General features: G+C 32.8%; 7 protein-coding genes across 8 annotated transcripts; 3 read left to right on the forward strand and 4 right to left on the reverse strand.

The window, feature by feature from the left end:
• Positions 1-2,547: 2,547 nt before the first annotated feature.
• Positions 2,548-15,627, reverse strand: LOC123717211 (aldo-keto reductase AKR2E4-like). 2 transcript variants are annotated; one of them, XM_045673096.1, is made up of 7 exons: positions 15,512-15,627; positions 13,229-13,321; positions 12,791-12,973; positions 12,109-12,225; positions 9,415-9,582; positions 8,798-8,995; positions 2,548-6,643 (listed from the first exon to the last, which is right to left on the reverse strand). In XM_045673096.1, the coding sequence occupies exons 1-7, from the start codon at positions 15,560-15,562 to the stop codon at positions 6,404-6,406; spliced, it is 1,050 nt and encodes a 349-aa protein (XP_045529052.1). In that variant the 5' UTR covers positions 15,563-15,627; the 3' UTR covers positions 2,548-6,403. The 2 variants fall into 2 exon arrangements, with proteins under 2 accessions (XP_045529052.1, XP_045529051.1); XM_045673095.1 differs by having other exon boundaries at positions 12,100-12,225.
• Positions 15,628-34,500: 18,873 nt separating this feature from the next.
• Positions 34,501-76,918, reverse strand: LOC123717454. Its single transcript, XM_045673443.1, has 8 exons — positions 76,615-76,918; positions 64,460-64,560; positions 41,740-41,893; positions 39,860-40,045; positions 38,509-38,732; positions 36,290-36,506; positions 34,921-35,124; positions 34,501-34,732 (listed from the first exon to the last, which is right to left on the reverse strand). Exons 1-8 carry the CDS (start codon positions 76,786-76,788, stop codon positions 34,595-34,597), a joined length of 1,398 nt encoding a protein of 465 aa, XP_045529399.1. The 5' UTR covers positions 76,789-76,918; the 3' UTR covers positions 34,501-34,594.
• Positions 76,919-78,787: 1,869 nt separating this feature from the next.
• On the forward strand, positions 78,788-80,130 carry LOC123717196 (NADH dehydrogenase [ubiquinone] 1 beta subcomplex subunit 10). Its single transcript, XM_045673078.1, has 4 exons — positions 78,788-78,967; positions 79,039-79,174; positions 79,403-79,542; positions 79,958-80,130. The coding sequence occupies exons 1-4, from the start codon at positions 78,883-78,885 to the stop codon at positions 80,062-80,064; spliced, it is 468 nt and encodes a 155-aa protein (XP_045529034.1). The 5' UTR covers positions 78,788-78,882; the 3' UTR covers positions 80,065-80,130.
• A 352-nt stretch (positions 80,131-80,482) lies between these two features.
• On the reverse strand, positions 80,483-96,220 carry LOC123717063 (meiosis regulator and mRNA stability factor 1). Its single transcript, XM_045672836.1, has 17 exons — positions 95,827-96,220; positions 95,535-95,692; positions 95,025-95,168; positions 94,036-94,196; positions 93,344-93,461; positions 92,923-93,110; positions 89,409-89,577; positions 88,650-88,782; positions 87,960-88,150; positions 86,930-87,510; positions 86,576-86,745; positions 85,725-85,845; positions 84,705-84,810; positions 83,487-84,519; positions 82,925-83,106; positions 82,383-82,485; positions 80,483-82,248 (listed from the first exon to the last, which is right to left on the reverse strand). Exons 1-17 carry the CDS (start codon positions 95,975-95,977, stop codon positions 82,211-82,213), a joined length of 3,747 nt encoding a protein of 1,248 aa, XP_045528792.1. The 5' UTR covers positions 95,978-96,220; the 3' UTR covers positions 80,483-82,210.
• A 1,478-nt stretch (positions 96,221-97,698) lies between these two features.
• Positions 97,699-102,408, forward strand: LOC123717437 (26S proteasome non-ATPase regulatory subunit 12). Its single transcript, XM_045673423.1, has 10 exons — positions 97,699-97,847; positions 97,945-98,019; positions 98,155-98,271; positions 98,560-98,672; positions 98,806-99,034; positions 99,348-99,497; positions 99,825-100,048; positions 100,808-100,964; positions 101,602-101,765; positions 102,230-102,408. The coding sequence occupies exons 2-10, from the start codon at positions 97,960-97,962 to the stop codon at positions 102,366-102,368; spliced, it is 1,353 nt and encodes a 450-aa protein (XP_045529379.1). The 5' UTR covers positions 97,699-97,847; positions 97,945-97,959; the 3' UTR covers positions 102,369-102,408.
• A 1,225-nt stretch (positions 102,409-103,633) lies between these two features.
• LOC123717198 lies at positions 103,634-109,146 on the forward strand. Its single transcript, XM_045673082.1, has 9 exons — positions 103,634-103,852; positions 104,518-104,631; positions 105,496-105,603; positions 106,348-106,502; positions 106,985-107,143; positions 107,344-107,450; positions 107,606-107,717; positions 108,246-108,376; positions 108,970-109,146. The coding sequence occupies exons 1-9, from the start codon at positions 103,694-103,696 to the stop codon at positions 109,134-109,136; spliced, it is 1,212 nt and encodes a 403-aa protein (XP_045529038.1). The 5' UTR covers positions 103,634-103,693; the 3' UTR covers positions 109,137-109,146.
• A 197-nt stretch (positions 109,147-109,343) lies between these two features.
• LOC123717060 (inositol polyphosphate 5-phosphatase E) lies at positions 109,344-121,526 on the reverse strand. The gene is made up of 10 exons (XM_045672833.1): positions 120,482-121,526; positions 120,297-120,413; positions 119,850-119,978; positions 119,423-119,580; positions 118,677-118,949; positions 118,050-118,150; positions 117,553-117,678; positions 116,629-116,746; positions 115,026-115,164; positions 109,344-114,316 (listed from the first exon to the last, which is right to left on the reverse strand). The coding sequence occupies exons 1-10, from the start codon at positions 121,135-121,137 to the stop codon at positions 114,202-114,204; spliced, it is 1,932 nt and encodes a 643-aa protein (XP_045528789.1). The 5' UTR covers positions 121,138-121,526; the 3' UTR covers positions 109,344-114,201.
• Between the last annotated feature and the right edge of the window lie 370 nt (positions 121,527-121,896).

The raw sequence follows: 121,896 nt of genomic DNA on the forward strand, positions 1-121,896 counted from the left end.
TTTATTACAGTATCCGTGTGTGTTCGAATAGCAAACATTTGCCGAACGTGATCATACTCTAAGGGCGGAGTTTAGGAACGTTACCCACTAAATTTTAAGCTTCAACACACACTATCCTTATTATCACCATTTCAGTCTATAAAGTGTCGCCAATGGGTTGTATGTTGGATTTTTTACGGTTATCAAAAAGTTTCAGCTGTTATTTTATTCATTCGGGTTTGGTACTAAATAATTCTGATACTATTTCTCTTTTTTAGTTGTATATAATGATAAATCCTGTTGAGTTAATGTCACACTATTAATGTATTTTGTTGTGTATGTATGTCACAAATTCCCTGCAAAGTATAACGTACCAGTAACACTGTTTAACCTAAAACGATGAAAAAAGAAATTCTTAAAAAAATTAAAAATAAAAACAATGCAACAAAAACAGTACAATCTGTTAGGTCTCTGATTTCTGCATTTCTGTTTCTGTGTATTTTTCTTTTATTAGGTGATCGCCTTCTGTGACTGACCCGCCGTTGACGTTTTGCATAAAGGCATATCACAACCTTCTAAGGACTTCTCTGGGCTTCAGATTACTGTATCTATTTATTTATTTACACTTCGTTACACTACAATATATAAAAAAAAATTGACATAATCAAATCAAAAGAAGGGCAACTGGCGGCCTTATCGCTTACGAGAGATCTCTTTCAGGCCATCTGTGTCTAAGACACGCCGTCGACTTTTAGGTCTAAGACATGCTGATTTCCTCACCAGTCCATTCTTGCACGAACGGGTCGAACCTACGACATAAGGGAAACAAATCCGCTGCCACATAGCCAACAATGCTCTCAAATGAAGTTTTTATAATATACATAAACTAAAACTTTAAGCGTCACTTTACATTTTTATTAAGTACTTATTCATTTTATATAAGGACTAAATGTTCCCTCTAAGAAATATTCTCACAGCCTAATTAGAAATAATACACTGTACACAATAGCTACTCCATTTGAAAGAATTGAAATTTTCCTTCATTAAACCTAAACGTTTCTTTGATATTTGCTACAGAACCGTACTAAAATAGACAAATATTTACGTCTGCGGATAGATTGTACCTAACTAGATGTTGTCTAGTGCCTCGTGAATCTTGAATAGAAGACGGAACAACAAAGGGCATCCTGAATTTTGAGTAGGTTCTTGACGAGCACAATGAGGGGGGAAATAAAGAGAATTTTAGAACTATTTGTAAACTTGTGTATCAACAATATACGTTTAAAGATATTGCGTATTGATTGCATATCAGGATACATCAAGTTACCTTCATAATTGTACTCTGTATGGGACAACAATTAATTGTAAATTATATATTTAATATATATATCGGTTTTGGATATGCGTCGCGATCTGTTCCTTCCTTCATTAAAGCCAGCAACGCACTCGCGCGCCTTCAGGCGTTGAGAGTTTCATAGTATCGGCGGCGGCGGTATCACTTAATATCAAGCGAGCCTCCTGCCCGTTTGCCCCCTGTTTTATAAAAATAAAATAAAAAAGATACTAACAAGTATCAATCTTTAACCAACAAATACGCTTAACCAGTGTACACGCCAATATTAACACATAAGAATATACAGTTTTTATTGCATTAAAAACAGACCAAATTTCAGCGAAACATTTATGTTAGAAAACATTTTCTATTTCATTAGCTCAAGCGCTAGATTATCCGTCGTATTCCGTAACCCGTACGGTGTATAGCGTAAGTCTCTCGTAATAAAGATAAACAATAGGAAAAGAGCTAAGCTTATTATTAAAATACTACTAATTGAGACTGGGAGCCTTATATGTGATTTGGGAGAAGAGAAATATATCGTGGGCTTGGGGTTGGATTTTACATACTACGATGTCGACTATGTATTTGCGTGTTGTTCCCACGAGAATGTAAGTGCGTGCTCCTATTTCACCATGCTGCTGATTGAGGACAAATCTTTGTTTTTAATTTTTTATGTGTACTTACCTATTAAAATGTCACGTGGAACATGGTCTAAAGCTCCTTACAAACATTTTGTAAAACAAAAAACTTGGCGAAAAAAAGTGGCGATTGGAATTGCGCATTTTACTTGAATGGCTAAATACTGCTATTTGAGATTAGGGTCCTTATATGTGATCTGTTAACATGGAAGAAGAAAAATATATAGTTCTTCCCAGGTCGGGTTGGATTTTACAACGAAAGAGAAAATTTTACTTACTGCATTGGAGAACTAACAATGAATTGCGAAGCAAAAAATATCTCACTATTCCATGAGTGTATTGACTGGAAGTCACTGTATCTAATACTAACCATTCTTCTTTTTTTATAGAATGGAGCAAACAGGCAGGAGACTCACCCGATGTTAAGTGATACCGCCTCCCATCGGCAGTCTCAATACCAGAGTGCGTTGCCTGCCTTTTAGCAATTGGTCTGCTCGGTTCTTAAAGTTCCCTGAGTTGGTTTGGTTCGGAAATGCTTCAGTAAAAAAGTACTTCTACCTTCAAGGACTTTTGTAATGTATGTCAAACATCCAGTTGTGAAAATAATATAATATGACGTTTATTTTACGTTAAAGAAGTTTTAATAGTCGCATAAACCAAATACGTATTAAACAATTACAATGAAGAAAAACTAATGTAATTCCCGGCAGCTTTCCTGAAAAAGTAAACTTATTTATAAGCCTCATATTTTTTTGATGTTTTTCCCTTATTAAACTTTGTTTTAAATTATACACACATTAAAAGTAGTATTATTTTGCACAAAACTCACTATTGTTAATATTTCAGTGATAATAGATACACGGACAGACGATACATTCAGTGTAAAGAAAGTGAAAAAATGAACAAATAAACGATGATTGATACGTAAATCGCTGATACTTAGTTGGGATTAACAAAACATATAAATAATTAATTCACATTACATTAAACGTTAAAAGTCCCAATAGAAAACAACACTGTTTTATTGAAAAACAAGAAAATAACTAATATATACGGCGTACAATTTATACAACAGCTTAGTACGGAAGATTACAAGCTACAAGTAGGTGTATCATTTATATGAGGCCACAGTACTCCTGAGCTCCGACATTAATACGGCAGCCACGCGCCGGCAACACATTAGTTCGGCTCAACACTACATATTACGCTAGAAAACAGTAGAGTACAATATTAATTAGATTAAAACAAACCTTTCGATCTTTTATTGCAAATTTATAACAATATATGTATATTTTCAATGCTTTCATAGCTAGCAAGGCAAGCTCGCAAAACATACGAGTTGTGGTCCCTAGTGTGAGTGGTGGCCTATCAATCCCGTAAAATGAAAAGATTTTTAATAAGATTTATGTAATGTATACAAATAGACTTAACCGTCCATTTTTGTAAGATCAGTTTCTGTGGAAATCGTGCGGAATAATTAATATTGTTTCAAAAACGAAACTGGGAGAAGTTTTACATATATAATAAATGGTATAAATAAGTATATATTTTGCTCTGTAACTATTTATATTTTTTTTTTAATTCGGTCAGCCCTGATAGTAAGCTAACACATTTGCAAGGCAACTTTTTTATTGTCTAATATTCGACAACGAAATTTAACACAAAATACTGTATGTCAAATTCTTCTAACAATATATATTCTTATCATTGCTCGTTATTATTATAATCACAAAAACATATCTTATATTTACCCTATTTACGTAAATATCAATAAAAGTAGAATCAGCGGAGGCAACAAATTAGCCAATTACATCAAAGAATCAGAAAGTCCATTGATACACACCCCACAGCCAACATTAAGACATTCAATCCGTAAAGGCTTCCTCCTAATTAATACACATTAAGAATTCAGCTTGGATTTATTCGCCACGAATAAAAACGCGATCGATTCCTTCCGAATACTAATATCCGAATGATTTTGCTTTCATTAATATTCCGAGACGAATCCCGCTTCGGAAGACTAGAATCATATTGCGGTTTCTCAGAAAAGCTTATGTTACTTTAAAAGAATTGTATTTTTAGTGCTTCGCAGTGAAGAAATGAAACGATAGCTCAGGGCATTATAAAGCAATTTGGAATGTGAACCTCTACGGTCGAGGGAAATATTGTTCGCCTCAAGTGTGGGACACTTACACTTATTACTAGAATTGTATCGTTTTATTATTTAATAATGTCAGAGATGAGATTATTTCTAAAACAATGAGGCTACAATCAAAAGTTTATCCCTGATATTACTGGGTTGAGAACGCCCAAGTTATGGTGAAGATGTACAGTTAAGACTTAGCGCTAAGTTTGACTCCGGTATGTCAGAAATGTACTGGTTACTGGACACGGGATACATAGTAAGTCCAAAGTAAGTTACCAAAGTAAGTCTTAACCTATGACTACGATAAATAGTGCTTTACGTGACTGATACATTTATACTGAAATGTTAAATGATATCTTACATATTCGAATATTGAACATATTCTTACGCTGAAATTTGAACTGCCAGAGACAAACAAAGCATTTGACTATCCAGCCACGGATGCGGTAGAATATTAAAATAAACACGCGGTACCTTTTTCTAACAATTAAGCGACGAGTATCAAAGCTTTAAAGAAAGCGGCACTCTTTATAAGCTCGGTTAAAGGAATTCAATTAGTTTGTACATAGAGTAAGAAGATTAAAAAGACTAAGTCAGCTCCTTTAAGGTAAGTATTTAATCATTCTATATTATGTCCTACTCTGCTACGTCAAAGGAGCGATTTCATTTGCTATTAATTCGGAGAGACGTAGCTTTTATATTAAACTAAAGCATTAGCAATGTGTATCTCGTATTACCTACGTTGTATTTTTTAATCTAAAAATGTTAGTGCCGTTAATAGAACCTCATTGTATAGCAATTGTGTGTTAAGACTGGCTGCTAAAAATAATGATTCGAATTTCAATTTGTTCTTGAAATACCCTGGCTTATTTAAATATAGTTTAAGGAATAAGGCATTTAAAATTACCATTCTGGGCTCCGTAAACTATCTCACTATGCAATCCAGTTTACGTCTGACGGGATTTTAATACGGGAGTATATTTTTATTTTACCAATGCCCGCTTAATAGAATATTATATACTACAAGACATAAATATAATGTATAAAATGATACGATAGCGACATTTTTGAGAAGTATATTTAGTAGATAGGTGGGGATATAATCACATTGGTTAGCCGTGGATTGTCAGTATCTTTCGGTCAAGAAAAATCAATACACAGAAACAGTAGTTCAATTTTGATGTTGGCGTCTTATTGGTCAACCTTTTGGGTGACCAACCTCATATTTTCTTTCCGCCGTGATTCGGACGCACGACTTAGGCTTGAGACTAACACTCCCATGGATATAGGCCAACTCTCACTCATTCATTTTGGAATCATTCACCGTTAACAGCTTCGACAATCAATGCTGACTTTTTTTAAAGAAAAAATTATATTAAATATAAAGGTCGCTATATATGTACACATATATAAGGTTAATTAGTTAACAGTTATTCATAATTTTCCACATACACTATGAGGCTTTGAATTTAATAAACATTTCTTTCTAATTGTTTGAAAGGTAGCTTGTAACTTAATTAATTTTCCAATAATTGAATAATGTTCCAACGCAGGCGTTAGAATAGAGGGAAAAAACTAAAAGTAATTTAAAATTTCTTATATTTATGATATTACATTTTGTCAGTTTTAGAGCTGGATAAAATTTTAACTAACCGTTTTAACTAAAGTACTGTTATTCTTTTCACCACAGCGTAAACACAAATTTACAGAAATAGACAAAAGAGGACTTGGGAATGTTATTAAATTCGTAATTATAAATTGATTAGCCGAGGATAATTTACTCGCCAGATTTAAATATTATATTTTATTAATTCCTGAAAACATAGCTACGTAATTATAAACGAAAGAGTATACGAGATTTTCTACTTCGAAGTAAATTTAATTTTAATTAATTATATCTGAACGCGCCGCGAGTTTAGTTCGGTCGCATATATTTATCATCTGTGATTCTGTACCGACTTTGATGAGTTAACAAGCCCAACACATATTCCACTAATATTTTTAAACCTTGCAGGGAAGAGTATATAACAAAACTTTTTAGGTAAAACCACATTACTCAATTTAGAAAACATAAATTACCTACAAAATTAAACAGAAATATTATTATAATAAACGTCACATAAAACAAATTCATTAAACAGAAGGAAAGTCTCGAAAGTACGCTAACAAAGGCAAACTTTGTAATATTTATGCTCTTAAAATATAAGACTGCTTAATGGAAATTCCGGGTTCAATTATCACCAATCAAAAGTTTTTAACCGCGATATTGTAATTCGAATGTGGAAATCAAAGATTTCTTTTATCTCAGTCATCTTTACTGTTCGCGATTATGTGCTTTATTTCCATTGAAGTAAGGTTCTTTTTCTCGAATGGAAAATGTGGGTGCGGATACCACTTAGCTGGTGTCCGGAGTCTGTAATTACTGTTAAAGCTTGACAGCTCCTCAACTTCTTCAGAAGTGAGTGAAAAATCCATTAGGTCGATGTTTTGCTTGATACGGTCTTTGTTCGTCGAACGTGGAATAGCCACCAGCTTTCGTTCCAACTGAAAAAAATTACTGTTAATGACTTTGCACTACGTTAAACATTTGTAGGTCGATTTTCTATTAACAGAGTATTTATTTACTAAAAATAGAATTAGAATTAACATATTGCTCATGTGATAAGACAATAATACCATTATTTTTAATGAGATAGATATTGAATTCGCTGAACGTTGTGTTAGTTGTGAATTCGTTTTATATTAAATTCAAATATATATTTATTTTATTTAGGTAGCTAGGTACATCCTAGCCTATAACTGTGACATCGGAGCTCCTTGTTCCTATTTCTTCCTGTTACGTCGTTAGTTCTAAAGTTAGAGGAAAGTTTAAGTGGGATCTTCTCATTTGATCTTTGTATAAAAATATGCACCCGACCGAAACTAGTAGGTACAGCTAATATTAAATAAATAAAAAGAGCTTCTTCTAGTAAAGTAACAATACAATTTCTACAAGTGTCAAACTTAGAAATTTTTGAAAGTCATTTATTTTTATTCCTCTAAATTCTTGAATTTCAAGTAGGTTGAAGCGAGTTCGAAATTCGGAAATGGGAAATTAGTTTTTTAACATATTCAAGAATACGATGTATTAAAATTTAACGTTAAATGTGTGAGAGAGCACTTTTCTAAATATATTATCCTCATATGAAATTGGTGTTTTTCGTACTGGCCACTTTGACCTTAAATACCTCCTCTTTGGTTAGGAATTTCAAATTCAAATTTGTACAGCTATTCAATACTCATGTATTTATGCTTCGATGACCGTCATTCATTTGTTTTTTTTTATTCTGTTTGCGTCACTCATTTTACAAAATGGAAAACTTAAAGTATCGCATTATTTACGAGTACGAGTTCCGCCGTGGCACTATTTCTGCGGAAAAGACTCGAAGGGTGAATGATGTGTATGGCGGTCATGTTGCAAAAGAAATCACAGTTCGTTTTTGGTTCCAACGTTTTCGTTCTGGAAATTTCGACCTGCAGAACAAGCCCCGTGGACGGGCTGAGACCCAAGTTGATAATGAAGTATTGAAGGCTATTGTGGAAGCGGATCCATCGCAAACCACGTCCGAGTTAGCTGCAGGCTGCGGTGTTAGTGATAAAAGTGTTTTAATTCACTTGAAGCAAATTAGGAAGATTAAAAAGCTTGAAAGGAGGGTACCTCACGAATTGACTGAAGCAAACCGGCAAACGCGCGTCAACTGCTGCGTTACATTACTGAACCGGCAGAATAATGAAGGTATTTTAAACCGAATCATTACCTGTGATAAAAAATGGATTCTTTACGATAATCGGAAGCGCTCAGCGCAATGGTTGGATCCTGGCCAGCCAGCCAAATCCTGCCCCAAGCGAAAATTAACCCCAAAAAGTTACTTGTAAGCGTTTGGTGGACAAAGGCCGGTATTGTTCATTGCAGTTTTCTCAAATCTGGCCAGACTATTACGGCTGATGTATATTGTCAGCAATTGCAAACCATGATGGAAAAGCTAGCGGCTAAACAACCTAGGCTGGTCAATCGCTCCACGCCACTGCTACTTTACGACAACGCTAGACCACACACTGCACAACAGACGGCTACCAAATTAGAAGAGCTTCAATTGGAATGTCTAAGACATCCTCCGTACTCCCCGGACCTTGCTCCAACAGATTATCATTTTGTGGTGTAGTTTATCAGTTCCTTAATTTTGTAAAATGGCATAAACTTTTCTCAGAATAAAAATATAGTAAAATATGTCCAAACATTTTTGCGTCACAAAGATGAGGACATTATTAAGTTTAATAAAAAAAGCATAATTAATTATTATTCTGGTCGTGAATTGGTTTTTGAATGCGTAGCCAGCTATTTAAAGACTGACTTTCCCCTCTTCTAAGCATACGCGAGTACATTACAAAATTACAGTTATAAAAATCACCGATTGATGATTTTATCTGCTCTTGCAGAATTCATTATTATACTTATTGTCAAAGTAAAAAATAAAGAATATAAATAGTTCGACGTAAAATAAATTACATTTTTATCTAGTCAAGCATGATATTATGATTGTTCGAAGACAAGTTAAAATTTAAAATTAAATTAATTGTGCATCATGATGTACCACTTCCACTTGCTAAGCGCACGAAAAAAAATTACGAAGCTTGGTTATATGAAACAAGAAATCTCACCAAATATCTTAGTAAAACTTGAGGGACTGTTTTATTATATTTCTCTGCAACTTGCATCAATATCGGATCATCCGCACGTGGTGGTGGGGCATCTTTCTTTCGCCCCAGTATCGCGCCAAATGGGCTGTAAGCCATCACCACGACTCCATGATCATTGCACCAATTGACTAATTCATTTTGAGTTATTGTAGGGTTTACCTGTAAACGTTATTAACATGACTTTACGAAAGCTTTCTTGTGCACTCAAATACAGAAGGCTAATCAATCACCTAATCGCCTATAAAAAAGTTATCAGATAAAGGTACCGAAATTAAAGGTCAAAAAACTTTTTAATTAAAACAATTTTTAATTAAAATTTTATTAAAATCGATCAAAAGCCCTTAGAGAGATGAAATTTACCTCCTGACGACATATATGAAAGTATTAGTATTGAATAATATACACACCATTAATTATTAAAAAAAAGTGGTACGCACGAAAGAACACTGACAACAATTTGGTCATTCAATTAATAAATATTTATAAATTTATTAAGTCACGGTGCTCTCTCTGCATATGCGGATCGAGTAAATGAATAAAAACATGTCAGCAACGAAGAATTACTAAAGAATTCATACCTCGATTTGTAAAACGGCTGGCTTAATTCTACTACGTTCCCAGAGTCGTTGCATTTGTGACAAGTTGAAATTTGACACGCCAATAGATTTGGTTAGATTAGCTTCCTTCACGTTTTCTAAACCCTTCCACGTCTCCACATAGTCTGTTCGACTAATATTACCGTCTTTCTGTGAATAAGAGTTAAAGTAAGCCTTATTCATTAACGTATATTGTATACTTAATATTGTTACTTGCCTGTGCGTTATTTATTTATTGAAAAGCAACTTAACGAATAAAAAAACTGATAACCTCTGAGACAAATAGAGTAACCTGATAGCACGACCAGGGGTTATAATACCACCGGTTTTCGTTGTGTTAATATATACTGAACAAGATTTATATAGAATACACAAAAACTCAATAAATTTATTTAGACACTCATATATACGTAGATAGACTTTATCAACTAGCTCCAACAATTCTTAAAATGATAATTTTTGATGAAAATTGTTAAGGTAATTAGAGAATAATTAAAATAAACAAAGTTGATAAACAATATATGTACCAGGAATTGAGTTCATTTTGTCTTTTAAACGCGAATTTTGCATTATTTAAAGCCCGATCAATAAAATAAAAAAACTTAATCTTACTTAATTAACCCAATCACAATGTTTGACTAAGTTTTGTAATTTTGGGGTCTAACATTTTTCATAGAATCCATTCCTTCAGACTTACTTCAAGAAAAATATTTCGTTGTATTATAAATAACTTTTCTAACCTGGCTTCGGAACTTTATCACACTTATAACTAACAACGCACACTTGAATCGGCACGACACCACACTACGACAGATGACAATAATTACAATCAATAATGACACCTTAAAGATTGTTGTCATTTGAAGAAATTAGTTCTACTTGTATTCCACACTATGGCGGTATTATTCATTTATTTTCCAGGCTTTACATAACTCGACGTTTCGATTACAGCAATCGAGGTTCTATCTCTCGTTGATTAAATGTAATAAATTTGCCTTTATATGCTCGAAAGAAATTTTATTTACTTTCATTCATTGTAATACTACACGATTGACTGGATTTACGATAGAAAATCAATACGAAGATGTGTTATTAAGCATTTTTTATCTTTTTTTCAAGACTGTGGCATGGAAAATGCTTCTCGGAAATTGACTATGACATAAATAATAATATTATTTTCCCATATATCAGTGCAACCCGTATAAATTTAAGAAACTCTTTTAAAAGAATAACCGGTGGTAAAATTTAGTGCATCTATTTAAGAAATTTATTACGCACAATTTCAATTTTGCGGAGTGCCTTATCTAGTTGAGAACTCTTGTAGTCGCCATGAAATATACACAGTTGTGCTTCATAAATTTTTCATATGATGCAAGTATAGTATCATTATTGTGGTCTGAAAAATGTTTTAAAGTTTGCACTGAAGTTGCCTCATAGATAATGGTCTGAAGTTGCCGATTTTCTAAAGTTAGTTTGTTCCAACTATTCCTATTAGAGGTTTTAACAATTTTATTCATATAGTATCCATAGTTTACTTAAAATTTATTATGCAACATTGAATATTTTATCTATATTTTTTAGTAGTGAAGCATACAAATCACAAGCAGCAAAAACCGTATTGAGAGGTTACGGAACTGGTTCATATAGTCAGCTGTTTTTGTATTATATTTTTTTGTTAAAAGACATATAGGCTACACATTTCTGCCTTATGTGAATAATTTTTCTTATTAGAATTAACACTTTATTCGCGTGAGCGCTTGGAACCAACTGCCATTCAATTCTTTAAAAGCTCGTAACGCACTTGCAAGACTACTGGTATTGAAGGTACACGAACGACAGCAAGCACTTAACTGGAGTGACCGTTCTACTCGTTTCCCATAACAAAAAAGATACGTAAATATTATGCAGGCGTAAAATATTTAATTTCAATAAAAGTATGGAAAACAAAGAGATGTAACATTTCATATTTAGGTAAGTAAAACACGACTGACATTGAAAAACTCTTTTCATTGTCAACTGCCGCTTCCGCTCGAATGCGAAGTTTTTCATATTAATAATAGACTAGATTCTAGAAAATGTAAAAATGCTTTCACTACGTTTGTATAGTGCAATCTGTTTTTGCATTATGAATGGAAAGTAAGATGCTTAAGTAGGATTTTATCTGTATTAATATTTATGTGAATCTTAAGTTACGGTTAAATTTGTTTAATATTTCGTTCTATTCGTCTTTGCAATAAAAGTATTTATAATATTATAATAAATTAATAAAATTAAAAAATACATTGGTCCAATACATCGCTAATATATAAGTATATATGACTATGAGACTACTACACAAACTAAGACAATTCTTACTTCGTAGAATAAGTAAAATTTTAATTAAAAAGTTATCAAAATAATATAACTTTATCGATATTCAACCACGACAAACGAAAAACGATAACCCTGTAAATTTTAAACCACTAAAACAAAAATAACACTCAGAAATCAGTCATTGTATTTTTTCAAATAATTGTTACATATATTTACTGTTCAAACATTCTCATCTTATTAAAATTAACATATAAATCGATTTTCCTGATTAATTTGTTTTGTTGGACAGCGTGAAATTTATATTGCGATAAAATATACTATTGCATTATCATTACATATACATTAGGTACATACATGACTCACTTTATAAGCCATAGGATAATGCATTAAATAAAGGTCCACGTATTCCAGTCCCAACTCTTCCAAAGATTTTCTTAAAGCGGGTCTAACCTCATTGCGCTCATGGGCATCATTCCACAGCTATAACATTATTTAAAAAATACTTATTAAGCATGAATGCGTAACGCATGTACGCATGGTTTTGAAACAGAAGTGTTTTTATGAAATATTTTAATATAAAGATTATAATGACGAATGAAATCTCAATGTAATAAAACGTATAAATGGCGCCAAACGTCCAAAGCGTGCGGGTCGGCCATAGATAAGCAAAATTGTAACTTGTCAAAAACTATAGAAATTGCGCGCCACTAAAAATCTTGTCGTAATGACGCACGCGTGTATGATGAAGTTTTAAAGGAGATAACAGAACAAATGGTTATTTTATTAGTTAAGCTTAAATGGAAATATTGAAATAACTTAATTTTTGAAATTGTATTTTCAAACCAAATCAAGATATAAAGGGAATCATTAGAAATGCCTTTAACAATGAATCCATTTTCTTTAACCTCTCTGAGATATAAATTTAGGCTTCTGTTCGTTCGTGAAACAACCTCTATTTTAAGAATAAAGAAAACTCATAAAAATTATATGTAAATAAAATTGTTTGCATATATTTTAGCCGCTAGAATTTCTAGTTGTTACTTACTTTAGTAGTCACGTATATGTCTCGTCTATCGACGTGGGAATCTCTGACATAATTTCGTATGCCAAGGCCGACCTCGTCTTCAACTTTGTACAGGGACGCAGTGTCTATATGTCTATAGCCATCCTCTAGAGCCCATTGTACGGCTTGTGCCAACGAGTGATTCACAGGAAGAACTCTCGTACCCTGAATATAATAACGACTATTCACACTTTACATATTGTATTATATCCTTGTTTTGTGTATTTGGTCTCGTAACAAACGGTAAGGGAGAAAACACAATGATATGATTCATTGATCTGGTCGCTTTGCTTGATAATTATTTAAGGAATTCTATGAATTATGTTTTGTATTATTCGTTGCTCTCCTATTTTTATGAAACATTTGACAGTTTTAGTATTTTAAAAAGACTAAGTCATCCAATTGACGTTAGATACATACGTCTGCCAAATGTCCTAAGCTGGTTCCCAATGCTACAGCGGGTATTTTATTGCCATCATTTAAAGAATACAACAAAAGTTCTCTTGACCATACCTGCAACGAAATTAGATAGATATGTAGAATATCGTTCGCCTTTGGTGCAAGACTTATCACATCAATCAAACATTCTGCAGAATTTGGGCTTTTTTGTTACTTTGTAAAACTCGTTACGGATGTGAATGAATGTAACAGGTTTTGTTTAATCCATTTATTCTGAATTCATTTAAGTGGTAAAGAAATGTGGCAAACCTTTAAACCACAGACAAGATGAAAATTTACAATTTTGCATGTATGATATGCTATGATTTATGATTGCATATCACAAATCATAGCATAAATGGCATAATGAGTTTTGAAAGTCGTGAATGTTTAATATTATTAACATCGAGCGTTGTTATTCTTTCGATAGGTACTGTATTCAAAAATATACATTATGATGCATAAGTACGAATCTGATTACTAAACAATAATATTAATGTAACTGTAATATAATATTGTTATGTCAACCTAGCATTTTATTTTGAATCAGTATTTTTACAAGGTCGTTATTGTGATATTTACCGTAATAACGTTAAACGTTATTTTTTCTAATCTATTAGATTAATATATCATCCAACTTCTCAAATCATAATACTTATTAAAAAGTATGTGTGACTTGTGATAAAATCGTAATTTTCCTTCATGCTTAAAATCAATTCAGAATAAACGAACTTTGCGATAAGTGAATCTAAATTGTAAACACATGAGGTCACATAATTAATTAATTACCTATTAATCATTAATTAAATAATGTATTATTATTTTATAATAGTGGCTACTTCTGAGTAAGTTTTAAAAATATTAAAATAAAGTACTTAAATTTAAAACTCCCATATCTCTGAATCTATGCACTTGCGAGCACTAGTTTTAGGACATAATTATTTGCAAATAACCTTTACTAACCAACCAAACAATTAACCTTTCAAGAAATTCCAATTATCGATTCGAAGCCATGGTAATGCGAGACAGAACTCATGCAGAGTTAAGATTTTATTAGAAATACTAAAATAGTATCATAAAGGGAATATCAACAATGTCCCAGACGAATTTAGAACTATTATATAAAGTAGGGATACTTGAAACACTGTGAAGAGTATTATTTTAAATCATAAATATTATTCATTTATCAAGGCCAAATCATTATTGATTCATAGACTGCATCTGAATCAAAAGGTCAACATACAAAAAGTTTATGTGTTTCCGTTTTTACTACGTTTTACCTAGATTGTACGCTTCCAGGTGTTTCCTTGACGATCACAACGCTGAGACATAGGCTACAGACTGAAGAAGAGGGAGTTCTTTTGTGCCCACAAGGTACAAATACGTACTACTATAAAATAATGAAGTTGTTTAATATAAAAATTATTTATTTAGTATCGATATCTATATATACATACAGTGTAAACTTGATGTAACGTCCTTCGCTTTAACGACAAACCCCCTAAATACAGTCGGCTTCGGTTGGTATAACTTGACTTCGCATAGCATTATACTCTTCCTCAATAACGACAATTAAATAATAAAAATTACTTTTTAAGTTGCCGAAAATAGTTAAAACTGCGGGACTTTTGTCGCTTTATTGTCCTAGCCCGTAATAAACTCGATTGTTGGCTTCATACCTACCGAAATATTTAAGAATTCAATTATTTTGTTTACAAACTAGGATTTGTAAACACGTGCTTTAACAGAAATATGCCTCAATATCGCGAGATATTAATAAAATTAGTAAAAAATACACAATTACTGGTGTAGCAAAACCCGTCAGGCGTATAATTGGCTTTTTATGTAAAACACTAGTATGAAATAAACTTTTTCTTTTTATAATACAGATTTTTCTTATTTCTATTTAACGACAAATCTTTGTAACGTCCTTATATGCAGAATCCATTGAATGTTGTTATATAGAGTTTACACTGTAGTATAAAAGACACAAAAACAAAAAAAACACACGACTTTATGTATGACAAAAAGAAACACGATCCTACTATACTATACCAACTGCCATCTAGAATACAGTACTAGAGATAAAACAACCACTAAATTTAAGTCACTAACAAAACAGTTTACAACCAATTTAGCGCACAACTTAACTGTAGTTGACTCGTAAAAACGATAAACGACGAAGCAATTACACATGCTATACAAAAACACTCAACAAAGTGGCCATTTATTCACAAAACAAAGCTAAATGTGATTTATTCTCACCGAAACAAGTTTGTGAAAAACAAGCACACAGTAAAACCAGTGTACGTCCATTTTCGTCGATAATCTTATACGAACTAAAACAATTTATTAAACAATAGTATTGGTGTCAAATTAACTCATTATCATATTGAAAGAAATTGCGCCTACTTAATGCTATCTTGCGTCGATATTATTGTATATTTGCGGAGCGTTAGTGACGTGTTTTGTGTACGAATATGTGATTGTTTTTTTTATAAATTCTACAATCGCCACTACTGCGGTGGTATTGAAAGGATAGTTTTAAATGTATTTATCAATGCAGGTGAATATTATGACTCTTCGTTATGGTTTTATTAACATTGTCATTATTTTGAATTTATAATAAAGGCCAACTATTATACGTTGTATGAACTCATGACCTGCGGTTATTGAATGTTATTAGTACCTTAATAGAACCATTATTACAGTAAAACTAATTAATAAAGATTATGTATTTCATATACTATTTCATAACATTACATTTTTTACTCACTTAAAACAACTGTGTGACCAGTTCATATACTTATTTACTTAAGCCTTCTTGTGTTTAAATAATTTTATTCACTATACCTTAATTCACCCCAATACTACGTGTTTGCGTGTTGTTCCCAGTGAATACTCCTAAATTACCGCGCCTTGCTATAAGTGAAACGTTTGCTTTTCTTATTAATTATGAATTGTTTTTTATTTAATTATAATTATCTTTAGCTTTAACTTGTGATGAGGAGCTTGATATATAAAAGCACTGGAAATTATTTAAATATATATATATTGTTGACATTTCTTCTCGTCCGTTCTACGCCCTGAGAACTGACAGTAAATGTAAATTTAGAGCTCTTTATTTTATTGTTCTTGTACATTAAGTTATCTGCTTCATGCATGCATAAATGTTATTTTGATTTAATTTCATAACGTTTATAATCAGGAATAATAATCCAATGGTGCTACAACTCTAAATGGGTCTTGAACTGAAATTGCATCCGTTTCTCGTTTTTATAGACAAGTAGGTGATCAGTGATTTTTTGGGTTTGGGCCAGTATCGCTTCGATTTTTGCTTTCACAGTAGGAGCAAATGCTAATTGCGAACATAGAAAGAAAATACAATTGGTGCACAGCAGCTATTCGAACGCACGATTGCTTCTTTGTTTCTGCCTACAGTCCCTGGGGACTCGTATATGTTTTGGGAAGACCGTGTAAGTATTGTTATAAGGAAAGATTTCCTTTATTTGTATAATGTTTGTTTTTATTTGTCACGAATGTCTTTTGTGTATTTTTAAAGAACAGGGGGTAAACGCTCAGGGGCCTCATCTGATGTTAAATAATACTGTCCGCCCATGGATACTCACAATGCCAAAGCTCGCGAGTGCATTACCGGCCTTTAAGACAATATGGCAACATTTCAATAGACTCTACTCATAATATCAAATAGTTATCTGTCAACTTTAAAGTTTAACTACGTTAATTAAAAACAATTTGTAAAAGTTGTACACAAGAACAGAGTTGTTTGTGTCCTTAATAGAGACTGTAAGTAGTGTTATTAGACGCATTCTTATCTTAAATATCTTTATTATTAAATTAGGTTAGTTTTAAGTTTCTTAAATGTCTTAAATTCTATTTTTGTGCAGAGAAAATCTATATAAAAAATATGTTTCCTAAATTCCAAACAAAGAAGAACGTCTGGTTTAAAGGAATAAAATTACTCGTGATAAATGTTTAATGATTCTAAAGTACTAGCGGACCCGACAGACGTTGTGTCTTAACTATGAATATTGATTTTGAATTGGTATAATTAACTAAAAATGCTTTATGATATACAACATTCCTTGTTTGTTTTTCTGGTGCGTATATAAATAATTTTGTTGGTATTCCGACATGGGAACGGGAACAGGCGACATATAACTGGCTTTTCAAGATCAATGCCACAAACAATTAGCGACTGTAATTATTTTATATGTATTTTATCGATATAATAACTCCAATCGAAGCATAATGTTTTAAACGATATTCATTTTTCTTACATCTTCTTTGACGAAAATGGTTATATAAAAAAAGTTTGAATAAAATTAATAAAAAAAATTGCTATCGTATAAAAAATATTCTTTAATTTTTTCTTTCAAGAGAAATCGGTCCACCCTCTTACGCATGATGCCGTGGGAAATAGGGATTGATTTATAGATATATATTCATTATTAGACACAAGAGACCTTTTAATTTAATCCTGCAACCTACATTTAATATTGTTGTATACAACCGTATATGTCAAACAAACAATTTAACTCAAAATATTTTAACATAGATGTCGCCACATCCATAGAAAGTAGAACATCTTTTCCATCTATTCTAAACTAGCAAATCCCATAAATGTCATATCAAATTTGAAATCTTCAAATGAAATCCAATTCTGTACTGCAGCTTACGAATCCGAGCGAAATCCCTTATATTTTCGTCAAAATCGATACCAAAGCACAAATGTGTTGGTCTAATCACGGAACTAGACCGATATTGCCACTTATATCATGTGAATAATAAATTACACCCTTTCGTGGTAGAGCTTCTATTGGTTAATGTATCGTTTCGAGCAGAAATTGGTCTGTTTTACATAACTAAACTATCCGGCCCAGCTCCCTCGCAATTCGTTTAAGCGAATACAAAAGTTAAAATCTATTGCTCTCCAGGGGTCACACTAAATCGTGTTCATTCAATAGTTTCTTTTATGTGCACATCTTAACTTTTCTTATTAGTTTCTCTGAAACCATATTCTCTATAAACTTGTATAATGTACAATTGGATTTATTGCTTAATAACACATTGATAAGTGAATGTAAAGTAAAGCAAAGTAATAAATACATCAGTGGCACTACATACAACCTTTTTAGATCTGGGCCTCAGATTTCTGTATCTATTTCATGATAATTTGTCTAATAGGCAAATCAGTGATCAGTATCCTGTGCCTGACACACGCCGTCTACTTTTGGGTCTAAGGCAAGCCGGTTTCCTCACGATGTTTTATTTTACCGTTCGAGCGAATGTAAAATACGCGCATACAAATAAAGTACATTGGTGCACACTTGGGGATCAAACCTACGACTCCAGGTATGGAAGTCGCACGCAGAAGCCACTAGGCCAACACTGCTAATTTCGTAGTATATACCCAATATATAATGTAGGCTGCTAACTTTTACAACATAGAAAATCTCCTTCTTCTGAAAGTGAAATGTGAAATAGCAAATATAAAACAATTCATAAATTTTGATTGATGAAGTTCTACTGTATGTACACTGTAGCAACCAATACGATGACAATAATAAAACCAATAATGAACTTAGTAAGTACAATTCGACGGCTTTTAACAATTATTAAAATTTAATGACACTTACATGTTCGAGTTAGTTTAGTTTTAACAATGATGGTAAACATATATAACTATAGATACCGGCAAACTTCTTGAGCATTACACAAGGGAGTGGGGGAATGTTTGCGCAGCGCGGGACACAAACGTCAACTGATTAGCCAATCACGCAATCGACACGTCACACTCCCACCGCCGCGCAGCACCGCCAAGGTAGTCTTTGTAAGTACCCAAAAAAAACTAAAGTAATATATCTTAATATCTAATACAGTGTTTCATATGTAAACACTGTATTAGATATTTAATAAAAAACAAACGATTCAAAGACAAATAAGATTCCAACTACACTTTTAATTTACTAAATGTCTAGCTTTTTCCGCGTACTGAATTCTCTGCTTGCTCCATTCATCAGGCCACTGTCACTGTCCTACGGCCAATTAGTGATGTAACACTTCACTGAACACTGGCGCAAATTACACGAACATTCTTATATGTTCATAAAATGCCCGATCAGCTTTTGTTAATGCACATTTATTAATGTATGTACGTACGATATTGGGTACGCAAATACTCGTACGTCTTCCGTTCATATTTTCTTTACTGGTCGTTGATTTTTGTGATTTCAAATTTGAAAATACTGTCATAATCAAATATTAGTAATACCGACCTATTAAGTCACCAATTACTACCTAAAGATTAAGTTTTGGCTTAGCCTTAACACATTTTACCGAAAGATAGCATAATAAGACTTTGTTTATACATAAAAGATAAACAAAATAACATAATTTTAACGATACTAAAAATCCGAGAACAATTAATACTTTGTCATCTGTGTAGCTGTAAATACTCTAATCACCAGTGGCGTAACAATAGGGTGGTAGGGCTGGCAAAATGCCACGGGCCCCCGGCCCAAGAGGACCCCTCGAAAATATTTTTTTTACTTTATACCTGAGTATATTATTTGATTTGAATTTTTTTTATTAGTTCTGCTTAAAATCCAAAGTGAGACAACTAAAGACCATAATACAAGGTAATCGTTAGGCATTCCAACCAACCGAAACACAAAGATGTTGATTCAAGTTGAATTCGAAAACGGTCGTTGTAAACCTAAGGGCCCTTTCTTAAATCATAGTGACAATAGATTATTTCTAGAAAAACATTACAATATTATTAAACCGAGTACAACGTGACGATTTGTACTTATGGGGCTCCATCAAAAGACTTTCGCCACAGGCCCCAGATGGTACAGTTACGCCACTGCTAGTAACGTTATTTAATAAAGTCAAAATTTTGACTAAAACAATCTTTTCTAAACAAAATAAGGGTCTGGTTTCTGATTATACAAACCAAAGAGCATCTGTTGAAAATTATTATTATTATTAATATAAATTAAAAATATATAACGGTATCGTTCGATTACATGCCTTTTGTTCCATTCATGGCTAAACTGCAATTATCTCAGAAATAAATTCGTGCGGCCCTTTTGTCGCTCAAAATCTCATCCCTCATCGGGCGTGCATAACGAGTCTCGGGATAACAAAATATTTTTCATGAAAAATTTCTTTGATAAATACGTCATTCAATTTCAGAGGTATAAAAAAGACTGAACGCAGAGTCAACAATGTGGAACGAGTGAAACGTTCCAATAATAAAAAATGTAGAGTAAAAAGAATCGGCCAACGGATTTTCAATATCGCTTTACAGGTAAACGAGGTTGTTATTCATACGGGGCGTGCTTCTTTCTCCGAATGTATCCAATTGCTTTTCCTAAGTGAATGCCATTTCAATTGAAGGAACTTTTCGAAAGTATTAAAAAGTCAAAAAAATAGAATTCCTGCTTTACCGACATTAACTACATTAACTGACTTTATAAAGTTAAATCATTTATTACAATTAGGCCTATTAAAAAGGTACTTTAAAGGCCATATTTACAAGTTAATAATATTTATAAAAATAATGACTCTAGTTGCCCTTTCCAAAAGGTAGTTTCATATGGAGAAAAATGGATAGGAAACTCCATACTCATTGTATAAATATAATTTATACAATTTTTATTTTAGTTTGTAAACATTCATTTGATAATGATATATAAACACTAATATAATAATAGAATAGGTAAAATGTGTTATAAATTTTTTTTATAAAGAACAAATGAAACGCTTTCCGCCGTTACGCTATCTTTTACACTACATAATGGATTTAACGCGATTTTCATTATATTAGGTCCTTACATATGAAATTGGCGTTTTGTATGGGAGGAACAAAAAGTCTAATATTTTTAAATATATTTAATTAATGAAAGTATGAACCATTATTTTCTATGCACGTTTGCCATCTCATAGGTAGTTCATTGATCCCTTTACTAAAAAAACCAGTCGGACGGGAATCAATAAAATCTGTGAAGGCGATTTGGACCCATCCCCATGCCCCATCAGAGTTAAATTTTTTCCCTTGCAAGAAGTTGTCCAAATTTCGAAAAAAATGGTAATCTGTTGGAGCAAGGTCCGGGGAGTACGGAGGATGTCTTAGACATTCCAATTGAAGCTCTTCTAATTTGGTAGCCGTCTGTTGTGCAGTGTGTGGTCTAGCGTTGTCGTGAAGTAGCAGTGGCGTGGAGCGATTGACCAGCCTAGGTTGTTTAGCCGTAATAGTCTGGCCAGATTTGAGAAAACTGCAATGAACAATACCGGCCCTTGTCCACCAAACGCTTACAAGTAACTTTTTGGGGTTAATTTTCGCTTGGGGCAGGATTTGGCTGTCTGGCCAGGATCCAACCATTGCGCTGAGCGCTTCCGATTATCGTAAAGAATCCATTTTTTATCACAGGTAATGATTCGGTTTAAAATACCTTCATTATTGTGCATTGTGTTACAGTAATGTAACGCAGCAGTCGACGCGCGTTTGCCGGTTTGCTTCAGTCAATTCGTGAGGTACCCACCTTTCAAGCTTTTTAATCTTCCCAATTTGCTTCAAGTGAATTAAAACAGTTTTATCACTAACACCGCAGCCTGCAGCTAACTCGGACGTGGTTTGCGATGGATCCGCTTCCCCAATAGCCTTCAATACTTCATTATCAACTTGGGTCTCAGGCCGTCCACGGGGCTTGTTCTGCAGATCGAAATTTCCAGAACGAAAACGTTGGAACCAAAAACGAACTGTGTTTTTATTTGCCACATGACCGCCATACACATCATTCACCCTTCGAGTCGTTTCCGCAGCACTAGTGCCACGGCGGAACTCGTACTCGTAAATAATGCGATACTTTAAGTTTTCCATTTTGTAAAATGAGTGACGCAAACAGAAAAAAACAAATGAATGACGGTCATCGAAGCACAAATACCTGAGTAAATAGCTGTATAAATTTGAATTTGAAATTCCTAACCAAAAAGGAGGTTTTTGAGGTCAAATTGGCCAGTACGACAAAACGCCAATTTCTTATGTAAGGACCTAATATTTTAATTAAATAATCGTTACTATCTATAACGCCCCATTTCCTGCCCGTTTGCTCCCTATTCTAAATATTTATTTAGAATAAATAATATTAAAATAAATATTTAATAAATATTTAACAAATAATATTTTGAATAAATTAATATTTAGAATAAGGGAGCAAACGGGCAAGAGGATCATCTGGTGTTGCGTGATTCCCATTGTCCATGGGTACTCTCAATGCTACTGTGCTCGAGAATGCGTTGCCGGCCTTTTAAGAATTGGTACGCTCTTCTGCTAAAAGGAAATGGTTCGGAAATACACAAAGAGCAGCTGGATCTGTGGATCCAGTATTATACAAGATCAAACAGTAGTGGAAAGCGCAGTCAACTCGGTAACATCAGACTTGCATTTAACCATGAATCGCAAACTATTTACAAATGTACCGGCAACTATGTAGAATGCAAGCTGACGATGCAATTTGCAAGATCTGGGAAAACGCTTACATTCGATGAAACTTGATACATATAGCTCGCATGTCTAGTAAAGTTAATTCTAGATTCACTTGGGACTTAGTTGAACGTGATTTCTTGAAACCAGCTAAACAATATCTATGAGGGAAAAAGGACATGTATATTTATTTTTAACTAGCATAGTCCACTTTTCGCATCAAATTATCTCCTAATTTGGTATAATTATATGTATAACTAGACTATGATAGCGGATCTTTGACAATCTGAGACAAATCTTCGTTTTTAATTTATTTTATTATTATTGATTACTTAAGATGTCATGTGGAACTTGGTGTAATGGTTGCAGCTCCTTACAAAGGTTGTGTAATACATAAAAAAACTGGGTAATTAAAAAGAGTGGGGGAGAGTTGTATTTGCTCTCTTCCGTTCTACGCCCTTGTTTTGAGAACTGGTAGTAAATGTACAATTAGAAGCATTTAATTAATGTATATTTCTTTTTTTGTCGTTCATAAGTGTAAATTGTGTTACCTATAAATATTTTTGGATAAATGATTTTTGACTTTGACTGTGAAATGCAAAATAAATTGTATTTATTTAAATCTCACCCAAAATAGTTATTTTAAATTTTCGACTTTGTGCAAATGTAGACCTAAGAATATCAGATACTCTTATTGGAAAACAAATGAGGAAGGACTTCTGAAACCCTTTCCTTTATTATATCTTTATAGCTTTAGATCTAGAAGCACTTCACAGCACTAGCTCATTCCATCTTCAGTCCTAGACCTAGTTAGTTATTTGGGTTCATTTAAGCGGCAGTTAAGCCACGGGACAGTCGTGCCCCCCAATAGGCCGCATCTCACCTAACATCAGGTGGGATTGCGACCAAACGTCTGTATAAAAAGGTCATAAGCCTGACACATGTTTTTGTGTTCGGTAAAGATATGACAAGCAACTATTAATTACATAAACTACAAGAGTACAAAGCGGGGTCCATCCCGAAAATCCGTCACACTGTTCCTTTAAAAATCTATTTCTATGTATTATAATAACAGCATAATACAAAAATATACCTATTCAATGTCGTTAATTTAAAAGGTCACGAAATGCAACGCTATTTGGTAGAGGAAATACATTTGAGTATTGCTTTAGGGGAAAATGGCATAAGCACTGATGTGTATTAATGGATGTGACGGGGAGGGATGGAAGGTTTTACTGAATTATAGATCTGGTATACGAAGCCAATATACGTAAATTTTAAGGTATGTGTAAATACAGGTTTAGTATAGAAGTATTCTCAATGGATTTTTCTTTAAGTGCCCAATAAAATCGTATCGTAATCGTCGTAGAGAATCCGACATGTCCTAGGGCAAGCTATAAAAGCTTAAGGCGAATTTTCACTTTCGTATATCAAACTCAGTCATACTAAACATATATAAATCTTACATTTTGACCTACAAATCTATCAAATATCTTTATTTGAATAAAAACTTAATGTTATACGTTGCATAAATCAATCACGGACACGGTTTTCCATTCGCTGGAATAAGAGCCCTAAATCATTGACTTAAGGTATAATTTGCCTCACTTACATTACTCTTCTTCTTCAGGTGCCACTTTACTAAAGGTTGGCTGTCAACAACTTGAATTGCCGTGTATTTTGCGCTAGTCTAAAAAGATTTTTGGCGGATGTGATGCCGATCTACTCCCGTACGTTCCGCAAACACGACTTCTTTCTTCTACCAGCCCGTCTCTTGCCCATCATGATAAGTTGCAAAAAGTCATATCGATGATGACGCAAAACGTGTCTAAGATATGCGACTCCGTATATTAAAAGTCTACGTAAAATATAACATTATAATTTAGCTCCAATTGAAACATGTAAGTAAAATAAACATTCATTTATACACGGACTAAAAATCTTTTGTATTAAATTGTTAAAAACCGGATACGATTATGAGAAAGCGAACGGCCTGAATCAACATTAGAAGCTGCCAGCTGAACTCGAAATAAAAAACCTTTTTACTGATTTTACAATTTTCATTTTAATGTGTTAGCTAAAACTAGCAAAACAAGTGAAGGAAATATTTATGAAACTTAATAAATATTGATCCTGTATATGATCCTTAACGACGCCAACTTTGTTTGATTATCAGAAAATGTGTTGTCAATAGCCATTTGAGTTAGACTGCAAATTAAATTTTATTACATTCACACAACCACTCTTTCTTTAGTTTTCTTTTGTTTGTTACTTCATCTCTTTATATATTTTCTGTCCGCAATCGAAGGCAGTTACTACAGGACTTCTAAAGGTATTATTATAGGCACCAGCCTCTCACAAAGAGGTACCTACAGCATGTAAAAACCCGTTAAATTTAATATTACTATGATGCAAATAAACTTTATTATTATTTATTGAAAGTCTACTGAATGCTATCCTGGATGACACCAAGACTGAGCTTGGCTGGCAAACTGCTAAGGACTCCAAATTTCAAAACTGACGAATCCTGAAATATGTTGCAACGGCAGAAAATATTGGATATGGCCCCCTAAAATATATATAAGGGTTGGAAATCGATTGACGATTATAAAAAAATATTTGTACAAATTTCATAATAAAACGATAAATGTAATATAAAATTATAAATGAAATCGTTCACTAAAGTTACAACTAAATTTTGCAATTTCTCGCGTTTATTCCGAAGCCTCAGGTGAAACTGTGCATCGCGTTATGAATTTACTTTCGCATCATATAATTCAGGACGTGAACCGCATAGTAATTATCACGTATCAATCAAAGGAACGAATGACGTATATGTTCGATCCGCCCACCTGCCTTTGACCTGAGATATTGAAAACCGAGTGGACTGGTTGACCGTTTTTTATTGGCTACATATCACTTGTTCCGCATCGTTGAGCGTTACACTGAAATAAACTGCGTTGTCGAATTGATATGATATTTCAAAGTTGTAGTAACTGTCTTACCCCCTTATTAAATCACCCGTTTTATTAAAGAGAAATGTACGTACGATTAATAAAGATGCGATGAATGATACCATATTGTATGGCCAGTATTAATCCGTGGCTTTGTTCGTTTTGTATGAGTTATTATATTGCAACACTGCGAAAAAATTATCAAGCGCTCTATTTATTTTCGCAGATTCGAGAACAATGAATGTAGGTCAATTTTCAAGGATTCAATTTGATTTTCTTATATTTGCGAAGGTATTTCAAAAGCAAAGTAATCACAAGTTTAGCGCTCAAAGAAAATGCAATATTAATTTTTAAACTGTATACTCATTTCAAGTTACAAATTCTCGTAGAAACTTTTATTAAAAGCAAGGTGAGCGCAGTTAAGAGGGTCACCGATGTTTTATGGCATCAGCGCGATACTTGCGAAGTAGTTTACGAGGAATCTAGCAGACATTACTGGTGCCTGGAGGGTGCACTTCCAACTTGTCTCAGGGATATTACTTTAATCGTAGACGGCCTGCGTTATGGTCAAAGTTTCATGGACGCAACTGAAGGTTCAACTTCACCGCTTATTGCTACCTCCCTCGTTATAAGGAACATTTATTTTGATTGTACGCTTGTAGTTATTATGAATCTATTAAACTTCTGAAATCGTTCGAGGCAACATCTGCTTGTTATTTTCAATTCAACTACATAAGGTACAAGTTGCTCAACAATGTTTATTTTCTTTAAAGTTTCGTAGAGTTTATCCGCCGTTAAATTGTATGTACGAACGATTTATAATACACATTTTGAAGTAATTTTATACATCGTTAAAAAGCCATAGCCACGCATCGCATACGCATACGCATCAGTAAGTACTTACTGCTTAATTACTTAAAGCGTAATGTTTAATGTACGCAATATTAATTTATTAACCATTAAAATAATAGAATCTGATATAAAATAATTAAAATCATGAAATCACTGCAATTAATTATTACTCGCTCGTAAATCATAACATTTTTCATTTACAATGGATCGAATGGAAAATGTATCGAGTAAGTTCGCGAAAACTTTAACGACATTTTCATTGTGTATACATTAATTAGTTACGTGTTTTTGTTGATATGTTTTTCATTTGCAGAAATGATTCGATATTTCGATTAATATGAACGGTATTCCTTTTAAACAATCAAATAAAATCAAAATAAAAAAAACTATGTTTTATAAGATTATTTGTTTTTGCAGGACATATATAAACCGTTGAGTTATAATATATTGTGTATCAATTTTTTTATGAACCATAGAGCAACCCTCTGGGACGCTCTTCTCTAAAAAATAATAGAAACCGTATTGATATTTTTAGAATTATAAAACCATTAAATTACCAGATTCGTGGTAAAAAGAACGAAAGAGGAAACGGTGGTTTTAGCCGATTGTGATTAGTAAACAGCATGTCTAGTTAAATCATGACCACGCGATACAATCGATCACACTATTTGGTCAATCAAAATCAAACGGTCTTCATAAAGTCTAAAGCTAAACGGTTATCTGTAACCTAAATGATATCATGACGTTGAAAATCAAAAACAATTCATATTGCATCAGAATAATAATATTTAGAAGTATTTGTATAGTTGGAAATATAGTTTAATTTCGCGGCCAAAATTTTAGGTATAAAGTAATTAATTCTGAAGCGTTTGTTCAGTATATGATGTAAGTAAATATTTGACTAAAATTAAATTCGATGGCCGCGGTTAACTGAAGTCTGTTATTGATGTGTCAGTAACACGTTCTAAACTACGTTTTACAACGTGTCACGAGCGATAGAAAATATTATATTGGAGTAAAGTGTTTTGTGTTTGCCAATGTATAAATCATTTTAGAAGTAGGTATTTGTTAATAACATAACTTCTGCTTTATCCGTTATGCAAAGACAATATCATTATATAGAATTTAAGAAACCAGGTTCCTTCGGATAAAATTTGGATCGTTATTTTATTGTTTTAGCAAAATATAAATACACCAATTAGGTAATCATAAAAATCAAAAAGCACGTTTTTTTTATATAACAGTCCGGCTCACTTGATGATAAGTGACACAACCCCGCCGCCTATATCTACTCGCTTTGCCAGAGATCATTGCAAATGCTTTGCCTGGCCTTTTAAGAATGGGTTCGCGTTTTTCTTGAAGGACCCTTGAAGTTGAATTGGTTCAGAAATACTTCAGTTAGTGGCTGGTGCCACGCTGCCAAGAAACGCTCAGTCGTGGCACGAAGGACGTCGATGGGGTATGAGTGGAATTTCGTATTCTGCTGCCTTAAAAAACCAAGCTGCAGATATTAATCCTAACAATTCCTCTAACATTCTCCGTGGTAAGTGCGGTAGAAAATGCAGAGAGATCGTAATATATGAACAACAAGGTTTCACCTCCTAATTACACCATCAACATCTATGTCAGAAGATAATTATTATGAAGCCAAGTACTACTTACTGCCTTGAGCACAAATGTTAATACTACGAAGACGCCTGTTCGACAATTTCTCAAGAATATATGTTGTTAAAATTATTAATTGAATAAAATACAATATCCAATAGCGGCAGCGATTGAAGTTTTTGTATGCAAGTTCGATGTCATTCTCTCAATATACGTAGCGCTGATGTCACTAACTTTGGACCGCACGGTACAAAGACTCATTATTGAGATCGGTATTGCTATTGAAAGTTAGAAAGCAAGGGCTCAGAACCAGCTATATACAACTTGCGTAAGCCACGAAGATGATTAATAAGAAGTAAAGTTCTATGTAAGATTGTAATTTGATTTATTTATATTATTTTTCAATGTGTGTTAAGTAGCCCAATCGTCTAATGGGGCTACTTAAAGTGTGTTGGGCCCAATTTTGGTTAACGTAATGCTGTTTGGTTGTTTTGTAGAGCAGTGTTGGCCTAGAGGCTTCAGCATGCGACTCTCATCCCTGAGGTCGTTGGATCCCCGGCTGTGCATCAATAGACTTTCTTTCTATGCGCATTTAATATTCGCTCGAACGGTGAAGGAAAATATCGTGAGGAAACCAGCTTCCCTTAAACTATAAAGTCGACGGCATGTGTCAGGAACAGCTATTTTTATAACACTTCATATAAATATAGATGACCTGAGACACAATTATGAAAATCCTATCAATGTTGTTCAAAATGTTCACTGAAACGTGAACATACGATAATAATTGAGGTATTTATTAATTACATAGCATGTCACTGATAATCTAGATAGAATATTTATTGACTTTTTCCGACCTAGAAAATATATGTCGCATTGAAAACGTTTTACGTTTGATTCGTATCGTAATAATACATGACAATTATTAACATTCAACTTTAATTTTCATAGGTAGGTACGTTTTTTCGACACTGTGTCGTCTAGTGTGATATGTTAAAACTATAAAGTTCAAAGGAGTGAATACAATTAAAACAGAAAGCAATATTAAATATTTATTTGGCACTACATAGACAATTTAATTGGTAGAAAAACAGCCAATGCTTTATCTATGGTCAGGTATTGCTGAATATTAAAAATCAAATGCTATAATATTTATAAAAATAAGCGCAATAGCAATTTGGCAATAAAAGAGGGCTTGTGACCCAATCCCGGCCTAATTGTGTACATTACTCACGCCGGCTGTACGGCCACTGGGCCCGTTATCATATGATTTGTGACACCGCACCAACATTATTATTAATACATAATGTATATGTATATATATTAAAATTTATCGATCGACGATTATTTTATTTTATTTTCAGCTAAACAATGGTAAAAACATCTCTATAAGTAAAAAACTCGCCCACAAACATAAATAATGATTCAGTACAATATATGTCTTTACAATACAAAAGAATTTAATATATTATGGTATATCTAGGAGGATTGAGTATAAAAAAAAGAATTAAGATACATCTTTTATCCTAAGATCTGAAAATTATGTTTGACTTTCGTGAATCTTTTTAAAAACGAACGTGTATTATTTATGAAAAGTTTACCTATCTTTAATAGTAAGCCTTCCTATTTCAGGTGGTGGGTCAAACATTTGTAATAGACTCGAAGCAAGAAATGGAGGCCCGGAAAACCTTAATTAGTTACAATTGTTACGTTTAATATAATAAAATAGAATTATGTCGTGTTTTGTTCTCACTGTGAGTGTTACAATTGCCCAGCCAAGATGCAGAAGGGTACCGAAGGAAGGGATACTACGTTGGGGTATAAACCACTTGAACTACGGATAGAGAAATCGTTAATTTCCTTTGCACCAAATGTTTTGAGGGGAAGAATGATTGCATTGCCTTCAGCATTCCTTAGACCTGAAAAGTATTTGAGATCCTGGAGGCACGCCCTTTCTGAGTTGAACTCACAAACAGTACTTCATCAGCAGTCACCAATTCTGTATATGATTTCGCTACAAAACCGACTCTCTGTTCTGCAGTAGAACTGAATATCCATATATTCAGTTCAGGTTTGGGTAGACAGAGACGAATGTAAGATGTTTTTAAAGTAGTGATAATTTTTTCTTTTATTATTTTTTTAGTTAGGCATCTATGCTGTATCAATTGCCTGCTTATGCTAATCGTTTATTATTATATTGTTACGGCAGTTTGTTTCAACATGTTAAGTGAGGCATGATGTTCAACGATAAACTTGGTGACAATAGCTGTAGTTCCTGACAATGTCACTGTAAAGCAAAAATGATTTTACCCGCTCTATGCTTTTGATATGAGAACTGGTAGCAAATGTAAATAAAGAACTGCATTTTTCATATCGTCGTTCATAAGTGTACATACTTTCAATATGTACAAATACAATCGGCCCAGAATTAATTAAATTTGATTTGAAACTACATTAAAACAACAATCGACATTGTACGTCCTTCATTTGTTATATTTGTCATTTTGAAACATAACGATGTAGTTAATAAATATTTTCAACTGGCAGTTAGATTTACCAAACCGTTTTTACTTTTCGATATATTTAGCCAAAATTATTTAAATATAGGTCACTATATTTGAAGTCTCGTAGACGTAAAATACACGCAAAAAATCAATGTCAAGTTTGCCATCCATTAAATGGGCTAGCCAAGCCACTTTAATATTGTAATGAAATTGCTAAATGATGCATGAACTGAAGTCAGCCTGAAAGTTAGAGTAGCACAGCGATCGATCAAGGATTTATCTTAAAAGCAATTAGTTTATGTCTCTATTTAAACTATAATAAATTTATAAAAAGTTATAAATGCATAAAGATTTTGTATGTGAAATTATGCTATTTATGTAATTAACGTAATTGGACTCCCTTAACTTATATTTCGTCTTTCTCTCTGTCAAATAGATTGATGAATAAATCAGTACTTTGGCTAAATCACTGAAACACTTATTATTTTTCTAACAATAATAGGATGGTACCGTATATATACCGTATAGCGTATAGTCGTAGTTCCTGTGATTAGTAGATTTATTGAGAAAAGAACCACTGTCATGAATGTCTACTGGATGAATCCTGACTACCGTTTGGTTATGGGAATATTAGATGTCTTCAATTTCAACATATTTTATTTCCGAACCAATTCGACTTAGGGTCCTTCAATAAAAGAGCGTTCCGATTCTGATAAGGCCGTTGACGCAGCCGCCAGCCTCTGGCATTGTAAGTGTCCATGGGCAGCGGTGTCACTTAACATCAGTTGACCCTCCTGCCCATTTGCCCCATTTTATAAAAAAAACATCTTACGTTCTTGTTTTTTTTCACGTCTTAATTTTAATTCAATAATGCAGTAGCTAAACATACACAATCATAAGTTTGATTCATGTGTCATTCTGTTGGTAAAAGGGTTTTCTGACCGCCATAATACATATGATCAATGAGAAGAATTTTGTCTGCTGCTGCCATCTTTTTAGTTGTTACGGAACTACAAACACCTTTCAACAGTAAACATTATCTGGAATTGTTCAACTAGTTTATCGCCTTATGAGCATAACATGTTCAGGATGAAGCAAATACTACTCCACTGTACTGATGTATAAAGAATAGTGTAATATAAGTTCACATGATAAAGATCCACTTTTTCTTACTCATTCATCAGTAAAGATGCTCTTCCTCCGACCTATAGAAAGCATCCTTGAAAATTCTAACCAGGGTTGTAGGTGTCGCTACAATACTAATGTGTCGATATAAGGCTAACTCGTTGGAACTAATATAAAAGTTGCGCGCTTAGTTCGTTTTTTTGCTTCATAAAGCAGCTTTAAGCTACCAAAGAAAGTCTAGAATAGGCCTTCAATTAATCTCTTGTAAGACCACCCGTTTAATTATATATCCTTTAACATTTCTTCAAGAAAATAGTGGATATTAAAAAAAAAACAATTAATTTAATATTTTTATTTTACAAAAGTCACCTGCCAGCGTTTAACCTACAATACAACAATTTAATTAGATTAGTTACGCTCACTTTTATATAGACATCACAGGTAAAATATAGACACAAAATATATTTACTAAAATTATGTTAAGACAGCTATTTACAATTTTAATGCCTAGAAATTTATTTATGTATTGTAATTTTATTATAAATATTAATGTATAGTTTTTATTTTATTGTTATTTATAAAGAAATTAACAGTAAAAACAATTAAAACAATATTAATAGGAACGTTTGCAACGACATCTAACGATTCGAAAGGAAAAACCAGGGAAGATTCATAATAGTTTTTAATTTTGCGCTCTGCATTTGACAGTTCTACAGAAAATCGACGTAATTACGACTAGAATTTTGAACATGGAATATACCCGGGTATAGACAATAATGAAAATAAATAAAATTATATAGGAAAATACCTTCACCTTATAAATAATAATTTGCGCCATCTAGTTATAAAGAACCGAACTATCGCAAAGGTCTTGGCATTTTTCATGACAGTTTTTAATATATAATTTATATAAGTAATTGTATGTGTTCTACTATTTATAATAAATGCGTTTTTATAATACTTGGCGCTGTTAGTGGTATTTCAATATTACATTATCTATTGATTGTATTTACATAGAATGAAATAGCAAATTATATTTTATAATAAATAAATACATAAAAATACTGTATAAAATTTTTTATATAAAATTTGAATTTAATACTGAACAGTTTCACGGTTTGAGCAAGAAAATAGATTTACAAAAGCGATATTATCTAAAGATAGTACACCTAATATAATATGCGTTGAAGAATAATTACACAAAAATATTTTATTTTGGGCAAAGTTCTACCAACAATACCACGGAATAAGACAGCTAATAAATAAGCTAGGATGGGTAATGTTATGGCCAATCATTATCGACACTTGGCAATTAAAAAAACTCGTGATTTTAAGCCTCAGATTTCTGTATCTGTTACTTCTTTTATTTTTATTAATATGCAAGTGATAAGAGGATATGACGGTGATCAGCCCTTAGTGCTTAAGAGCACCGTCAGCTACCTTATGATGTTTCCCTTCACCGTTCGTGCGCACATAGAATGAAAGTCTATTGATACACAGCCGTGATACGAGCGCACGATCTCAGGTGTACGTTCAAGTTACCAGGCCTATAACTTTTGTGTGGTAAGATAACCGTGGGATCGCTGTAGTGCTAGAATATCTTTTTTGTCACGTTGATAGCACTGTTACGACGTTGGATCATCTTGATAATTAATATGAAAAAAAAAAATATTTTGTGAAATGTATGACGCGTTAACAATAAAGAATTATGTTAATCCGTACAACTGCCGTACTTGTTCTCTGTCCATTCATAGTTTATCTATGGAAGGTGTCTATCGTGAGTTCAGATGAAAGTAATAACGTCAAAGTCAATAAAAAATTATATGTCAACCTTGTTTATACCATTAATAAAAAAATAAAATTCTAATCTATGCGCACCCGCTTGTCTATGAAATATATGTAACCCGCGATTAAGGAAGATGTATAAGTTTGCAATTTTTTAACAATGACTTTCTAAAATTACATTTAAATAGGTTACTTGCGTAATATTGATTTATAAACTCGTACATTAAATGTTTTACGAATTTTTTAATGTTTTTTTTATAATTTTCAAATGATAAAAATTTATTAAAATTATTGTGTGTCTTAGTGTTAACGACAGTTTATAATAAAATGTGTCATTTTATAAACTGAAACCTATTTCGTTTACATTTACGCCAAATATTGGCAGTCAAGTTTGTTTTTAAACGATTATTGTATTTGCAATTGTGCGTCGTTATGTTTTATGTATATTATGACACTGTCCCGTCACAATAATATACATGACGAACCTTCTTGTGTTGTATTTTACTTATGAAAAGAGAAACATGAAAAAATACTGTGATCCTAGAACACATTTGAAATAAAATATTTACGTAGACTTATGCTAAGTTCACAACAGAATAGGAAAATTTACACTAACATGAATATTACGATTTATTACAAACAATAAATTTTGTACATTTGGATTTAGGTATGATGCTTTGTTGAAGATTTCATATTTATTTACTTAATAGCTTTAAAATTGTACAGAGTTAACTAATAGTTGAGGCCTGTTTAATTTGTAATATTTTCGTTTCGCTACATTAAAATCTCTGTATGCTAAATATTCCATATATCATTTAAAAGATGTCCCGATAAACAAAATTTCTATTATTTATGGAAAAACGAGTAAACGTTGTGCATATTCTTAATGGTGTATCTTCTATGATACTTCACGCATTCTAAAAATTATGCAGATAATCTTTATACAGCAGATAAATAACATTCCGTGGGACTGTAATGATTTCTTCAACAAAGCATCCACAGTTGATATGGTTTACGTGGGGCATGTTCGTGATAATATCTCTTTTTCTGCGGAGACTCGCTGCATCAGTTCCTCAGCCCAGCGATGAGCTGTTCGGTCAACAGTTGAAGGGACTGTTAGGCATTGCATGCCTCCGTACTCACAGGCGATCTGAAAAAAATGGTTTTTTTTAAACAATTGATAGGTAGGACCCCCTTCATTCACAATTAATAAATCAAGCCTAATTGCATTCTTTTGGCTAAGGTACTCATCTATCTCTTTCCAACGCACTTTGAAGGAAAGAGACGAAAAGTACTCTAGTTACTTCTAGATTTAAAATTTCATTCAAATGTACTCACTCTGTAGTGATGCAACAATGCCCTTTCAGATGGAACGCCCACGGAACTGGCCCCAGGAGCAAGTTCCCATAGAAAATGGTTGCCCAGTTCAACTGCGTCACGAGGTCGTAACGCGTACTTGCTCCGATTCTTGAGCGCGTGTGGCGCAGCCCAGCGTCGTGTTTTGCGAGCTGTTACTAATGGCGCGGGGGCTTCTACGTCGTCCTGAAATTAAGACCTTTGTTATAAGGAAATTTTATTTCGATTAATGATTATTATAATTGTAGATCTCATCGTCAAACACTCCGCAGTCATCGATTAACTTGAAGCATATTAAACCAACCATAATAACATTGGTAAACATAGAAAAAAGACATTAGCTCACAAGTGCTAATGAAATCCTTTATTGGAGCATACATGATATTCTTTTTAAAATATGCTCAATATTCGTAGCATAAAGGTCATATTAATATAGTTAAAGTTTAACACTTTCTTAGTACCGTGTAATCGTCTACACTTACGTATAGATGGCTGACTATCGCGAATTTATCTTTATTTATTTATGCTTGGTTTCTACATCTAAGATAAAATCGGTTGTCTGAAAAGTCGGTTTACTGACGATAGTTGAACGTGACAAGGTCATAAGAAAATACTGATGACATGGTTGCATTTTTCAAAAGAAAATTTTAATTTTATTTGTTTGATATATATTTTGTATGGATATAGAGAAGGAGGTAAATGGAAATCACAATTTATTTTTTTATTATTTTTTATTTAGAAGTAATCTGTGGCGAATGAAAGATACATATACAATACAAAATGTCGAACGCTGCCTAACGCGGCGGCCGATTGTGCCTCTTTGTCGCTCGTTCCGCGCTCTCGCTTGCACTTCAAGCCTTAAATGGAACGCCTCAGAACGAGGAAACGCCGCATGAGTCATGTTTTTTTGTGAGTGCAGCCGGCTCCATCGAAATATAAAACGTTATCACGTCAACCTCATAGTTGTAGTAGTTCCTATATACTTATGTATCGTATTTGGGTGTAGGGACCGAACGATCCTTAAAGATTTAAAGATACAGAACTTCTTGCAACATCTTCCATTCATATGTCTCGTGAGTTACTAGAAACATTTCTTTACACTCCAAATGCCTGATATTATATGATCTCTCTTAAAAATGAAATATTGATATATTTAGGAAATAAACTTTGCCTCATTTAAATCTTTTTCGTAGTATTTATGTTTGTTCCATATGTTTTTGCTGAAACTGATGTCTAACACTAATGTGAAAACAACACTTGTGAATTTTTTTACTACATATTACTAAAAAATAAGGTACATAACTGTAATATTGACTTCGCTAAATTCTGTGAAATGTTAATACTAAATTACCTCCCATCGTAGATAGAAGAACGCGTTCCTGAAGAGGAACGCAGAGGGCGCCTTTGAGGGAGGGTTGTACGCGGCTCGAAGGGCTGTTAGAAGGGCTACAAGAGTCCTTTCCCTTCGAGGTAAAATCACTTCATCAACATCAATCACTAACAGCCACCCCGCTGATGACATTGACCGATAGAGACAATCGTTGAATGCGGCGAACTGGCCTTCCGTCCTGGAATTTATTAAACCTTCTTAATATCAATCAATATACAAGAAATACATTGCAGACATAGAGAACATCAAAAAATCTTTCTTATGTTTTTTATTTTATTTTTATTTATTTATAACCACTTCGTTACACTACATTTAATCAAAAGGAGGGCAACTGGCGGCCTTATCGCTTTCGAGCGAACTCTTTCAGGCAACCACTGTGATTACAGAAAAAAATGTATCAAATTACATAAGATAGGCAAGTAGTGCAAAAATAAATGGTAAAAACAGTTATTAAGATAAAACTAAACAGGAAAAAAAACAAACTAAACGAAAAAGATGATACATTAAAAATAGACAGTAAAAAGACACATAAATCAGTAATAATTTAAGATAAGTCTCACGTCAGTTAGTAGTTAGTAAGAAAGTTAGGGATACGATGTGGACAGGTAATCCTTGTACAGAAGAAATTCAAAGGAAGACAGAGAAGGAGCAAAGCGAATAGGGGCGGGAAGTGAATTCCATAGCTAACATAACTGCAGAGACCTTAAAGGAATCGCCAAGAAAGGAGGAGTTATGAGATGGAATTTCAAGACATTTTTAGTTTTAAGGATTTCCGAAACTGTAGTGGATTTATAGATTCCTGCAAGTACTTAGGTATTGAATCCCGTGAATGAACGTAAACATTACGACTTAATTTTTTTACACGCTATTTGCAAATTTTATTGGCTGCCTTGACTGACAAGCGATCGGCTTGTCGCTTTTACTATTTCGCACCCCTTCTACATACAATACAAGACAAACCCAACTATTCCTTGGTCTAATATAAACTATTTACGTAACTCAGTCATGTATCGAAGCAGATTATACCACAGATTACTTGCAAATAGATATATTTAGTATAACTAAATATGTTTTATTAGACTAATTATAATGGCTTTGTTATTCCTCTATCATATTAAACGTATTATATTGACCAATGGCAGATACAATTAATTAGGGTATGTATAATGTATTTAGTATTTGTTTTTTGTATTTTATTCCGATTTTTTTAAGGAGGTAACAATTGTTAACTGTGTTTTTGTTTGTTTGAATGTATTTCTTGGCTTGTGTAAATATCGTATAATAAGTATCAGTTGGAATACTGATAAGCAAATAAATAAGTAAATATTTTTAATGACGTGAAAATATCGTTCAAAAATACGCATTATTATGTATTAGAAATGTTTTTTTTTTTAAATTTGATTAGAAATGTAAGATTTAACTTTTTAAACGTAATATTTTTAAAACGAACAATCTTTTAAAATCGCAGAGTGAAATTCCGAAATAAAACTAAGAGTTTAATGTCCCTCCCGTACGTCAAACGTGTATTGGATTTGACATTTTGTAGTAATAGTTTCCGCTAGCTTACTTTTCTGAGTATGTGCGGATATTGTTTTTTCTATTAAGTATCAAGATTACTGTTGAACTATGATGACGCAATACTGTTATTAACATAACTAAAGAGGTCATTTAGCACTGCGATTGTTGACACGACTTTCGCAAAACAAACAATTTAAAGAGAAGAAATACAAGATATAAATATAGATCCTACCCGTGATTTAGGTTTTCCTTAAAAACCCACACAATTACGGATAATTGACACCGGACACCATTTCCTTATATCCTTATCAAAGAGTTTAGGCAGCGTTTTAAAAGTAAATAACGTAACTTTAAAATTACGTTAATGTTCCCATTATATCACATTATAATAATGTATATGACATATGCATGCCTATTTATATATGGCTGATTGTGCTGATATTTGTAGTTGATCAATCTAATTGTACCACTTTATTTATTATCTTGGTAAATAAACGATTTATTATTATTATGTTAATAAATAGCATATATTTGACAGATTTGATAAAACAAGTTGACGTATAGATTATTCTTTATAGTTGCTGTATGCAAGACGACGTAAATCTTTGTAAATATTTTGTTTAAAACACTGCTTAAATATCAGATAAATTCAAGCTATGTACCTGATTTCAATTTTGGAAACAATAGGCAGTTTCCATGGCAACAGAGTAACCAATCCTTGTTTTCTATAATGCTCGAGTAGGCAAGCGACTGGTGCGCTCAACGACTCGTTGTACATATAGAAGTGACTCGCACCAAGTAGCCTGTTCAACTCAAACCATTCCATGAGCCACTCGTCCCGCGAGTATGAGAAGTGGAATGGTTTAACGCATACGTGTAGTGTCTCCTGGAAAAAGAAAAAAATATATTCGAATAAATATTACGTTTTGCAGGCCCTACACCTATAGCTCTAGCTTATATTAAAATATGTTTTTGCGCGCTTTTCCTTATAGAAAAAAGGTTGTTTTGTTTAGTTTTTCTAACATGGATCGATTGCTATTATAAAAAAAACATGGAATCATAATTTTCTATCATGTATTAAAATTACAGTCTTTATATCAATAATAATTACTGCATATAGCCTAAAAAAACAATATTAAAGTAGAATCTTTGATAGCGCAGATTAAAATCATTTAGTTTTATGGCTAACAGAGGACGGTAATTAAAAACCATAATTAAAACTGTCAGACTAAATTGCGGTAATTAATTTGGCCTGTCACGTACTTTGGGGTTACGATTTTTTTAATATTTATACATTAGAGGCATAGAAACAGATAGGCAGACGTGCTTCATGTACTTATAAAATATGAACCAATTCGACTCAGGGTCCTTCAGGAAAACAGTGTACCAATTCATTCAAGGCCTCGCAAAAACGCAATGTGAGTGTCTATGGGCGGCGGTATCACATAACAACAGATGAGCCTTCTTCCCGTTTGCGCCGTTATATAAAAAAAATAAGTAGCTAATAAACTGTATTTATTTCAGATTCAACTTTTGGTTAACGTTTGGTAATTTAATGACTTCCAAGCGAAGTTTCTAGGTTCTATGTATACACTAATCGAATATACATAAAATTACCTGCAAAATATATAACGCCGATTTATAAGCTAGTTAACGATATATGTTTTACACAAAGGGAACGTTTTACTAACATAGTAGTATTATAATTAATGTTCGGTATCATCGTATGTCAAATCAAATACTTTTTGAGACTTAAACTTAAATCTTGGCGTATAAATAGCTGTTTTATAGATTTTTTTTCTTTTTAGGGCGGTAAACGAGCCTGAGAAACGCCCACAAAGGGCATCACAGACCATGGACACCCATTCTTAATGGGTGCATTGATGGCCTTTGAGGGAGGAGTACACTTTAACTTTGAATAGTTGGAGGTCGTCTCAGGGAAGATTACTCCCTCCCCCACCGGGAGTCGATTCCATAGTTCGTAATTCTAAACAGAGTATAAAACATAGTCACCTCAATCCCGTTTTTAGGCTCGGTGTCAAGTACAGTTAGAAGGTTGGTAGGAGTTCTATTAGGAGAGACGGCAGCTGCTACTGATATAGACGCGCCAACTGTTTCGTGCGGCTTCACTCCTGTATCGCGAAGTAGACAGAGCACGTACGTGGCACTGTATTTCAGGTTCCAATTTTCCCGGATCGGCTGAAAATCAAGAGATTTCGAGAATATAACAAGAATCTAGTTGTAGTGTTTGTGGTTAAACAAGCGATTAACCCTGAAGTCGTGACAAAGCCTGGAGCCTAGTCTCCAAAAGTTTTTCTGTGTGCACTAATGCTATTGCATTTCTCACTAGTCAAAATCTAGTGAGAAAATAATAAAAATAAACAGTTTGAAATTACAGATGAAAAAAGGATAAAAGGTTGTAAGTTAGTAGTAACTAAAAGTAGTTTCTTCTAAACCGGCAGAAACCGGCACTATGGTTATAAGACCAGTCTTGTGACATCCACACACACTTGGGCCGCGAGGTGAATTATGGTCCTTTCGATTAAAGTTGTATGTGCTAAAAATTCTTATAAATACACTTACTCTTTGCATTTCATGCATCATATGTCTTTTTTAGTATTTTCCTTACTAGGGTTGCCTGAAAGCGATTGCGTGTTAGGGATAAAGCAGCCCGTTCCGTTGCCTCCATTTTTTTTTTTCATTGTAACGAATGAATAAATTAATTTAATTATACGAATACCGTACTAGGTTTGGAACTAGTAGAACAACCTTTCTGGACCCAATCCAGGATAAACATGCAGTAGGTTAAGAGCACTCGTTATGTAACTTGTATATGAATTTTTGTGAGTGGAAAAAACGAAAAGGTATTCCGTAAGTATCATAAAAAGTCAGTGGCGGATTTAGCAGGCTGAGCGGCAGATTTTTGAGGCGGCGTTTTTACGGCATCAAAAAGATTTCTACCTGACGGTGTTTTAATGTTTTACAGATAAAAATGTTGTCTGCAGAACAAAATTTCTCAATTACTTTCCCTTATTGTCATTTTACATTCGGAGTTGAAAATTTCCATATTGTAGAGTAAAACAGCTAGTACGTCAGAGCCCTCAACTCATACTTTGTATAAGTGAAGTAAAATTGCAGAAAATGTATTCCTATCAACCCATACATGTCAGTTCGACTGGTTGGGGGCATCGAACTGCATGGTTTCTGTATAATTTATTTCTCAAAAATCAAACCCAAAATTATGTTAGGTGCAATTTCAACAAAATTGTTGGATGCCATTTTGAGAGGAGAAAATTTGTAAATCCGCCACTGTATAAAGTTAAGTGTAATATGTTGAAAATAAATGTTTTATTTAAACAGATATATATAATATACAAGCGTTATACAAGATTAGACCATATAAGATTAGAAAGATAAAGAGCGATATCGTGGCGCTTATGTTGTGCTTCTAAGCCGGCGTTTATGTTGACGCCTGTTTAGCTTACAGGCTGCCCTTATGGATTAGTGATAATTTGGCGAAGCTACGGTATGTAAAATTTAGTAGTAATGTGATATTTGAGCCTTTATTTATTTAAATTTTTCCCGAATGACTAGGCTGCACCACATCTGCACTTGCTGCAGTCATCCTTTATCTTTCGCGCTTCATCCACTCTCTTGCTTTTACCTGTCACCTGGGTTCTCTATTACCACGATAACCAACGTAAAACTAAAAGAATATAAAACGTATAACCCTACTGACAATATTCTACATATTAAAATAAAATGCGCATAAAAATCTCTGTAAAATATAAAACACGTGCTAAGCAATATACGCTGTCTATATTTTTAATACAATTAATTAGGGAAAACTGAACTCAGTTAACATTTAGGAAAACCGGTAAATAGGAACATACCTTGACTCTAGCTTTGAGCGTAAATGTACGGTTGTCTGATAGCCACATTCGACAAACAACAGGATCAGCGCCGCGCGTTTTCGTAGCAGCAATGACGCGGACTGAAGGTACAGTCCGTCGCTCCACGTAGGCTGAGTACACGTAGAACCTAAACCTGTAAATATCAAATCAAAGTCTATGTAAATAAATAACCTATATTATAAATTTTTAGAGCAGTGTTGGCCTAGTGACTTCAGCCTGCGACTCTCGTCCCTGAGGTTCGACACACACCCGGCTGTGCACCAATGGATTTTCTTTCTATGTGCGCATTTAACATCAGCTCGAACGGTGAAGGAAAACATCGTGAAGAAACCGGCTTGCCTTAGACCCAAAAATGTCGACGGCGTGCGTCAGGCACAGATGGCTGATCACCTACTTGCCTATTAGTTTAACAAATGATCATGAAACACATACAGAAATCTGAGGCCAAGACTTAAAAAGGTTGTAGCGCCATTGATTAATTATTTTTTTATATTATAAATTGGAAATATATGATAGACCTTTGGGAGCCTATCCAGATTCACTGTACCTGTTTGAATTCTTTCAGGATTAAAATTTTACATTATCCCTGATAAACTTAGGCTTATAGAATATTTTCAAAAATTTTGAAATCCGTATGAAAACTTTGATTCACGGTGTGATAAAATACCAATAAAAATCTCGTACTATGAAAACCATTGACAATATAAACAAGTGATGTACTACACTTTTATAAAAGACATCTTCAACACGTCTATAAACCCACGACCCTATATGTCAAACTAAATTGTGCGTGTGTTCGAAATTCAACTCCTGGACCGATATTTATGAAGTTTTTTGGAAGTACAGTACCTACACAAATAAATATCCTACCGTGTGAAGCCGAGACTAAACGGATATCATACCTATAAAGAGTACTTTTTAAACTTTTTATTTACATTTATACAAACAAAATGTTATGCAGATAATGTTTTAATTAACAAATTAAATCCTACGTTTATTTAATGAAAACTTGTAGATTAGCGCCTTCGCTAAATCTTTCTTAGTTTTTATTAAAATCATTAATAATTTCATATTTTATTAAAATTGATACATAATGACTGCCTTAGCCTCTCTCATAACTTATAGCATAAAATAACAATGCCCTTGTGAATTGAATTAGTCACGACAACAGCTAAGGTATTTCGGTCTAGCCTTAGCTAGTCTAATTCATAATAGAAATGGAGTTCCGGCGTCCGCCATTCGGTGCTCATGTTCCAACCACTTGAGCCTGTTGCATATTATGAATTAAACGATTTTAGCGTCGTCAAGAATGTTATAAAGTTCTTCGTTGAAGCGAATACTCCAAACGCTCGTCTTTCTTTCTACGGGCCCAGGTAACTTACAGTTTCAACTCGGTACAAAGACAAAAACACTATAATCATATGTATAAATTAATAATCTTATGCCACAGAATTTATTAATCCCAATTACTTGTGTCTTTCAAGTAATTGTAACTCACATCATCTATTGGATCACATTACTCTAAATTGTATAAAGTTACGAAAAATTTCCATAAGATAATAAATATTTTTTTACGCTATTCTTCGGCTTCGCTATTCTATTCGCAATTTTTAAGGCTCGCACAAAGGATTATGGCGAGCCTTTTTAACATTAAAGTTGTTTTTATGTTTTACACATTCCAAATTGACTGTGAATAAACTCATTAAAATGTGTTTATATTATTTGAAGTACTACCGTTAATTAATTATTTTAATGTGTTTTTAAGTTTCTTAAGTAGTTAGTATTTGGTGCTTTTCGTTGCTATAAGAAGCAAAGGGTAGGTTAGAATATACACAAATAATCTAATTAAATAGAAATTTATCGCAAAATATGTTGGTAAGCGCAAAATTCGAAGACGACTGGACCAATTAATTTTTTTAATTATTAATTCCTTGAACTTTGAACAGGTTTTTTGTATGGAGAGATAAGTTGTAAAAACAATTTAAAAAAATGAAAAATTGAGTTCTTATAGTACTTAGGTTTTTATTCCGGAAAAACAAACAGTCTATATAGGGCAGTATAAGAAATGGTTCATTTGATGGTATGTAGTTACTAAAAAGGTAGCCTGAGTAAAATAATATATGAGGACGAAACAAAGTTGGCAGGGACAGTTATTATTTAAATATTTTTTTATAGTAAATTTATAAATAAATCCAAAAGCACTGGTCTCGGGGATATCGGCTACTACTTGCCATTTAATGTAAACATTATAGAGTAAATGTAATATGAAATAATAAACCAAGTACCACGTAATTGCATTTCCCTAATGGGTTTCCAGTATTTTCTGAAGTTACGTTACTCCCAGTAGTATAGCACAATTCTATATTTGTATCTGTGATTTCTTCAAGAGTTTTGATATTTAGATCCTTCAATACATAATAAAAGCACGTCACACATACCGGTTTTCACCTTTAAAACACCACTCGTTTAGTTTAGTTTTATCGATAGATTTGTCAAAAACTGATTTTCAAAGTTTTCTCTAAAAAAATCCCCACAACATGTGTTAATCAATGGGATTTAGGAAAGTGGAATCGGGAGTCAATGCCATAATTGGAATTTAACTGTAGTTATTAATTTAAAATCTAACCGAATATACTGCCAGTGTCAAGCAAAGTCACGATAAAATTAAGGACTGACTTATAATTTCAAAATAAATAATTGTTAAATATGCTAAAAACTATGTGAAGAATTAAGATTAATATAATAGTATTACTTAACTCTATTACTATATAAGACATACATTTGCATTCTTTTTAAATTTATTTTACATTGTCATCGTCATGGGTCATCGTCAGATCATTTTACGCTCCAACTATTTTCCATTACATGACGTCAAAGCGACGGGAAATGGAAAATACGCCATCCAATGATAGGAAACTTGGAGGAAATTGTTGTTTTCAACTGAAAATGAACTTCTAAGCATAAGAAAAACATAAACGAAACTTTTCCGACGTCAGCGTTTCCTAATATCCGAGTTACATTGTTGCTTGTTGGACTCTTTCATTCAGGTCGAGAACACTTGGGATATAATGAGACTACTGACGAATATTAAACACGGAAAAAGACGCTTTTTAGAGCTCGTTAATTCGAATGCAATTTATTCATTGGCAATAACTCAATTTTAGCAAAAACAAAAGAATGGGAGCTCTATTCAAATATTATAAATTAAACGGCCTTATAAAACGTATTAATAAGCACGCCTTTTTGTTACCATGGTTACGACGTATAAAAAGGTAGCATGCCTAAGAGAAGATTTCGAGTCAAGTGTCCTAATTATGTCTCCTGTAAGTCAAATCCTTGGTAAGACTCGACTAGTTTTAAAAGAAACTCGTTTTTAAAAAATTGTCGGATTCGCTAATCTCTCAACACATATGTAATAAACCAGGTTCAGTTTTTATACAAAATTCTTCGGCTTATGTCTATTTTTATGAAATCTTGCCAAAGCTTGGCAAACAAATACATTGATTATGAAGATAATAATAAAATATGCTGCTTAAATAAAATGAATATATACAATATGAAACAAGAAAATAATAAAAATAAACAATGAACATGAATTTTCAAAGCTTTGAATATTTAACTTGTCTCCTCCGTATATGTTTCTAAAATGTAACATACTATCTTTATAGATATAATTACACGTACAGTACAATTGTAGTCAAGTATGTCACTGAACTCCTCTTAAACAGCTGGACTAATTTAAATGACTTTTTGTATGCGTTTGGGTAGCGCCCTGGATGATTTAGATTCACAAATCAGCACAGCAGACGTCACTGCAGTCGGCACTTTCATACTTTGTTTAATTACCTAATCGCTTGAAACATAATGCAGAAGGTCTGTCAGGTCACCTAGTTTATAATATAAATCTGAAGAGTTTGTTTAAATGCATTAATCTCAGAAGCTACTGGTTTTAATTGGAATATTTTATTTTATATAAATCATTTATCAAGGAAGCTATAAGATATTTTTTATCACGCTACGACCACATAAAGAGTTTCCATTTATGCAATTACCTATTACTTAAATTTTAAAGTTCCATAACGTATACGAAGTTGAGATTGCGTAACTGTTAAATCAACGACATATGCCAAAATTATTATGGCGCCACTTTCTAGGTGTTCACTTACTTCGGCCTTTTATTTCACCACCGATAAGTATTTACATAACGGCCTTTACTAGAATAAACTTTTGTCGGTTGGGACGATATATACATAATAGCTATAAGTATATGAATGGACTTCCTGTGAAATAAAACAAACTGATACAATCTGTATCATGTCAAAAGATAACGTTTACACTGTAAGCGTGACAAAGTGTCCTATACATTGTAATTACCTATCATTAGTTGTATGTAATTATAGGTTTTTATAATTACATAATGCACGAAGAATATGTAGGTAAAAAACAGCGCACAATACCCTGAAAAGTCAGCAAGCTTCCCAAGACGTCCATGGGTGGTGATAAGCACTATGTTCAATGTACCCGCTCGTTTGCATTCCCATAAAAAATAGGGCTAATATAAAATGTTTTTAGCAAAAACGCTTAGTGTAACATCTATATATAACGTTAATATTAACGATGTGCCGTCGAACAACAATGATTCCAGCTCCTTACAACCGTCTTAAAAATCTTGCTTCTACGTCCGTGATTGGCGATAAATGTTTAGTTTAGTTAATTAATTAAATATGTCCTTCATATGTTAGACTTATTGTACAATAACACTTTGAATATTCTTTTATACCCATAACGCAGTTATTATCCGATATATAGTTCCAATTAAATTTTAATTCATTTAGGTAACACAATGTAGATGTTATGAACGTCAATAAAGAAATACATACCAAATGCTCCTAATTTTACATTTACTGCCAGTTCTCAAATCAAGGGCGTAAATAAAGTGGCAATAAACTCACCGCCACTCCTTTAATTCGCCAAGATTTTTGTTTTACAAAACATTTGTCAGGAGCTGCAAATATGACACCATGTTCCACATGACATCTTTAAGTAATTAATAGTTAATATTAAAAAAACAAAGAATTTTTCCCTGTAGTAGGCATGGTGAAATAGGAGCACGCACTTACATTCTCGTAGAAATAACACCCAAATACATAGTCATTCAAGTCCGACCAGTCACCACAAGTAGCACCCGTTCACGAGTATGACGCATGGCCAGGCATCGGCCTATCTAATCTATTAACCCACAAAATCTATTGAAAATGATGAAAAACATTTCCGTAATTTTTCAGCTTCAATAAAAGCCCCTCTCGTCACGTGTAGAGAATAGATTGATGGCTGCCCGCGTACACCGATAAATCCTTATATTAAAAAAAAACTCCACCGCAATATTGATTTCAGTTGAACATACGAATATCGAGTTTTTATCGAGGGCTTATATGCACTGTGAGCCATATCGCAGTTTTTAATTCAGGCTTAAAAGGCCGTGTGAAATTCCTTCGCTTGATGTTTTAACCTGTGCAATATTCAATCGACTGTTAAGGTCGTACTGTATACACATTCGGAGTGAGGCAAATAGGTGATTCAGAGTCGACGCTTACCAATAAATATGGCTCCAGTATGTCAAAAAGATATTTGAATGAAAATTGTGCTCACATCACACATTGAATCGTTCTAATGCACCACAGTAGGTGAATCGTATTTAGCCTAACACGATACTAAATTATCAACATGATTGTATATGCTATAATTGGTCAAATTCATATTAAATTCGAAAAATAAAATACGAACAAACTACCTTATTAAAACTAACAATTCCAATAAAACCAAAAAAAACTCTACCATCAGTGAGGTAGAACCAAAAAAAAATTAGACATTTAAAATACCTATCTCCTATATGTTATATAATAACTTCAAGTGTGTTCGATTGTCTTTCGCATCGCAACGTATAAATGTAATATTGTACATGGACATCAGAAGGGTTGGGAATCGGCATAAGCTACTTTTATCCCTGAAAATATCTCAATCCTTTGGGAATACCCACGTAGTTAAAATCCTTCGATTAAAGGTCCCTGGTTCCATCAAAACTAAAAAAAATGTATTTATTTGTATAGGGAAACGATTGTTGTCACACAAAAAATCTATTTCAATATAAAATAATAATAATCTTGGCCTCGTATCGCATCTGTTTCTTTGCTCATCGTTATTTTATAGACGAGTAAATGATCAGCGTTTTGTCTCCGACACATGGCGGCACTCGGTTTTTCTTCAGTTGCATATTTGAGCCCCGGCTGGCGCCAATGAACTTTTAACACACATTTAACACAAGTTGTGAGGAAACCGGCATGCCTTAGACCTAAAAAGTAGCCGGCTTGTCAGGCACAGAAGGCTGATCACCGACTTGCTTTCTCTGATTACGAAAAACTAGTTTTCTTCCTTTCTTTAATAGTTGCATGTAATTACAGGTTTATTCACGACCTCATACCAACACTGCTCGCTAGAATCCTACACTATAATGTTAAAAACATAGCGAAGAGGTACTCGTACTATTGAAATATATAAGTACATTGAGGACGGATAATTTCACAACGCTATGACCCAATTAACGCGGGAGAAACTGTAAGGTACAACTAGTTTATCAATTAAATTATGGTTTACTAGATTAACACGCGAAACAGGACATAGAAATTTAATGATTGTGTCTGGTATTGTATATATCCTTTAATCATTATTATCTAGTGGCAACTACTTGAGTTGCTGCTTCGGATTGCATTCGTTTCGATAGCCATCATAGTTTCGCCTCAAATACTTTTTTAGTGTACCAACATATGGAATTTCCTATGCTACCCCATAGAGACTGTCTTTCCAGTTCTTCGCACCATAAAAACCTTCCTCAGAGTTCAAGGTATATGTAACTCAAAGGAATAATTCAACTTAAATTGGTCCAGCCGTCTTCAAGTTTTGCGTACAACGTATTTTGCGATTCATTTTTGTTTATAAACAAAGATTTTGTGTCTGAGACACAAGTCGAATTTTGTTTTAAGACACGATTTTACACAAAATGTTTTCCTTCCCAAATAAGGCACATAGAAAGAAAATTCCATTGGCACACAGCTGTGATTTAAAGGTCCAGGGTTGAGACACTTATACCACTTCGCAAAAACTGCTCGGATAATAATAAAAGATCAGCAACAAAATTATTTGCGGAATACAATGTAGAGAATATACAGTTCCCAAAGGGTATTTCTCAACCATAACACGAATTCGTACTTAACATTGCCGAGTTATGTCATCGCTCTCACGTCAAAATGATTACACCAGGATGTTGCGAGGGAATTCTTTTCTATTTTCTCGATATGGCACGGGGAAATTACAATAGGGCTGGCAAATGTGAAGATAACGTTTGAAGGTCACACGTTATTGGATTTTGAATAACCCTTTATCACAATATGTTTCTTTTAGATTGATATTTGAACCGAACATAGTAGAGCCTGGTGCATGAAGAAAGTGATATTAGGCAAAACCTCGTTGTTTTATTTTTGGTTTATACGTGGCAAGCAGCGGTTCAATGCAACCAGACCAGGACCAGAGCAACAATATCAGTTACGTGTAGACCGCTAATGTTGCCTTAAAATGGAATAATTGTTTTTCAAGCTGTAAAGGGGCATGGGACACGGAGAGGCTATGCCCCCGTAACTTAAAACAACAATTAAGCCCGTATTCTAGAAGGTCAATAAAACTTAAATCTAGTTTCAAGAGCTTTTTTTAAATAGCAGGTGGAAATGCATTTGGGCATACGCATGCCCCTGAAAGTTGCAAGGACCCAGTTTTTTTTTATTTATTATGGAATGGAATCTCGCTGTTGGCCTTAAGGGCCTTTACAGCTCAGCTCGGGCTGTTTTGGCGAGCGTAGCTCGGCCAGAATGGCGCAAGGACCCAGATCAGAATATCTACTATTTAAAGACTGGGTGAGCAATATCCACTAAAACTACATGAAGTTCCTACAAGGCCAAGTTACGAAGGCTCCGGGGTCACTCTCGCATTCTACCGGGGCCTTAAAGGCAGTTTCAAAATTTGAAATACAATTGTTTCTGTATGAAGTTTGACATATTTGATAGCGCTCAAGACTTGATTGTTACTTGAGATACGGGATAGAATATGAACCAGAAAAATTAAAATAGACTTACCCTAAAGTATAGAACTCAGCTACAGTCTTGTGTCAAGTAGGTAATTAGAAGAATATAACACTAAACATATGACCTTTGTGGAGCATTCTATTTTAGTATCAAAAATATATAACGTCTCTCTTACGAAGCTTTAAACGTGACAACGTGTTTCTCTCGAGTTATCGTCTATGCAGTCTAGATGCATTCACGCGAAATGCATTGAGATAGATATTGCGAATATATTGTATATTTAATACTAAGCAGTTTATTGCCATTTAAAATCTATCTCACTCTAATATAGTAAAAAAAATGAAGAAATAAATGTAAGTCAATTTCAATAAACTCAAGTGGAAAGCTTCCGATCCATCAATGTACTTTGATATCGTGATTGATGGGGTATCTAAAAATATGTTCCCGGTTCGCAACAAATACACGAACTCGCTATGCAATCTAACTTAATTACGTTCCAAAAAGAATTGTATTTTAACATGTTTGACAGGTCTTTAGAGCAACAAAGCTGTATATATTTATTAATCAGTTTCGCAGAGCTGAACATATACTGTCAACCATAGTCAAGTCATTGCGTAAATATTTAAAATATAATATAACTTATTTTATTTGGAATTGAAAATTCGGATAAACATTATTGTGTTGCTCTGAATATAAACTTTTTATTTTAGTACTTACACGCTATACTAATTAAATTATCTTAAACGTAAATAGCACTATCCGACGAAACGAAAGAAACGACATTAAAAGTCTATTATTATCATTATCAATATCTTTTTAAACTTTTTTACAATAACCTCACAATTAAACAATATTTAATAAAAATCCCGATGACTTTGACTTCTGTCAACGCCATACCAAACCGCTTTTGACAACCGCGATGGCTGCTAACGCCATCTAGTATATAATAAAGAAACAAAATAGTTTTTTTAGATACTTATTCAACGCAACTAATTAAATAATTGTATTCATACATTAAAACTATTCAAACTAGGTACTCTTTAATCTTAATTACCTGAAGTTAATCTAAACCCAGCCAGACTTACAGCTTTAATTATAAGTTTAACTGTATTAATTCCAATTGAACGAATACTTAAAACGATACTAAATTGGATTTACTCTCGGATCTCTTTATAAAATTAGCCACGTGCTTTGAGACGGAACAGACTTCTCCTATTAAATACTCATTATGTAAATTTGTTGACTGCTTCTTTATATATTTTAAGTAACAGCTTTAGTGTTTTTTACTGTTCAAACATTTCGAAATCAAATTGCGCATTTTAAACGACAGAATTCTGAAATATCATTATAATTTTTACGAAATATTAATTTTCTTGTTGAAACTATTGTCAAATCGCGGTATACGATATAAATGGCGCTACAACCTTTTTAGGCCTGGGCCTCAGATTCCTATATCATGATAATTTGTTCATCTAATAGGTAAGTAGGTGATTCTATGCTTGACACACGACGTCGACATTTTAGGTCAAAAGCAAGCCGCTTTTCTCACAATGTTTACCTTCACCGTAAGAGCGAATGTTAAATGCCCTCATAGAAAGAAATTCCACTAGGGCACAGCCGGGATCGTACCTACGGCCTCAGGGATGAGAGTCAAACGCCGAAGCCACTAGGCCAACTCTACTGTCATACAAATTAAAAAAATATTATACATTTAAATTTTTTTTCTTTACTCACAGTGATTGCCTGGGAGAGATCGCTTGATAGCGATAAAATGTAGAGAAAGAACATAAAAAGCGATAAGGTCGCTAGTTGCCCTCCTTTTGATTTAATTATGTTCATTTTTTTATATTGTAATGTAACGAAGTGTTAATAAATAAATAATAATAAAAAAAATAAAAACAATCTCAAAACTCAAAGGGGCCGTTTAAGTATTACGTAAGCACTATAGGGGATAGGTAATTATTTACTCTTTTAACAGATATAACCCATATATTGTCTATGCTTGAAAACAAAATGCGAACGATTCCTACATAAAATTAATACGTTTATATACTATTATTTTTGAAAGCTTTGCTTACATTTGCTGACAAGAGTAAGGGAGAGGGAATAAATTGCAGGAAATCTGTTTACGTAATACTTGAATGGCCTGGAGGGCGAATATTCCAAAAAGCTTTTATAATGCTTTTAAAATTACGTATGAATTTTAGGTATCTAATGAAAATCTATTACACCTACATGGTCGTTTAAATAAGCATTTCCCTTAAAACAGAATATTATCTATATATAGCTATTTATTTTAATAGTTATTACATTTATATCAGTTACAAGTCAGTCATCATATGCATGAAACAGATTAGACAATAAGATATTTAATATTTAGCTTAGAATTGTCAAAGAGATAATACTGGCTACATTCTAAATCCACGTTTGATATTGTACCCCTAGGCGTTTATTATGAAGGGAAAGGCAATATTCGTCAACAGTGAACTACGTTGAGTCAAATGCAAATTGAAAGACACTAATTAAATTCCATTGAGTCAGCAAATCTTATTGAATATCCTAGCGCTCTAAGTACCCTTGACTATTTCATGAGTTATAAACGTGTGTGAGCATAGTTATAATTATTCATGCACACTTGGTGAGGCTTTCTTCGTGAGCTTCCATATCTAGTGCTACAGACTTTCTTCCTCAGAATTTCTGTATATGTTTCATTGATATTTTTGTAGCTATTAGTGCATCGAATGACTGTATAGTGTTAACCTGCGATAATCTGCCAGTTGGTTAAGCGTGCGAATCTCAAGCCCGAACCAAAAGTCCATTAAATGTATACAGAAAGATTACCTACTTCTTACTAAACACAGAAGACACAGACAGACTCACAGCTCACAAGCAGCTCCTTCCTCACACATCCTACAAGGATATACGGCTTTCTATTTTAAAAGCACTCCGTCTAAAATATTAAGCCGTATTTTAACTACAACAATACGAAAATTTGCATCCGAAATATTAAATCTTTGTGGACCGAATGACGAAATGAAACACGATTCTCAGCTACAAACAAAAGCCCACATCACATTATGAAGGTTGCGGCAGTATAAAATATGTAATCTCGTAACGTTAGTTTAAAAATAGCACATCATTAGTTACATTATATCTATAGTCACGGCTATCTTAAACAAAGTGATGTGTATCTCAGCTGAGTGAGCAAAAACCACAAAAAAATATATTTCTCGTTTCTTATAAAACATCGTGGACGACGATGAAATTGTTGTATATTTTGTTGTTTGAGAAAAGGGACCAACATTGTTATTGGTCGCACTTTTTCATTTAGGTACTGTACTATTTGAATACTTAAAGAAAACACCTTTTCAACGGATTGAAGTTATGTATTATAATAAACTTATAATTTTTTTACATAATTTTCAGCGTGCGTTGTCACGGTGACTGAAGACAAAAGGTGTAAAGCACGCGAAACGTCTGTTTTTTTTAATAATGTGAAATAATTATAAGTTTATAATAATACATAACATCAATCCGTTGAAAAAGTGTTTTCTTTAAATGTGTAAAAGTTATTTTAATAAAAGACAATACTATTTGAATACTTTTTACTTTACTATTCAAAAATGAATTTGCGCAAGCTTCTAAATTGATGGCATTTTAATTTAACCACAAATATGCATATACACAATAACATCAGGTAACACTAAACCGCGATCACATAACACTAGCTTTAGTGACTAAACTAATTATTCTACAAAAATATCGAAGCGATAAAACGTACACATATGTACACAAACTCAAAGTAACAGCAAAAAAACTTCAGGATTTAATGAAACAAACTCTATCGAAGCGAGTCAACATTAATAACGTTGGTAAATATGGTTATTACTGTATAATATTTCGTATTTATTTACTGTAATTAATACGTATGATATCAGTGGCTTCGTATGCATGAATAAAAAGATGCCAACAAATCTTTACTATTATACTACCGCCCATTGGCTTATCGATATTACGTCAAAATAAACTTGGACATTATGCCGGATGTCCAACTTTCGATATTCGTAGTAATAACTGTTCACGTTGCGTTTTAACAGGACGCCCAAAGCGATTGCGGGGAAGGAATGGAAAATAGTGGCGAGGATGAGAGACAAGTGGAAGAATTTGTAGGCCTTCACTTCGTCGGCGGTCGTTTACTAATGTTAAACATGACATGGACTTAATGTAATCATGATTGTGTAGTACTCGATTATAGGTTTTTTTTTCCTTTATTTTATTTTTATTAACTGTTAAGGGCAAAAAATTGGTAACCTACTTTTATTTAAAAATGTTAAAGAAACAGTATTTTGCCTGCCCCTTGTACCCAATGCGTATATTACCTCATACTTAATTTTATATATTATTGCTTCACAAACTAAATCGCGATATATAAAGTTGTAAGCATATAATTATAAATGAAATATTAACTGACACATTTTCTCAATATTCTTTAAATCTTCAGAGAGTCATCATTTTGGCTCAAATAACTACCGGGTACTAATTTGAAACTTTCAGATAAGATTTTATACGTTTACTTGGAGAATTTCGAACAGTTATTTTAATTATATATTTTAACACTAAAATACTCTTTAATTTCTGCCTGTTGTATTTACGCTATGATGAAAAAAGAAATAGGGGGAAAATGGAATATTTTTATATTGTAACCGTATTCTAAGAGTGAGTGGAAATAAACGGATAATATTATTTTTAATGAAATGATTAGAAATCACATCAAGGTATGAAAATATAAAACGAAAAATGTAATGATTTTGAATGCGATCAGACATGCTAGTCCAATGAGAGAAGAACAAAAGAGGATAAAATAATTGTTGACCATTGCATGTGGCAGTCATAAAAGAATAAACTATATTCGACTTGATCAGAGCGTCGGTAATTTCATAATTTCGAATGAAATTCAGATGCATTTAGAAAGAGAAAGCCAGTTTCCGATGCAATTGCTGCGTCAATCGCTTCTAACCCATTTTATTAACGTGACGGAACGAAATCCTAAAAATGCGCTGGGATTCCTCTATTCATTATACTATTGAATTCTAGCAATTATAACTGCTTCGGTCCAGCGCTTTTTATTGTGAAGATGACGTATGAATTTTTCATTGTGTTTATTTAAGTTTTTTACGATTATTTCAATAAAATGTGCTATCTGTCTGATAACCACTTTATTAAGTTTTCTTTTCTTTTTTTTTAATAGAAGGATAACGGGCAGGAGGCTCACCTGATGTTAAGTGATACCGCCGCCCATGGACACTCACATTTCCAGCAGGCTCGCAAGTGCGTTGACAGCCTTTCAAGAATTGGTACGCTCTTTTCTTGAAGGACCCTAAGTCGAATTGGTTCGAAAATACCTCAGCTTTGTCTTCTAATTTTTCTGTTGCAATGTCATATTGTGATGAAAATAAAGTTAGTACATAAAAATATAAACCGTATAAATAACCTAAGTAACCTACGTTAAAACAAAATTATCTTTTAATGAGTGTTGACATTGAGTGAAGATTAAAAACTAATTACACTTTTTATATATAATTTAAATAAAATATCATAAAAACAAACTAGTAGAGAATTTTGCTTAATATCGTAAGAAAATATAACTTTTATATAGTTAGTCTTACAGCTAAAGTGCACTTTAATCTAATTCTAGATTACTTTGAATAATAAGGGCAATCATAAGCCCTTGTTATTCAAAGTAATCTTCTATCAATCTTGCATTGACGGTCATAATAGCTCCCAGTGGTCAATTTATTTTCGCTGTTTGTACGAGGTGTTTATCAATATAACGATGTTAAAAATGAATGCAATCATGTATATTCATATATAGGATTTTAAAATGTAAGGAGATTTGGGTTTTACTGACAAATATAATATATACAACGACGTTGTATGAATTTTAATCAAAGCTTATTTTAGTGTAAAAATCAGATCAGGCGTTGGAAAGTAATGAACCGATTTCCTTGAGCGGAGAAAATTTAGATTAAAGTGGAGCCTGGAATATTATACACTTTAGCTGTAAGATTAACTACATAAAAGTTATATTATCTTACGATATTAAGCAAAATTCTCTACTAGTTTGTTTTGATGATATTTTATTTAAATTCTATATAAAAAGTGTAATTAGTTTTTAATCTTCACTAAATGTCAACACTCATTAAAAGATAATTTAGTTTTAACGTAGGTTACTTAGGTTATTTATACGCTTTATATTTATATGTACTATCCAGTAATGATCTTTAAGAAAAATCTTAAAGGATATTTGGAAAGGAAATCCTTTCCGAGAAAATTCTCGTATCTTGTGGTTGGTGTTTTGTACTGTGATAAGTCTGTACTGTGTAATATTTTGGCAAGTTATTATTATTACCCGAGCACGTAAGGCAGCTTATCTGAAATTGAATGGAGACTACAAATAGTTTGCGCGTTAAAGTTGGGAGAACAGAATATATTGTTGCGGAAACTGTTATAAAGACTTGCAATTTTTCAAAATAAATAGCAAAACATTTGTGTCATATTTGCGGCGCGATAATTTTTATTTGAAATTTAGATGTTGGTAAAACTTCCGTACTTTTGTCTATATAATACTTTTCTAAATGTATGGATAAAGTACCAAATAGCTATTTGGGAGATAAAAGTTCCGAATAAGAAACTTCGCGTTTCATCGGCCTCTTAACTTATGATGGACTTTATGTGACGAATAGCGCCCTCTGACAGTCGTGAAACTCAACAATAGTGTTTATCCTACCAATAAGTAATAAATAATAGTAATAAATTATTTGGAACTTATGTAGAAATTATCCGTACATTGTGAAACAGACCCTAAATGTATTTATTCTGTTTAGTTCTAAGTTTTAACTTTATAATTACCAGAATGCAATACAATAACTGGGGTAAAAATTGTAGGAAGCCCAGAAGGTACACAATATGGCCTAACCACACTGTATACTTAACCTAATAAAACAATTAAACGGCATATATATATAGCTATTTGCATAAGAAAATCTACACTTAAATTTATCAATTGATATTTGGATATCGACAAAGGTTGTTCATATCGAAAACTGACTTAACTACCAAATTCTGTTATAAATATATTGTTATATTATGTGCAAGACATACTCAACTACATCGCTCATTGTCACCTCGTATTGATAAAGTTTAATTATAGAAGGTAATTTAGGAGTTAAATTTTCACACACCATGTCTTAACTAAACATTGCTTATTATTTTACCAATTACATTTTATTGTGTTCATGCTATTAAACCAATCTAGAAGAAAAATGTGATACTCTCATAGGTTTTATATACCACCATGTTTTATTAATCTACATTTTATTATAGACATATCACATATATGACGCGTGAAATAACTAGAACGACAGCCTTAGAAAATAGAGTGGTGTAAAATGAGAGCCCTTTTGTGCCCTATGGTCTCACGGAGAGCTCTCAACGTCGAAGGAGACTTGCGCAAATCAATTAACTCGTCAGCCACCATTCATCTCTCGGGAATTTCTAATTATGGCTTAGTTTGTAACGATGCCGGAACATGGCGGCAAATAAAAAAGCTTTAAATGGAAAATTATACATTTTCTTGTGATTGTTCGGTGGGTTAAAAGTATTAGTACTATCCGAGTACATGCTCTGCAATCAAACACATAAATTGTAAATAAACCTCAGATCCTTTAAGGACCTTTTGTTTTAAATTATTACGTAATTAGCTAATCTGACAACATTTTATAGTGAACTAGCTGACCCGGCAAACGTCGTTTTGCCATGTATATTTCAAAATAAACATTTTTCTGTTAAAATAATAAAAAATAGGGGTTGATCGTAGAGGGGTGACAATTAAAGGTTGTATGTATTTTTGTATGCTGTATCATAAAAAAATAATCCTAAGCATCGGTCGAGCCGTTTCGGAGGAGTATGGGAACAAAAATTGTGACACGACAATTTTATATATACGTATATATAAATATTAAAAATATTTTATGTTTTATATAAATAGGTTGACTTGGCCATCGCATGAAAAGACAGTGTATCTCACAAGCAATACCAATTAAATTAAATTAGGTTGTTTAGTTTAGGGGGGGTTAAAACTGGGCTGAACTGTTTCGAGAAATAGATGGTAAGCCCGTGCTGTTTTACAAACAAATAAAAGCTGTTATACAAGTGTATACAACTTAAAACAAGAGGAAATTAATAAAACCATTTTGCAAATAGGCCTCTGATGAAACTTTCTCAAGTTTGAGGCATCAGATTCAGGAGAATATGAAGTAATAATGAAATAATATTACAAATAGTGGTGGTTAAGGTTCTGATTTCAGAAGTTTCCAAACTTAGTTATTGGTTCGACAACAATATCTAATGACTTTGGAAAATGACGTAATATTACCGCCTTAGCTTGCCTCAGCTATTGAATATTTTCTCTTTATCAGTCTAGTTGTTATGCACGAATAAAAGTGAATAAAAATCGATTAAGTTCAGTATTTTTTTCTATAAATACGTTATCAAAATGTACTTTTTTAGGTATGCAAAAATAAATTGTTAAACGATTAAAACGGTTACAAGTATCTGTTATTTAGAACACATTTCTTTATTTGTCTAACGAAGGTGACAACTGAAAATACAACCTGCAACTGAAATAACAATCCATATTGATTAGCATCTAGGAATGTTAAAAGCATTATACATTGTTAATATCTCTTAAATAAAAAGTATATACGCAAAATTATTAAATTAAATTTATAAAAAATTAAATATTTTGTATCAATCGGAATATTACAAATATCAACTTCGCGAATACATGGCGTTAGTTTAGAAGTATTTTTTTAACAATTAAATTACAATCTATTAACTTAACAATTAGACTCGCGTTGACTAATCGTAGTCATCGCTGAAAATCCTTCAAAATTTTATGTAAATAATATAATAAAGTTTAATTAACTAAAGAGGTTCTATTTAAATATGTACTCGATAAAATAAAGGTTATATAACCTTTTTGTTATTTCAACTGTTTAATTAATTTTCACGACATTCCAAATAAATTGCTTTTCAGAAAATATCCCACAAGAAAAGTTGAAACGTATTACGAAACATTTATCACTTTTCTTATTAACGCGTTAACCAACAAATTGCCGTTTTTTCTTACTTTGTTTTTTTTTAAAGTGGTCGTTCGTAATTTTTGGCTGAGACAAATATGGTGAGAACTACAAAGCAGTATTTTCATGGTACCGTAACGCTGTAATCTTTCGATACCCGTTCGGAGCGCTAATTATTATAATGCTTGATCTAGTGAGTTCCAAATAAACCACGGTATGGTTTACGTTTACAGTAAAGTTCACAAAAAGAGTGCGACATTACATGAATTACAATCAAGCCTATACAATAATTATTTATTTAATTAGTTGACTTATTTTTCTACAATACTAGTGAATAACTTAAACTAAAGTAATGTTCATTATCAGTCTTAGTATTCTATAATGTTTTGACACTGTGTTCGTGTGTCCGGGATATCACACTTGCGCTTATATTCACTACACTAGTTTTAGTAACTCAAAAGGTTTAGTTCTCTTTATGCGCCTTGTTCCCATCGTATCAAGAAGTTGGAATGCCTCAACATTCACATGGTTATGTAGCCTGTTAAACTGTGAGTAAAGGCAAACCGTTTCACCGTATTCAGGATAGTATCAACATTAAGATCCTTGTGGATACATTTTATTTTTTTAATAAACCATAATGCATTGACAATATTCCGAAGCTCTTTGTTCTGGAGCATTGTATTATTTCTATATTACTCTTTACTGTACAGCTCCAAGTATAGTTTTAATATAAAATATAAATTTGTTATTAACACTTCAATATTTGTTTGAACTTTAGATATAAAACTTTAGCCGTACATACTTAATGGTATGACAGTAATGCCTCAAGAGTGCGGACTCTTAAACATATTATGTGATTCCGTAAAATATGTAAAGAAATAATTATATTTCTTGATTATATTCTTTAGAATATTAATTATCTGTTATGTGTTAACTGATGTTTCATTTAATTTGTTTCTGTGTTAGTGGAAAAGACGCTAATTTTGGTCATTTTAAGTTTAACACGAAGTTTAATTTTGTTAGAACATTTTGGATTTAAAACAAATGTTCACGTGAAATAATAAAAGTCACATACGTCCGAGTACAAAACTAGGTTAACTGGTAGCTATTGAAAACCTGAGCAAATGTACGGGATTAAATTGCATCGCGTTTTTCTATTGTCGACAAGTTTATATGCACGATAAGTTCTTTGCTGAAAACAATTGATATGTTGTTGGTTATCAAACGTTAAAAAACATGAAAGAAAAATACCAGTGGCGCTACAACGTTTTAGGTCTGAGCCTCAGATATCTGTATCTGTTTCGTAATTATTTATTACTCTTCATACGCCGTTGATTTTTGGGTTTAAGGCACGCTGGTGAATTTTCTGTGTGCGCAACATAGAAAATTCATTGGTACTGAGCCGGGAATCGAACCTACCTTAGAGAGGAGAGTCACACGCGAGGAGAGACAATCTTGTAGGATAATAATGCTCATTAAAAAAGACGATACAATACTTAGTGTGCTCTCAAGCCGCGAGAAACGCGTGTATCCTATCTCAAAAACTACTAATTATAATGAAATTCGGACTATACCCAAGTTGATTGAAAGCTAATTAAAATTTTATACATACAAGTAAAATTGATTTGAAATTCGCAAGAAAAAATATTAGTGTAAAATCTACGTACAGTACTTCTCTTTTAAATTGGAGTGACCTCATAATTGAACTGCCTAGTGGTTAGGACTCCGTCTTCAAATCCTAAGGTCATGTTTTCAACGCATGACTGCACACCGATGGATTTCTCTAAATGCCGTGCCTATAAAGATATATTATCAATGAAACAAAAATAAAGGCGTGGCTGCCCAATAGTGGTTGCCTGGAAGAGATCGCTCGAAAGCGATAAGGCCGCTAGTTGCCCTCCTTTTGATTCAATTATGTTCAATTTTTTTATATAATAATAAATATCACAATACAGATCTTCATATTCTTTAGACGTTCAGTTGTTACTTTTTTTATTATTTAACTTTACATTATATTTCCGGGTCAAAATACATCATGCAAAAAAACTATTGACTCCTGTCAACCGCATTAACTAATCCACTGTACGGTTATACAAAAAGTTAATTTGCCTATAAATCCAATATTTCAACTTTGCAACAAAGACAACCTTTCGAACAAAAAACCTTTTAATAAAATTGATCACGTCACCGTCGAGTTAATTATTTTTAAAGTTTTATGAGAATGCATCCATAAGCACTGCATTTTTAACCCAAATCGATTTTTCGTGTAAATCGTTATTTGTGATTGAATTGTGACAATTTTATATTCAAAGGACGTTTATACTCATCAGACTACAGATAAATATTTTCAATGCAACGTAATTGCTTAAATTAAACGATTTTTGAGATATAGTGTGATCTACAGTATAGTATACAGCTTTAGGGTGTATTCGGAGGCCTGAGTTCTATTATTGTTTATTTATTAAGTTTTACCACATCGTACATTGTACTTAATCTACTGCATATTTTACAAAATCTTTCATCTAAAATGTATGACAATTGAAGTAAACATAAGTGTTTCAAAAAAAAAATACCACCAAAACATATTTTGATAAAATAAAATTTAAAAAAAAAACATCAGCACAACAGCGAATTAGGTTCGAGATAACCACGAAACAATGCTTTCTCTAAAACCGATCAGCCCACTACCGAATATATCCAGCACTGTTCAATCCGTTAAAATCGCGAAGAATTCCAAAGAGAGGTGGACCCCTAGGTTAGTTTTTGTAGGATGGATTTGGAAGGTATTTCTGATTTTAGACCTAAGAAAAGAGTAAGGGACGCCAATTTTTATATCAGAATAAGAAGCAATAATAAGGCACAGAAAGCCTGATGCAGTTACGGTAAGTTAACCCGTAATAGGAAAACTTTTTTTATCCCAAGTTTGAGCAGGGTTCGTCAGATATTGTTAACTTAAATTTCTTATATCTGAGCTTCTTTCTTCTATCTCATCTTCTAATTTTTTATAGCAAAATTTATATTTAGAACAAAAATATAGAAGGTTTGCCCCCAAACGGGCCGCTTACATGATATAAAGTGATACCGCCGCCTATGGACAACTCCAATGCCTGAAGGCTCACGAATGCATTGCCGGCCTTTTAAGAATTGGTACAAGATTACGTGAAGGTCCCTATGTTGAAATGTATTCCGTAGAGGTACAAACACTACATTTTTTGATGTTGCTCGTTTTTGAAAATATACCAAATAATGCAAAAGCAAGGGCGGCCAAATCGCTGGCAACGTGCCAACGCGGCTCGTTGGCGGTTTTAATAGCAATATTTAAGCTTTTCGATTTAACGCAGACACTTACGTATAAATTATTCCCTTTGTAATCTAAAGTAATTCCTAATGCGCCGGTTTGTATTCAATACTGGCTGAGATACGAGTTAAAATAATATTACACATATATGACACGCCTTTTACGGTAAACGAAGTAACTAATAAAACTAAATTTTCAATTCACAGCCGTAGTGAAGTTGTTAATTAAATTGAGTCAAGTTTTAAATCATTTTCATTACATTAAAGATTTTCATTTATACAAACTTTGTCTAGACAGTAACGAACAGAAAAATCTATGTTTCATACTCGTGACGCCCTCCGTTTTATTTTTGGCCTTTGATGTTGTCGCCTCCTCATGACGGTTTTTCTTTACCGTATTAATTGCACTACTAGAATACTCAGCAATCTTGGCCTAGTGGTTTCAGCGTGCGACTCCCATTCCTGATGACGTAGGTTCTATCCCCAGCTGTGCATCAATGGGCTTTCTGTCTATGTGCTCTTCTAACACTCGATACACACGGTAATGGCATTGTGAGGAAACCGACAAATACAAAAATCGACAGACTGTCTACTTGTCTAAAAAATAAATAATGTGGTTTTAGCGCCACTGGATTATCATTATCTATATATTTTATAATATTCAATACACGAAACATTAGTTTATTAAGCAAATAATATAAACAATATTCCATGGTGGTATTATCCGCCTACTCTGTTATGTGTTCACAATAATCTGAAATAATTTATTCTTACAACAAATTAGAAAGTCAATAATTCATAATAAGAGAAACTTTGAGAAAACGTCTGAAATTATGTAAATTAAAGATAGAAGTTGGCAACTCTGAGAAGCTTTGCCAGAATAAAGCAAAGCATAAATAAAGTATTACAACAGATTTAAAGTGAAAAGTACAATAAATATTTGGGATAACCCGAGAGCCGGCCTGAGCCAAAATTATTTTTCGGAAGACGTCGCGTCGCCTGCTAGTTGAACTTGAACCTGTCATCGGCAGATTTCGCCATAAATGAATAGATATAATATAAGGTTAGATAAAAACATCTTAGTAATTCCTTTAAAAGAACAAAGCTTTTTTGCGTAGCTAAATAAATTAATTGCGTTCTCTAATATCTCTAAGGTCGCTGCGCCAGCGGAGTCAGTAAGTAAATATTTCATATTTTAAATTATAAAAAGATTTGACGTTTTTGATATTACTCTAATAGATTTTTATATAAATAAAGTTATATGTCTCAGCATGACTTCATGTCAAGAAAGTAAACATAACTCTAGTTAAAATGCGTAATAAATAACGATATAATACTGTAAAAACTGTATAGATTTAAATACATTAAGTATGTAAATGAACACTTAACCTCGTTTATACCTCTAGCGCCACAGAACCTGTTATTTCCTTTGATAAGAGAAAAATGCGTTCTCCTTTTTATTTATTAGCATATTTTAAACGTTTTCTATTGTGCATTTAATGCAAATGATAGTCTTTGCAAAACTATAATATAGAATCTATTTTCTGTGGTAATTGAATATAGGCTATATTATAGATTAGTAAATATACTATCTGTAGCATTTTTACTATATATATTTATAACATAAATAATCACGTAAGAAAAATGTTGTGTCCCTTTTAATGATTTAAACGTTTTTATGAGATATAATGTTGAATAATAACTGGACTAGGTATACATTCGAATCTAAATTAACAAAATTTAAAATAAATTTTATATTTTCTTATTTAATGCATACAAGAAAATATTAACAAACAAGTTAAATATTAACAACAATTATACTAAATTACCTGTGTCTACGATAGTAGGAACTAATTCCTAACATAACATTTCTTTGCTAGATTATAAGTAAATACTTGTTGAGAGAAGTATAACAATATTCTTATTATCTTTTGTTAATCATGTATTATTTCCGTTATAAGTAAATATAAGCGTTTACAAATAATGGTAAATCTATCTAAATTTGCTCCACGCCCCAGTAGAGTAACGTTAGTTACGACTTCAAAGAAGGACGATCCCATAGTTACTATATAAATAAAATAATATCATTGTATGTTATGTCATTACATAGATGAAGGTTGTATATATATATACCTGGTTCCAGCAACTGGCTGCCAAACAGCGTCGAGTGGCCCGTGCGCAGGCTGTGGCGGTTCTACTCCATCCCCACCATTATCCGTTCGTCCTTCCCAACCCTGAAACCAGATTATATATAATATAATATTAGCGTAATAATTAAGTGATGGGTTCCATTTCTGTTGTTTATATAATATATATATGTACTTGAGCATGCTACACTGACATGCCTTAAAACTCGCAGTTTTTTTCACCACAAACAAAACACTCCTTGAATTTAAATTGAAATAATATAATAGAATGAAAATTTCGAATATAAACTCATTATTTAATCACAAACAACAGACTTAACCATAAAACTGGCGAAACTGTAATCATTTCGATATTCAGTTCATTTATTATCCATCGCATGTACGTGTCCAAAATGGATTAACGCAATTACAAGTGATTCGACGCCATCTTATGATTAAAATCAAACAAAATCAATGTGTCAACGTGTGTCACGAATGCAATTAACCTAGAACGAAATAGTCATCATCAGATCAATAACTGAATTGGTTTATTTGAATTACTAATTTTGTAAGGTCGGACGACTCAGGTTTTGAAGCACATTATAATGAAATTCGAGTTTTTGCATTTGATGTGTTCATGTGTTCTTCACATACATAAACTGTAACGGTGCAATATGGGTTTTGGTTTTAGCTTGCAATTGTTTTTTTTTTATCAAATCAATCAAATGCAAAAACCCGGTTGCTTCATTTTCCTCTGTGAGCTATAAATTGCATGGAATCCACTAATGTGAGACCGAGGTTGAAATTCGGATGCCAATAAACATTTAAAAATTATAGAAATAGTGACATTCATAAATAGGTAAATTTACTTTAATATTGAACAAAGTTTGATATTACAGCTTACAGCAAACGTTGAAATATACTTCGTATTCTAGAACGTAATGGAACTCCAGCTTCAAGAACTGTCAAATCATTTCACACTATGAAGTTTGACACTTCTGAGTTCACAACTCACACAGATAATTGTGTTTTGTTTTGGTTATTGGGTTAGTATATTGTCGTAGGCACCTTGTATAAGATAATGTTATAGAAGCAAAGAAATATTAAGGGTGAAAACATCTTAAATTTTTTAGTTTATATGCGAAATCACGTACTTAAAAATCTTATTTTTTTTTCGTAAGATCCGAATATTAAAAATAGTACAAGTTTACTGTGATACAGGATATTGTTTCTACATTCATTAACTATGGAATTGAGCTTCTATTATGAACAGCATTGTTTCATTATTGCTTGTGTTGCATTATTTTAGTGGTGCTCTGTGCTTAACTGTATTTTGAGTTTTTTTACTGTCATATTATATCATACATCTATGTGTATGTGGGTACTGTTCAAATATAATACATAACACTTTGTTCGTCGATTTTTAAATTGTCAATTCTTTGTAGTGTCGAGTCAAAGAGGTTAATGTTATAGGACTATCGTAATAATTTCAATTGAATAGTATATCTAATGGGTAACATTAATCATCACTTATAATTCAAAAATTAAATTTCCGTTGTATAATTAACTTATTTTTAAGGCGATTTTGGTTTAGCTCAGTATTTGCCCGACCGGAGGGCAATTTAATTGTTAAACTACTCGAAAATTTATTAGAATTACTTGGAATTTGAATGTTTAAAAATTTTAGCTACTGCGCTTCGTCAACAAATTTCTAGGAACTTCTTCCTCAAACCTATAATTTAAGATACATAAGTAAACAATTCAATTTTTTTATATTAAAAAATATGTATACATAAGAATTTTAGGAAGACTAAGGTGGTGCATGGGACAAAAAAAGGTCGGGAAGCGGGCTGAGCCATTTTTGGCGATAGCACTGTTTGGCTAAGCCAAGAGTTTGTCTACGAAAACAGTACAAGCGTAATATTTTGCGATTCTTAAATAGTCTTTGTGCGCAACTAATACGTGCTCGAGAGGTAAAAGAAAATATAGTAAGGAAAATAAAGACTGACATATCTAATAATTAAGGTACAAAAGGAAAATAATCAGCGAATGCTTCTAGCGCAGCAACTATAATAATATTATAACTCAGAAGAGTAGTTATATACTAGACTAGAAAATACAATAATGATTCCAATCTAAGGAGTTATTTATTGAGGAGAGGTATAGGCTATATAACTATTAGTGTACATAGCAAAACAGTTGCTAAAACTTTTCATCAATATTCCTCTAATTTCTACTTTCCTCTTCAGAAACAAAAAGCGCTTGAAGCTCTATTTCGAAACTATAAGACTTTTCTGACACACGATCGCCGACACTCCTTCACGCGTTTCATCCCAGCTAAGCTGACACGACGTACAATTTCATTACCCTAGCTTTGCTGAATAATGGGTTTAGAAATTTCAAAGATACTTTCAGATGCTTTCTAAAAAAGTACTAGATTTTTTGCAGTGGTATTTGAGACAGATTCAGATAGATTTAAGATCTGTCAATTCCTTTAGAAATGAAATTAATAAAAACTAGCACCATTTCTCGGCATTGCGGCACTGATAATATATAATTGAATATATTTTCGGAAAAATAAGAAATGTTACTATGCGATAATGTAGCATTCTAAACATGAATGATAATTTTTGAAATCGTTGCAGTAGTTATTTTACTCATTGCACAAGGATTGCTCAAAAAGGATATATATATATATATATATGTATAGGTAGAAGTATAAGTATATGTATATAGATATATATATATACATATACTTATACTTCTACCTATACATATACTTCTACCTATATATATATATATATATATATAGGTAGAAGTAGATATCGACCGAGTAATATTTGGTATAGCTTAAAACGACAAACATACAATACGCAGAGGCGATGAGAAATGGGAGAAACTGATCGCGGTTGGTAACACAGAAGGCAAAAGATCACGTGACCGTTCACCAACCAGATGGACCGATCAAGTAAAATACTCATCGTCCTCAAAACTGTCATGTCATACGAGACATGCTGGACCGAAACAGGTGGAAGCAAATAGTCCGCTCCAGGTGCTACGTTGCTGACCACGACTCTGAGATATGCGCTGCCGATTGAAGAGAGAGAAAACGACAAAAGCAATAAACCCATATGCGTTATGTTTGAAGGAATAATTGTTAAAACAATTATTTAGTAAACTAAATTTTGTTGCAAATTGTTCAAAGACAATATTAGAAGCATTTAAAATAAGATCAAATGAATTGATCCTGAGCCTTATCAATGTCTGCTTCATTTAACGTCAAAACAACTAAGCTTATTGGATTCACAAGTTTGCAAACACTTATGCTCAGTGAGCCAAGAGCGGTTATCCGAGAATCAATACTGGCAAACTTATTCCTCTTTAACGCCATACAAGTTCCGTAGACGTTTTAAAAGCTTCTTACAGTAATTTTTACAGACGACCTTTCGTCTCATTGTTACAATTATATTCAACCCCCTAAATTGTATACGCAAAATCGGATCAATTACTCTTTAAACTACACTTTTATCTTTGTCACGTCGTGTTTACGATGTGATGAAAAGAGACAGATAGTACTTTAGTTACAACATGAAACGGTGAAATTAGACTTAAGTATTTTAATTAATAAGACGGATGATAAAATACCGAAGTGTTTTAGGTAGAACGCGCTTATTCCATTATTTTTCAAACTAAATACTTTTTCAGGGTTAGTCCTTTGTATTACGTGACCTGAAAAGTTTAAGCGTAGGCTGACACATTGATGGCGCTAATTATATTAAATTAATGATTTTAGTTAACGTTCAAAAGAAACGTGTATAAATTGGACAACCATTATTAGTTTGTGAGTTAAAGTATTTTGAGTGAAGGAACAACTTATACGTAATTACAATAAGTATAGCTAGTACAAGAACCGATATGATTGGCTAATTATCTTCGATATACACTCCGTGATTAAAAATGTAATTAGAAAATAATTTCACTGTAAATCATAACAAGGAAAACAAATTACACAGCTATTCTGTAAAAGAAAAGACTTGTTAAAATTAAATAAATTGTTTTATTAATGACGAACAGATAACCACTTCTGATAAAGACTTCTGCCTTTAGAATTAATAAAAAGCCTTGCTCCTCTGTGTGACTTTTGACTGTATTGTGGTTTTAATTAAATGATAACTACTCCGCGATATCTGATTTTGATTAAACAAAGGCTTTGTTTATGCACTTTGTTCAGGAAAATCTAGATCCTACTAGCAAAAATTGCTACTGCTAAATAAGAAGAAAAAAATGATTGAGAAAGTATTTTGGGGTGTCTTCCAATGTTTTTTTAAAATTACAAACTAAAAATGTTGTTGTAACAAAATAATTTATGACAGTTTTCCATATTGCTTATTTATTTAAAACAAAGGAAATAAACAAAACGGCGAAAGATTATTATTAGTTGCTTCGAGCATTCCTCGAGCTTTTTTACCTGTTTGACTTTTATTTTTAATGAATCAATAAATATATTTTCATTTAATTCCACACGTTCAGAACACAATTTCGAAACTTCAGTCAAAGAGGGCATTACAAAGCCGAATACAAAAGCGCAAATATTGAATGTTACAAAGGCGGCGGCACAGATCGCTTTTCAAATCCAAACGTGACAAATTGGTCACATAATATCATGCTTTGAGACATTTTAATATTAAATTTTATATCAAGGCTTAGCTTTTAAAAGTGCTCATTAAACACCTTTTCCATAATTTTTCCAAGGAAAATGACTGTGTCAATAGAAAACGAAGGCTTTCACAACTCGCTCTAATTACTTAAAGAAAACACTGTAGGAGCTTTCATATGTTTATAAACTAAGCCGCAACTAAGCAATAAAAATGAAATATAACGATGAATGTCAATACAGTCAATCTGTTATAACGACATCGAAGGGACTACTCATATTTGGTCGTAAAAACCGATAATCGTAACTACCGATGACGTTAATTACTAGTTAACATTAACTACTTAATACTTGTATATAGATTTCTGCCGGGACCTTTGATTTTTGTCAATATAACCGGCATGTTGTTCTAAACGATGTCGTCGTAAACGGTTTTGGCTGTATAAATATCTATTTATTTCTTCATGGATTTCAGTGATATGCGTGTATGATATAATAATTTCTATTTAAAATTTACCAAGGTTCCGAAAATATAATTTTATACGTAACATCCTAAACCTCCATTTTTCACAACAGTATGATTGGCGTGATATATTATTTAGCAAAAAAAGTTTTTATTTGTCCAATAGTTCACAATATTTCAAACATATCGTATCAAATCTGGTTTTTTCCCGAATCATTATATATATATGTTATTAATTAGTTAATAAAGTATTATATAATTCAGCTTCTTTTTTAAGGGTCCTATTAGCTTTGTATAAAACTTTAAAGACACCACTCTCGAACATGCTACGTTTCTTATAAAATATTAAAACTTTGTCGCTTAGGAAGAATTCTAGACATCATTAATATACCATAAGGAGCAAGTTTATATCTTTTTCTTTTAAGTTATGGAAAGACTAAAATATTTTGTACAGTATTAAACATAAGACGACTTTCAAAGTCATAATTAGTTTTCAGAGGTATATAAACTTAAACGAGATTTGATTACATGAAACTTTAATATTTCTTAGTTGATAAAATGCCAGTTAATATAAAATATTACTAGTCTGGCCAGAAATACTGTTACATAAAAGCTATTCTATTTTTCAACTTTTGAATTATTTTGAATTTGGAACACGTATATTGTTTTAAAAACTTCTTTAGATTTTGCGCCATTTCACATATTTTTTTTGTGTTCAATATAACTCACTATTAACTCATTATTAATCACAATGTTCTCCTTTTTGGTAAGGAATTCCAAATTCAAATTTGTACAGCTATTTACTCATGTATTTGTGCTTCGATGACCGTCATTCATTTGTTTTTTTCTTCTGTTTGTTTCTATTTGCGTCACTCATTTTACAAAATGGAAAACTTAAAGTATCGCATTATTTACGGAAACGACTTTTCGAAATTTGGACAACTTCTTGCAAGGGAAAAAATTTAACTCTGATGGGGCAGTCCAAATCGCCTTCACAGATTTTATTGATTCCCGTCCGACTGTTTTTTTTAGTAAAGGGATCAATGAACTACCTATGAGATGGCAAAAGTGCATAGAAAATAATGGTTCATACTTTGATTAATTAAATATATTATATTTAAAAATATTCGACTTTTTGTTCCTCCCATACAAAACGCCAATTTCATATGTAAGGACCTAATAAAACAAGACCTAAAGCTCAGTGCTTATCTCCGATATACAGGACATGGTCTAAATCAATATTTACAATTAAAGAGAGTGGATCGATCAAAACGCCTTCTGTCACGATACGCAGGTAAAAAGCACAGAAATATCCTCATCTTCTTTGATGAAAAAAAAATCATGATTGCAGAACACTACAATAAGGAAAATGATAAAGTGTACGCTCAGTTCTAAAGAAGCTGTTCAAGTGGTCGGAAAGGTACAACGTGGTCATCATCCTGTGTCAGTGATGATTCGGTGGGGCATGTCTTATCAAGGTGTAACAAAACTCATTTTTTGTGAAAACTTCAGCCAAAGTGTACAAAGATACAGTCTTGGGTCCAGTCTTGGGGCTTGAAACCAACCTTCCGGACTTTATAAGGGCTGAGCTGGGCCAGTCTGCTCTCATCTAGCCCAGCCCTCAACCTTTTAGACTTCAACTTATGGTCAGTTTCAGAGGACATGGCCTAATCGATACGGCGACGTTGAGTCCCTTAAAACATCCTTGGAGCAAGCTGTGGTGAAATTTCCCTTGGAAACAGTGCGTTAATCCATAGATCAGTGGCCAAACAGATAAAAGGCATGTATAAAAACTAAAGGTGGCCATTACGTATAGAATTTTTTTTTATGCTAAGACTAACACATATAAAGGTATAAATTTTAATAATATTACATTACTTCATTAAAAAAACGCATTTTTTATGTGTAACAGAACTTATGGCTGGACTAGGTCTATATTTTATAATATATAATACATATTATCTGGCATAATAATAATGCATGACAACTTAGTCTATCCCAGCTCTCATTCTAGGTATACTTTTAGCATTCTATTAAAATGTGTAATTACTTAGCTAAGCGGCAAGCTTAGATACACCTGACCATAGTAGGTTTAAAATTTTTATTATTCATTTATTTATGAACACTTCGTTACACTACAATTAAATCAAATGGAGGGCAACTGACGGTCTTATCGCTTTCCAGCGATCTCTTCCACTGTGAGTAAAAAATAAATAAATAAAAATGTATTAGTGCAAAAATACATGGTATACACTATTAAGACAAAACTAAACAGGAAAAAAAACTAGACTAAAAAGATGGTACATTAAACATAGAAAGTAAAAGTAAAAAGACACACGGCCAAGAATCGGACATTATATTCTATGTGCGTTAACTAAAATGTTTTTTTCCCGCATCCAATATAAAATTCGCTATTTAAACTTTACGTTATTAATGTGGAACAAAGCTCCATTTAGGGACCTTTACTTTCATACTAATCAAATTAATATCAGTTTGAGTAATGATAATAAATCAACAACTAAATAAACCCCGATCGTTGAGCTTACGTTGCACTTCCTCTTCGTAGTTTACTGATTTCCTATTGAGAATGGACGAAACTTATTAAATTAGAGTATTATTTAATATATAAGTTGCTACACTTATAGTGTGAAATATAAGATAATAGATGAACTATATCTATAAGATCTCAACGTATATACATAAGGTTGTTGTAATGAATAAACACAAGAACGTACTTCAAATTTCTCTATTTAGTAGCAGACATTTATTTACCTTGAGATTTAAGATCAAAGGGGTAAAGTTGAAACCAAACGTAGATATTATTAAATGTGCAAATTAAAAAAGTATTTTTTTAAAACTATTATTCTCATGTTTTGTATAACAATACAAAACGAAACATTTCATGGATAAGAGTAAAACAATAAATATAAGAATCTGTTGAAGCAGGCCTGCATTTTATAATCGGCTATAAATTCGCTTGGTCTCCCTTAATAGATATAGATACTTGTATAGTAAGAATGTAAAAACAAAAGGCGAAACGATGGCGTGTTTCTTTTGTCTGAGATGAGTCAAGCTCCACTAGTTCAATTATAGACACGCGACGCGATCTATTTGTCCTTTCACCCTAACATCTTCCAGTTTTCATTCGTAGTTCCAGTAACTCGATTTATTTGCCTTATTCCATATCCACATGATATCTCCATACAAATTATACGTTACCCATTCAATTTTACGCATTGTTCAGCTTCGTCAAATAATTCCTTAACATTGTTTTTCGCATTTTTCCGAATCCTTATAAGTATTATACAGTATTTTGATAAAGCAATATTTACACACCTTTTTCTGCGAGACTTAAAGTATTATCAGGTGTTAACGAAAACATAATTTATTATGTATGAAGGGAATACAGCGGCGCCGCTTAATATATTGTAAGCTCAATATATTTAAATTTATTTTTGTATATTAACCATATCCAAGTCAAAAATATGGAGTTTGCTTAGAAAATTACCTACGATATAAAGGGTCATTGCCCTAGGCTCTAATTACCCCGTATTTCTGACCAATTTTTAATACTAGAAAATTTTGAGGAATCTATATTATATTGTAGCTGTAATATATTTATTTGTCACCTCAAGACCGGAAACTTAACTGTGTCCGTTTATATAAATAGGAAAATAATTTTATCTAATATAAAACATTTTTGTGTAATAAGAAACGACAACTTATAAAAACTTTGTTACGTGAAAGTTGAGACAAGAACCTGAAGCCCTGAAGGGAATTTTCGTAGATTCATTTATCACTAAATATTTTTGTAACAAAAATGTTGTCGGAATTGCTGACTATACGTCCCTTTGCTTTTGACATACATAATTAAAAAAAAGAAGCTAAATACATATGTCATAGTTATGATCATATAGGTAATTTAATAAGGTAATTAAGGTTACCTGGAAGAGATCGCTCGAAAACGATAAGGCCGCCAGTTGCCCTCCTTTTGATTTAATTATGTTCAATTTCTTTAATTGTAACGAAGTGTTAATAAATAAATAAATCCGATAATAATTCCTTTATTATTTATTAATCTTTTGAATGCAACTTCATCTTTCCTTCTCAGGTCAGGTCTTTCGTGCTACCGTTTGGAAGAAAACATTTTGTTAATATTGGTTAACACATAAGAAACATGGTTAATTTTAGTATAACTGCTATTAATACTTGCTAGACTGGTAAGAGAAGCAACGTGAGATTCGAGGTCGCAGTGCCAAAGTGTAAATTGCGCAAATTACCTTTGTTAAATTGACAACACTGTTACGTCAATGTAGCTGGTCATCATCTTGATATTAAATAATTTTCAACAAATGTCATAATTATAGTAATGCTACTTTGGTTTTATAACTGTTATTCTAACATACAAATGAAGTTAATGATGTTCAGCGTTTATCGCATCAATTTACGGCTTGAGTGTAAAATATTTGTCTTGTCTATTGTTAACATGGCTTTTACACATTAGGAAAATACTTTTGGATTGAAGCTATGTATTATGTATATGCTTTCACTTTCGTTTAAAAAATGTTTTCTTAAAATATTTATCTGTTTATTTATAGGACTATTAAGAAAATTAAGAAATACATAACCCTATAGTCGTTGTTACGTAGTTGTGAGCAACAGGTATTTTGTTAGCGCGAATTTGATTTAAGCTTTTCACTACTTCATTATTTCTTTTGTATGATAGGGTTGCCTTACATTCACAATGAGGTAATATGTTACCCGCGATCTCAATAGGCCTAACAAGTCACGAACGCACCTTTACATTATGGGTCTCGATATACAAATGTCTTTAACAGCGTCATTTTCATTCAATACGCGTCAGTCATGTTTTTAATGTATTTTAAGTGACTTCAAACAGGGATTTGTCATTATATGACAGTTTTTTTAATGTAAATTTACGCTTAGTACAAGTTCGGAACATACTGAGAATCTACAAATGTATTAGAACTCCGGTTCAACTTTGACGTGCTAACTTAGCAACTCCTACGTAGGTCAGTACACAAGTCTATAATGTTAAACACTAAATACCGACATAAATTTAACAATTCTTTCACGATACGATATTTTACTTTTACTTAAGATAATATTTATAAATCTATGACAGTTTATGAAATATGGAACCTCGTAATCCTTTATTTTTCAAATGAGAACAAATATTCTGTATAAGCTAGATACAGATTTTTTTTTTGTTCTCACATCAAAATGTATAAAACTTAAATCCCGGACGCTAAGAGTATAAAACAAAAGACAATAGTCAATTGCCTAGTCCAATCATAACGTGACACGTATTTCCAATTGACCGATCATGGCTCAACGAAACCTTCCATCGTTTTGTTTTACGTGTATTACGTTTAGTTTTAAAAAGCATAGCAATATATAATATTATTCATAAATCTAAATCAATATAAAAATACAGTATGTGTACCATCAAAACCACGGTTTATCGGTATTATATTTATAAAACATATATATATATATTGCATTTCGCTATAAATAAACACGTAGGTGTTTTTATTCTACTTAAATTATTTTGTACACAATGTTAGCAAAACTCGTTTACCAAATTTTACCTCCACTAAAATAGATCGTAACAACCATAATGATAGTTTTAGTTTAGATTGTTAATCTATCAAATTATCATAAAAGTTGATATATATATATATATATATCCCTGTTTCACCAAGGTCATAATATTTCCGCGAAAATAATGGTAATAGATTATTACGTTCTAAATATTCGTCAAAATATGATGTCGTAATGTGCAGTTACCGTTACAGTAATTATATATAAACTGTGAAACAATCGTAAACACTTTTGCTCTTCAGTCTAATTAGATGAATTACTGTAATGTACATTTAGTTATTTTTTAACTATTTGCACGACAACAATGGATACCGTCGTACAGGAAAAAAATGTTTTGATATATATAATTATATGTGTAATGCTTAGTATCCTAATAGTAACAGCAGTAACTTATTTTATTTTTCATAAAAAAAAATTGCTTTTACGACTTGGGCAGCCGAGGCAATCGATATTCTACTATAATGTATCTGACTGTAACAACTCTGAAGTGATGGTTATGAAAGATGAACAGTGTATTTAAACTAAAAGGCAGTTGGTAGTATGAATACATTTTTTGTAATAATATTTATAAAAGGGATCTTTCTGAAGAATACAATATTGCGTTTGCTATTCGAATATCGAAAACGCATTTTTCTTCACAGAAATACTAATAATCCATTCTGCGAAAGCGTGAAAACAAAATAAATAAACTCAATTTCATTTTATAAGGACTGTTTATTACTAATTTTATCACGTAAAATGTTTTTCAGTGTCTATCCACTATCAATGACTAGTACTTCCGTCGCATTTAATAAAATTTTATTTTTGGTGCTTATTTTAGAATGATTTTAAATTACCAGAACGGTTTTTAAAAGTAGAGCTATTTAATAAATCAGTTTAAATTATTGACACAAATTGAATAGTCATAATATGTGTTAATATATTTGAGTAACCCCTAACCTATCCTGGATTTTTGTATATTTTGTAATATGTGTGTGTTATAAACGGATCTTTTTATACATATTTTAAAAGAATTATTAAAACTTTTTTTTTTTTAAATACATTGAAGGCATCGAGGACATCGCGGTAACAACACAACGCATTGAAAAAATACAGAAAAATTTTATTAGTCTTATTCTTACCGACGAAATCCTTGAAAATAAAAATTTGTCTAACATTAATATTCATCAAGCTTGGGTATTCATAAACGCTTAAATTAATATCATCGACAATTTTTAATGTTACACTTATACTCGGCGTTTAATTATTTTACATAAATGTTATCTGTTCATAAAAACCAGTGAGGCGGAAACCTCCTTTCTTCACCTACAATATTACATGGATGGATGGATTACTTTATAAACAAAGGTTAGCAACAAGCGGGCTTTCGTAAATAATTTATAGTATACATAAATAAAGCTCAAGCGTTCAATAATCTCACCTGTAAGCTTTCTATGTAGCGGGATCGAGGGGCATTACTCGGGGGCCGCTCCAAAAACAGCAGTTCAGTAAGGACTATTACACCAAACACAGCGAAGAACATTATAAATATGAAAAAGCTGATGTTGGCGCGTTCTTTCGCGCGTGTTGAGGCCGCTCGCGCCCGCCATCGCATCTTGCCGATTGAGCTTGCATGAGCGTCGGAATACACGACACCACTGTGTCACAAAAACAAGGAACCACGGTCACCAAGGCTGCGGCGTCCCGTGCGAGCCGCGCATCACAACAACGCACCACACCACACACTGCTGTGACGCACTATGTAATGACAGTCTTGACACCGACCTGGGTTGCAAGACACGGGAATTCCAAACGCCAGTATAAACACATTATAGTGAATACGAATTTTATCAAAAGTCTCAAATAACCGACAAAAATGCAAAAGGTAAACGAATTTTTCTGTTATTCTATTTATACTAGAACACAGGATTGCTCATTAAAAAATAGAACTGAATTAGATGTAACATTTCGTTTATAAATAGCATGCAAGTGTGGTAAAATAGATGTAGCAACCCTCTGTATGATTCTATTGAGCATGCGCGCCGCCCGCCCTCGTTCAATGAGTGGACCAAGCGGTTTACAATCTTCGCATAAGTTCCTCGTGACACCCTGATACACATTGCGATTTCAGGTTACATTCAATAGCTTACGTCTGTTAAATATGTTAAATCATATTATATTTATAAACATAAACGGACTTTTATTGTAGCTCACTTAAGCTACTTTCTGATTGTTATCAGCATATGCATTGCTTGTTAATGCACTATATAATATGGTTAAAATACAGCTGGAGATTTAAGTTCCTATCCTATCCCCATATTGTATGGCTAGAAATCGTCCGAAAAATCCTGGACGTGTATAAAAGCTAAGAAGGACGTGTTTCCAGTTTTTTAGAACTAACACTGGACTTGAACCATGTACGGTATACAAATCATTAACGCGGTGTCTAAACGAAATTGCACCTTAAGTTAAATGTAATGTAATGCTTTCAAGCCTAAAGCGCTGAACCCTTTTATGGAAATTTACCGATATTTAACCATAACGCTTATGAGTTCTGCTAGTTACTACTTTATATTAGGTTTCATAATAAAGTTGTATTTCCATTGATAATAAATTATAGGTAGCAAAGTAAATAAATATGTATAATATCGGTTCGCATAAAGCCTTAAGTTTTACAATATATTAATTTTATTGACCCACCAATATACTATGGTTAATGTATTATATGTTAAATGGTTTAATTACCCGATATATGATTATAAAAGTTCGTTTGAGGAATACAGAACTCTCCCTCTTCCGAGACGACTTGCGCGTGAAATCATTATTGTGTTTTAAAATTTTCGCAAATTCAGCAGTTAAACAATATCTTGGAAAATCATCTACACAAATATCAGAAAAAGATTTTCTTTCCATTATTGTTTGTAATGTATATTAAAACTATAAATAACTAAATAAAACCTGCTACAACCATTTAGATTTGGGCCTCAAATTTCTGAACTTTCGTACTGCCCATCCGTGATTAGAACGCCCGCCCCCAAAACCAGCGTATTATACGTAGCCTGTACAAGCGTCTGGAAAGTATAACTTTTATAAGTACTATCGAAACTATGCTTTTGTTAATAAGCATATGATGATAATCTGATGACGTTTTTTTTCCCACACCGATTCAAGTGCATATGCTTATTGTAAATCCTATTCATGCGTAAGTTTTTAGGATTAAGATTATATTCTGTCGTTTTAAAATAATTGTTAAATATAACATAGTTCCATAGTTTTAAATATTTTAACAATAGTTAAAACTATGGAAAACAAGGTGTTTACAAATCTAAATTATTTAATGATATAAAATAAGGTAGTGCTTTATAAATTATACGATGAGATCTATCATATAATGTCTATTTCTTTCAAATAGCTCAGTATACACTTATATAACTAAACAAAAAACTTAAATATTTATGTGTGCCGTTTTCAATAAAGGGCTCTAATCTATGTGTTTGATAATATTCATCTCACTTACTCAATTTGACATTATCGTTTCCTTAATTTGTCAGCAGTCAAATCACTGACACTGTCAAAAACTTACTAATTTTTCATAACTGTGAAAATTAACTATAGAGCATAGACTATAGTAAAATATGAACCCAACTGACATCGTTCCACATTAAATTCTATTTTGTATTTTTCAATTTACTTTTAAACTGCTGCAAACATGGGTGCAGAAGATGATAATGCCTTTAGAGGTTTTTTTAGCGCTTTGTATAGAACTGTAGATTCCCCAGTTACATGGTTTAGAGGTATGTTTCTTTGTAAAACAAAAATACAAATATTGTTATGTAAGCGATACATGGTTATTTTTCTGCTGCAGAAAAGGTAGTCGAGCCCAACCAGAAAAAATACCCTTGGTATCATCAGCAGTTTCGTCGCGTACCAACAATTGATCAATGTTATAGCGATGATGCAGTCTGCGACTTCGAAGCAAACGCGCAATTCAAACGAGACAGGTGCTCTAAAAAACATATTTTGAGACTAATGCCTATTTAAAATTTACATAAATACTTTCTTACAGAAACTAAAATTGTCTCTAAAATTATTGCATCTTTGGATCCTGGCCTATGTTTCTTGACTTTTTTTGCTATTAAAAATATATTCTAATGTTGAAGCTGCATGTCAACAAAATTAAATCAGATCTTGAATTATAAACCATTATTTGAGTAAATGTTTATTTTTAGGATGGTGGATTCTGAAATTTTGAACATTCTTCGTATGAGATTTGAAGACTGCATGATCTATGAAGCCCCTGACCATCTTACCAAGTGCAAACCACTTTGGGACAAATACAAGGATGCTGAAGAAGCCTGGTTCATTAAATGTACGTATAAATGGTTATTAACAATTGTTGTAATTGACAATGTCTTGGTTAAAGTTGTACCAAATAAGATTTACTTGTTATAAGTGACAGGTGTTTTATTGGTACACTGGATATGTTTGTCTGGATAATATTTAAAACTACATGACAGGTATTAATTGTCTTATCACCTTATATTATTGAATTATTTAAGCACTCTTTGCTGTTTCTATTTATATCTAAGACAGTTTATATTTAATGTTGGCTTAAATTAATTTTCATTTCATGTTTGTTACTAATAATGTCACAATGAATGTCATAACTGCTATTTCTTTATGTTTATATTATTCTACCTTAAAGGTTAGACCATCAGATCTTAAATTTGTCCATTTAAGAGTTTTATATCAGGAGGCATACTAATATTTCAATAAACTTCTAGATGGTGATTTGGGAGCATTTGGTGATGCTCGTAAAGCTTACATGAAACAAAAACACCGCATGATTTGGGAGAAGCGTCATGGACCTCTGTCTGAACAGACAAAGTGATATAACAAATATATACTAAGTAGGAATGTAATATTGTGATTGCATTAATAAATTATTAAAGTGAAAGTCCATTTCAATTAATAAAGCAATGTGCTTTATACACATGTAATGATTCTTTATAGAACTTTATCAGTGTTTTTAAATACTGAACAGCCTAGGTTTCCAATACCCAATTTAATCATACACACAATTAAATCCTATAATTAGTATGTTTTGTATATAAATAGAATCAAATGAAAACAGGTTTCTTATGCTTTTTGGTTCTAAAAATTGATTTCCTTGCTGCAAATAAGAAAAAGGGTTTGTTTTTTACAAAATAAAACAAACTTTATTTAAAAATATAAGATTTTATCATGCATTATGATACACACATACACCAATGAATTTATAACAAGAAACAATAATCACAGAATATCGAAGATGTAATAAAATACAAACATCTTCTCTTGCTGTACTTGAAAAATCTTATCTAAATATTGAAATTTAAGTTTACTTGGTCATAAAATAAAAGATGGCTTAAACATTTTGTTCCAGTTTAAATTTTTCTAACAAACTGGTGTTTCACTCATTTATAAGTACATTAATCCAAATAAGTCATGACGATAAAATCCTCAAAATTCGATTAAAAAATCTCTTCATTCATTCTCTATAAAAGAATCAGATTTAAAACCCACTTACCTTGAAGAAGTTTGAGCTTATACCCATTAAAGCTGTCCAAATCTTTTGAAACATTTTATTTTCTGGTTTCTATACTTTGCTTTAATGGTTATTCACTCTAAAATGCAAACTGGCAGTATACAACTTATAAAGCAAGGGCCCGCTTACAAAATAATCAAAATCCACATTTCCACCCGAAATATAATTGATGTAAATAAATGTGTAAATTACTAGTAGCAATCGAATATAGTATGTACATTTTATACATAGAGACATAAAGATGCGGTATTATAATATCACAGAATAAATTGTAGCTTCAATTCACAATTGTTACTCCATACACATTTATTTACAAAAAAACTCAAAACATAACAAAACTGATCCTTAAATTAATTACTTATGCTAATTAGGCTAAGATGAGTCAAGAACTTATCATTATACTAATTTTTTGGATGCTAACAGACAGCCATTTTGAACACATATTAGACTGTCTGCTTTCAATCACTTAAAATAACTTATTAAAAATGCTTATAAAATTAACTCAGGTGTAATGTGGAATTTTGCTTTAGATTTGTCGTAAAAATTGCACAGGTCTAAAGAGACAATCAAAACCTCAAAATGTATAATTGACTTAATTTTGTGGCGAGTGTCCAGTTCCATCCGTAGAGGCTATTAACAAAAATTATTTTCTAAGGTACAACAGAATAATTTAAATATGTACAAAATTATATGGAGTTTTGTGCAACAATTACCGGACGCTAAGTCTCAAACACGCGTACAACTCATTAACAGGAAATATAAACATTTTGAAGATAAAAATATAAGTTCCATCTAAAATTATAAATTCGAATGGTATTCTATATATTGGAACTTTAACAACAGTCATCGAATAAGTCATTTAAAGCCAATATTAAATAAAGCATTTATAGAAATAATCGAGATCATATTCTCAATGATTTTCTCTTATAAATAAATCATGATTATTGTACTTTTATGTGAACATTCGTTTAATGTTACCAGTGCTTATCTAAAACATTGAGCGTATGAAAGGATATGTATAGTGAGTTTAATATACAAAATATACTTAGGGTCTATCTATTAAGTCAGTGTCAAAAGGTAAAATATTGATTGCCTTATTTTAGAGTAGTACTTAAGACAAGTCTTTGGAACTTTTAACTTGATAAAAAATTTCTTACCCCATTCAAAAAAAACAACTTCCTGAATTTTGTTGCTTTTACATTTCTCAAACATTATAAATAACTATTAAATTAACAGAGTTAAGTCCACATATGTACAGCACTGTAACACTTAGCGAATGCATTTCTTATAATTAATAAACACACAAAAATACACAATCTAAAATATTATTGTTTAACATCACATCGGAGACGTATAAGATTTGGAAATTCGTTGGAACACATGTACACTCCATATAAAGTGTGGGAATGGAATGTGTTCTTACCCTTAATTATACATTGGGAATGATTTATCACACTGAATCAAACTGGGCTGCAAGGCGGGTGCGACCTGAAAACCAATTTAATTCAAAATATATTATATTAGATCTGTATGATGGTTGCGGCCAATGGCTTAGGCAAAAAATGCACATAGTACATTGGTTTGCAATAGTAATTAAAAAAAAACATTAAAGTGATACTCACGTTTGTCCTGTCCGATCAAGCCGTCTGGTAACGGTACAGAGCTGGCGGGAGGAGACCAGATGCTTCCGGCAAATCTCTTTGGAGACTCGAACACGCGAGAACCCTGAAATATACATTAAGGTAGGTAAAAGGTAAGTAAAAGTACTAATCTTTACTTTCTTTATCAATGTATAAGCAGGCAATATATTTTTCTTTATAATTAAAAATAACTAGTAAACTAGCTAAAAAACATTTGTCACGTATAAAAACGGTATGTCGAATAGACTAAATTTCATTTTAGAGAAAATTATATTAAATATTAAGGAAAAAAGCTACTTACACATACACATAGTATGTGTAAAGTATATGGAAAAAATCAATAGCTACTGAAAGTATTAAAAAAAGAACAATACAACAACAGCTGACTAGCTGTACTGTTGTTGTATTGTTTTTTTTGCCGACTGGCAAGATTTTATTCTAGAAAAACAGTGTTCCCTTCAATAGGTGTTAATTGCAACAAAAAGACAAATTATATTTTTGAATTTAATTAAATTTTTTATTACCTTTTGTCCAGGCGGAGTATCATATTTAGAGTAGTCTTCAGAGACCTTGCAATGTTTCACGAGCTCCCGCATCTGAGGAGGGAAAACTCCCTCACCGAGGTGCCACGTTGGACCCTCCACAGAGGACACAGGTTTGAATACGGCTTCGTTTTCCTTTAGGAAAGCTACTACTGCTTCAAGACCTAAAATTAAATTTTTGTTTAAAATTACGAAAAATATTAAGTGTGAATATTTGAACAGGATAATAACAATTATTGATATTTTTATTTTAGTTATATGTTTATTATCTCTAAAATGTAGCAAGAGCTGTTAAAATATTTAAACGTTATTGCTTTAAAAAATTTTTTTGAATGTGTTATTATCATAGATTTCTGGCTTATTTAAGTTAAGACATAATTGGTAGATATGACATTGACAATATAGTTTGACGTAAATAATTGTAACAAAAGTAAAGTCTTTTAAATAGATCTTTACCGTGTATCAAGCTTGAAACCAAAGCCCAGTTTCACCAAGATCGCAGACAAATTGAACCAATTATTTTTTCTATTGAAAGCTGTCTCACCTAACTCAGCCTTCGGGAATGTGGGTCCAAATCGCTTAGTATACTCCAAGAAGACCTCCATAGCCGGAACTGGGTGTTTGTGATCTGCGAGGATCATCACAACTCTCCATATTGTGCGCCACAAGGGAGCCAGGCGCACGTAGCGGTCTGACACTTCTATTACCCCCAAAACTTGGAGCTGAGTCACTTGTGGAGGTGACCCCTTCAACTGAGTATAGGCCGTAACAAAATACTCCTCGGACGACCCACGCGCCACACTACGGTCAGCAGATAAAACGGAACACGCCGTTAGCGCTGCGTTCACCCAAATAGCGTTATCGCCCGTGGAATAAATGTAACCCCATTCGATCCTGCTCGATGCATCTAAAACCATATCTTCAATGCTCTTAACTTCTAAAATGGCCGGCTGAGGGGGAGCCCCGTACTGAGCTGTATAACGCATCGGGAAATTCACCAACTCCATCGGTGTCATACACTTCAAACGCTGCGAGAACATAGGACGGGCAATGTGCGTGCCCAATTTCAGCGTACGTTCCCCAGTTGGCCCGTTGTACACGGTCACCACTTGGGATATTATTTCGAAGAGATCCATCAATTTGGCACAACTGAAGTGCGCTACACGCAACTGTTTGCCATAGTACGTGTGGTACATCGGAACGAAGCGAGAGAACTCCATCTGGAAGTTCGGCGTGTGGCAGAGAATTTCCACAGTTTGGGCCGCGAATTCGAGGATTCTAGAAGCGTCTTGCGGTTCCCTTACGTGAGGGTGCACAGGGAGGGATATCGAGCCATCGGGGCCGACCACGATACAACCGGGTAAGGTTTTCTGCAAAAGTTCATCGAAGGTGCAAACGCCGTAGTCGACTGGAGAGAAGGGCCTAGATATGACGGCTTGGTAGTACTGGGAGAAGTTGTGGACGTGTATCGCTTGACCCAAATGGGAGTTCAGAATTTTTAAGACATCAGATGTCCAACGACGACTTTGGGCGGAGGCGGAAATAGTTATGATACGATATGATCCCGAACCAAGGACCTGTAAGAAGAAAGAAAAAATAATTTATTCATATTTAAGTATTTTTTTATAAGATAAAGCACATTCCAAACGCAAAAATAAATTCAATGGAAAAATGAATCAGCACTCTGGACAACTTGAGACAGCACCGAACAAAAAGCAACTATAATATATGAAAGAAATAAGCTCATATGAAAGTTACATACCACAATACTCTTATTCAAAGCTGCGAGGAGATCAGGTAGCTTGGTGAATCCATAGTCAGCTACTCGACATTGACGACCAAAATGGTGGTGGAAAGCTGGAATCAACCTGCAGGCAAATAAACACTTAATAAACTTATGTAGTTTGACTTTGACAGCAACAGACAAGAAGATAACATGGAAAAAGTTTTATAACTATGGCTTGGCCTAGCATTATAATTCAGAATTCTGCTTAAATTTAAAGGAGTAATTTGGTGTACTCTGTGTAAGGTTAGGATACTAACCATAGATTCATTATTTGAAATTAATTCGAAGACTCAAGTATTGTATAGATTGGAACGTCCCCAAATATTATTTATCATAACGAAAATTTAATAACATGACAGAACAGGTGTGGTAGAAATATTTTCAGTTCGTCCGTCAAACTAAAAACCTATAATATTAATACAATTATCTGCACTAAAACCGGTAGCAAAGCGCTGATATAGACCAAAATCCCTGTTCAAATACAGGTTGTGACTAAAGTGTAATTTTGAAATAAAATATAGTTTTTTTTTTATATAACCGAGAGGTAAACGAGCCTACGGGACGCCAAGGACAGTCATCGCAGCCCATGGACACCCATTTTTAGTGGATGCGTTGCCAGCCTTTGAGGAAGGAGTACACCCTTTGAATAGTTGTAGGTCGTATCACTCAGGGAGTCGATACCACAATTCACTAGTTCGCAAAAGTAGGTACCTGTCATCCAGCCTTCAAGTTGATATTAGTTATGAAAATTTGCCAGCCATCGGGCAAACCGTATGAGGGTAGTTTCAAAAGAATCGAATTATTTGATTTATTTAATGATATTACTATACAGGATGTTCTATTAATCAACGTCAAGCCGAAAACGGCTGATAGGCACATCGCTTTTCCAGAAAATTTATAAAAAACGTTAAAAAGTAAATGTTTTGTATGCATTTATTTAATAATTTTGTTTATTATTATTAATATAATTTAGTCAGTATGACTAAAGCATCTTACTTGCTGAATTGTATAGAGCACTTGGGTTGGGCCCGTAGCAGGTCCAAGAGTTCCTTTTCAATTAAAGCCAACATTGGCTCCAACGCTGGCGCAGTACGTCCACGGACTCGAGATATCTCACCTGCGAATATAAACATTTGCACCACAATCCGAACTATTTATATATTTTTGTTTACCATTGGCACAACAACCTTTTAAGTATGGTTGAAGCCTAGAGGAAGAGATGACGATTTCAGTATTTAGTATTGTCTTTTATTAACATAACTTTTACACATTTAAAGAAAACAACTTTTTAACGGATTGAAGTTATGTATTATTATAATTATTTTACATAATTTTGATTATTTTCCCCGACGTTTCGCGTACTTTACAGCGTGCGTGGTCACGGTGACTGAAGACAAAAGGTGTTGAATGTCAAAAAGTATCACAGCTGTAGAGAAAGTTATATGTATTATCTGTATTTATTTCCCCGGAGTTGATATCGACTAAAACATGAAGTATTTTTGCAGAATAGAGGACACCGTGAGTGCAAAAACCCTTCATCTTAAATACTTCTTTAATAGCTTCAATCCGTTAAAAAAGTGTTTTCTTTAGATTTCAGTATTAGTTTTTTCTAATTGGCAAGTAGGTGATCGGCCTTCCGTGCTACGTTTGTATGTGTTTGTGTGTGTGCTTCTTCAGGGCACGCACGCACGAGTCGCTCGTTGAGCCACTATTCCAATCTTGTTTATATTTCTTTGGCTATCAAAAATTTAAATATGTGAATTAACTTCGTAAACGTTGTGATTTTTTTGTGTTTGTGTTTTGTTTTACAGGCTTATTAATTTATAGGAAGGTTATTTTTAACTTACAACTATCAAATGGTGGAGGCAGAACCGGCGGTTCGGCCCAGGCGAGGTGTCGTGACGGACTGTCCTTCACAGCAACACAGGGAATGCTGCGCAGGAGTAGCTCTAGGGGTACACCGTACCGTGGGTCACACACTAGCGGTGGGAACATTGACTCGTAACACTCCACAAAACTGAGAAAAAAAAAACGATTATATAAAATTGTCGCTTAGAGTACTCATATATACTGGGTTTAATATAACAATGATGGCCATAAAAAAAATCAATGTTATCAGAATTAGAGGTCCATAAACATTTCAACAACAAATCCATGACAACACGCAAAAAATCTAAAATACATTGATGAGAAAATCTTACCTCAACAGAGGCAAAATGCCATTATGCCCCTCCATCAACATCCTTATATTATTCGTCAGCACCGATATCTTCATAAACACCGGTTGCAATATCCTACTCCCGTCGTCGTGTCCCGTGAACGTCGCGTGTACGTTGCACCTCCACGGCGCTTCATCCATTTCGGCACTGGACGCCGGCGAGAAATCCACCAACTGCACCATACGCCCGAAACCCTCCTGAATCACCACCGTGTCACGAATCTTAGCAATGTCCGATGTCGTTATGGCACACGAATGCCTGCTTGCGTACGCGTCACGTAGGCGCACGAGGGGCAGCGTATGTCCTCTGTGCTCTAGTAGGATAGCCCGTAGGCGCGCTCTTAAGACGTCTAGACTGGGCGCCGGGGAGGGCCTGCCGAGGGACAAGTCGAGCCTGCGACCCGCCCAGATGTTATCGAGCCGGCGTTTGTGGATACGGGCTATTGCGAGCCGTGCGTCCCCCTCGGATCGGAGGAGGACGGTCGCGACTGGCCCTTCCCCGCTGGACCAAACGGTTACGCGTAATACGGGCACGTGTTGGTTTAGTAGCTTTAGAACCATATCCTGGAAATTAAGTTATGATGGAGAACTGATGTCAAGAAGCTAAAAATAAGATTGAAATTGGAGATTGGCGCGTCAATAAAGTGACCCAGAAACAGACCAGAAACTTACAATACATTACATCAAATCCTGAGAATGTATTCTATTTTAACAAAAGCTGTTGCTGTTTGTCTCGATGTAGCTTGGCCAGATTTTTCAGGGTAAGAGAAAGTTCGTAGCTTTTGGTTTACATTGCTAGGAGAAAACCCAAAAACTACAACTCTGTGCAACTCAATGTGATCAATATAAACTTACTTTATAAGTGCCACTGAAATTCACCCAGTTTATAGAATGATTTATATACGAGTGCCCTATAAAGAAGATGACATAAATTTCCCTATAAACGAATCTCAGATAAAATCAAACAAACCATCAATAAGCAAGTTAGTCATAAATTAAAAAAAATATCTTACCTGCAATACATTCGGATCATGGGGTGGAAGATTAGCCACAGTTAACTCCGTAACAGACTCCTCAGTCTCGCTCTGATCGCTGAAGCTGGCGGACGAGTTCCACGGAGACATCGAACGACCGATCCCAAGTCGGCTGTCTTCAGCGCTACAATTGCTCGAAGAGCACGCTGATTGATCCAGGCTCGCTGATCCTGCGATATTCAGCTGCTTTACCCAACATATCCCAACCGGTTGCAGTTTAAGCATCTCACAAAAAACCATAATCTAGGTCTTTAGGTCTATGCCTCTGATTTCTGTATCTGTGTCACGGTCATTTGTCAGTAGGCAAGTAGGTGATCAGCCTCCTGTACCTGACACACGTAGTCGACTCTTGAGTCTAAGAGAAGGCGGTTTTCTCACGATGTTATCCTTGACCGTTCGACCGAATTTTAAATGCGCACATAAACAGAAAGTTCATTGGTGAAATGCTCTTATATTTATCAGAGATACCAATTTTAAATTGCACAACAACTTAAATCAAGCTTACTAAGCTGACGCCTCCAAGATATTAGATTAGGAAGTCAATAATCAATCAAATCAAATTTAATTTACATCAGATCAGATCAGTGTCAATTTAACATTTTACTAACAATAGCCAAAGATGAAGACAGCTAGTTAACACAAATACATTGGTTAAAACATTTCACTTACCATGTCTGCCTCTAATCTTCCTGGGTTTGGGAGGAGGGCAATACTCCAATGGCACGGCAGGCACCGGTAGTTGCTTCAAAGCTAACGCCCATTCATTCGCCACCTGTTCCCTCTCCATGGCTACTTGTGGTACCTAAAAGTTTATCTATGTAATTAGTTCTAATGAAATGTACGTGTTAAAAAAATTATGTCAACACTTTTAAAGAATTTTCATATAAGTCTTCATAAATTGATCACCAAAAGCTATAAATTATTTTTAGTTATCAGTTAATGATTCAATTTCAAACAAAACAATTGGTTATAAGTAATTTGTACACTACAAATAGGGTCCTAATAATTAATTAAATTTAACGGTGTTACAACCCTGTATAAATCTTGGTATATCTGTATGTAGAAAAACACTTTTTGAACGGATTAAAGCTATGTATTATTATCAAAACTTATAGTTCTTTACATAATTCTAAATTTTAAATTTTTCTCTGCAGCTGTGATACTTTTGACATTTAACACCTTTCGTCTTCAGTCACCGTGACCACGCACGCTGAAAAGTACGCGAAACGTCGGAAAAAATTTAAAATTTAGAATTATGTAAATAACTATAAGTTTTAATAATAATACATAGCTTTAATCCGTTCAAAAAGTGTTTTTCTTAATGTTTAAAAGCTATTTTAACAAAAGACAATAATATCTGTATGTAATTTTTCTTTATAGTCAAGTAGGTGTAAGTACATACAAAATTTGTTTGAAATGGATATTTACCTGAGGGAGCACAAAGTGAGTTGGAGGCTGTGGTAACATGGTTGGCTGACTAGGAGGCGCAGTGCAATAGCCCTCGTCACTGGAGTACGCGGGTTGCAACGCACTGCGTACGTAACGCGTACTTATTTTTCGTCCGAAGACGTCTTCGCCCTCCATACGTTTCAATGCACTGTAAGAAAATTTAATTTTTTTTTGATAATGTTTGTCACAATATTGTTTTTGGTTAAAACATTTAAATAAAACTTTAACGGATATAAATGCAAATTTATAACAATATTCACAACTTTATTAAAATCTCTTAGTGGCTATTGACTACCGAAAACGCCTAATAAAGTTGACACTTTAAAAAATTCGCGTTTAGATCCTACACAGATGATTTATTTAAATTATTGACACGATAAGATTACACACACAATTCGCAATATAGCATAACAAGCTGATTTCAATAAAAATACAGCAATAGATTTAAAATTTGGCGCCGCTACAACCTTCAAGGTCTGGGCCTCAGATATCTGTATATGTTTCGTTATCGTTTGTCTTTCAAGCAAGTGTTAAAAGCGCACATAGATAATTGCAGAAAAGTGGTGCACAGCCGGGATTAGAGTAGCATAGAAGACACTAGGCCAACACAGCTCATAAAAAATATCACACAGATTATTAGAACCAATATAGGTATTAAGAAACCCTTATTAACCACCTTATTCAACAAAATCTTAATTAAGTTACTGAAGCCATGATATCTGTTTTATTTATAATAAATTTAAAACAGATAATTGACTACTTTAAATAAAATACCATAAAACTGATTTAATTTTTATAACAGAGGGTACGATTATAATAAACTATATTAATATATAGTCGCAAAGCTGTACTGTTACTTTGCTTATTAAGGTGCTTAGTTTCTTTGGGGCAATTGTTAATATATTAGCGCAACTTTTGAAGTCCGTTCTTGCCATTGATGAAACTTTGAATTTTGGTCAATCTTACATAAACAGCTACTTGTTAGAATAACAAATTATTTCCCAGACTGAAAATTAATGTTCACAATGACTTTGTTTTGTGACTAGACATATATTTAACCACTACAATCAAATAACCTACCCATTTTATTATAGATTGTCCGCCTTATTACCTTTACTTTGAACCCTTTTCATTATACCCTAAATTAGTATTTTTTTTATACAACAGGGGGCTAACGGGCTTAGGTACACTTAACATAAGTGATAAAGCCCTTGGACACACAATGTAAGAGGGCGAGTGCGTTGTTGGCCTTTTAAGAATGGGTATAATACTTTAGTTAGTAGTTGGTGTGGCTGAGGAAAACTGCCTTAAATAACACTCCGTTGTCGAACGGGAAAATTGAGTTTAAAAGGACATAAAAAATTGAACACAGTAAACGCTTTAAACGTAGTATGCTATAATAAATCCGATATCTTTCATATCAAGTATTAGTTTACTAATTCTGACTGACAGCAAATAATTTCATAGAAGATAGTTTAATTATCAAAATCGTTGATTTGATCGTTTGTATTAAGAACTTACATAACTGAATGATAACCTCGTTCTACAGTTTATAAATTAAATTCAAAATACACACTCTTAATTTTTCATATTTCCACTAGTAAAGTAACACAAAAAACATTTTACTTTTCAACTCATCGAAATAAATAAATTACATAGATTATCATATGCAATTCAGGTTTCAACGTGTATTTTTTTAATTTACAAATTCTTAACGGATGAAATTTGAATCATACTAGTGTAAATGGGTTTAATTAAATTCAAATAAATACCGCAAAACGACCTAGTTTCTTAAAGTATAAGTAAAACAGCGTAGCAAATTCATTTTACGGAACAAGTATGCCACCTTGCTAATACCTATTTCCTACTTCCTCACTATTACTAACAACCTTGTTTAACAAAAGAAAAAAGTTTTACTTTCAGGGTTTTTAACGCGTATTTTTAATATAAGCTAATAGCCGTATTCGATCAAAATAATTCTGTGTAATTTACTTAAAATGTCAAACAACAGTGTGATAAAAGTACAAAATATAATGGCCGATATATTTACGGCTTAAGCATAGAGCATTATAAACTTTTTATAGCCTCCAGGGATATATACGAATGTTTACTAAACTTTTGACTCTGAAAACGGCTGTAAAAATGTCATCATACTTCATGTGAAAAAATTACGCTAAATATTAAAACGTGTTTTTCAAAACAATAGTTTTTAATGTAACAAAATAATAAAATTATTAAATATCTCAAATCATCTGCCATTTTTCGAAAGGAAATATCGTGCTACGTAGGCTTTCACTGACCGTTAAATTATGAGTCATCGCGGAACAAAGAAAAACCGTAAAACGAAGAAACCGATAAGCTTGCTGCTGATCAAGAATTTATTCACTGAACTGAACGTATTCAAATGAAAAATATGATATTTATCGAAACCCTTTTTTTATATGAGCAAATTTTAGTAAAAAAGTTATCGAGAATTTAGTATTATTCACTCGCGCAATTTATACGTGCTTGTCCTATTCTAAAACAGAACTCAAAATAATAAAAGTAAAAATAAACGCGACGTGGATAGATAATAAATTTTTAAAACTCACCTGCTTAGCATCATTTTTACTATATTATAACACTACCTAACATTAAATGCTTTCAAAGCTACAAATAATATATAAATTACTATTTATTAAAAATAATTATATTATAATTAAATTAAGTTAAATAACTTGGTGTGTGCCTGTTAGTGCCTGACATTGCAATGAGAGATTAGAAATATGTATCGATTTATTTACAAATCTTACGAAATTGAAGGTAGATACAAAATATTAACGAAACGGCTATAATTGTAAAATCGGATCCACTATTGGTTATGAAACTCCTTACCATAGACAATGAAAACAAAGCTAGATGTTTTAGGGTGCTGTTTTGGAATAAAAACAGTATCGTGTTAAGATTTATATGTACGTTAATCGCTGTCTATAGTAAACCTTATGAACATAAATCTTATTGCTTAAAAATCTTCTTTTACAAGACATTTTTAAAGAAATAATTTCGAAAAACTACATGTTAAATAAAAATATTTGTTTCAATATTGAATAATGTGTTTTAGTTACATTGGTACTTCATTTTTTGATTACACTCAAGAGTAAATTTAATTGGTAATTTTTTATTACTATAATTAAAAGAGATAAGATTTTTTAATCACTTGATAATTAGTATTTTTCATATTTATTTACGTTGCATTACATACATATATTATTTATGTAAAAGTAAATAAATATTGCACGACTAATTAATAAAAAGAATTATAAATTAATAAGAATAATAAAGATTAAAAATTGTATCTGTGCTGAAAGGTACTAAAATACAAATCCTATATTATTTTATAACAAACTAGCGACCTACTGACGTTACACAAATTACCCAAAAAAACATAATAGCTTCAGTAGACAAAATTGCCGAGCGAATTAAATTCTCATTGTAATTAATGAAAGGGACTTACCGGGATGTATGATCTGGAGTAGGAAACTTCATCATTGCTGTGGACGCTGTCACTCTTAGGACTTTACCCCCACAATTATCCGCCAGTCTCCTCAATCGTCTTGACACTCTTTCAGGTGGTTGATCTACTGGCAAGTTTATAACTTCCATTTCGCATGTAGGCTCCTCATCTTCTTCTGTTTGGCTTACCTATTTGCAGATTTTATTTTATTATTTTATTTGGATTTTTTCTATATAAATAACAATATTATTAAATAAATAATGGTTGTTTGTGAAGTATCACAGGTTGTATGTATGTAAATGTATCTTGTATGTTTGGTAAATAAATAAAATGAATATATAAGACTATAACATTAGTTTCGGTTAAATAGGTTTGATATTGCTACAAAATAAAGAATTGAAAAACCATGATTTGATGATACCTTAGGATTCCTTGGGAGATGTGCGGTCAGCTCATTATAACAAAAGTGTGAGGAGGCACAAGTAATTAATGCGGCTGAGGTGTTCTGTTTATGCACCAATATCACTTCCATATTTTTCCTAATGACCAGTACATATCATTAAAAATAGCCTTTAAAGATCTGATTTTTCAACCATAAAAGATACACTGAAGTCATTGAAACAAGCGAAGTACTAAAAATCATACCATGTGCTAATTTCTTATGAAGTTACATAGATATGTTTTAGACATTACTTTTTTACTTATTGGATTGTACCTACAAAGTTGTTTGTGACACTTATTTCTGACATAAGTATTAATCAAAATTATAGTGAAATCATACTGTTTACTTCGTCAGCCAGTCAGTTTAAATAATAAATATCTATGATATATAAAATATAGTTAGTATAAAAAATAAAAAAATACACACCTGTCTCTCAAATTATTAAGATGGTTGAAAAATCTGAGTTTAGTTTATATATTATTTAGCATATTTCAAGCAATAATGGATGATACACATATAAAGGCCCAATTCTGCTATTTCAATTATAAATATTGCTCTACAAATGTATTATTAAGACAATTTGGTTTCCTCAATATAATTAATAAAAAATAACTAGGGGGGTTAATTAAAGTGTAATAACAGAATTTAGGCCCCACTTTTGTGTTACCTACCTATGTCTAAAGTCGCTTAAATCAGCTGCAAAGTTAATATCCCCAGAGATTAACAGTAAAGAGGCTGGGGCAGGGTGTAATTCTCCAAAACGTCGCATACATTGCCTCAATTTCTCATCAGCTGCATTTTTTTGAGTTCCACATACATGTATTAAGTTGACCTAGATACAGAATTATTTTAATATTTTAAATCTAATTAGATGATTTCAAATATCCCAATCAGAACTTTAAATGTTTCAATAAAAAAAGTACTTCTGAAGAAACTATAATCCTAAATCAACTGTTTATCATTATTTGGGAATTAAAATGCAAGCAGAATTTAAATTACAAACTTGATTTACATAACATAAGTGTTTTATTTTGACCTACTTAATTATCACTTTATAATTACTTGTATTTTATTATGATTAAACTAAAATAGGGATATCAGTTACATTAGCCATTATCACTAATTAAATTTACAAAGGAACAGCAAGAAAAACATTATATTAATAATAGTTATTTATCAGTATAAACAATTCTCAAATTTTATATTGTTATTAACTTCAAAAAAGCATTATATTACTTTGATGAATTTAGCTATAAATGACATATGGAAAAGAAGGTAGACACAAGCATGATTTTCTTATTTGATTATACAGAGTGACATTACAAATAGTTGTTGTTAAATGAGAAAAAACTGTATTAGAAAAAGTTTATTTCAGACTAGTGTTAGTAATTACATAAAAACAATTCTTATTTGAATGCTATATGTTCTTTACTCTTACTTGCAATGTTTACGTTTGAATGTTTGTGAGCAACTAACAATATGACTTATGATACCAACAGTTGAGTAAGTTATGGGCTAGGAGAATAAAGCTACAAAAGAATGTACTTATCGTAGAAAACAAGCTAATCAACCAAAGTTGAGTGATTTTCATGCTTTAAGGGAAATGTTATACATGGAGTTCATACTGTAAGTTATACATTCTGTAGTTCTAACAACCCACCTGAGAATCATTGAGTTCCTGTAGTCTATTTGGCAATTCTTTCCTTACATCACATACAACAACAAAGTCAGCTTCCCTTCTACCAACTAAGAATTTAGCTCTTATTGCTGCTACCACATCAATCGCTGAACAACCACGGGGTACCTGAGAATTAATTAATAAGGTCAACAAATTATCTTAAGATCTGAAATATAATGTAACATAGCTGTTGTTTCAATATTTAAAGAATATATTGTTTAATGACAAGTCTACTACAATGCATTTTGATGATTTTTGTCTCAAGAATTATTGCATTGAAATAAGTTTAATCAGAAATTAATAAGATTTCTAAGCAGTGTAAAGATAATTTTCACTTTAATTATTTACAATGGAATGAAGTAATACAAATATTTCAACAAAGAATAATATTGAAGCTTTCATTATTTATTAATATCAGACTAATGTAGTAATGTAGCAATTTCTTAATTTTATAAAATGTACCAAAATTATATTTATGTATAAACTGCTTACTTGACAATTTTCAATATCCCAAAATATTCCAAGGGGTATACAGTTGGATGTCCCTCGCTTATGATGTCTAAAACGAGACCTCATTCGTGATCTTTCCACATGTACAACTCCATCTTCTCGGGAACTACTCATATCATCTGAAGACTCATCTTCTATATCTATAGACATAATAACAATAGCTGAAGTAAGATCACTAAAGGTTAAAAAATAAACAAAATTAATGTAATCAAAATATTTATGTACAAAATTAGAAATCCTACATAGCATATGTTCATTGCATAATAAGACTTACCTGTTATCCATAATCGAGGTGGCAACGGTATTTTTAAAGGACTAGAATTATTGCCTAGGCCTTGGGCTGAATGACTACGTAGGCCTATAGAGTTTTGAGAAGATGTATCCTTATCCATATCGTCACTTATTAAACTCATTGCACACAACATTGTCTACGGTAATAATAATAATTGCTGGCTTTACTCATGGACTTGTGAAATTTTACCATGGAAAGTAGGCTACCGTTATATTCAATAGTCACTATCACACAACAAAGAATCAATTGCACAAAATGTCACACTTAAAAATAAATGCTTAAATCGAATAGATTTGCGTCGGATAAATATCAAAATTAGGTATTTACAAAATGTAAAAACAAATCAACACATCTACGCCATATTCCCATTCTTGTACTTCCCACCAAAGATAACAAACAAATCATATCTTCTGAATCTATAGAAAATAGAAGTGTAGACAATAAGGATGTAAGTACTCTGTGGTCTAAAAACATATATGTCTGTATAAATTAATGTACAAAATATCATAAAAAGTTTTTTAGTTAAAATTTAGTTTGTATATGACTGACTTTCCACTTTAAACTGATGTTTAACAATACAATGCGTTGCCATAACCAACTACTACTTAACAGGAAATATCATATACAATTGAGAGAAGAGGAACATGATCAGTCGCCCCTTAATGAGCTACGTATATTCACTGATGGATCAAAAACAGTCTGGCGCTGCATATTCTCTCTTGATCTCAACATCAACATCAATAACATTGAACATACACCTACCCTTAGGCACACAGAGCACGATTTTTGAATGCAATGCAATGTGAATGTGTTGCTTTAACCGAAGCAGCCAGAGCCGTGCAGCAGTTAGGAACGAATGACTTTTGCATTAAATTCATATCCGACAGTGTATCCGTGCTGATGGCGCTCGGAACAAAAAGACAAACAGCAAACTAATACTGGAGTGTCATAAAGCACTGGAGGCCATATTGAAGTGGATAAAAAGATACAGTGTTTCTCTCGGCAATGATGCTGCCCACGAGCTTGCGAGAAGAGGCTCAGGAATGATTCCTGCTGGTCCCTTGCCTTTATCGCTAGTGCGAACCTGCATTCGCCAGCAATCCGCTGAACTTTAGCGAAGTGTGGACTGCAAACAGTCCAAAATGGCTCTGCCAGCTGTGAACCCGCAACTGACAAAGCGATTTCTAAGCCTAAATAGAACCAATCTCAAAACAATTACGGGTCATTGTCTCCTTAATAAACATCTTTTTGTCCTAGGTGCGATAGATAGCCCCTTGTGCAGAGGCTGTTTCAGCGCAGAGGAATTAGTTACCCACGTAGTCCTGGAATGCGAGGCTGTGGCTAAACAACGTACAAAAATCCTTGGAACAGTGAGGTCGCTCCGGGAGTGGGAGTGCTCTAGGGAGACTTCTGTGCTTCTAGAAAGCGCTGGCTAAACTAAACTAAATTAGCCAGGACTTAACGCACAACGGACCAATTACGAGTCTAAGTGTGGAAAATGAGTCCACTTTACCTTACCTTACTGATCTGAAATTTTCTACACACGACTTAATTACGACGTCACTTAACTAGTGGGTTTCATAACGATTAAAAAACTTTTGTGTTGTGTTTCAACCTGAAACTTATTGCAAAAGTACGCATTTACTACTGTACGCTACGCTCCTAACCCTCCCGCTAGCCCCGCGGGTTACCAAGGAATTTCTGTATTTAAGTTAAAATCAGGGCTGAGACACTATAAGTGACAATCGTATATAATCCGGATTTTTGCTTCGTCGGTCGATTATCGTCAATCATTATCAGGTCTACAGACTGTTGGCTAATCTGTACTTGCAGATGTATTGTTTATTAAGTCTGTCAGAATAGAAGGGTCTTGCGTCAATTTTAATTTGTCATGAAGAGTGAGCTTGCATTTACCTTCAAAATCTAAATTCGTGCAAAATATAAAAATTTCTTTGTATTCTTTAAATATACTGTACTACAGTTTAAATATAACAGTATTTGTGGTAAGTTTTATCAAATTCAATACATAAACACATTCTATCGTGTCTTAAAAATCCATATACATATGAACCTCTATAATTTATTTTTCTTTTCTTACAGAAATAATACCACAAAATGACTACAAACGGTGATTTGGAAAGCCTAGATGCTAGCGGAAAAATTATTAAAATGGAGGTAGGGGATTTAATGTTCAAAGAAGATGCCTACTGACATTTCTATTGTAGTAACATAAAGCCCTCAGTCTTTAGTAAAATTAAGTAAATTATAATGCATTTGTATGCAGACTCTATTAATTATTTATTTCTATAGGTCGACTATAGTGCCACTTGTGATGAAAAAATACCACTGTGGAAGTCCTGGGCATCTAGTGGTAGAGTTCAAGAAGCTATTGATCAATTATTGGCTTTAGAAAAACAAACGAGAACAGTAAGTTGAAGATTGTTGTAAAATGAAAGAATTAGACAAAATGGCAGTGCTCATCGTGGTTGTAGTAGCTTAATTTTAATGAACAATTACAAACTTTAGTGTGAGAAGCGGCAGCTTATGATTCAAGACATTAATGGGAATATTTAATTCAAAAATTTTGTTTCATTTAATAAATTTAATTTATAAATGATTCTTGAGTTTAAAATTAAATATAATTTTTGAGTGTCTTATCAAGCTTATTAGCTCGCCCTGAAAATTAGTTTTTCTATTGTCATTTGTTTGTAACAGGGTGCTGACATGGCTTCCACTGCAAGGATTTTAGTAACAATTGTCCAAATATGCTATGAGGCCAAAAATTGGTCAGCTCTAAATGACCACATTATTCTGCTATCAAAGAGAAGGTATTATATTATCTATTTACTAACAGGTTCAGCATGTACAATATAAACTGTATTGTTACAATATCTGTATCAAGTTTTCTGGGTTTTCATTTCAGCTCTTGTGTAAAATCAACTGATAGTTTTTGATTTTTAGGTCTCAACTTAAGCAAGCAGTGGTAAAGATGGTTCAAGAGTGTTGTACTTATGTGGATAAGACACCTGATAAAGAGACAAAAATTAAGCTAATAGAAACCTTAAGAACCATTACCGAAGGAAAGATTTATGTAGAAGTAGAGAGAGCAAGGCTTACCCATATTTTGGCTAAAATTCGTGAAGAAGAGAACAATGTTGCTGAAGCTGCTAAAATCATACAAGAACTGCAGGTTGGTTACCATTTATATTGAGATGAATGAATATTGACATGAAAATTCACTTCTCAGCACAGATTTTTTTTAGATAAGCATATTTTAGTTTTACTCTCTCAAGGTTTCATAAAAAGTTTTATTATTTTTAATTTATTACATTATGAAATGTTATTTTCATTCTACAATTCATATAATTTTTAAAATCAGTAGGATGATCAGATATATATAGGTAATAAGTATCTGAAATATGTGTGTTAAACTTTTAAACCAAATATTCTGAATATTTAAATTTTCTCTGTGATGTATACTTATTTAACATTTAAAATTACAGGTTGAAACATATGGTTCAATGGATAAAAGAGAGAAAGTGGAACTTATCCTAGAGCAAATGAGGCTGTGCCTTGCAATAAAGGATTACATTCGTACTCAAATTATTTCCAAAAAAATTAACACTAAATTCTTTGAAGAAGAAAATACACTGGTAAGAATATAACGATTAATCTCCATTGAATCTATTTTTAGTACTTTTCCAGTTTTTATGAATCATCTAAAGTAGGTACTTGTTGAAGCTTTTACTATATAAACAGACATTATTACAGCAATGTTTGAATTCTCATTGTCATTGTCTACATTTACCAATTATTAATAAAACCTCTGCATGTACAGAGATTTTAGGGTCAACATCCAACAAGAGAATATTTGTGTATGGTGCAAAAACAGCTTGCCTAATTTTCTTTTAAGCAATGAAACATTTGCAATGTTTCTCCAAAGAACAGAGCTTAAAATTAAAAAGTATTTTTATTTATAGGAGCTGAAAGAAAAGTTCTATCGCTTGATGATAGCCGTTGATCAACATAACGGCGCATATTTGTCTGTGTGCCGTCACTTCCGGGCGTTGGGGCAAGCAGGCGGAAATGACGCGCTAATCGGAAGTGTGGTATTCCTTATTTTAGCACCATACGACAACGAGCAGGCTGACCTGACCCATAGACTCAAAGAGGATAAGGAACTTGATAAATTGCCTGAATACAAGTAAGTAAATTTTATTTAATGACAGTTTCACGTAAAATCATGCTTAATATAAAAGGGGTCTATATTAAAATTTATTTAAAGTCAAAGTCAAAAATCATTTATTCATATAGGTAACACAATGGACACTTATGAATGTCAAAGAAGAAAGAAATTTTACATTTACTGCCAGTTCTCAAATCAAGGACGTAGAATGGAAGAGAAGAACTGGCAGTAAACGCTCTGCAACTCTTTTTAATCGCCTAAATTTAAACTTAATGAATTAAGTTTTACTTTAGATTTTTTCCTTGGTTGGGAGTGGCGATTTTATCAAATAAAAAATATATATTTATATGCAGCCACTCTGAGCCAAAAAATTGTACACGTTAGATAAACAAATAAAAAAATAGTCTAAATTATATTAAAATTTGTTTTGTTTTATACTCCGACATTGTAAACAAACTAAAAATGTGTTGCCTAGAAGAGATAGCTCGAAAGCGATAAGGCCGCCAGTTGGCCTTCTTTTTCCCTTAACTATGTCAATTGTATGAAATTTAGAATGAAAATAACTATGTCAATTGTATAATATCTCTGCAATAAAGTCTTCATAATTAAATAAACTCAACTATATTATAACAAACATTTAAAATTAATATTTTTTATTGTTTTTGAGAGTACACTAAAATTCTGAACTCAGAAACTTTGGATAATAAATGTCATTACTAAACGCGTTTCAATTTGGTCAATTGTACGAGTGTAAATAAAAATTAAACTTGTTTTCAGACAACTGCTGGGTCTGTTCATGAATCCAGAGATAATAAGATGGAACACACTGTGCTCATCATATGAGAAGATGCTGAGAATGACACCATTCTTCAAGTCTTCTGATGAGATGGGACAAGAGAGATGGAATGACCTGAAGAATAGAGTTGTGGAACATGTAAGTAGGCTTAATGTTCTTCTGCTTTTGGTTGAATTTGATGCTGAATTTGAATCCAATTTTTGTCTCTGTTGCGTTGTGAGGACCCAGAGAGCTGTATGCTTAAAATAAGTAAGAAAAATATAGATTATATAGGTACAACTATGTATAGGTATGGAGCCTCTTATAGTTGTATAAATGACGATAAACGGTTAAAATTCATAATTTAGTTGCAACTCTAAGACATGTACCTAAAGTAAATACAAATTATAGAGGGAGGAACTTTGTGGTTAGAGCAGTGAACAGATTTAATCAATTAACTATTGATATTTATATGTTTAAGTGTCATGACAGCAAGGAGAGCTTTGATACAAAATGATTCAATGTCAACTAATTAGATTTTGTTTATTCTTTTTTGTTCTACTACCAAAATAATTGGCATTTTTTATTTAAAAAATATATATATGTGAAGATTTTTAATTGGTCCACAGTGTTATATATATTTCTGAATTTTGCTGTAAATCTTAATAAATAAATAACTGTTAAAAATAAATAAAAAGTGTTTTTTGTATCAATTATAATTGAACTCGGTAAACTTGATGATTTATGTTAACAATATGTATGGAAATTTAGTTGATCAAATTTTATTTTGTTACAGAACATCCGTATTATGTCAATGTACTACACGCGTATAACGATACAGCGTATGAGCGAGTTGCTTGGCCTAAGTGTGACTGAGACGGAAGAGGCTCTGAGCCAATTGGTCGTTAGCAGTGTTGTACGGGCCAAGATTGATCGACCAGCGGGTGTTGTTCATTTCAGGTGAGATTGATTTTTATAGTTGAATAGGTAAAGTCGATTTGGAACTAATAAGCTTAAACATATATCGAATTTGTATTGTATTGTAACATCAATGCGTTCCAGTCAAATTATCTTTTGCAAAAAAATGTTATGCCAGTGTTGGCCTAGTGTCTTCAGCGGGCGACTGTCATCGTGAAGTCGTAGGTTCGAACCCGGTTGTGCACCAATGGACTTTCTGTCTGTGCGCCATCATCGTACGATCGAGTGTTAAATACACTCGATCGTACGGTGATGGAAAACTAGACCGAAATAGAGGGCGTGTGTCAGGCAGACTGACCAGCAATCACCTACTTGCCTAAACAGCATAGGTTATAGCGCCATTAGTATTTTTTAAGTGACTTTGACTAACTAAAAATGTTAATAAAAGAAAATGTATGCCTCATGCTCTATTGCGGGGACCTTTTTATGTTTTATGTATATTTCAGATTAAACATGGACTCCTCCGACCGACTGAATGAGTGGTCTTCGAACTTAAATACCTTGATGCAACTGGTGAACAAGACAACGCATCTCATCAACAAGGAAGAATGTGTTCATAAACATTTGTTGGCCACGGTCGAATAAATTTTATTTTAAGTCTAGAAATACATATTTCATATATTAATAAGCGTTTTATTTCGTCAAATTAATACATGTATATGATAATAAGGAAATATATATCTTTACTTTAATAATATTAACAAATTAGCTGTGGAAAAAGGAAAGTGCTTCTCTTCATTCTGAAAAAGAGGCACCCGTTGGAGGATCCTCGACCAGTCTAACCAGTAGCTGAAAGCTAAGGTTGAGATGTTAGATCGGACTGTTAGTCCTTCAGGGTATGACGTCAGAAGCAGTAATGCCTGCCTGCGTAAGTGTTGAGCGAGAAATAGTTTTTGCCTTCCACTAAGTGGTTTTAAAATAATTTCCTTCCACTGAAACGATGTCAACTAGGCGAAGTAGGAAGCGGGAAATGAACGACGACTCCGTCGATTTTTTGCCTCCATCTCGCTTCATCCAGCGATGTTGTAGGTGCTTTTGCGAGCGGGGAGCTGAACACCAGTATTGGGCAGCCCTTCGTAGCATCAAAACGTTTTTGTGAATTTCACTATGTCAGATTTCTAGTGAAGATGATTATATTAATATGGTAAATAAAATCTTACTCAATCACTATTAAAAAAAGCATATCCGGCGCAAAACAACATTTTGCATCAATTATCACATTAGAGGAAGGCCCGCAAAACGAGATTTATTACGAATGTACAAGGATTTTCAAGACGACTCCGTTCAAAACTTGTTTTGAACGCAGCGGACTCCGATTTACTCGCTTGCTCCGCTCTGCTTTAATCTTTTTTTCAGTGGAAATAATTGTATGTAATATAAATAAAACTAGTTCATCGAGTTTCGTACGGAGACGTGGGAAACTCGCTCAACTCGCTCACTGCGCTCCACTCGTCTCCGCTTTGGTGGAAGCACATGTATGAAAATCATCGTTACGAGTATAGCGGAGCATAGGACGAGTAAGGCGGGCATAAATGTAGGTGTCGCTACAAAACTATATGTTGTAGGTATACATAAGAGATTGAAAAGGTTCCTAAAATACAAACGGTAAAGTATGGTTATGTAAAACGCAAATTAATCCTGATTTTTTGGAATAATAATAAAACACGAAGGACTTCCAATAGAAAGAATATGATATGAATATAATTCTATAAGTTTAGGCGTTTTATCTTTTATCTCTTGCAATGATTTTTATCTAATTAAAAATTGGAATAACACGCTTGATAATACAATGTCTGCCTACTGATTGAATGGACGTTGAAACTAAAGGTCACTTCCAGTTAAAAATGATAAGATAATTTTTTTAGTATATTTAATTGTTCAGTAGTTATCTTATAGAGCGCACATCAAAAATGATACATTTAATTTTTTTTATTATACCAGTGTTTTTTGCTGTCTTTCGTTTCATAAATACGAAAAACAAACCGGCAATTTTTGGGATTTATCAACAGAAAAATAAAACTTATTGGCTTAAGTTCATATTTATGTATGTTGTATTAAAATTAAGGCAGGTTAGTGACTACAACTAAATTTAGTATTAGATGTGAATAAACCTAAACATGTGTGGGGAATAAATAAGTTTAGAACGTTGTGTACATACATATGTATGCTTAAAATAGATCTGTACGATTACATCAATAGATACTTGAGAACAAAGTTAATATGTATAATACTATCTGTATACAATTTAATCGCTTCCCGCTGGCTATACGCTTTAGGGCTGGGTTTCAAGGAGGGTACAGCCTCGGAGCCCCCACGAAAGACAATACCGGCTATCATAACTTTCTCTCTTGAGCATTAAAAGTGATTTACTTTGGGAACGAGATTTAGTCATATAATCAACGAATTTTCGGTAAAAATCATTACGTTCGTTACTTGGTTTCATAATTAATTATTTATTAGACTGAAAACAGTTACAGTTTATAATATAAATGTTTTTATTGGAGCTGAAAACTTTTGTTGCTTTGTGTCGTCTTGTGGCGTGGCCTCCACTTACCTCTTTTATGAACGAAGACGCAAGCAAAAAGGAAATATAGGTACGGTATTTCCCATGTCGTGTATTGATATACTATTAGTAGTATGTTAAATAAGTAAAAATAGTCAACTATAACAGCGTAATCATGGGATTATTCGTAGAGTCTAAATTCTTATCACAATTAACCTTAATATGTTTTAGTTAAAAGTTTATCTGACCCGACTACCGACTGAATTAAGCAGTGAAAGCGAAATACACGTTCAAGACCATGACGTCAACATTGAAAAATGTTATGATTTAGGTGATTATCCTAAGGTAAGTTATTCTTACTAAGGCTAAAAACTAGAAATACCTACAAGGTTACTATACAGAACCGAGACTCCGTTAAATCCAAAAACGTAGGTATTGGGTATTGACATTCGGGAGTCATAGTGGTGTAGTCTCGTTTTTGAATTGCCTTTAGGCATCATGGTGGATGATTTACCCATTATTTTGGAACGATAGAAAAACAGCTATGTTCACTTTGTCTCACTGCTCGCTCGGGTGATCTTATTTCTAGATGGACAAGTTATCTTTCTTTGCCAGAAACCCAATCTTGAATTATTTTGCTAAACTTAGTATTATCACTTTGCTTGTAAAAAGCACGCGGGACGGGACAGTTTTATAATTTCAAATAAGATTAGGGATTTTTTGTCTTCGGTAAATATCAAGATTAATTTCAGTTTTGGATTTTCAATTATAATATTTTTCTTTATTTTTAAAGTGAAACTTCTTTATCGGCGTTGGAAAAAAAAATACCGGTTATGCGTCACATTTATCTGTTACGCGCCATCTGTTTCTTGTTCCTACCACGGTTGATTGGAAGCTATTAATAACAAAAATATACAATAAGGATAACAACGATAGTAATAATTCTATTACAATTAATGAAATTCGGTAATAAGATTAGATAAGTAATAAGTAATAAAAGCCAAATTGTTAAACTTTTTTTAATTTAACGTTATTTAACCAATTTCTGTAAAGTTGCACGTAGAAGATAATTTTTCGAAAAAAATCATAAAGAAGTTTCACTTCTTATGTGTGTACACTAGTACACACGTGTACACATTTTGTATCCTGTAATTGCAAAGCAGCTTCTGTGGGCTTTCTCGTACAATAAATAGTAATGTTTGGTTTCAGTCAGTTGATGGGGTCTACTTCAATGGAATGTCTGTGACAGGTGAGGCTCTGATTTGTGGGTTGGCAAGACGGCCTCAACGTGCTTGTGACGCCTTCTTATACCTTAAGGTAATTGAAATGCATATTCCTCCTTTAAGTCGTAAAGTATCGTGCACTATCTTTAGTTTAATAACCGATTGTCGTTTTTACGTATATATCTTAACTGTTATTATTATTATCATAATAACAAATTGTGGGGGGGGTAGTCTAATAAATTGTAAACACAACGAATAAAACATGTACGCCTATATTAGGTTTATGTTTATGTGAAAGACACCCTTAAATGGATGTAGACATCCGAAGGCCTTGTATATATCCTTTGCGGCGGAAATAATTCGATGAGCGCATTTCAGTCATACCCTTGATCAGTGTCATCCCAGTGATTGTAGGTGTCGCCAACACTAGTATACTGTATGTCCATATAGAATCGTATTTAGATTTTACGATTCGTATCAGTATAGTTGTAATTTAATTAGATCTCATATTTCACAACTCAATTCAAACTCTTTTAAAGAAAGCTTTCGAGCAGAGGAACCTCCTTGATACACAATTATTTACGAATTATTAGACAACATTTTATGCTTACCAGTATAATGTGTAATGCTTGTTTTAAATTACTTATAAACCTTCTTTAACAATGACCATTGTAAAGTCAATGTTTTGATAATTTTTTTATTAATGTTATGTATAACATCTTGTATTTATTTTCCTTTAGCCTTTTGAAACGCACAACTTAAGGGGTTGACACGCTCATGCTTAAGAATGGTAATGTACGATTATAAAAAGATATAATGTATATCCTTTAATATACAGCTCGACGGAGAAGATGTGCTGTTAACTCCAAGTCTTCCAGATACACATTTGAAGAAATCAAGCGAAGATGATGAAGGTTATGATATACAAGGCTTAACAATTACGAACTTTGTACCAATGCGAACTTGGAAATTGAAATACAACGGTGAAATGAAGTAAGTATTGTATTAACAAAAAATTGCGATAAATTATAAATTTACTTCAATATATTAAATGTCTTGTGTCGCTTATTTAAATTCAGCGTGATAAGAACAAGCATTTCCTTTTATGCGTTTATGAACTCGACACAATTTGTTTGTATACAGTTGTACTAAAAGTAAATATCGTATATTGCCTTTCTCGTCGAATTTCACGAGCACTGGGTTTAAATACATGAAATTGCTGTAATAGCATAAACAGATGAAAACTAGCTTCGTATTCGATTACATATTATTAACCTGGGTTTGATTGAAATAATAATTATTTTAATTTTGTAAGAAGTTTTAACAAGATTTTGGGTGGTTGCGTTCATTTAGTCTTCAAAAAGATATTCAACTTTATAACAACTCCGACCAAATTACTTGTAGTTTGTTAACGCTTAGCTCGAAATCATGGTATTTTAATAATTGAATATATATAATAAATATTATAATTTTAGGCGTCGTGGCGACGAAAATAAGATAAAGGTAGAAGCGAACTTAACATGGAGTGCTTCCTCGAACCCATTCAACTTTGACATACAGATGTCGGCTTGGAGTATGGCTAACGATATGGCGAGGGAATACTGGTCAGCTGACTACTTTAAATTGCTCAAGAAGTAGGTATATTCAAATATACGATTTGTTACAAATAGTACCTAGTACTTGAGATTACCGCGTTTTACCAAAAAACTTGCTAAACTGACAATAACTAATAAACTGAAAATATATTTTGTATATGTATGAATTGGTTCAAAATTGCGCCTATCACACCTTCTAAGCTCATCCGTGATAGATAGTTATTTTTTTATAATTATAGATACCATCAAACACATTACGAACAAGTGGGTTACATGGCTGGCACTGTAATAGTCAATGACAAAAAACATGAAATTCACATGCCTTGTGTGAGGGATCACAGTTTTGGTAAGTTATTAATTTTCCAACCATAACAATATTACAATATTACATTTATAATGCCTTTATTTTGTTTTCGGTAGTATTCAGAATTCTGGATACAAGGAGGAATGAAAATAATAGTAAAAAAACTTTGTTTACTTAATTAATTTATTTTAATACAGGAGTATTACGCGAATGGCGTAACTTTCACCGATATGTGTATCACTTCATATTTCTCGATAACGGCGACTTTATCGCTGCCGGAAGTGTTTCACAACCGAGTATTTTATCTCAGTAAGTGTTCCTATTATTTCTTTTTTTTTCATAGCACAGGGGGCAAACGGGCAGGAGGCTCGCCTGATGGTAAGTGATACCGCCGTCCGTTGACACTCTCTATGTCAGAGGGCTCGCGAGTGCGTTGCCAGCCTTTTAAGAATTGCTCTTTACTTGAAGGACCCTAGGTCGAATTGGTTCGAAAATACTTCAGTGGGCAGCTGGAAGCAGAAATTGCCTTGAAAAACGCTCATTCGTGGAACGGTGGACGTCTAGGTGATACGGGTGGAATTTCGTAATCTGCCTTGACGTCCAATGATGAAACTTTTACAGTGCCATAAATGATATGGATGCTATCCCAGAGATAGCATTTTTTTTAAATCTTACACTGTCCGTAGTCATTTGCACTTTTCTAGAAATTGTTCCGTAGATATTATTCCTTACGACGTTTGGAATATAAGAAAGCAATAATGACAGCTAGTTGCAGTTCGAAAAAATAGACTAGCAAGTTATTAATAATAATAACTCAACAATTATTGTCTATTCCAGTCTTACTATTGGCTATTATTACTCCAAGGCGAACCACTCTGTGACAGCTATCGACTCTTCTGATTTCCAGTTATATCAACATGCAGAAAATCAGATAATTCCCAAGGATTATGGATTTAGTTTTGAAGCAGGTACGTTAATTATTTAGCAAAACAGTACCACGTACATAATGATATTGTTTATAAAATGTAATAAATTTAGCGATTATACTAAAATTGCGATTTCTTTGATTCAGTTTTGCTGTCGAATACTTCTTATTGGGAGATTGGGGATAGTATATCTTTAAAATAATTTTTGACTTTATTTCTCGAAGTTATTATAACAGCAACTTAAGACTATTACTATATATGCTAAAGTCTTTTGGATAGGATAGGATATTATGTATCGTTTTTAATTTAATATTTATGTATCTATAGCAATTAGCACACGCACGACATGTTGTTAAATTTTGGCGCCATTCTTACGTGTAATTTCATTCTGCCTGACGGATTTCAGTATGTTTTTGACATTGACAATACGTATATGAAGGGACGTATTCTCATTCGGGACTTTATGACATAAACTTACCATTTCGACTTCCTACATACACTACTGTTGAGGCATCTTGACTAAGCCGGCTGAAATAGATTAATAACAGTCTACAGTAGTATATAATGTAGACTCGACTTATTTTTATAAAACATCTAATGTCATATAGGTTTTTATATTATTACTCTGTTTTTAGGTGGCGTATCTTACGTTGTAAAAATTCAAGATAAGGATGAAGTTAGTTTTTACATTGGAAAAGATAGGGAAGCGAAATTTTATGAGAAATGGTGTGATATAGAAGTAAACGGATTGACTGGCCGCGCTTGTGTTGAATGGCATTACAATAATGTCGTACCAAAATAAAGAAAATAATAATAAATGTCTTATTTTTTACTTCCTATTAAAAACTGAATGTATTTGTATACACATATTTTCCTTTAAAATATTTGAAATTTAAAAAACTAAAGGTAAAATTCAGAAACGAGAATTAGCTAGAACTACGTATGGAAGTCGACGAAGTCGAAGTCTCGGCCCTGAATTTAGGATTCGTTCGTAAGAAATAAAACAAGGTTACAGCATCAAAAGTTTATTTCAGCGAAACATTACATTGAAACAACTTATTAGTAATAATGGACTAGTATGCTCACAACATTGTTTATAAAATATGATATAGTAGGTAATAGGTATTTAAAAATATATTTTTTTCTCCTATTTGAAAATATGTCAAAAGCGATTACATGAAATAGCCATGTACGCATAGACGGAGTAACTAATAGACAAACTATTTTATTACTCTCTCTCACAAAGAAAGAGAACGACAATATCCATAGACTGAGACAAATTCACTACATTCTTCTGTCTACGCATTGCAAAACTTTCGTTACCATGACAATTACGCTAACACATTTATTCGCTTTTGTAGCCACGGCTTAACATCAATTAACAATTTAAATAATATCCAATTATATTTATTGTTACATACTTCATAGATGTGCTACTTATACTAACTTTGAAAGGTATATAAAAAAAATAGATTAATCTAGTGTGCTAAGAAAGTGTTATAGCCCCATAACTTATCAGTCAATTGTGGCCATCATGTATAAATATCATTGTCTACTTATTAGATTACGATGGGCCATTGACAGTAGAACCTTACGTAGTGAACAAACTGATATATTTTCTATTCAAAAGGGAATGTAGGATAGACCATGAAAGGTGCAAAACAGTTCCCAATTTCGTGGAGAGGACATTACAATATTTTATAAAGATAAACAGATATATGAAAACTTTTTTGTGACTCGGGTAAAAAAATACGAAAATGTATTTGAATTTAAATGTAGAGATTATCTAGATTTATTTTCTATATACGAACAACACTTTGAAATCATTTAATTACTGTTGAAACATTCATTAATAAAGCGGTCATAGTACTTATAAATATCATGTTAAAAATATGAATTCCTTGTGGAAGACGTATTGATTTGAAAAACTGTCAATAGCGATAGGATATCTCAGAATCCTAATGGCCTAAGGGTTTAATTATATATATATGTTTTTCTGTGATATTTGAAAAAAACAGGATTTGGTATATTTAAGTTATTTAATCTAGAATAAACTTTGCGGTATTCATCGCCCACCGTATGCCATTCGAATACATATGGACCACGTGACCAATCATGAGCCAATGTTACTGAAAAATTATAACAAAAGTATATATTATGATAGCGGATCGCGTCTCGAGACTAAATTTGATCAGAAAGCGACCATATAGCATGACATTTAAAATTACAACTCTACGGACATTCTAACTTTCTAGTACACTGTCAAATCTTAAATAGATCTATTTAATACACCGTATAAAAGTATGAATAATTTTAAATATACTAGAGTCACCCACTCATGTTGAATATCCCGATAAATGGATTTAGATTACCAAAAAACAAAAGGTTACGAGTAGCTACTATTAGTTTGACAAAGTGTTAAACGCCAACGTAATACGTGACTACGAAATATTTGTATGAGAAATGTTTGTTTTGCGCATAACCACTAGGTAAAGTTTTTCATACTATTTGACCTATACGATTGTTGTCGATCGAGTAGGAGACCTGATAAGTGTCTACCGCCGAACACGCAATACTTATATTGGAGACTTTGAAACGGCTCGCTAATGCCAGCCTTTGAAAAAACAGTACGTACGTAATAATAGGATCTTATCCTAAGTCGCATTGGTTCGGAAATACTTCAGTGGGTAACTCCACATGTGGTGATGTGCGGCAGTGACTGCCTTAAATGACGCTCAGTAGTGGCCACCTGACATAGATTCCGTGATCAAACTCAAAATGTATAAATACATGATACGACTTTCTCCATGAGTCTAGTATATTTAAGTTTTTCTTCATGACAGATATATATAAATATAATTGACACATTTTTGGCAAATGTTTAATGTCTTTTTAGAGCTACATAATTTCCATTTAGTGGACTATTTAGTATACACATGTTATTATAAACCTTCTTTATATAAAAATCATGATTTATGTTGTTACGGTTGCTGAATGCCATTAACAATACATAACAATTAAGCCAATCACTACACATCTATAGTAGTGTTTTTCTTTTCTTTCTAAAATACACCTATGTATGCTGTGAAGACGAAGAGGCCAAAGTTTATTTAAAACGTAGTCTGTGCGACTGGTCTGTCAGGTGTCCGAACTAATACAATTCTTATTTGATTCGCGTCATTATTTTTATTATAAAAATCCGGATAATAACAGAACGTAGCTGTATTGTCAACATAAACAGACGTTATTTTAACATGAAACATTAATATTCACTCGTGGTCCTGTATTCCCACGGCAGCTTTTTTCCCGCACAGATTATCACAAGACTGATTTAGTGTAGTTGAATAAGGTTAGGTTATACATATAATAACGCGGTCTTAGATTATTTTGAAATCTTGTCTATGAAACTTACTTCTAAATGACAAATAAAGGTCCTTAAAATAACTTGTTAAAATGAAGCTTGATAGTGAATTAAAATTTACCTTTGTTGATTCCAAAATCATATTTAATAACACTCAAGCTTTTCAAAAATCCACCTTTGTACAGAACAAATACATATTATATTTTTTATATAATAGAAAATACAATGAATAATTTAAATCAATGTACAACAATGCTTAGTGTAAGATATTTATTCATATACATTTTCCACTTTGACATGTCCTGCCATAACAATAAATTTTAAAGCATCTATACATCAAAATTGTAAAATGCACCTTATTACGCAGCGTTAAAGACACAATTTTAATTGCCGAAACTACCAAGAATTGGAATGAATAATCAGTTTTGCTAAATGGCCATAACCAATCTGCGACATTTGACATTGACAAGGGTCAAGGGTTGACATGTTCATGTTATAGCTACAGACAAAATTACTTTGCAACAGGCGTGACCCTTTACCACTAAAGGAAATGCCTTAAGCCTTGAAAAATACTGTTTTAATAGTAGACTTGTGAGCTGTCAGTGTCACAAAAAGTGATTCACCTTGTTTATACTTAACATATTTTTAAGCATTCGGGCGTAAGAATATTATATCGATATTTTTATCTATAGCTACATCACAGAAATATACTACCCCTAATTTAAGGTCCCATACAAATCTAAAATCTATTTGGAATGAATAAGACTAGAATACTTTTGGTATTATTTTATTTTTACTCAACGCAATACCTAAGTGTTTAAGTACATTATAAGTACTTAACTCTAAAGGATATAAGATCACTGAAGAAGACTATCGCATTGTATCTAAAATTATTCACTAGAAAAATTAACGGAACTATTTGAAATAGCAACGATGATGGGTTATATATCATGCAAGTGCATCAAGAGTTTTACTATATGAACAATAGTTTTCGTGTAGTCGCTGTTTAATAATACTGATGGCATGTTCGCGTACACGTGCGGTTGTTGTTGCCATGGTTACATATTTCATATAAATAAAATTCTTTCCATGTTTCAAACACAGTGCTAACTTTAATTTGAAAAATACTCGAAACCTAGTGTATGACGACACTTCTTTTTAAATATATTAAACGCGCTACAAAAAGACACGTTCCACAAAAAAAAAATGGTTTAAAGTCATCATACAATAATACATCAGAAAAGATATTTTGTTTTACTATTTCATATAAAAGACATTTGACATTGAATCAATTCCAAAATAATTTAAAAGAAATACCGAAAATAAATTTTACTAATACTGTCAGGGACAAAAATATATAAACATGCAAGCATGAATACGTACTTTGATTATGGGGTACATTTTCTAATTTAAATCATATTTATCTGTCCATATATTGGACTAATAATGATGAATTGATAATAATAACAAATGTACTTAATGATAAAACGCTCCAATCTGTAGGATTAAAGCTCTAGCTCTAGGCTTCTAGAACCTCAATCAAAGTTAAATCTATTATCAAGAGCCGGCAGCAGTTAAGAAGAAATTCTGACGAATTAGAAATAGGACCTAAGATTCAAATCAAGACCTAGAGCGAATTATCACTCCCGTATATTAAAAACCAATACAATTTTGTTATACGGGAGTTATATACACCGCTATGACACAATCTTATCTCAAGTTAAACAAAGCGCAATTGTGCGATGCACGAAGTAAACAACGGAAGATTATAACGTGCAATAACAACGATATAAGTGCAACTTACTTAAGTAAGTAAAAAAAATCACAACCTAGCTTACTAATGCCAAGGGCAAACTTAAGTGCGATACACTCAGTGCAACGTAACGATAAAACTATTATTAAAGCAAAATATAATACTAATACTGATGTTAGCTGATATTTCTATCCTTTCGTTTTTGCAAATGAACGAGCAGGACAGAGAATGGACATTTTCAGATGTAACTTATGGGTTGCAAGGGTATAGAATCTGTATCTATTAAAAACTTTTTGCTCAAAAACCATAGACAAATAGCGAATTGCTCTGTCATGACTGAGTAATAATAAATATTTACACACTAAAATATCCATTCCCTTAAATTATTTCAATAATTCTAATGACTTTTTTACACTTATTAAATACTGTTAAACCTGAATCGTGACTAGATAAATATATACTAAATGAATATTTTGTTGTCTATAGTCATTTATAGACTGCATTGTCTTTTTGGTATAAAATATAGATGTTGCAACACATTTTAGTTCTGTTGAAGCAAAGAAATATAATCTTAGGTATATAATATAAACTTAGAGTGTACTTTCCCGACGGTACATTAAAAAATATGAAAATAATACTTAAGTAACTATTCATTAAGTTGTGTTGGTAATGTATATGTATGTACTGTCATTTCAATTATTTCAAATTTAAAAATTTATACTAAGAGTATACAATAAAATATCGTATGAAATGTCACTGTATGGAACATACTGCTGAAGTACCTGGGGCGTGGTCTAGAAGCGCTCGCCGGCGTTTGATTCCCTCGAGATAGACTTCCCGATTGAAAAGACCAGCAGCTAAGGGCACTCTGAAAATTTCAGTGTTAAATAAAAAAAATATACTGTCATGTTTTTTTTATTAAAAAGGGGGCACACGGGCAGGAGGCTCACCTGATGTTAAGTGATACCGCCGCCCATGGACACTCTCAATGCCAGAGGGCTCGCGAGTGCGTTGCCGGCCTTTTAAGAATTGGTACGCTCTTTTCTTGAAGGACCCTAAGTCGATTTGTCGAATTTTTAATCGGTTAATCGAGCGAATGGCCAGTCAGTTTATTAAATGTTGTAATAATGCTACGGCTGAATATTTCAGGCTTCTAGTTGAACGGCGCTGTTTAGTAAAGCTAGGCTTTTGATTGAATGGCTAATTAAGGTAGTTGGCTGCGACATATACAACATATGAAATGTTCCAATGTAATGTATATTAGATTTTATTTTTCTTTTATTAACATAACTTTTACACATTTAAAGAAAACACTTTTTTAACGGATTGAAGTTATGTATTATAATAATTACTTTACATAATTCTAAATTTTTTGTAAAGCACGCGAAACGTCGGGAGACATTTAAAATTATGTAAAACAATTATAAGTTTACATAGCTTCAATCCGTTAAAAAAGTGTTTTCTTTAAATTAGTTTTTATACAAATTATAATTGTAATTGTAAGACCATAGATACCTTAGTCTGAAAACTATTTTTAGATGCCTAGTAATAGAATTAATGTTGTTTTTAACACTTACACATCAGTGCCAGGTCTAAGCGCAGCCGAGAATAGCCCCCAAACAGGTTTGTGGTCACTTGTGCATATTGATTGAACGGAATTGTATGCTATACATTTTAAACTAGCTGTAACCGGCATTGAACTGAGTCGCCGAAGACCTGTAAAACATTAAACATAGGTTAAAATCTAAAAAAAAAACTCTAGGTTAGACAATATAGGCAAGTACAGTACTCCTAAATTAATAATGCACATACAAATCTTCGCCTGTGTTCGTATTCCCTGAAGCACGCGGACACAGAAATGTTAATTGTCAAATGTCAGATAATATATGACAGCGGTCATGGGCTGATTCTTTCTTCTCTTTTTGAGCCAACGCTTATAAATATTATATATAAGCGAACCCTTATATATATGTCGTCGATCATAGATGTCGTTATTAGTTGTTAAAAAAGCGTCAAATGCTAAATCTTTCAAAGATGGCGTTTGAGTGAGTCTGTATACGATCCGAAAGTGTGGACGTAACGGGCCGAGAGGTGGTCGCCGACCACCGGTTGGTCAGTTTGGTTTTGGACGGCATCCAGCAAAGTCGTACGCAGAACTCACTGCGCTTTAAATGTAAATTCTAAATATGCCACATGGTGACGAAAGCGACGGCGATTGTTCTCACGAACAACTCGGGGATCCTTGTACCGTGACATATCTTATCTTAATATATATAAATGTCCTGCCACGATGTTTGTCCGCGATGGACTCCTAAACTAAGTAGTTTCGGTTAAGTAACCGATTTTAAATTAAATTGGCATACCGTGAGCAGTCTGGTCCAACTTAAAGAGATAGGATAGCTTAAATCTTTAATTATAGTCGCAATTTCATTTTATTGCAAATTATTTGTCTATAATTAATTGACAGTCACAATTATCTGTTAACTCCAAAAGATTCTAACAGATGTCGATACTTTTCGACTGGATTAAGTAATCAATAGATGGCACTGCTATGGTAAACCGACAAACGTGTCATATAAGCTACAATTCAATATCATTATTACCACGTGTTATTGAGGCTAAAGTATAAATTAAATTTATTTTGTAGTAAACGAAATAGCGTGAAATTCAATTATTATTATTTTTTGGTGTTAGCTTAGCTAACTGCGTGTAACTTAGACCGAAGTTTAAATCAAATTCAAATTATAGTGACGATAATACAGTGAAATTATTCTTTCGTGTCACGGTATCAAGGCTAACTAAAACCACATTAAGGAGAAATGAAGTTCGCGGGGGCAGCTAGTATATTATATATAAGCCAACGCTTATATATATATTAAATAAAATGATCGCAATATCTTTCTAAGCTCAAAACTTGAAGAAATTTTATTTATTTATTTCTTGACCTGCGAGGAAGTTTTTTTTAAAGAGAAATTTGGATAAATAAAAATAAAAGTTTTTGTTTATTTTGTACTTAGGTTTTTAACCCGCGAAGTCTCTATGGGGTAGAAAAGAAAAATTCTAAAATTGGTATGCACCTACGAAAAAGGTAAGTAAGCAATCAAGTTAGGCGAAACGATGTTCACGGGAGCAGCTGTTGAAATATATATCAATATATATGATGATGTATGTGGGATGTACCTGCAAAACCAGCCGAAGAATTTCCAGTCATAGACTTTGCTTTGAACAATATTCTGTCCGTGTACGCAGGTGCCCGTTGCTTACTTGACGTGTCAAACTTTTGACTCCCCGGATCATACTGGAAATATAATTATTAAAATATTTTTTTAATTTATTATAATGAAACTAACACGTATACCGAAATCCAGAATATTGACGTAAAAAGAATGTCTTTTTATTCATAATTTACTTAACAAATAATTACTTTAAGCGACTTTGAACTATTTCCGAACTTTGAAACATTTCGACTTAGGCACCTTCAAGATATGACCGTACCAATTACTAAAAGGCCGGCATTGCACTTGCGAGCCTCCCAGCAATGTGAGTGAGAATTCGATGGGTAAAATTGTGATTAAAAATTAGGATCAATACATCAAATACATTTGGCATAAAAAAAGTAATAATAATAATCACAAAACTGTGAAACGAATGACGTTAAAACGCTTTAGCTGTATGAACATAAAAAATATAATTTTAAAAGCAGTAAAGTGTGAATCTTAATAGCTATTTATTAGATTAAATTTGACATGAACAGTGGCGCTACAACCTTTTCCATTACTTGAAGTGAATTTGTTTCTAATAGGCAAGTAGGTATCCTTCTGTGCCAGACACACGATGTAAATTTGTTGGTATAAGAAATACCAACTTTCTTATAATATTTTATACCGTATGACCCAGTTTTAAATGCCCACGCGCATGCGCAAATGTGCAGGTGAAGGCAGGGATCAAATCTACGACCCCAGCAATAAGACACAGAGAAGCCGTTAGAGAACTATGACAATAGAGTCAAAGTAAAGCATAAAAGATTTCCCATCAATTTTGTCACAACCATATTTTGAATAATGACTATTATTATTAGAAATATAAAAACATTCCTTAAAATACCTTATACGTAGGCGGAAACCTGATAGGCGCCTCTCTAAAGTCCCTAAAGGCAGCTCCATCTTCCAAAACGACCGTAAGTTGATCTGCGTGTAATAGCCCGTGAGGTAAGTGAGGTGGGAGGGGAAACTGAAATAAAAAAAATATTAATTCTTATAATGTAACTCACACTCCTAAAAAAAACGGATTTTTTTCTATCGGTTTACCATATTTCCTGTAAAACAATATTATTTTGTGTTGAGATGTCGTTAAATACATTGTGTGAACCTGTTGATCCTAAGGTAAACGTTTTAACAAAGAAAACCATCCAGTTGCATAATATTAACGTTTCAACGATTCTATAGGTGGTCCTTTTTTATAGTACCACGCATAATTTCTAATCAAAAATGGAAAAAAAGATCTATACGAATTGCAAAGCGGAATAAAAATCAAATAAAAAACCAAACCTATTAATGCCTCAAATGTCCAGTGGTTTAAGTAAATAGGGAAATAAATATTACCTGTGTTTGTTCGATCCATCTTAAAACAGCAGCTCTCGGCTCTCCTAGTCTGAAGTTCAAATCCCCACACCAAAATACATAATCAAAATTGTTGGTTACATCTGAAAAAAAAATTCAATAAATATTATTTTAAACACATGTCACTTGTTAGTTATAATTTTACGATTAATTGCAGTAATGCTAAAACAACACGCTTATAAAAATTTAATAATACTCTTAAATAAATTCAAAAAATTACTTTAAACAATCAAGTCAAATAATACTTCTAATCTTTTTAATTTCGTGGATATTAAATATTCTGGAGAGGTCGATTTTAATGGGTAGAAGAGGTATTTTACTATTAATATACTATCTTTCATCAACCGTGAAAACTATACAAATAACCCAGTCCACAATATATCAGTATAACATCATCAATATGTCATCCCACAAAAAGAAAACAAAAACGAAAAAAAAGCAAAAAAATGCGTATCTTCAATTTGCGCAAATTTAAATTTTCGAAAGTTAGAAACAAAACGAAATATTTTACAAACAACTTATCCTTAACTAAATATTAAACTACTGTTCTAAAATATATTCTTATTGAACTCTTAATAATATGTATATTCTTATTGAACAATGATTTACCTTTACTTCTATGGCGACAAGGTAAATTCTTTGGTAAATCTATCGAACGTATAATCCTTTTAATGTCTGACAATCTTTCTTTCACTTTTTCCTGATGGGCCGTCAAGTGGGCGGTTACAAAGAGAAAAGTGGAACCAAAAAGCGCAAACGATATAGCCACAGCACCCTTGGTACGAAATGCTGTTCCCGGACGGACAGAGAGACTAGCATCTTCAGGCAACGAGCAGAACCATATAAGGTCTCTTCGTATAAAAATTGTCAAGTGTATTGTACCTAAAAACAACAATAGGTTATCAAACATGCATATTGAGTGTAAATAAGTTTCCAAAAACACAACCAATACAAGTTTAATAACTTTTTCTTTAAGAGGAATTTTAATACTTATAAAGTAGTATTTAAATAGAGATCCTCTTTTTATTTAAATATGAAACATATTAGTAATTAATTTAAAATTATTTTAACATGAAAAACATTTATTTGTTATGTGTACTGAATTTAAAAAAAAAGTGGGACGACCATGTAAAGCTTTAGTCCTGTTCTCATTAGAGTTTAATGTCTCATTTTCACAGTGTAATCAGTTAAGCTGTGTGCACTTGCCACGCATAATCTACAACTCATAAATGGCTAATCTAGATCGAATTAGCTGAAATTCTTTTTTTTTTACAATAAATAGGCACAGAACTGATGCTTGTAGAACTCTCGATTTCTGTTACAAAGTGTGAGTGCCAAAAACATATAATACTTACCTAAGTAATAAGAGTGTAATAACAAATGTGATGGACCCAAAACTTCTTGTATAGTAATTTCCCATTCAGTTCTTTCTGAATATGATTCTTGTGTTCCAATTGCAAATATGTCTGGCACATGCTTAACTTCATCTGGAAATATAAAATCTGCAAGTTCTCTGGAAAAATACCAATAATTAATTTATACATTAGATAGTTCAAATGTCTTTATATAAATAAAAACTTCTCAACTAGCATAGTCATAAACAACATAAGTTTACATATTCCTTTTTGCAATATTATATTCTAAGGGATGTTGTTATCTGCTCATAATTCTTTTGTATTGTTTTCTACTAATTCCTCAATTATAAAAACTCATTTACTTTAAATAAACATACTAGCAATAATTCAGTTAAAACAATAGTCCTACTTTAGTTTAATTAGTTACCTTGGTGGAGATTGCCCATTCATATTCCATGTTCCAACAAAAATCTTTACCTCTCGACCTGGAAATACATGCTCCAATTCTGCAGTGCCTAAAAGTGAATTGGACGCTAGCCTTCCATATAAATAATTCCTGTAAAATTAAATTAACAATTACAACATGCTACGACTACTAGCTAGTCCTATAAGTACAATGCACCCAACAAGGAGAGTGTAAGTATGTTAACTAAGTCCACCAACCAATTTAACATTTATGACCTAACCAAACCTATTTATACATTTATGTTGTGTTCCTTACTTACTTTATGTCGCTCATACTTTTCACAAAACTAGGCAATTTTGAAAATTATTAGATAAAACTACTATGTCATAGATTATACATCAAGGTTAAATTTAAGTGTTATGTGCTAAGGGATTACATTTGATTTAATAGATGATAAAAAACCCAAACCTTTGCTTTGCTTCTTGTGTTGGTATGAGACGTAGCACTTGTGCAGCAAGCAATGAATTACGAGCCAAGCTATCTGTGCTTCCAGTGTGTGATGACCTTGTGATTGTTGACTTGGCTCTAAACAAATTATGACACATTTTAAAATGGATTTAGTGCCCAAATGGTAAAATAAAAAAAGTACATACCTCCTTTTACGGTCCAAAGAACTGCTTCTATCACTTTCAGGTGAAGAAGAATGGTACAATGGTTTTGTATCATTTGATATTAAGTGATCGGCTGACAACCTTTTTACAAATAACTTACTTTTAGGTTTAATACCCTCAAATGAACCTGAATGTTCAAAACTTTTCTTTGAATCATCACCTTTAGGAAAACACACAGTTGCTTTAGGTATCTCCTCACTTTTAGTACAAGATAGAGTATGGTCACTTAAACTATTACTAGAATTATTAACAGGACTCTCTGGTCTTGAATGTGTCTCATCTTTTAGGGAATGAGCCTCGACTAGACTTTTTGGGCGGGAACGTCTAAATAATTTCCTACAACATTTCGAGTTTTTTTCGTCGTCGTTTTGGAGATCATCAGGGCTTATATGAGCTTCAGGAGAAGATTGTTCACAGCCAGCTGTTTTACAACTTTTCGAATTCTCTACTTTAGTCTCAATATTGTTAGCACTTTGTGCAAGGAATGGATCTGCTGGAGACATTGGACGTGATGATGGCTGATTGAATTCATCATTAGAATCAGTATCAACATAGCAACCAACTTTTGGCGATTTTTTAACAAATAACCGCTTTCGTAGAGACAATTTTTGTTTTGTCCTGGTCGGAGAAGTTGTCATATTTGGTTTTAAACCACTTAGATGATAAATTTAAGTTAATAATTACATTTTTACTATTTATTTTATATGGAAAACATAACCTAGAATTCATTGAATTACGAATATGGAAAAAATGTCAATATTGCTGTAGACCATAACAGCTTACGTCAATGTCAGTTTTAGCACTTTTCTGTAAAACTCGAATATAAAGAGGTTTGTACAAATGTATATGCAATATTTTTTAACTTAATTAACTTTTCAATGTTTTTTAACCAAACACATGTAATTGGGATTATTTCACAATGAAAATACAAACATTGTAACTATGACAACAATTTGAATTTTGATAGCGGCCATTACAAACGTATAAGTTTTTTCTAGCGAATGGCGCGAAATAATTGGATGTTGTAGTTTTAAAGATATTTAAACAAATTTAAAGTAATAATTTATTGAACCTTAATCTAAATTTAGACAACCATAAATTCTCACTTCGTTTTCATAACTATTGAAAATTAAATAAAATTCCGAGTATAGTGAGCATTGTCATCATATAGTTAAATTTCAGACTAAAAGAACCTCCCGTTCCGGGGACTATTAAATTAGTAGCATTTGTTTCCGGTCTTGGTGATAAATTACTTCCCGTCACAGACTGAATACCATCACCTGAAAAACATCAAAGTAAAATGGAAATGTGAAACAATAATAAGCAAACAAACTAGAAAGCTATAAACAACATTTTTTTTTGTTTATAACTTTCTAGTTGTACTACTTCAAATAGAA

The sequence above is a fragment of the Pieris brassicae genome, chromosome 12, assembly GCF_905147105.1.
Source record: "Pieris brassicae chromosome 12, ilPieBrab1.1, whole genome shotgun sequence".
In the NCBI taxonomy this organism is placed as follows: domain Eukaryota; kingdom Metazoa; phylum Arthropoda; class Insecta; order Lepidoptera; family Pieridae; genus Pieris; species Pieris brassicae.

Bases quoted from the DNA above. Each gene is read 5' to 3' on its own strand.
- LOC123717211 (XM_045673095.1), bottom strand. From the start codon at position 15,562: ATGGACGTACACTGGTTTTACTGTGTGCTTGTTTTTCACAAACTTGTT. The intron at 8,996-9,414 runs GTATGAATTCTT...TAACGTTTACAG, and splicing joins CAGCCGTTTTACAAATCGAG to GTAAACCCTACAATAACTCA. The intron at 6,644-8,797 runs GTGAGATTTCTT...AATTTTTTTCAG, and splicing joins AAGTTTTACTAAGATATTTG to TTGGAACGAAAGCTGGTGGC.
- LOC123717454 (XM_045673443.1), bottom strand. From the start codon at position 76,788: ATGCGATGGCGGGCGCGAGCGGCCTCAACACGCGCGAAAGAACGCGCC. The intron at 41,894-64,459 runs GTATATATATAT...TGATATTTACAG, and splicing joins CAGCCAGTTGCTGGAACCAG to GTTTAGGTTCTACGTGTACT. The intron at 38,733-39,859 runs GTGACTATGTTT...TTCTTTTTCCAG, and splicing joins AGCCTAAAAACGGGATTGAG to GAGACACTACACGTATGCGT.
- LOC123717196 (XM_045673078.1), top strand. From the start codon at position 78,883: ATGGGTGCAGAAGATGATAATGCCTTTAGAGGTTTTTTTAGCGCTTTG. The intron at 79,175-79,402 runs GTGCTCTAAAAA...GTTTATTTTTAG, and splicing joins GCGCAATTCAAACGAGACAG to GATGGTGGATTCTGAAATTT. The intron at 79,543-79,957 runs GTACGTATAAAT...ATAAACTTCTAG, and splicing joins AGAAGCCTGGTTCATTAAAT to ATGGTGATTTGGGAGCATTT.
- LOC123717063 (XM_045672836.1), bottom strand. From the start codon at position 95,977: ATGTTGTGTGCAATGAGTTTAATAAGTGACGATATGGATAAGGATACA. The intron at 93,111-93,343 runs GTATCATCAAAT...ATCTGCAAATAG, and splicing joins ATCTCCCAAGGAATCCTAAG to GTAAGCCAAACAGAAGAAGA. The intron at 82,486-82,924 runs GTAATAAAAAAT...TGTATATTTCAG, and splicing joins ATACTCCGCCTGGACAAAAG to GGTTCTCGCGTGTTCGAGTC.
- LOC123717437 (XM_045673423.1), top strand. From the start codon at position 97,960: ATGACTACAAACGGTGATTTGGAAAGCCTAGATGCTAGCGGAAAAATT. The intron at 98,272-98,559 runs GTAAGTTGAAGA...TGTTTGTAACAG, and splicing joins TAGAAAAACAAACGAGAACA to GGTGCTGACATGGCTTCCAC. The intron at 100,965-101,601 runs GTAAGTAGGCTT...ATTTTGTTACAG, and splicing joins AGAATAGAGTTGTGGAACAT to AACATCCGTATTATGTCAAT.
- LOC123717198 (XM_045673082.1), top strand. From the start codon at position 103,694: ATGATACATTTAATTTTTTTTATTATACCAGTGTTTTTTGCTGTCTTT. The intron at 103,853-104,517 runs GTTAGTGACTAC...AATATGTTTTAG, and splicing joins TTGTATTAAAATTAAGGCAG to TTAAAAGTTTATCTGACCCG. The intron at 107,451-107,605 runs GTAAGTTATTAA...ATTTTAATACAG, and splicing joins TGTGAGGGATCACAGTTTTG to GAGTATTACGCGAATGGCGT.
- LOC123717060 (XM_045672833.1), bottom strand. From the start codon at position 121,137: ATGACAACTTCTCCGACCAGGACAAAACAAAAATTGTCTCTACGAAAG. The intron at 119,979-120,296 runs GTTTGGGTTTTT...TTAATTTTACAG, and splicing joins ACACAAGAAGCAAAGCAAAG to GAATTATTTATATGGAAGGC. The intron at 115,165-116,628 runs GTACATCCCACA...AATGTTTTACAG, and splicing joins TTCTTCGGCTGGTTTTGCAG to GTCTTCGGCGACTCAGTTCA.